This window comes from Callorhinus ursinus, unplaced genomic scaffold, assembly GCF_003265705.2.
Source record: "Callorhinus ursinus isolate GAN/ISIS: 27379988/994484 unplaced genomic scaffold, GSC_fseal_2.0 scaffold4, whole genome shotgun sequence".
NCBI classification, from domain to species: Eukaryota; Metazoa; Chordata; class Mammalia; order Carnivora; family Otariidae; genus Callorhinus; species Callorhinus ursinus.
The window spans coordinates 26357757-26501935 of NW_027397066.1; the positions used below are offsets into that span (position 1 = coordinate 26357757).

Sequence of the window (144179 nt, forward strand, 5' to 3'; positions counted from 1 at the left end):
ATCCCTTTTATGAGCCAGAATCTGGGCTAAAAACTGGATATTTTTTAAAAGTTTTCATTTGAAATCCAGTTAGTTAACATTCACTGTTATATTAGTTTCATGTGTACAATATAGTGATTCAACACTTCCATAAAACACCCAGTGCTCATCGTGACAAGTGCCCTCCTTAATCCCCATTGTCTATTTAATCCATCACTCCTCTCAACTCCCCTCTAGTAACCATCAGTCTGTTCTCCATAATGAAATGTCTGTTTCTTGCTTTGTCCCTCTTTCTCTGTCTTATATTTTCCCCTTTGCTTGTTTGTTTCGCTTCTTATATTCCACACATGAGTGAAGTCATATGGTATTTGTCTTTCTTTGACTGACTTATTTCACTTAGCATTATACTGTCTAGTTCCATCCATGTCATTGCAAATGGCAAGATTTCAGTCTTTTTTATGGCTAACATTCCATCATATATATATATATATATATATATATATATATATATATATATATACCACTTCTTTATTCATTCATCAATTGATGGACACATGGGCTGTTTCCATATCTGGGCTATTGTAAATAAGCTGTTATAAACATAAGGGTACAGGTATCCCTTTTAATTAGTGTTCTTATATTCGTTGGGTAAATACCCAGTAATGGGATTGCTGTGTCATAAGGTACTTCTATTTTTAACTATTTGTGGAAACTCCATACTGGTTGCCAGTGTGGCTGTATCAGTTTGCATTACCACCAACACTTCACAAGTGTTCGTTTTTCTCCACAACCTCTCCAACACCTGTTGTTTCTTGTATTGTTGATTTTAGCCATTCTGACAGGTGTGAGGTGATATCTCATTGTAGTTTTGCTTTGCAATTCCCTGATGATAAGTGATGATGAGCATCTTTTCATGTGTCTGTTGGAATTCTGTATGTCTTCTTTGGAGAAATCTCTTTTCATGTCTTCTGCCCATGTTTTAATTGGATTATTTGTTTTTTGGGTGTTGAGTAAAAACTGGATATTAAGTAACAAACAAGACAGGTTTCCTTGAGTTTAAATATTATTTGCATGGGTATCATTAACAGGAAAAAATATGCATATGTGCACATACAAGTGTGTATATGTATACATCTACCTATCTATCATTTATCATCTATCTATGAATTGTGATAAGTCCTGTGGGGGAGAAAATGGTACATTCTGAAGAAATATGTTGCTGGATATATTGGGTAAGCAAATTTAATTGGGCTCAGATGCATTGGATATAAATGAATCACTCAGATGAATTATTTAAGATTATATAGAAGCAAATTAAGTTGCAACCTTTACATAATTGAAAATAATAGGTAGTTAAAGGAATTTTGGTGGTTGTTGCTTCAGTGTCTTATTCTTTTTTTTTTTTTTTTTTTAAAGATTTTATTTATTTATTTGACAGAGAGAGACACAGTGAGAGAGGGAACACAAGCAGGGGAGTGGGAGAGGGAGAAGCAGGCTTCCCGTGGAGGAGGGAGCCTGATGTGGGGCTCGATCCCAGGACCCTGGGATCATGACCCGAGCCGAAGGCAGACGCTTAACGACTGAGCCACCCAGGTGCCCCCTTCAGTGTCTTATTCTGTTTATATATGCTATGGTGTGAATGTTTGTGTCTCCCCAAATCCATATTATGAAATCTAACTCTGGAAGTGATGGTATTAAAGCATAAGGGTCTTTGGGAGGTGATGAGGTCATGAGTGGGATTAGAGTCCTTTTAAGAGACCCTAGAGAATTCTTTCTTCTTTCCCCATATGAGTTACAGTGAAGAGACAGCCATCTATGAGGAAGTGGGCTCTCACTGGATCTGCCCATCCCTTGATCTTGGACTTCTCAGCTCCAGAACTGTGAGCAATAAATTTCTGTTTTTTACAAACCACTCAGTCTATAGCATGTCTGTCATAGCACCTGCATGCAATAAGAAAGTATGATTGAAAATGAAAACAATAAGTTTTAAGTTTCGGTAAAGTCAGTTGGAACAATGTTTTTTCTTAGAGAGGACATGCTGCTTCATCTCTTAAACCTTGTTGTTTATATGTTTCTTGAATGGCCACATCTTACTCCTCCTATGTTTTCCACAAAGTCCAGGATGATGCCTTACATAGAGATGGTACTTTATAAATACTGTAGGAAATATATACTTCTCTCAAATCTTATTTTATCTAAAAATTACTTGGATCCACTTTGGGCCTTGTGTAGAATATTTGAAATATATTAAGAACAGAATGTTCTCTCTAAATAACATTTAGAATCATCATTGTCTATGACTCCTGACTCATTTGTTTATGAAGTGGGACTTACTGTGAGAACACTAAAGCTAGTAATATAAATTTTGAATTAATCACCAAACTAATTTATTATAACTTATGAAAAAATAATTTCTTACGTTGGTTTAATGCTGCTCTTAGGTTATGGCCATGACATTTTCATTAAATAAAACAAAGTAGAAAATAAAACTCTTGTGAAATGTCAAACTTTTCTTCCTTATTTTGTTTTGGTCTTCCTCTACCATGCTGGCAAAGCTGTATTTTATAGGTAAATACAATTTCCTAGTTTCTAGGCTTGTAACTTTTGCTAAAATATTCAAAAATATAAGAAGCTGAATAGTGGCTGGCTGTTTACTAAACTCCCAATCTACACATATAAAGATAAAATAATGACTGTGACCTTTGTATTTCTAAAATTGTATTCTGTTTTGCCATATTATGTTTGTAATGTAATTAGTAAAGATTCTGCATATATTAACACCCAACCACTTCTACCTCATCTGTATGTCCATCACAGACCCTGTATGATTTCTATTCGTTGCTATATTGTGACCAAAAAATTGCCTGATATAGTCCTATATTTATTCAGGTAGATGCTTAAACTACAGTTGTCTTGTTTATTTGCTTGCTCATGATCAGTATGTCTGAAAGATGGTAACTATCGCATCAGATATGACTATTAAAAAATATTATTAGTGCCTGATACACTGTGATGAAATAGCTAAGTCAATTCATAATTGTTAATTAAATTAGAAAAGAAGAAATTCCTTTGGATTTGTCCTTTATTAGTTTTTAAAAAATAATTCCTTGGGATTGTTTTTGTGTAATATCTATCACATTCCTCAACTTTTAAATTTGGATGTAGAAAAGAATTATCAGAATGGGGTTAGAAAAAATTGTTACAAAATGTTTTTAGTCCTGTTATATTATGTTAACTTGAGAAATATGGGTTATTTTTATTAGCATTTCCCACTTTCTACATGCCTTACTGATATCATGTTTTTCCCACTCTTTTTATAGTGGTTGTTATATCCTTCATGATCAATAATAATCAATGACATTCATAACATTAATTTTCTTTGGGAAAACAATATTTTAGAAAGAATCCATGATCAAAAATTTTAGCCATTGTTCATCAGTAGGTGAGAATATCAATGTTCCTGAAATTTCAAGAAATAGAGTTTATTAATTGTGTTGGATAATGTTGATTGTCTCTGAACTTAGAGGTGTATATTTCAATTTAAAATGTATTTTGAATTGAAAACAAGATTTTACTGAAGTCATCATCCCACTTTATATTAGGCCTCCAGTGCATTCTAATTTATTTATAGAAAATATCATAAACTTGAATGTCACTTTTCCTACTGCATTTATACTGAAACCTCAACTACTCAAAGGTGTCAGATCTGAAAAGCACTACCATTCTATAATTTCTGTTTCCTAGAAGGAATGGATATACCATTTTAGCATAATTATCCAACAGTATTAAAAACCATTGTGAATTTTAAAACACAGTTATTACACCCTAAAAATCAAGTATTAAAATGTACAACAACAAAATCTCTGTCAAGTTGTAAATGAAATGCACCCACATAGAAAGGTTTTAAAACTTTCTAAGTTGGGCGCTTATGTGGCTCAGTTGGTTAGGCGACTGCCTGCGGCTCAGGTCATGATACTGGAGTCCCGGGATCGAGTCCCGCATCAGGCTCCCTGCTCAGGGGGGAGTCTCCTTCTCCCTCTGACCCTCTTCCCTCTCATGCTCTCTACCTCTCATTCTCTCTCTCAAATAAATAAATAAAATTAAAAAAAAAACTTTCTAACTTAGGGAATTTCATAGCACAGCCTCAGGGTAGTAGATTCAGCGCCTACAATATACTTCGCGGGAGACCGTAAGGTGGGCTCTGTGTCATTTTTGCCGAGGGCTGACCTAATATTGCTTCCAGCATTGTTTGTTTGTTTTTGAAAATACTTCACTGGGCCTTATTCGGAAAGTGCAGTTTGTAAATCTATATAAATTAAGAATGATCTTTTTCTATGTTTATCTTTTACTACATCAAATTAACATAGTTGGACAGAGTTTCACTGAATTAAGCATTGTTAGGAAACATGTAAATTAGTGCTACTCAAAGTAGTTGCTCTTTGAACTATGTGTATCGGTCCAGGATTAGATAAGGAGCTTGAAAGAAAACTTCTTTGAGAGAGTCTTGGCAATTTTTTTTTTTTTTTTTTGGATAGCTGAAATAAACAACGTGTTTAGTCACAAAGTGATTTGCCTTTTTGCACAAACTCCCTATCTTTTTGTGAATTATAACAAATATTTCATGAACCTTCATTGATCTTCACCTTCTGTTACACTGCTATAAAGTACATTCAGAGTTGCCAGTTAAAAGTGCTACAGTAAAGATGAAATGTCATGTATTTACTTTGCAACCAGTTAGAATGAACATAGTAATTTCTTAAGACACAATGAAGAAAAAAATTTTTGACAATGAGTCCCAGTTTTTAAAAATCACATGCCATTCAATCCAAATTGTAGACTTTGATCAGTGACTGAACACTTCTTACGTGGATAACTTGATGTAATGCACCCAGGGTAATTTTTTCTTATCAATGCTTGATTATTCTGCCTAGCAATGCAGAGAAAGCTAACTAATTTAAAATAAACTCATGTTAATTTTGGTTGTTACAAACTTAAAATTGATTAATTTCCATAGTTATATACATATATTTATATTTTGACTGTTTAAAATGTTCACAATTTACATTAAATATATTTACATTAAATATATATTCTGTTATACCTTGGAAAATTATACTGAAAATTAAAATGAAAATGACATTGTATATATCTGTTGGAAGCAGCCTGTCCCATTTCCCCTTACTATACAAGCTGTGTCAAGTAATTTATAAAGTCCCTACTGCATAATAAATCTATTCTTTGTTGGAATAGGTAGTAATGTTCTTATTTCTAAATAAGGGCTGGTCTATGAGTGCACTTGCAGCTATATTTTTTCTAAGTGGCTTCATCGCCTTGAACTGAAGAAGCTCAGAACATTACACATCAAAATAATATATTTTGACATAATTAGCCATCAGGGAAATGCAATTAAAACTACAATGAGATATCACTACACACTTATCAGAATGGCTAAAATAAAATATAATGACAAGACCAAAATATTGTGAGGATAGAGAAAAAAATATTCTGTTTGATGATACACTATAGCAAGTTGTACCATAACTTAACCAAAGGGTATTTGCAAACCCATCTCAGATGGGTGCAGCATCAAATTTGTTTTTCTAAGCAACGTTTTGGGTCACTTAACCACTTTTCAAGGATATAAAGTGCTATCATCTTACTTAAAACTGTGAAATTTGGTCAGATTTAAATTTCAATTTGTGTTAAAACACATTCTGCAAACTGTTAAACTTTGACATTTGTTCCTTCTGTTCAGTGAATAAAACTATATTTTATTCTGAAAAATACAATTATTTTCATTCTGAAAAAATATCCCTTTTTCCTTTTGTGATAGTTATTAATGTGAACTAATAGTAGAATTTGATATGGTTTCACATGGCCATACTTTACTGTATATAATCAAATTAAATAATAAATATAATGTATTTCTTTGTACAACTTTTAAAGACCTGTCTATTCTTTAAAAAAAAAAACAGAGATACACTGCTTTTGTATATTGTGTATAACCTCAGACAAATTTTGACAAATCATAATTTATTAAAATTACGTCTACTTAAAAATCACATTTTTGATGTAAAACCATCAAAAATAAAAATTAACACAAACACACATACACACACAAAACCCATGTGTTGACAAATTACAATGGCTATAACAATAGGTTAGGCATTCCACAGTTAAGTGCTATCAAAATTTCCATTAGTGACAAAAACATTAACATCAAAATGGCCTGATATTCCAGAATCCAAGAAAAAGCCACTTAGGATTTATTTAAAGATAAAGATTTCAACAAATACTCCTTAAATTTAGGAAATTCAGAACATAAGGATTAAGGAAATATTTGCAGTGCTTATTATATTCAATCCTTCCTCCAAAATATGCCTTTGAAGATTCTGTTTTCTCTATTTAAATTGAGTTGTTCTCCAAAAAAGTTTTCTTAAATGTGTTGCTCTGTGTGATAAATGTCCCAAGATCTAACATGCTTCATTGGATTTTTATTGTGCTCTCAAATTTAATCAATAGTTTGGCTTGATGTATAATATCTAGTTTCAAATATCTTTTCCATCTATACATAAAAAAGCACACACACACACTGCTGTCTTTTTTATATGCTCTTACTTTTGAGAATTCTGCTGTCAGTATTGTTCTTGTACACTTTAGGTGATCTGTTCTTTCTCCGGGGCATCATTTATACTCTTCTCTGTCTTTGATATTCTTAAAATTCACCATAATATATACGAGTGTTTTTTTTCTGATCTCTCATGTTTGACTTTCTTTCAGTCTGTTATCTTTCATCTTTCTTTAATTCTCCAAAATTTATCTCGGGACTTATTTAGATATTTTCTTCTTTATTTTGTTTTTCCTCATGTGCTGCCTTTTGGCAGAGGTCATTTATCTATTTGTTTGTTTGTTTGTTTTTCAACTCATTTATTCATTTTACAGCTATATTCATCTTACTCTCCTTTTATTGCATTCTTTATTTCAATAATTTTCACCTAATTTATATTCACAGTATAGTATCTTTCTTTTCTCCATGTATGTATAGCCTTGTTTTATCATATTACTTATAAGCTATTTTTCTGTCTGTTCCAGCAACACTTCAATTGGCATATAGAGTCTGCCATATCATCTTTTTTAGGTAAGTGATTGTACTTTTCATGTGCATAGTTATTTTGGCCCATGAGTTCAGCTTCTCTTAGAATCATCAAGCCTCTGTAAAGTCAGAGTATGCTAGGATTTTCTAAGCAACAACAAAAAGCAATGAAACCTGGTAGCTTAATTATGTTTTCTTTCTCATTCACTCAAAATATTACATACTGAACAGCTTCCTTCTATCTTGTAGCTATAGTGTTTGGACAAATTTGACTTCTGATATCACTGTGATATGGTGAATTAGTTAGGGTTTTTCAGAGAATCAGGAAGAGAAAAAATGGAAGATATTCTCCAGGGCCAACTCTGGAAGTGGCTATTAAAACATCTGTCCAAATCCCATTGAACAAAACTCAACAATGTACCCCCAATGAAATACAAAGAAGACTGTGTATATTTCCAGGCACGCACATCTCACTTGATTTAATGATGTGCACCAATGAAAGACTGAAGGCCAATCACCACTCTATGGAAGAACTGGAGAATTTAACAATAAATTTACTAATGAAACCAAGAATTCAGAATCATAAATACTTTGGAACTAATAATGACCACCTTTAATTGATGCTACTTTATAAGGCAATTCCTATGATTAGGTTTCAATTTTAAATTCTTTCCATTTTAAATCCTTAAATCCTTATGAAGAAGCACCATTTGGAGGAAGCAGTTTTCATAATTTATCACCCATCAGCCCTAAGTGTTTAGAGGAAAAAGTATGGAGGAATAATGCCTTAGGAAGCTAGTCTCTCTGAAGAATTTTCAAGTCTTTACCCCTTCAAGGCTTTTGCACAGTTTTGATAGCCTCTTAACATTCCAGCTGATTTCTGCAGTGAAGGGTCTGTTAAAAACTGTCCCAAAACCAGGAAGAGAACTTGAAACATATCAGTCAAGAACAACTTTGTGTCTTTTCAGGAATTTATCATGATTTCTTTGTTTTTTGTTATATCTGAAGTAGTTCTATGTTGCACTTGCATGGTTTCTCCAGAACTGACTTTGGAGGACATATCCAGTTCCAGCTAATTCCATATTTTGGCGAGAACTATAATTCCAAAAAACACTTATTGTTATACCAGTTATCCATGTCTATTAACTGACATATCACAATACAAATAATACAAACAATTGCTCTTTATTAATACCTTTATTAATACAAAAAGATATGTCATATTTTCTCTTATTTTTTCCAAAAATGTTATATTATATGAATGGGTCAGATATGTATGAAATTGCATTTAAAGTTTTTAAAATATCAGCAAATACTTTCATTTAAATGCAATTTTGAAAGAAATCTACTTTTCCAAACACCACTTTTTATCCTTTTTTTTTTAATTTTTAGCTAGATTATAAATGTTAGATCAAAAAATGATTAATAGATGTAGGTTCAAATTATTATGTTCCATTAAAAATGATTCAGTCTTTGATGAACATCTGTTTGGTAACATGTTGTATCCAGATATAGTAAATTAATGACATATATAAAATTATAGGGAAATGACACCTTCCGTTCCATTATGAGTAGAGCTTTTAAAATATTATTTGTCACAACCTGTCATCTTGTCATTATGTAGTATTATGTAGCATTTAAAAATGTACACCTTTCACTTTGAAGTCCTTTAGAAGTCTAAAATATGACTTTCTATGGTTTGTGGTTCCATATTCCTTTATTGCAAATATGAACAACTCCATATGCTTTGATTCAAAGGTAATAAATTTCTCTTATTTGGAAAAATGATGTTTATTTTTATTCTCTCACCCTTAGCAGGTGGTTTCATTTTAGTACACTTCAGAGTTATAATTTCATGCTTATTAAAAACATTATGATCTACATGGATGAATGAAACTTTTATTAAATTATTTACCAAAAAAATCTGTTATTTTTAAAAATGTGTTTCCTTTGAGACGTTATTTTAGAGTGTTCAGAGAATATCTAGGAGTGTGGTATTATGCAGTTTTTAAATAGGTACGAATTGGTTACTTACATGATTGTTACTTTAAGCCTCATATATATTGTCCATTATATGCTATAAAATATTTTGAAAGTAAATTTAAGGTATGTTTTACATAGTTTATTTTTTGAAGAAATTTTTTTGTCAAAATGATTTATGAAATTCAGTATTCTTTCAACACTAATTTATTCCAAAGTTTACCAAATGTCTATTAAACCTATTATATGGCAGATATTACTTTAGGCTACACTGGTAAATGAAACGCTTAGCTTTGTAGAACTTTTATTTTAATGGGGGAGACAAACAAAAGCCACAAACCTTAATAAAAAAATTGCATACTGTATTCAAAATGGGGAAAAAGAAAAATTAGATCAGGGTGAGAAAAATCAAAATTGCGAGGCAGGGATGGGGAGTTAAAATTTTTAATAGGAATATCAGGGTAGTTACAATGAAGATGACAATTGAACAAAGGTATGAAAAGGTGACAGATTTGCCCAGAACTATCAGCAATAAGGTCACTTCAGACAAAGGGATTGGCTATCTTAAAGGCCATAAGGTTAGATCATGCTTGGTATATCTGAGACATAGCAAGGAGACCACTGTGAGTGACTGAAGAGTAGCAGGGAAAGAGGTCACGGAGGTTAAATGAGTGGCTAGATTATGTAAAAGCTTAGATGTCATTGTAAAACTCTGGCTTTTATATTTGAAAACTTACTGTGTGATAGAATTTCTGCTAATAACTAAGAGTTCAAATGTCCATAAAACTTCAAGGATACTTATTCCAGTAAGATAGAATAAGAAAGAGTTCATATTTCCACATGGTGTAACAAATGCTAGGAGATCCAAGTGTAGGAAGTTCTGGGAGCACAAAAGAAGGCAGCAAAATCAGACTAATATATTTGGTGGCTCTCTGTCACTGTACATCAGTTTGTATTTTCTAGATTTTTATAGTAATGGAATCACACAGTATATACTATTTATTGCCCAGCTTTTCTTTTCTCAGCATAAGTACTTTGAGAATCTCCAAATTGTAAATATCAATAGTTCATTTTTATGCTGAGTAGTATTCTCTTGTATGGATATATCATAATTTGTCTTTGCTCTGTTGATGGACATTTGCATTGTTTCCAATTCTTAACAATAAAGCTGCTATGAAATTCATATACAAGTTCTTCTATGAACATAGGGTTTGTTTCTCTTGGGTAAATGCCTAGGAGTAAAATGGCTATTCATGTAACTGCAAAATGCTTTACATTTTAAAAGGTTTCAAACTATTTTCCAAAGTGGTTCTATCATGATATATGCCATCAACAGTTTAGATTTCCCGTTGCTTCACAACCTAGCTCAGACAAGGTATAATTAGCTTTTATAATATCAGCTATTGTAATAGATATGTAAGCATATCTCATTATGATTTTAATTTGTATTTCTTTAATGTATAAATGTTAAGCAACTTTTCATGTGCTTATAAGCCATCCATATACCTTTAGTGAGATGTCCAATTATTTTCTTCACATAAAAAATTGGGTACTCTGTTTAGTTATTAGTAAGTTTTTTTATTTTTATTTATTTTTCAATAATCTGAGTAGATGTCCATTATCAGATATATGATTTGCAAATCCCTTCTCCAACCTTACAGCTTCTTGATGGAGCTTCAGTAGCTGTGTCTTTCAAGAAATATGTTACTTCTCTCAATCCTGATACAGGGAGGTATGACTAGAATATTATCAATATTGACCTTCTCAAAGAAAGTCATGGATTAATATATTTGTAGTCTGTGGTTATTGGGAGTGTTCTATAATATCAATCATTTCTAGTTAGTTGATAATTTTGTTCAAGTCTTATATATTTTACTAATTTGATGACCATTTGTCTATATAATATTAAAATAAATGTGTTGAAATTTTTTGACATAATTGGCATTTTTCTCCACCTCTCTTCTAAGGTATGTTTTTTTTTTTTCCATGTATCCCCAAATCTGTTATTAGGTATATAAAAGTCAAGAATTATTATATTCTCCTGATGAATTGACTCTTTTGCTCTTTTGTAATTTTGAATTGATCTTTTTTATGTCTGATAATGAAATTTGCTCTAAAATCCACTTTTCATTATCTTGATATAACCACCAAAGTTTTAGTGTGATTGGTGTTAATGTAGCATATATTTTTCTTTTACTTTATAAAGCACTCCCATATTTAATCCTGACAAATAAAGGAAGCAGCTTTTTGACTCTAGAAGCATCTTTCTAGATTATCTTTTTTTTTTTTTAATGAAGGAGCAGCAATTTTTAATGAGGGACCTAAACTGAATATAGGTTTAGAACGTAATTTAAAAAAATAAATAACCCCTCTCTCTTTCTTCTTCTTCTGGGATCCTGATTATTCTAATATTGTTTTGTCTAAGGTATCACTTATCTCTTGAATTCTGCCCTCGTGATCCAGTAGTTGTTTATCTCTCTTTTTCTCAGCTTCTTTATTTTCCATCATTTGGTCTTTTATATCACTAATTCTCTCTTCTGTCTCATTTATCCTAGGAGTTAGAGGCTCCATTTTTGATTGCACCTCATTAATAGCCTTTTTGATTTTGACTTGGTTAGAATATTATGCAGCCATCAAAAGGAATGAAATCTTGCCATTTGCAACGACGTGGATGGAACTAGAGGGTATTATGCTAAGCAAAATAAGTCAATCAGAGAAAGACATGTATCATATGATCTCACTGATATGAGGAATTCTTAATCTCAGGAAACAAACTGAGGGTTGCTGGAGTGGGGGTGGGGTGGGAAGGATGGGTGGCTGGGTGATAGACATTGGGGAGGGTATGTGCTATGGTGAGCGCTGTGAATTGTGTAAGACTGAGGAATCACAGACTTGTACCTCTGAAACAAATAATACATTATATGTTAAAAAAAAGAAGAAAATAGTAGGAAGGGAAAAATGAAGAGGGAAATCGGAGGGGGAGATGAACCATGGGAAAATATGGACTCTGAGAAACAAACTGAGGGTTCTGGGGGGGGAGGGTTAGCCTGGTGATGGGTATTAAAGAGGGCACGTATTGAATGGAACACTGGGTGTAACATGCAAACAATGAATCATGGAACACTACGTTAAAAACTAATGATGTAATGTATGGTGATTAACATAACATAATAAAATTAAAAATAAATAAATAGCAAAAGTAGCAAAAAATACGGCCTTTTTAAAAAGATTTTCTTTTTTTCAGGCTCATAAACAACAGAAATTTATTTCTCACACAGTTTGGAGACTGAAGTATGAGATCAGGGTGACAGAATGGTAGGGTTCTTGTTAGAGGCCTCTTCCAGGTGGCAGACTGCTGACTTACTGCATCCTCGCATGGTGGGAGGAGATGGGGGGTTCTGTGGGATCTTTTTTTTTAATTTTAATTTATTATGTTATGTTAATCACATATAGCAACTGATGCCTCCAAGCCACCAGGAGCATCTTACCCATTGGTTAAATCTCTGGTAAGGACCCCTTTAAAAAGATACATAAATATATACTCAGATTTATACACTTTGTGTTTTCTTCATAGCTATGTACAAAGCTCCCAGTATGGGACTTTGCTTTCCCATCATCTGGTACCTGGTATTTTGCCAGCAAAGCAAATTAGTATCAGAATTAATAAGCCCCTGGCACCATCTATCTGGAGCAGAGGTTGCCCTCAGCGGAGGTCCGGAGCTCTTGACCTCCCCTCCCTATGGTTGTAGCCCTGAGGATGAGGCCCTGCCACCAGAACTCAGGCTTATGGATTCACGAAGCAGACAAAACCAACACAGGAAAGCTCGGTCAGCTCTCGGTGGCGTACCTGCTCATGTCCCAGTCCCCAGCCCTCCAGGCAGTGCCAAGGGGCAGGGAGGGGTCTTGGTCCAACATGTGGGAAGGGACAAAGTGGCCATGAGCAAAGTCCCTGCCTCTCTGCTCCTCTCTCTCACAAGCAGGTTGTGAGGAGGAGGAAGAGGAAGAGAGGTGAACTCTGAGAGGTGAAGGCCTCAGGTAGGCAGCTGGCTCCTGCCATCAGGAAAGGGGCAAAGTGGAAGGCAGTGAATCCCACAGGGAGGGCTGGGGGGAGAGGGATACAGTTGATTACGGAGACTGGGCAGGGGGAACAGGCGTGCTAGTCGTTTGAGTCTGCCATTGGCAAGCTGGGCTGGGTGTCAGGGCAGACAGGGCTCTCCAGTAATGGCTCATGAGAGAAGACAGAATTCTCCCCTGAGGAGCAGGTAGAGATTTAGGTGTTGGGAAAGCTCAGAGAGTATTAGTCCAGGGACACGGACAGGTCCAGGTACTTCTGGTTGGAGGTCAAGGTTACAATAGGGTCCAGGTCTTCCACCATCAACTCAGAAGTCTCTGAGAGGATACCACATGCCAGCAATCCTGCATCATCATGTATAGCTCTTTGGTGCCATTACTGAGCTTGTCCATCCTATGACCTTCCTTCAGCAGCTTGAAGAGGTCCTCCATAGGCATGCCAGGATATGGGGAGCCTCCCAGAGTGAAGATTTCCCATAGGAGACCCCAAAAGACCAGACATCACTCTGACAGGTTTAGATCCAGTTAAACAAGACCTCAAGGGCCATCCACTTCACAGGCAGCCAGCTGTTGGTTGTCTTTTTATAGTAGTCGATGTGGTGAATGTCCTGTGCAAGGCCTAAGTCTGAGAGCTTCATCACATTGTCCTCCATCACCAGCATGTTCCCGACGGCCAGGTCTTTGTGTATGCGCTTCTTGGAGGCAAATACTCCATGCCTCGGGCCAACTGAGAGGCACAGGATACCAGGTCCTTGGAGGAGAGCTGCTCCTCTGTGTTGTGTCTGAGGTTTTAACAGTACTCCAGCCCAGGAGGCCTCTGGGCCTGCAGGTACTCCTTTGGAGGCATATACACAATGACGTACAAACTGCCATCCTGTATGCAGGCCCCCAGTAGGTTGATGATATTCTTGTGCTTCCTGATCATCTTCATCATCTCCATTTCTGAGATCAGGTCTGACAGGTCTTTCTCTGTTGTAACCGACTTCAACATTTTCACAGCCACTTTGGTCACACAGTTGGGTTTGTCTTTGTCCAGCCCAATGGCCTCTGCCAACACCACCTTCGCAAAGCAGCCCTCTCTTAGGGGTTTGCCTAAAACCAACCTGTCTCGAGGCAGGTCCCAGCCCTAGATTATCCTTGGAAACATTAAACCACAAGATAAAAATTCTCTTCACTAGGTCTCTGTCACAGGTGTAATTTTCTTAACTTTATTTTTTATCATTTATCTTTTTCTTAATTCTTACTTTCAGTATAATCTATTTTGCTTCCAGGACTCTCCCCTGTTTTCTGTATGCTCTGTTTCATAGGAAAGAATTATCCTGTCAGATAATTATTTCTTGAAAATTCATTACATCTCTTTGCCTTAGTTAAAGCTGGTTCTTCTATGATGTTGATTCATCTGAGTCTTCTCAAAGTGGGGAAGAATCTTCCAAATGCTGTTGTCCTCAAGGTCAAGAGTATGTCTTAGCTTCATCTTCACTCTTTTTGAAATTCACTTTTCAAATTCTTGCCCTTCTTTTTATTTTTTTAATTAAAATGTTTTATTTATTTATTTATTTTTTGAATATAGTTGACACTCAGTGTTACATTAGTTTCAGGGTTTCAATATCTCCATACATTATTCTATGGTCACCACAAGTGTAGCCACCATCTGTCACCATACAACACTATTATAATATCATTGACTATCTTTTCTATGCTGCCCTGCATCACTTTTTAAAATCTCTGCTTTTTTATGTTTTCTGTTATTCCAATTTTCTACCATCATTGTACTTGGTTACTTTAATAAAATATGTCTGATTGCACACTTTTCACTGAAAACCATAACACTGGATTTATAGTAGTCTTCTTTACCCCTATCAGAACCCCAGGAGGCTTCATTCATTTATTTACCTACATAAACAGAAGATCAAACACAATGCTCTTTGTTGAAATCAATTTCAAATGTATTATAATCTCTTACCTCTTAAGCACTATGCTTACTGTTCCCTTTCACTGTCTGACTAAATCCTAATCATCACTATGCTATTTAATCAGAAAGAACATCTCAACCCAGAGTTCTCTCTATATCAGGAAATGAAGACTCCACCCTTCTGTTTGTGCAGGTAAAATAAATGTGAATACTGTCTGTCCTGCACGTACCCCATCCCATTCATCAGAATATTCACCATCAAAATATATACAAAACAAAAACCATAGCTCACCACTTCCATTACCAACCAGCTTGGTAAAAACACCATCATATGTTCTGGGATTATTGACCTGATTTTTGACTACCCCACTTCCACACTTGCTCCTCTCCTCCCTCCCCCCAGATCTATTTTGGTACAGCAACTTAACCTAAAAATCAAGTCAGATGATTTTATTCTGTTGTTGAAAATGTTTTGGTATCTTTCCCTTTCATACTAAATAAAAACTGGAAGCATTTCAATGTACTAGAAGGTCATACATCAATACTTTCTTCTCTCCACCACTATGAACTCTTCACTGGCCTCCTTGCTTTCCCTCAAATATAACAGAAAAGGCTGCTCACATTAGGTCAATGTACTTATTTGCTCTGCATAGAGCATCCTTTTTCTTTACATTTGCATAATACGCCCCCTTCACTTACTGCGGTTTTTGTGCAAATAACATCTCATAAATGAGATATAACCACCCAATATAAAATAAAATTAACCACCATCCCAGCATTCCCCAATGGATTTTACCTCTCTTGTATTTCTTTGTGACACATATCACCATCAACCATATATTCATTATTCTATTACCTCTTTTTTAGAGATTTTATTTATTTGAGAGAGAGAAAGAGAATGAATGGGGGGAGGGGCAGAGGGAGAAGAAGACTCCCCACTGAATATAGAGACCCTGATGGGGGGGCTAGATCCAAGGACCCTGAGGTCATGACCCCAGCCAAAGGCAGCCACTCAATGGACTGAGCCACCCAAGTGCCCCTCTATTATTGGTTTATTTCGCTATTATATTTCAAAAGAATCTAAGTTCTTTGTGGTCAGATATTTTATATGTTTTATTAATTGTAGCATTCTCAGAAAGGTAGCTGGCAGATTGTAAGGGCTCACTAAATCTTTTTAAACTTTATTTTGTTGTTATTATTGGGCTCCTTTATGGGCTTTACATCTTACCCTAGAAGTCTACCCTTCAGATGTAAGCAATAGGAATACAGTCCTGCTGTCTGTTCAAATGAGTAAAAAGCCTCTATTAAGTGGATATTTTAAAAGTTAAATGAATGGCCTAATACTTGTACATAGGGGGAAAGAGAGCATATTTTCTACAGTTTGGAAGTGGAGTTCTTTTATAGAGTTTTTTTACAAGCCTACACTATTGTACTATAACGGGCAGTTGTACATTACAATTATACAAACACTTTGGTGATTTATATCGTTTTTTGTGATTCATGACTGGATCATTTCATTCCTTAGGAGCATTGTAGTATTTCAAATTTTCATGTTCAATAAGCCTTTTGGAGTTGCTACTCTTTTTATTCAAATGGAGAAATAGTCGTGATTTCATCTAAAAGTGGTGGTGGTGGTGGTGGTGGTGTTTTCTAGGAATAAGTTACATTTTGCTAGTTTCAAAGTTTTGTTAAATTTCCAAGTCTGCCACTGATAAGAGCCTTTTTATAAAGTAGTAATTTTATACAAAGCAAAAAAGTTATGTAACACTCAATTGCTATACTATCTATGTTTCCATCTTGCACTGTGATAACACCCATCTTAACTCTATTTAAGACAAATCATTGCCAAATGACTTCTTAGCACTGATTGTATGATATGAAATCTAGCATAACTAAAAGTTTTTGATTTTACTAGTGTATAAATCGATTTAGAAACATATATATATGAATAAAAGATAATGCTTTAATTTATTTGGCAATTGTAAACTGTATGGGTTTTTTTTGGTAAATTTATATATTCTAAAATTTCATTGAGCCTTTTTACAATAAGAAACAAGTTACAAAAAATTAAGATTTATATACCCCAAATCAAAATTATTACAGGTTAAGAAGACAATCATAGAGGTTGAAGTATTTAAAATATTGAACCCAAAATATTTTATTAGGTAAAATCATGAATGCTGAGCATTCACTGTTGAAATAATACTAATATTATTGATAGATTGGTATAAACCTAAAATTAAATATTTATATGCACTTTTCATTGCAGGTATCTGACTGATAGATTACATATACCAAGATTTTGAATGATGAGCCCCATCTGGCCATATTTGATCTTTACACCACTTTCTGCTTAAAATTCTTGAGTAAAAATATTTTCCTTCATATGTTAAAGCTTCCTTGGAGATTCTGCCTAGTAATAAGGACACAACACTAATTGCTGTCAATACTATTCTAAAATACTCTTTTAAAAGTTTCTATTTACATATGAATCTCATGATTGGCTATTGTAGTTTTTATTCAGAACCGAAAATGTCTCATAGACTCCTTGTTTTTCCCAATCTTTTTTCTTCTCTTTTTTCTTTCTAAACATTCCATTCTCAATTGTCTGTACTAGATCTCCCCTCCACTCCTCTAGAGATTTTAGGTTTTGAATCAAGGACATAAAGAGATTCGCCGTTTATTTTTCTGCTTAAACATTGCCTTCTTTGTCTTAACCCATTCCTTAGGCAGTGAAGCCTGAGGCTAAAGCGTGTGTGCTAATATTTTATTGAGATGCATAATCCTTGGAAAGTAAAAAATGAGCAAAGTGAGGTTTGAGTCAGGGAAAGAGAGGAGCAAATATGTGAGATCAGACCTTTCTTTATTTTATTTATTTATTTATTTATTTTTTTTTTTAAAGATTTTTATTCATTTATTCATGAGAGAGACAGAGGGAGAGAGAAGCAGAGGGAGAAGCAGGCTCCCAAGGAGCAGGGAGCCCGATGCGGGACTCGATCCCAGGACCCTGGGATCATGACCTGAGCCGAAGGCAGACGCTTAACCATCTGAGCCACCCAGGCGCCCAGACCTTTCTTTATTTTAAAGAACTTTTTTATTTTTAAAAAATTTTAAAAAGATTTTATTTATTTATTTGAGAGAGAGTGAGAGAGAGCACACACAGGGTGAAGGGCAGAGGGAGAAGTAGACTCCCAGTTGAGCAGGGAAACCAATGTAGGGCTCAATCCCAGGACTCTGGGATCATGACCTGAATTGAAGGCAGATGCTTAACTGACTGAGCCACCCAGGCACCCAGTGAACTTTATTTTTTAGAGCAGTTTTAAGCTAATAGCAAATCAAGAGGGAGATTTCCCATATACCACTTGCCCACACACATGCATTGCCTCCCTGATCATGAACATCCCCCATTACAGTGAGCATTTATTACAATTGATGAACCTACATTGATACATCATAAATACTAAATGATCATAGTTTATATTATGGTTCATTCTAGGTGTTATATATTCTATTGGTTTGAACAAATGTATAATGACATGTATCCACCACTAGAGTATCATACAAAGTGGCTTCACTGCCTTAAAAATCTGTGCTCTTCCTATCCATCCCTCCCCTCTCACCCCCATCCACTTGGGGTCTTTTTCTGTCTTCACAGTTTTACCTTTTCCAGAATGTCATATAGATGGAATCACACAGTATGTAGACTCTTCAGATTGAATTCTTTCACTTAGTACTTTGCAATTCAAGCTCTTCCATATCTTTTCATGGCTTGGTAATTCATTTCTTTAGCACTAAATAATATTCCATTGTTTGTATGGGCTACATTTTATTTGACCTTTCACCTATTGAAGGATATCTTGGTTGTTTCCAAGTTTTTGTCATTTATGAATAAAACTGCTGAAGACATTTGTATAGACATAACTTTTCATCTTCTTTGGATAAATACCAAGAAGTGCAACTGCTGGATCATCTGGTAAGAATTTGTTTAGTTTTGAAAGAAACTGCCAAATTGTTTTCCATTTTGTATTCTCAACAGAAATGAAAGAACATACCTGTTACTCCCCATCCGCACCAGCATTTAGTGTTCTGTTGTCAGTGTTTTGGATGTTGAGTATGTACTGGTGTCTCTTTTTTGTTTTAATTTGCATTTTCCTGATGACATATGATGTGAAGCATCTTTTCATATGCTTATTTGATCTGCATATTTTCTTTAATGTGGTATCTGCTAAGGTCTTTGGCCCATTTTTAATTAGGTTTATTCCCATTGTTGGGTTTTAAGGGGTCTTGTGTATTTTTGATAATAATCCTTTGTTAGATGTGTCTTTTGCAAATATTGTCTCATAGTCTGTGGTTTATCTTTTCATTCTCTTGGCACTGTGTTTCACAGAGTAGACATTTTTAAATTCAATGAAATCTCACTTAACAATTTTTTCTTTCATGGATAGTGCCTGTGCTATTGTACCTAAAGATTTATTGCCAAACCCAAGGCCATCTAAGTTTTCTTCTATATTATCTTGTACATGTTTTATGTTTAGGTTTATAATCCAATTTGAGCTAATTTTTGTGAAGAGCATATGATATCTGCCTGGATTCATTTTATTTTATTTTATTTTTACATAAAGCTTTCCCATTACTCCAGAGCCATTTGTTGAAAAGATCATAATTGCTCATGTATTGCCTTTGCCACTTTATCAAAGATCTTTGAAATATATATGTGTGTGTACACACACACACACACACACACACACAAATACATATATCTTCACTATGTTCATCAGTTAAAGGGAAAATGCCCTATAATACTGAATTCAGACTACTTCATATTCATTGATTAATCAGTAACAAAGTACTGGAAACAAGCCAAAAATGTCTTCAATGAATTAAAGAAATAAGTTGATCCAATATACTTAATGTTTCTTAAAGGAATTGCAACATTTTTATAATAGATATCAGTTTAAATATTCATTATATAAGCATATTCTAAAAATAGACCTTAAAAAAGTACTTGACATATATGATGACAAAAACAAGTTTGACAAAAGTGAGTTTTGGTAAAATTTACAATAGTTACCACTTAAACTCTTGTTCTGCAATTCAGTCATTTTAATTTACAGAAGTACAAAAATAAGAGGATGAGCAAGATGGTAGAGGAATAGGAGATGTAAATTTCATCTGGTCCCAGGAATTAAACTAGATAGGTATCAAACCATTCTGAACACATACAAACTCAATAGAATAGATTGAAGAAAAGAATAGCAGCAACTCTATGAACAGAAAAGCAACCACTTTCTAGAAGGTAGGGTGTGCGGAGAAGTGAGTCCCAGGCAATGTTTGGGAAGATGGACCGCGGGAGGAGGGAGCCTCCCTCAGCCGGGTACCAGCAAGAGATAGAGCAGCAGAGCACAAAATTGAAATTTAGATGTCACTCCAGTGGCTAAGTGGGGGGTAAAACCCTCGCTGGGACTGTGTGGTCTCAGGACCCTTGGGGTCACAGAAAGACTGGGGTTGTCTAAGTGTGGCAGAGCTCCCAGGTATTGGAGCAGGGAAGCGGGTGCAAAGACAGAGACAGGAAGGGGGCTCTCAGCTTGGGGTTGCCATAAACTGTGATCTGCAGCATAATTGCTGCAGTACTCTTATAGCAGGGACCCAACAAGGGGTAGATCCAGAAATACTGCCCTGCCTCCCCTGGGAAGAGTGACATGGGAGTGCACCACAGGAATCTGCTGGGTTTGGAGACTCCAAACGGAGTCATGTGTCAGAGATAGAAATGTTCAGTCATAGGCAGGTGAGCATGGAATGCAGCTGGAGACCAGGGAGGCAGGAGTAATTGACTGCTTTTCTCTGTAAGCTCACTGAGGATGGGGGCCCCTAGTTCTCTGCTCCTCCGGGGCAGAGATTGGGAGGCCACCATTTTCACTCCTGTCCTCTAAAGCTGTATGGAAATCTTTCAGGGAACAAAAGCTAACAAGAGCAAACCCAAGCAGATTACATAGCCTGGTCCCTGACAAGGGCCGTGCAATTCTGCCTCGGGCAAAGATACTTGAAAATCACTACAACAGGCCCCTCCCCCGGAAGATCAGCAAGAACATCCAGCCAAGACCAAGTTTACCAATCAATGAAAGCTACAGAACCCAGTGCTAGGGGAATACAGCACATAGATCTCATGGCTTTGTTTCCCATGATTCTTTAGTCTTTCAAAGTTAATTTTTAAAAATTTTCTTTTACTTTTTTCTTTTTTGATTTTTTTCTTTTTCCCTTTTTCAACCCATATCTTATCAATTCCTTTTTTTTAAACTTTTTTTTAATTTTCATTTTTAGAGTCATATTCTATCCCTTCATTGTAGGAACCTTATTTTTCGTATATATATAAGTTTTTCTCTCTTTAAAATTTTGGGATACAGTTTCTTCTAACAGACCAAGATATGCCCTAAATCTCTAGTATATGGCTTTGTTCTAGTCTCCTCCCTGATCACATTCTCTTCCTTTTTCTTGTTGTTTTTTTTATTTTTCTTTTTTCTTTTTTCAACGAACTTATCGATTCCTTTTTTAAAATCTATTATAATTTTCATCTTTACAGTCATATTCCATCCTTTCATCATATTTATCCTTATTTTTGTACATATATAAGTTACTCTTTCTTTAAAATTTTAAGAGGCAGTTTCTTCTAACAGACAAAAATACACCCAAAATCTAGTGTGTGGCTCTGATCTATTCACCAGCCCGATCATATTCTTTTTTTTTTTTAATTTCCCTTTCTTTCCCCCCTCATTTTTAGTCTCTTCTGATTTGTTTAGTGTATATTTTTCTGGGGTCGTTGTTACCCTTTTAGTATTTTGTTCTCTCATTCATCTATTCTTCTCTGGACAAAATGACAAAATGGAAAAATTTAACTCAAAAAAAAAAAAAAAAAGAACAAGAGGCTATACAGACTGCCAAGGACCTAATCAATACAGACATTAGTAAGAGTTCAGAATGATGATTATAAAAATACTAGCTGGTATTGAAAAAAGCATGGAAGATACTAGAAAATCCTTTCCTGAAGAAATAAAAGAACTATAATCTAACCAAGTTGAAATCAAAAGAGTAAGTAATGAGGTACAGTAAAAAAATGGAGGCTCTAACTGCTAGGATAAATGAAGCAGAAGAGAGAATTAGTGATATAGAAGACCATTTGGTCTTCTATAAAAAGAGAGATAAACAACCACTGCATCACGAGGGCAGAATTTGAGAGATAAGTGATATCATAAGATGAAACAATACTAGAAAAATTGGGATCCCAGAAGAAGAAGAAAGAGAGAGAGGGGCAGAAAGTATACTGGAGCAAATTATAGTGGAGAACTTCCCTAATTTGGGGAAAGAAACAGGCAACAAAATCCAGGAGGCTCAGAGAACCCCCCTCAAAATCAATAAAAATAGGTCAACACTGTGACATCTAGCAGTAAAACTTACAAATCTCAGAGACAAAGAGGAAATCCTGAAAGCAGCTCAGGACAAGAGGTCTGTAAACTACAATGGTAGAAACATTAGATTGGCAGCAGACCTATCCACAGAGACCTGGCAGGCCAGAAAGGACTGCATGATATATTCAGAGCACTAAATGAGAAAAATATGCAGCCAAGAATACTATATCCGTGTAGGCTGTCATTGAAAATAGAAGGAGATATAAAAAGCTTCCAGGACAAACACAAACTAAGAGAGTTTGCAAACAAACCAGTCCTACAAGAAATATTGAAAATGGTCCTCTACCGCGCTTGGGTGTCTCAGATGGTTAAGCATCTGCCTTCGGCTCAGGTCACGATCCAGGGGTCCTGGGATAGAGTCCCACATCGGACTCCCTGCTCTTTGGGAGCCTGCTTCTCCCTCTGCTTCTCTCTCTCTCTCTCTCTCTCATGAATAAATAAATAAAATATTTTTAAAAATATTAAAAAAGAAAGAAAACGGTCCTCTAAGCAAAGAGAGAGCCTAAAAGTAACATAGGAAAGGAACAGAGACAATACAGAGTAACAGTCTTTACAGGCAATACAATGGCACAAAATTCATATCTTTCAATAGTTACCCTGAATGTAAAGGGGCTAAATGCCTGAATCAAAAAACACAGGGTAACAGATTAGATTAAAAAAAACAAGACCCATCGATATGCTGCCTGCAAAAGACTCATTTTAGCCAAAGAAACCTCCAGATTTAAAGTGAGGGGGTGGAAAACCATTTACTATGCTAATGGACATCTAAAAGAAAGCTGGGTTTGCAATCCTTATATCAGACAAATTAGACTTTAAACCAAAAACTATAATAAGAGATGAGGAAGGACAATATGTCCTACTTAAAGGGACTATCCAACAAGAAGATCTAACAATTTTAAATATCTATGCCCCTAACATGGGAGCATCCAATTGCATAAGGCAATTAATAACAAAATCAAAGAAACACATCAACAAAATACTATAATAGTAGGGGACTTTAACACCCCCCTCACTGAAATGGACAGATCATATAAGCAAAACATTAACAAGGAATTAAAGGCTTTAAATGACACACTGGACCAAATGGACTTCACAGATATATTCAGAATATTCCATCCCAAAGCAACAGAACACATATTCTTCTCTAGTGCCCATGGAACATTCTCCAGTATAGATCACATCCTAGGTCACAAATCAGGTCTCAACTGGTACCAAAAGATTGGGGTCATTCCCTGCATGATGCTTTGAAACTAGAACTCAATCACAAGAGGAAAGTTGGAAAGAACTCAAATACATGGAGGCTAAAGAGCATCCTACTAAAGAATGAATGTGTCAACCAGGAAATTAAAGAAGAATTTAAAAAAATCATGGAAACAAGTGAAAATGAAAACATAACTGTTCAAAATTTTGGGATGCAGCAAAGGCCATCCTAACTAGAAAGTATATAGCAATACAAGCCTTTCTCAAGAAACAAGAAAGTTCTCAAATACACAACCTAATGCTTCACCTAAGGGGCTGGAAAAAGAACAGCAAATAAAGCCTAAACCCAGCCGGAGATGAGAAATAATAAAGATCAGAGCAGAAATCAATGAAATAGAAACCAAAAGAACAGTAGAACAGATCAACAAAACTAGGAGCTGGTTCTTTGAAAGAATAATAAGATTGATAAACCCCTGGCCATTTTTATCAAAAAAAAAAAAAAAAGAGAGAGAGAGATAGAGAGATAGAGAGAGAAACAACCCAAATAAATAAAATTATGAATGAAAGAGGTGAGATCACAAACAACAGCAAAGAAATATAATCCGGTATAACAACATATTATGAGCAATTATATGCCAGCAAATTAGATAATCTGGAAGAAATGGATGCATTCCTAGAGATGAATAAACTACCAAAACTGAACCAGGAAGAAATAGAAAACCTGAACAGACCCATAACCAGTACAGAAATTGAAGCAATAATCAAAAATCTCCCAACAAACAAGAGCCCATGGCTAGATGGCTTCCCAGGGGAATCCTATCAAACATTTAAAGAAGAATTAATATCCCTATTCTTCTGAAACTGTTCCAAAAAAAATAGAAATGGAAGGAAAACTTCCAAACCCATTTTATGAGGCCAAAATTACCTTGATCCCAAAACCAGACAAAGACCGCATCAAAAAGGAAAATTACAGACCGATATGCCTGATGAACATGGCTGCAAAAATTCTCAGCAAAATACTAGCCAATAGGATCCAACATTACATTAAAGGGATTATTCACCACAACCAAGTGGTATTTATTCCTGGGCTGCAAGGTTGGTTCAACATCAACAAATCAATCATTGTGATACAATACATTAATAAAAGAAAGAACAGGAACCATATGATACTCTCAATAGATACAGAAAAAGCATTTGACAAAGTACAGCATCCTTTCTTGATGAGACTCTTCACAGTGTAAGGATAGAGGGTACCCACCTCAATATCATAAAAGCCATCTATGAAAAACCCACAGTGAATATCATTTTCAATGGGGAAACACTGAGAGCTTTCCCCCTAAGGTCAGGGACATGCAGGAATATCCACTATCACCACTGCTGTTTAACATAGTACTAGAGGTCCTAGCCACAGCAATCAGACAACAAAAAGAAATAAAAAGCATCCAAATATGCAAAGAAGAAGTGAAACTCTCACTATTTTTGTAGATGATATGATACTTTATGTGGAAAATCCAAAAGATTCCACCCCAAAACTGTTAGAACTCATACAGTAATTCAGTAAAGTGGCAGGATATAAAAATCAATCCACAAAAATAAGTGGCATTTCTATACACCAACAACAAGACAGAAGAAAGAGAAATTAAGGAGTGGATCCCATTTACAATTGCACCCAAAACCATAAGATACCTAGGAATAAATCTAACCTAAGAGGCAAAGAATCTGTACTCAGAAAGCTATAGAATATTCATGAAAGAAATTGAGGAAGTCACAAAGAAATGGAAAAATATTCCATGCTCATGGATTGGAAGAACAAATACGAAAATGTCTATGCTATCTAGAGCAATCTACACATTTAAGGCAATCCTTATCAAAATACCATCCACTTTTTTCAAAGAAATGGAACAAATAATCCTAAAATTTGTATGGAACCACAAAAGACACCGAATAGCCAGAGGAATGTTGAAAGAGAAAAGCAAAGCTGGTGGCATTACAATTCCGGACTTCAAGCTCTATGACAAATCTGTAATCATCAAGACAGTATGGTAGTGGCACAAAAACAGACACATAGATCAATAGAACAGAATAGAGAGCCCAGAAATGGACCCTTAACTCTGTGGTCAACTCAAAATGGATGAAAGACCTAAAAGTGAGACAGGAATCCATCAAAATGCTTGAGGAGAATACGAGCAACAACCTCTCCGACCTTAGCCATAGCAACTTCTTCCTAGACACATCACTAAAGGCAAGGGAAGCAAAGGGATAAATGAACTATTGGGACTTTATCAAGATAAAAAGCTTTTGAACAGCAAAAGAAACAGTCAACAAAACCAAAAGACAACTGACAGAATGGGAGAAGATATTTGCAAATGACATTTCAGATAAAGGGCAAGTATCCAAAATCTAAAAAGAACTTATCAAACTCAACATCCAAGGAGCAAATAATCCAATCAAGAAATGGGCAGAAGACACAAACAGACATTTCTGCAGAGAAGACATCCAAATGGCCAACAGACATGAAAAAGTGCTCAACACCACTCGGCATCAGGGAAATCCAAATCAAACCTCAATGAGATACCACTTCACACCAGTCAGAATGGCTAAAATTAACAAGTCAGGAAACAGCATATTTTGGCAGGGATGCGGAGAAAGGGGACCCCTCTTACACTGTTGGTGGGAATGCAAGCTGATGCAGCCACTCTGGAAAATAGTAAGGAAGTTCCTCAGAAAGTTGAAAATAGAACTACCCTATGACCTAGCAATTGCACTACTGGGTATTTACCCCAAAAGATACAAATGTAGGGATCTGAAGGGGTACATACATCCCAATGTTTATAGCAGCAATGTCCACAATAGCCAAACTATGGAAAGAGCCAAGATGTCCATCAACAGATGAATGGATAAAGAAGTGGTATATATATATATATATATATACAATATATATATATGTATATATATATATATATATACAATGGATGTTATGCAGCCATCAAAAGGAATGAAATCTTGCCATTTGAAACAATGTGGATGGAACTGGAGGGTGTTATGCTGAGCGAAATAAGTCAATGAGAGAAAGACATGTATCCTAAGACCTCACTGATATGAGGAATTTGAGAAACAAGACAGAGGATCATTGAGGAGGGGAGGGAAAAATGAAACAAGACGAAACCAGAGAGGGAGACAAACCATGAGAGTCTCTTAATCTCAGGAAACAAACTGAGGGTTGCTGGAGTGGTGGGGGGTGGGAGGGATGGGGTGGCTGGGTGTTGGACATTTGTAGTGTATGTGCTATGGTGAGTGCTGTGAATTGCGTAAAACTGATGAATCACAGACCTGTACCTCTGAAACAAATAATTCATTATATGTTTAAAAAAAAATAAAGTAGGAAGCAAAAAACAAAGGGGGGAAATTGGAGGGGGAGACAAACCATGAGAGACTATGGACTCTGAGAAACAAACTGAGGGTTTTAGAGGGCAGGGGGTGGGGGGATGGGTTAGCTCGGTAGTGGGTATTAAGGAGAATACGTATTGCATGGAACACTGGGTGTTATATGCAAACAATGAATCATGGAACATTACATCAAAAACTAATGATGCAATCTATGGTGACTAACATAACATAATAAAATAAAAGTAAAAAATAAAAAAATAATATATAAGAATACACAAAGTATAGCACTATACTTGGTCAGTATTTTAGTAAATAAATGTTTTGGTCAGATATAAATATGTTGTAATACAAAACATTTTTCTTCTTTCTTTTAGTCCTTTTAATTTGTAAAACTAGCCACAAACACCACCACCACCCCCCAAAAAGAAGATGATTTGCAATCCAAATTTATGTCTAAATGAATTTGTTGCACAGGACAAAAAAAAAAAAGAAAAAAGAAAAAAATACATACACACACACACACACACACACATTTGCAATAGTCATGTTCAAAATAGCAACAAAACAGCAGGGTCCTAAATGTAAGCAGTATAATTTTTTTTCTATCAAAAAAGCAAGGTTATGTGAAATATTGGAATTTTATTTCCAGGTCTAGTGTTTCAAGATAGTTAACTACACTTACAGTGTCAACTGCCCCTTGTTGGCAGTATGATTTTATTGGCTCTGTGGAATAACAGCAAGAATTTACTATTGCTTCTTTCTTTTATGACACACACAGAAAAAAAAATTGACACATTTACTCAAGACCAACCAGAATCATTTTAACCTATCAAAATTGATGGGAGGCCTTCACTGCCAAAGTCACTGCTGGGTTTTCACAATTCATTGCAGACAATCTGCTACTCCCATTATGATAAAGCAGAGATGATTCTTAATCAGGGAAGAAAGCTAGATTAATACTTGTAATTATCATTGAATTATTTAGCCTGCTATAGGATTATTATTATTAGTGTCATTTGACAATTTTCGCTCATTTTATTAAACACAACTGTGAGTAATTATCCTACCTAATATCTCTCTGTACTGGCTGACTAGCTAGCAAACATTCATGAAACTATCCATTAGCCACACATATAAAATGTTGTATTATGGTGCTGTTGATTCAGTACATGCCACTACCTGATCCTTTAGCTCTTTGAGGATTTGCAAATCAATTAATTATATGTTTTTTGGATTCTCTCCATACAGTTTGAAAATTTATTATAGAGTCCATGAGCATTATTAATTTTACCATATTAAACCGGCAATCACACTTTGATTTTCATAACAAAAGAAATATAAACACATTAATTCAGATCATTTTTCTGTGAGTCTGTCCAACCTCTAAAATACTATTCCTTAGGATAATATACACCAAAATTGGATTAAACAAGAAATTAGATGGCACCTAAAAACTTGGTTTAATATTCTCATAAGTACTATACAACTCATTTCTTAAATTGTGACATTGTCTTACACAGGTCCACACTTTTATAATCTTAACATTTTAAGATAATCAATAAATTAAATTAATCATGATTAAAAATCAAACATAAAAATTTCTACTTTTTGCTTTTGCCCCCTCCATTTGGAGCTTATTCATAGCCTTCTGATAATTAAAAGGTCCCTTTGTTTGCGAAAATCTGGACAGAAATAGCTCTAAGAGCCCATTCAGAGCTTGATATTAATCTACATCTTTTGACTCCATTTCTCCTGACAATAAAGAGTCGGACAAGGATTTGAGTGGGGTTAGTTTATTTGGGAGATTATCCAAGGTATAAAAAGTGGAAGAGGGGCGCCTGGGTGGCTCAGTCATTAAGCATCTGTCTTCCGCTCAGGTCATGATCCCGGGGTCCTGGGATCGAGCCCCGCATCGGGCTCCCCCACTCCCCCTGCTTGTGTTCCCTCTCTCACTGTGTGTCTCTCTCTCTAATAAATAAATAAAATCTTTAAAAAAAAAGTGGGAGAATGGGAGAGTGAGATGGAGAAGAAGCAAATTTGTCATAAATGTACATTGTTGACATAATTGCTGTGGCTAGACAGTGAAGGCTTGCTTTTATTGGAAGCTCCTGAGAAACTTCTCAAAGTAGTCCTCATGAAGACCTGAAAACTGGCAATTTTATCTATGGTTCCTATTTCCCTTTCACTGAGGGCCATCCTCAGAGGACATTAACTCTCCTACACTTTTGGGCATTGCTTAGGTTCAACCTGAGGAAACTTTTGTGGGTTGTGTTGGAGAAATTGTAAGATGAGAGATAGAACACAAGATGCTATCAGTGTTAAGTGAGTGTAATTTCCCATGCAACTATCCACCACAGGTGTGGCTAAAGTCAGGAGTTTGGGCTTGATATCAGAGGTATTTTAGGCAGTATCATTTTAGGTTAATCACTGTATCTGAAATTTCCAAAAACTTCAACAGATGAAATTTTGATTATAAATCTATAAATATAATAATAAATCTACTGTATTCAAATATTTTTATAGAAATGTACAAAGCATCAATTGATTTAATATTTAAATGTTAGAAAATGTTGAACTGAAAGAATTTGGTCATTTAACAAAGTATAAGAAGCAGAACTTAGGTTTAGGTAGGAACAGAGTAGAACTCAAGGTGCATTTAAGACTCAGTTAAGAAATTGAATATATGCTTAAATATCTTACAGGTTTGCTAAAGAATCAGTGACTCTGTGTTCACTTGTGGTTATGCAGGAATTTTAAACTTTCTGTAAGAAGCTATTAGATCTGATTATATAATGGCAGTAAAGGAAACAAAGTACAAACCCATAAAGACAAAGACATGGAATATGAGAGAAAAGAATAATAGATAAGAGGATCCAATGCATTTGAGGAAAATGGGAATTGAACTACACAATGATTGTTGATTTTTTAGATAGAGAAAAAAACAAAACTTTAGCTTGCAAGAAGGAAACAAACAGAAGACAAATCGTGATATGATACAGAATCCTGGAAAAGGCAGTAACTTGGAATGGAGGAGGAGGAATTGTGTTAGGTAATTTGGAAAGGAAGGAGTCAGGAGATGATTGCTTGATAAATTTTATATGGTGCACTTAAATGCACAGATTTCTCTTCTTTAGCTTATATGGAGAATAGAGTGTCCTTTCTCTTCCCTTTCAAAGGACCAGAGGTATACTCTTTCAGACTGAAAACCTGAAAAGCTCAGAACTCAGTTGCTCAAGCACAGTTGAGAGGACATATTTCAATTAAGATTTACATTTTGCTGCATGTGGTAGGCTACCCACAGTGGTCTAATTGTATTTTTTCACTTAACAAGAAGACTACAGAAAGTGTTTTCCGGCATTGTTTCAGAGTCTTAAGAAAGTCAAGTAAAATGTCTTAGAGGTTTTCATGGCCTTTTATTCATGGTTGCAAAAATGGCTGCTGGAGTTCTCACTATTAAGCCCACATTTCTGGCAGAAAAACAGAGCTAAAAGAGAATGATATCTTTTATGAATGATACTTTGTCGTATGGCTACAACATAACCAGAAAAGAGAAAGGAAAATATTTGATGTTTTAAGTTTGCCTGTTGCCAATCCCCCAATGCATTCTGATATTAAAGAAAAAAGGAGATGGATATCTCAATAAATGATTATACCACCATTTTAAACCATAAGAGACTTTTAACAATAGGAAACAAACTGAGGGTTGCTAGAGGGGAAGTGGGGGGAGGGATGGGGTAATTGGGTGATGGGCATTAAGGAGGGCACGTGATGTACTGAGCACTGTGTGTTATATGCAACAGATGAATAACGGAAATCTACATCTAAAACTAATGATACACTTTATGTTAACTAATTGAATTAAAAGAAAAGTTAATACCAAATACCACCATTTTATAAAACAATATTCCCAGCAGGCTCTGTTGCTTTAAAATATTCACTTTATAACAAGAGTTGTTACTTTCGCCTAGCCAATACTTAACATCAATGTTCATCCCTTTCCTGCTTTATCCCTTCCTGTTATCAGTAAAGGTTCATCTGGGTTCCCTAGAAGCCATCCAAATAAGCTTGCAATAAATCTGGTTGGTTTTCACCACCCTGAGCACAGGGAATTCCATTGAAATAAGCTTTATCTCCATAAATTGCAAATACATGGATGATTTTGAATGACCTTTCTTGAGGTCTTGTTTCATGATAATAAATTTAGGGTGACTTATTGGAATGAATGTTATTATCATATTTTCATAGTTCCAAGTACATGGAATTGTAAAATAGATTACTGGATGTGGCATTACTGACAACTGTTCTCATTTTGGCATTAAATTACAGTGTACTGAGCTGAGGAGATTATGAGAGAAATAATTTAAAAAGTCTTAGGGGTATGATCAGACTGTTGGGCAATTCTGGGCCTAAGAAAGGAAAATGTCAACTGATTGAGATTCCTGGTACCCTGATTTCAGAGAGAAGTTAAGATAAATAAGTAACATGAGGAGACGTAGAAAGCCAAAGATAAGTGATAATTTTGAGTGCCAGAGGGTATATGCATCTCAGTTTATCTTCTTGCTTTACCACTAAGGTTGCTCCTGGTCCCATAGGAGGGGAAAATGAGGAAACAATTATGAAAGCCCTAGAGGAAAGTTTAGGTATGTGTTGGACCTAATCTCTGTGGGTGACATAAGAACCCACATCTTACAACTCTCCCTGAAACACTCCTTACAATTTCAGTGTAATTTGGTGTATGCATCTTTAGAATGACAAAACACTTTGCAAGGTCATCTACTTTATTTTCTTATTTCTACAAGTTCCCAGCACAAGTGAGTCAACTGTCTCCACATTTTAACACGGTGACAGTTGCAGAGGAATGGAGGCGTACGAGTAGAGTCATCAACATGTGTGATGTTAAGAAGTATGACAGGGTAGCAGCTATTTCCAGGAACTGAAATATGGGTCAGGCAGCTGTGCAGGAAAAGTGATGGAATAAACGACTCATCCCAGAGGAGTTCTATAACATATAGTTCTATAATGTATCTGTAGCACCCAATGCCCACTTGATCCAAAGATAAGGATTTACAGTTAAGACCCCATTTATGATTTGACTGGTAGAGTCTGAATCATATATTTACTATTGTTTTGACTATTATTCGAAGCCTATATTTGTACTTGGGATATGAGTACTCTGTGAACATGTGCTATTTTTAGATTATATATTTCCCCTTTCTAATCCTTGTTTGTTTGTTTGCTTTTATTTGTTAGTGATTTCAGTAAATGGATATATCTGAAAAACTAAGTCATTATTATAAGTCATTATTGTACCGTATTGTAAAATAGATTACTGAATGTGGCATTACTGACAACTGTCCTCATTTTGGAATAAGTCATCATTATTATATATAGCATTAAAATAAGTCATTATTATGTATAGCATGTCCTTGTGCATTCCTCCTTTGAATCCAGCTTAGTTTCACCATGTCCTTATCAATTTGGGAAAAATATGCTATTATTTCTCTTTATAAAATTTCTCCTGTTAGTCTGTGATGGTTGTCATCAGCAGTAATTCCTCTGAAGGCTTTGTCAAAACAGTTGAAAAATTGGAAAGGTGTGAATGAAACTGTTTGCTGAATATAAAGAAAAGAGCATTGAAGTACAATTCACACTCTTACTTCCACTTCTAAGCCTTTAGATGTTTGACCTTTGAAAATTTTGCTTCTAGCAGAGATGCCCTATATAACTCTTACTTTAAGGAACAAGTTGCTTTAATTTTTTTTTTATTACTTTGCCATTCAGGTATTTCCATTTAAATTAAATTTGGTATCATTTAAAAAAATAATCAAAAGTGCAGCCCATGTTCAATTCCTGAGCAACAATAATTTTAGAAAGTTTTGTATTATTGAACCAAAGGGTTTTTCTGTAGTTTTAACTCTTTGTTTCTATGATTTTTCTCATTAGTCACATGAGTGACTGTGATATAACAGGCATTGAGGATAAAGAAGGACTGAAAAGAAACAATCCTTGTCCTCGTGAAGTTGAGAATCTAGCAAGGGAGTCAAACAATTCAATCATTTGGAGACAATTTATTGAGCGCCTGGTCTAAGGTGAGCACAAACAAAAGCCCAGCCCAGAGAAATCATTTTAATGGGAGAGATAGATAATAAGGAAGCCAACTTAAAAAAAAAAAGTACTGATTTTTCTTTAATAGTAATGCATATTTGCTATAAATAAGGCACATTTTAAAAAAGAGCAGGGATCGAAAAGAGGTTTTTTAACTGAGTGGTCCAAAAAAGGCTGCTCTGAGAAAGTCTGTTTTGAACAGATTTCTGAATAATATCAGCTATGAAGCTGCATAAAGATCTCAGGAATGGGTGATTATTCTGGTCAAAAAATTGTAAAGGCTCTAAAGTCACAATACAAGCTGTAAGTTTCTATAATAAGGTAAGTTGTAACAAAAAATTAGAAGAAATAACTAACCCAGGTCTGAAAGAAAAGGGACCTATGGGATTAATATTAATTTAAGCTCTAAAAGATAAGTAGGACTTAGTTACCGTCCCCAAATTCAAGAAACTCACATTCCACAATACAAACACATAAACAAACACATATGCCAAAAACATTAATAAAAATACAATAGAACGAAATTGTGATGATGCTGATATGTATGGGGAATGAAAGATCATAAACAAAGTGCAGGTAACTGAGAGTGTGTGGGAATTTTGGTAAGAATAGTGGGGAAGAGGAATCCCTGAACATGTCCTAAATGAAGCAATTCTCGTGTTGTGTTTTAAAGGGTAAATAAGAGTTTGCCTAACTAATTAAAGACGGATGCCTCAGCTTTAGGAGGTACAAAGCCATAGAGGTGTGAAAAACTACTGCAAATATTTTCATGTTTGTTGCTGCTTCCAGTAATGGTGATCTAAAAACTCCTACTAAGGACAACTAAAAATCCAGACAAAATATCTTTTAATGTTAAAAATATCACAATGTTTATAGAACTAAGTGAGGAATTACTGGGCCAAGATATAGAATATAATGAGAACCTAGAGATATATGCCTTGAAGCCATTTTTGCTATGAGAGCCTTTGAAACTGCTAAAACACACTGAGTTGTGCTTTTAATAGATTGTTGATACTAAAGAGGCAAAATTCAAAACCCAGCAGCAATCAAATTTGAGGACTTTGGCACAACCCAAAATTAAGTTGAGATCCCCAAAGCACAAGGAGGAGCAGAAATAAAAGAGTATAGTCTACCTTGCTTTCTGTGTAAACTGAGAAAGTCAAACACTGAATTTGGAGTATGATCGCCTTGTAGAGCCTCAGGCGCAAGAGAAAATCCTGTCAAGGAGGACAATACCATTATTATAGCTCATAATTATGCCCACCCAGAAAGAGTTTCGAATATAATGTCTTGGACACAGCAAAATGTAACAAAGCACACAAACAAAGAACCATTAGCAAGATCTGATAGACACAAGGAATTAAGATATTAAAATGATCAATAAAGATTGTAAAATAAGCTTGCTTACTCTGCTCAAAGAAATGAGAAGTGCAGTAAATTGAACAAAAAAAAAAACTGAAACTAAAAATGATGATGAGAAAAATTTTATAAATAAACCAAATGGATACTCTAGAATTTTAAAGATATGGCAGCTAATTTAAGACACAACAGGGTTGCCTGTGTGGCTTGCTTGGTTAAGCCTCTGCTTCTTCATTTTGGCTCAAGTTATGATCTCAGGGTTGTGAAATGGAGCCCCACTTTGGGCTCTGTGCGGAACCTAGAGCCTGCTTAAAATTCTCTTTGCCCCCTCTCTCTACCCCTCCCCACTCTCCCTCTCAAATAAATAAATAAATAAATAAGACAAAACAAAAGCAAACTATGAAAATGAATATAAACATTTTGAAATGAAAACAAATTTGAAAATAAAACAGAGACCTACAAAGCTAAAAGTTCATTCAGAAAATAGAAGGATCTACTACAGTTAAAAAAAATGCATATGACACAATGTTAAGATATCAAAAGATTTGAGCATGTACTTTACAGAAAGGATAACCCAAATAGCCCCTCATATGTAAAAATTGTTCATCTTTATTATGACTCTGGAATACAAACTAAAACCTAGGATGACAGGGCGCCTGGGTGGCTCAGTAGGTTAAGCAACTGCCTTCAGCTCAGGTCATGATCCTGGAGTCCTGGGATCGAGTCCCGCATCGGGCTCCCTGCTCAGCAGAGAGTCTGCTTCTCCCTCTGACCCTCTTCCCTCTTGTGCTCTCTGTCTCTCATTCTCTCTCTCTCTCTCAAATAAATAAATAAAATCTTTAAAAAAAAATAAAAAAAATAAAACCTAGGATGAAATACTGTTACACATTCACCATATTGGGCAACAGTAAAAATGTCTTGCAAGAATGTGAAATAATGACAGTATCCATATTTTGCTGGTAGAGTATATATAATAAAAACATTTTAGGTAAGTTGGACAATACTTAGAGAACTTAAAGATAAATAAATCTTTGGTCCATTCCTAGAAATATAGCGTGAAATATATTAAATCAATTTTTGCACCAGGATATGCATACAAATGATCTAGTCATTTCGTTCATAACAGCAAATAAATAGTGGCATATTTGTACAATAGTATATTAAATAGCAGAGAATATTAACAAACTGGGAGGAGGGGGTAGGTTGTTAACAAAAAGAGGTCTTCTATGGTTCTGGCTATGTTCTATTTCTCAAAATGTTCCAGTTAAATGAGTTTTCCACTGGAACATTTTGAGAAATAGAACATATATATATATATATATGTGTGTGTGTGTTCTAGAATATAATAGATCTATCTATCTATCTATCTATATCTATCTATCTATCTATCTATCTATCTATCTATCTATCTACACAGCCCAGAAGCTGTAAAGCTAGGCTAAGGAGACTTTATAGGGCTTTCTGTAGTCTGCCATCCATTATATCATACCTCAGTGTTCAAATCTCCATTTGTTTCCTCAGTTCCCTAATATTTATACTAAGGTGACCTGACCTAGACTTTTGGTTACCCTTGTCTAAATATTTCTATTTTAACAAAGTCCTTTTAACACTCAGAGCCTAAAACTTAGAAAAATACTCTGTCATATCACTAGAGTGGAAAATATATAGTTACCCATTAACTAATGCTATCCATGTCTACATTAGATGCATGACATTTTTAATTCTTGGGAGCTTTTGCTTAAATGAATTTTCTAAGCTTCCTTTAAATGAAGCTTTAAGCCATCACCACATGAGTAAAATTAAAGAACTAAATGAAAACAAGCCAAGTATTTACAGAGTAATAGTATGTGCAGTGGAAAGAGTACAATCCTGAAATCATAAAGCCTAAATTAGTGTGATGCATCTTTACTAGCCATGTAATCATAAACCAGTTATCTAAATGTGTTAGCCTCAGTTTTTTCACCCATGAAATGGTGATGATAATACTTATTATGCAGAGTTGTTGTGTGGATTTAATGAGGCATGGAGCATGAGTTTCATATTCCATGCTAAAATGATAGCTATTTTTTTTACTTAAAATAATTCTAATAGTAGTAATTAAATTGTTCAAAATGATGATATTCATTTATATTATGAGGCACTGTCTTGACTATTCATAGACACATTTACCAAAATATATTTCATTTTACTTTACCCCCTCTAAGAATGTACATTCCATAATTCAATATGAATCTCATTATGAATAATAATTACTATAATAAATACACTGATTTTTCTTCTATTTATTTTTAGGGAAGTATCCTTTACTGTTGAACATAGAGAAACTTAAACAAGTCTGTCTTGTTCCAAATTTGTATGGTGCTTTCTTATAAATTAGATGATAGAGTTGTATGAAATAAATTCATGCAGTTAAGACATTTATCTTTGAAAAACTGGATGGTCAATTTAGTATTTCAAAAGATTTTAAATTTAAATCTTAAAACTGAGTTCTTTCAGCCTTATTTATAGCCCATCCTCCATGCTTCCTAAGTATTGCTTCATTATAAACTAAGTAAAAGTTTTGGTCACAGTGTATATAACTAAAATGGATTTTATATTCTGTTATTTCAGAGTTAGTTGCAGTTTCTACTTCCTTATTTCCTTTTTTGAAAAATAGATTAATTCTATAAAAAGTTCCAGCTTTATTGAGAAATAATTGACATATTATAATTTTTTTAAAGATTTTATTTATTTATTTGAGAGAGAGAGAATGAGAGATAGAGAGCACAAGAGGGAAGAGGGTCAGAGGGAGAAGCAGACTCCCTGCTGAGCAGGGAGCCCGATGTGGGACTCGATCCCGGGACTCCACATCATGACCTGAGCTGAAGGTAGTCGCCCAACCAACTGAGCCAACCAGGCACCTGACATATTATAACTTGTAAATTTAAGAAATAATTTCCTATAACATTGTAAATGTTTTAACATTGTGTAAATTTTGTACAATATGATAAATTGCTATACATCTGTATTGCAAAATAGCTAACATAAGAATGTTAATACATCTACCATCTCATATAGTTGCCATTATTATTTGTACATGTGTGGTAAGGAATTTTAAGACCCACTTTCTTAGCAATTTTCTTATATATAGTACCATAGAGGTAAACTTCAGAGATATTGTGGGTTTGGTTCCAGACCACCTCAATAAAGTGATTATCTCAATAAACTAAGTCAAATTATTTTTTTTTGGTTTTCCAGTGCATATAAAAATTATGTTTATACTAGAGTGTTCAAAAGCATTACATCTTAAAAAATGTACATACCTTCACTAAAAAAGTACTTTATTATTAAAAAATGATAACCATTATCTGAGTTTTCAGTAAGTCATAATTACTGATTACAGATCACCATAACAAATACAATAATAATGAAAAAAGTTTGAAATTTTGCAAGAATTACTAACATGTGACACAGAGACAGAAAATGAGCAAATGCTGTTAGAAAAATTGTGGCAGCAGACCTATTTGATGCAAGATTGCCACAAACGTTCAATTTGTAAAAATGTGATATGTGCAAAGTGCAATAAAGTGAAGCACAATAAAATGAGGTATGCATGTATTATTAACTGTGATCATCATGCTGTACATCAGATATCTAGAATTTATTCATATTAGTTGCAAGTTTGTACCCTTTGACCATCTTACTCCACCTATCCTCACACCCTGTCAATCATTAATCTACTCTCAGTTTCTATTAGTTTGTCTTTTTTCAGCTTCCATATATAAGTGAAATCATTTAATAATATATCTTTCTTTGTATGATTTATTTCACTTAGCATAATGCCCTCAAGGTCCATACATGTTGTTGCAACTGGCAGGATTTTTTAATTTTTCATGGTTGAGTAGTATTCTATATTATATATATACCATACTTATTTTATTCATTCATCCATTGATGGACTCTGAAGTTATTTCCATGTCTTGGCTAGAGTTACTAATTTTATAATGAACATAGGAGTGCAGATATGTCTTCGAGATAGTGACTTCATTTTCTCCAGGTATATACCTAGAAGTAGGATTACTGAATCGTATGATAATTTTACTTTTAATAATTTGAATAGTCTCCATACTGTTTTCCATACAAATTTATATTCCTACCACAGTGCATGAGTTCCCCATTTCCCCAATATTTACCAAAATTTGTTATTTTCAATTTTTTTGATAGTACCTAACAGGCAGTGAGTAATATCTTGCTGTTTTTTTTTAAAGGTAAAAAAAAAAAAAATTACCTTGACCTGATTGTTTATGTTGAGCACCTTTTCCTGTACCTGTTGGTCATTTATATATTTCTTTGGGAAAAAAAATGTCTATTCAGGTCCTTGTGCTTTTTTTAAAATTAGATATTTTGTGTGTGTGACTGAATTGTAAGAGTTCTTTATATATGTTGGTTAACCTCTTTTCAGATGTAAGATTTGTAAATATTTTCTCCCATTCTGTGGATTGTGTTTTCATTATCTTCTTTTTTTTTTTTTTTGCTATGCAGAAACTTTAGTTTGATGTAATCCCATTTATTTATTTTTGTGGTTTTTTTTTGTGTTTTTTTTTTTTTTTTTGCTTTTGCTTTTGGTCTTATATCCACAAAATTATTGGCAAGACCAATGTCAAGGAGATTTTTCCCTACGTTTTCTTTTAGGAATTTTAAAGTTTCATGTGTTACATTTAAGTCTTTAATCTATTTCAAGTTAAGTTTTATGGCGGATGTAATATAGAGGTTCAGTTTCATACTGTCATATGTGACTATTCAGGTTTTATTTTTAATGATTTTATTTATTAAAGAGAGAGAGAGAGACAGCAAGAGAGGGAACACAAGCAGGGGGAGTGGGAGAGGGAGAAGCAGGCTTCCTGCAGGGCAGGGAAGGCAATGCAGGGCTTGATCCCAGGACCCTGGGATTGTGACCTGAGCCAAAGACAGATGCTTATGACTGAGCCACCCAGGTGCACCTGTGACTAGTTTTAAAAATCATTTATTGAACAGATTATCTTTTCCCCATAACATATGCTGGCAAATAATTAGGTCAAATATTAGGTGACTGTATGAAAGGATTTAATTCTGGGCTATCAATTCTGTTCCACTTGTTTATTGGTCTGTTTTGATGCCAGTACTTTATTGTTTTGAGTATGAGGACTTTGTAGTATAGTTTCAAAACAGGAAGTGTAATGCCTCTACTTCATTCTTTCTCAAAACTGCTTTGTTTATTTAGGGTCTTTTATGGCACCATATGAATTTTAGGATTTTTTGTTTATCTCTGTAAAAAATAGCATAGGAAATTTTATAGGGTTTGAATTTACAGATGGCATTGTGTAGTAGGGACATTTTAACAATGTTAATTTTTACCACTCATAAATATGGAGTATCTTTCATTTGTGTCTCCTTCAATTTCTTTATCAATGTCATAGTTTATAGTGTACAAATCTTTCATCTCCTTAGTTAAATTTATTCCTAAGTATTTTATGATTTTTGATGCTATTGTGAATTAGATTGTTTTCTTTTTCAGATAGTTCATTGTTAGAGTGTTAAAATACTCATGTCTTGTGCTTACTTGGGCAGCACATATACTAAAATTGGAATGATATAGAGAAGATTAGAATGGTCACTGCACAAGGATGACATGCAAAATTGTGAAGCATTCCATATAGGAAAAAGCTCATGTCTTTTGTATATTGATTTTGTATTTTGCAACTTTACTAAATTTGCTTATTCTAAATTTTTTTTTGAAGAGTCTTTAGGATTTTTTACATGTAAAATCATGTCATCTATAAACAGGAAATTTTACTCCTTTTTTTATTTGGAAGACTTTTATTTCTTTTGCTTGCCTGGTTTCTCTGGGTAGGAGATCCAGTACTATGCCAAATGAGAGTGGTAAAAGTCGACACACTTGTCTTGTTTCTGATCTTTGAGGGGAAACCTTTCAAACTTTTTCCATTGAGTATGTTGTTAACTATGAGCTTGCAATATATGGGTTTTATTATGTTGACGTGCATTCCTTCTGTACACAGTTTGTTGAGTGTTTTTATCATGAAGATGTTGAATTTTGTCAAATGCCTTTTCTGCATATATTGAGATGATCATATGATTTTTATCAGTCATTTTATTAATATGATGTATCACATTTACTGATTAACATATTTTCAACCAACTTTAAATCCTAGGAATGAATCCCACTTGATCATTGTTTATGATATTTTAATGTGCTGATGAATTCAGCTTTGCAGTATTTTGTTGAGAATTTTTGCATTTTTATATATTAGGGATATTATCCAATACTTCTTTTTATTGCTGTTTTGTTTTTTCTTGTAGTGCCCTTTTCTGGTTTTGGTATCAAGATATTGCTGGCCTTGTAAAATGAGCTTGGGAGTATTCCATCCTCTTCAACTTTTTGGGAAGAGTTTAAAAAGGATTGGTATTATTTCTTCTTTAAATGTTTGGTAGAATTCACTGTAGAAACCATCTGATTCTGGACTTTTATTTGTTGGAAGGTTTTTATTACTGATTTAATCTCCTTACTCATTATGGGTCTTTTTTTAATATTTCATATTTTATATATAAAGATTTCATATTTCTTTATAATTCAGTCTTGATAGGTTGTATATACCTAGGGATTTGTCCATTTCCTCTAGGCTTTTTGATTTTTGGCATATATCTGCTAATAAAAGTCTCTTCTGATCCTTTGTATTTCTGTGGTTTCTGTTATAATGTCTCCTCTTTCATTTCTGATTTTGAGTCCTCTCTCTTTTTCTGAGTTAGTCTAGCTAAAGTCTTGCCAATTTTATTTACCATTTAAAAAAACAACTGCTAGGATTTTTTTTAATTCTGTATTTCATTTATTCCTGCTCTAATTTTTATTTTTTCTTTCCTTTTGCTAATTTTGGGTTTACTTTGTTCTTTTTCTAGTTTTTTTGAGGTGTAATATTAGGTTGTTTATTTGAAATCTTTCTTTTTGATATATACATTTATGGGTATAAACTTTCCTTTTATAACTGCTTTGCTGTTTCCCATAAGATTTGGTATAATTTTTTATTTTTATTTGTCTCAAGATATATTTTTTCCCCATTTTGTCTTTTTTTTCTTTGTTGTTTAAAAATGTGTATGTCTGTGTTTTTGTGAATTTTCCAGATTTCCTTCTGTTATTGATTTCTAGTTTATTATAATTTTGCCTGGAAAAGATACTTGATATACTTTCTATATTCTTGATTTTTTTGAGACTCTTGTTTTGTGGTCTAAAATGTGATCTATCCTAAAAAATGTTCCATGTGTGCTTGAGAAGAATATTTATTGTGATCCTGTTGAATGGAATGTCCTGTATATATCTGTTAGGTTCATTTGACATAGTGGTTTTTTTTTTTTTTTTTTTTTTTTAAGATTTACTTATGAGAGACAGCATGAGAGAGTGGGAAGAGCAGGGACAGAGGGACAATCAGAGTCCTTGCTGAGCAGGGAGCCCTGTGTGGGCCTCGATCCCAGGACCCTGCAATCAAGACCTGAACTGAAGGCAGAGGATTAATTGACTGAGCCACCCAGGCACCTGGTATAGTGTTTATTTATTTTTTTTTAATTTTTTAAATTATTTTTAAATATTTTAATAATTTATTTGAGAGAGAAAGAGATAGTGAGAGAGAGCACACGAGCAGGAAGGAGGGGGAGAAGCAGATTCCCCCCTGAGCAGGGAGTCCTACACGGGGCTCAATCCCAGGACCCTGGGATTATGACCTGAGCCAAAGGCAGGTGCTTAACCGACTGAGACACCCAGGTGTCCCTGGCTTGGTGTTTAAATTCACTATTTCCTTATTGATTTTCTGTCTGGGTGATCGATCCATATATAAGAGTGGGGTATTACTGTTACTGTATTGTTGTTTATTTTTCCTTTTTGTTTTGTTAGTATTTGTTTTATATTTACATGCTTCAATGTTAAGTACATAAATATAATTATTATACTGATGAATTGGTGACACTTTTCTTTTTATATAATGACCTTCTTTGTCTCGTGATGATTTTTAGCTAAAAAACCTATTTTGTCTGATATAGTTATTGCTACCCTTGTTTTCTTTTGTTATCATTAGCTTGGAATATCTTTTCCCATCACTTTACTCTCTGTCATGTGTGTTCTCAAAGCTAAAGTGATTCTTTTGTATGTAACATATTGTTGGATCTTGTTTTTCTTTTTGTTTCTTTTTGTTTGTTTTTTAATTTGTTCTAGCCTTTCTATGTCCTGCAACTGGGTGATTCCATTCATTTACATTTAAAGGAATTATTGATAGGTAAGGACTTAACTATTGCCTTTCATTCTTTTTTATATTTCAAGATTTTATTTAAATTTTAGTTAGTGTAGTATAATATTAGTGTCAGGAGTAGAGTTTAGTAATTCATCACTTACATATAACATCCAGTGCTAATCACAGTGCCCTCCTAATACCCATCACGCATTTAGCCCACCCCCCTGCCCACCTCCCCTCCAGCAACACTCAGTTTGTTACCTGTAGTTAAGAGTCTTTTATGATTTGCCTCCCTCTTTTTTTTTCTTTCCCCCATTTTATCTGTTTTGATTCTCTATTAAATGTTTTCTGTTTTGTAGATACTTTGTTCCTTATTTCCTGTCTTGTTCTCTTCATTTGTAATTTGATGACTTTTTGTGGCAGTATACTTTAACTCCTTTATCAAAATCTTTTGTGTATCTACTACATATTTTTCTTTTGCATTTACCATGAAGCTTACATAAAATATGTTAGTTATAACATTCTATTTTAAATTGATAACAACTTAAGATCGATAATGTATGGAAAATTTATACTTCTAGTAAAATAGGTTATTGATTTTTTTTTACATTTTAGATCTTTTTGATATGGCACATTCAATAATAATTATTGTAGTTATTTTTAGTAGGCTTGTTTTTTAACTTTTAAACTAGAGTTGTAAATGATTTATGTACCTCCATTACACTATTAGAGAATCTGGTTTTGACTATGCATTTACCTTTAACAATCAAAAAGGAACCATCCATTTTGCCATCTTGATGACATCACTGCCCCAAATATTTATTAAATTTTATTTTAGTTAATATATGACTATATTTTATTTCTAATAATAAACATGTCAATTTTACTGTTTTTAATATTATGATTTTCTCTTTAGCATCATTATCATTTATTTCCTTTTCAATTTTGTAAATGTTTACATTTCTGGTGTTAAGTACAAATATGAATTTTAAACTCTAGATCATATGCTCCATGGTGGCAGAAATTTGTCTTATTCATCACACACACACACACACACACACACACACACACACACACACACACAAAACTGGTACTAAGTGGATCTTTGTTGATTGGTGTTCTGACACTAGCAGAGCTGATGGAAGCAGAGTTAAAGCAGAAAACATAATGACTATCAAAAGGGTGAACCTGAACATAAAAAGATACTTTTAGCTTAGGTACTTTGATATACATTCTGGATAGAATTCCAATTTTCATGGATTTTTGGAAAGCAAACAGCTCCCCTCCTAAATAATAAATTTATTAATTGCATTCCTTATGAGTCCTGACAGCAGTCAGCTTTGTGTGTTTCTGATTCCATTCCAAGTGGTTGAATGTCTGTGTGATTTATGTAATAGGCAGGAATGTCATGAAGAAACACTTGTAGGATAAAATTTCTTTTTTTTTAAAGATTTTATTTATTTATTTGAGAGAGAGAATGAGAAAGAGAGAGCACGAGAGGGAAGAGGGTCAGAGAGAGAGGCAGACTCCCTGCTGAGCAGGGAGCCCGATGTGGGACTCGATTCCGGGACTCCAGGATCATGACCTGAGCCGAAGGCAGTCGCTTAACCAACTGAGCCACCCAGGCGCCCTATAGGATAAAATTTCTTAAAGACGGGAACACAGATGGCTGCCTATGGACTGTGTGGTGGGTGTTAATGAAAATGCATTGAGCATTGAGGGAAGGGAAGCAAACAACCATAGGAAAGGTGCTCTGAGTTTTTTTGTTTTTGTTTTTGTTTTTGTCTTGTGTTAAAGATAGATAACATTTCTGCCCCATGGAAATTTTCAAATTTATTTTGCTCTAACAACCACAAATACTTAGGACATTATGAACACAATATGGGCATTAAAGGATAAAAACAAACAAAAAGTTGAGTAAATGCTAAGTGTTCATCATTATTTCAGCCATGTTTTTCTATGCTTAACTCTCATAAAAATTACACAGGCAGTTTCTGAATATTATACCAGACTGTTAAACCAATGCAAAGGGTTTTATGCAATTTTCCATAATACCATCTAGATTTTCTACATTGGCTGTCACTCCTGAAAATTCTCAGTTTATAAATATTCATGCACTGAAACACCATATATTTAATATAATAATATTCATTGGATATTTACTTAGTTTACTACTCTATTTTGACCCTATCTGTTCAATTTCTTCTGTTTTTCCCCCTCATTTTCTACAAATGTCAATTCATCACATGTTGGGTAAAGTGAAACAAAGAGGAAGCTGTTAGTAGAAAGTATTAATAGGTGATTTGATGTTACTTTGTGAGATATTATTAAGTAATAGGCAAGATATTTCCATATCATCATTCTAACACCTTTAAGTAATACAGCATAGTTGTTAAGCTTTAATTAAACCTTCATAAAGTCTTTATATGTATTTTTTTCTAATTCACAAGTCATCCCTTCATGTCCCATTCAAAGCCCACTCACTTTATATAATAATTATTTTATCTGTCCAGTACAATCTTCGTTTAACTTATTGCTCTGAGAATACAAAAAGATAGGAAAAGAATATTTTATAATATGATATTTTGTCCTTTATACTCTACAGAATCTGTGTAGGCATTCTTTGATCAGAGATCTATGCAGGAGGTCCAAATTGAAGAAAACAAACAAAAAAATATTTATCAGCCCTTTCTTGTAGTTTCATTTGGAGGAACCACAAAAGCAAAGCCATTAAAATGCTTTTTTTTTAATTTTTAAAATTAATTTTAATTTTTTTATTGGATTATACTCCCTTAAACTCATCTGGCACCATGAATAGAAAACCAAAGCAATCTATATGACAGTAATTCAAGATGTTGCCTTTTAAAAACTTCACTGGAAGTAGTCTCATCTATAGAGTAGATGAGACTTGGACTCAAAAGTGTCATCATAGACTTTGCTGTCAAGGGAATCATCTCAAATAGATCTATTTCTATGTGGTATGTGGCTTGTCAGGTCCATCCAGCTCATGCAACTGGTTTTCTGTGTCCATAGCTTATATTCCATAAGGTCTGTAGTATAGGCATCCAGCTAATCTGCCTCTGGGCAGATTTTTAACTACCTATGTAGCCCCAAAAATCTTAGGGTCTAGAAATACAGCAATTCCCACAGCTCCTGCTGCCATATTATAATACATCTATTTCTTTGTTCATATCTAATAACCATGTGGCTATTGCTGATGAGTCAGTGCATTCTTTTTCAGACAATTCATGTGGCAGATCCTTAGCCACAGCAGCCAGTGAGCTGTTTTACCATTGATAAGATGTTATGCAACAGCTTTCCAAAATTATTGTTTTCAGCTACTTTAGCACTTTTATCTATTAATCACAGTCTCTTCTTCTTTTATCTACCTTATGCTGTGTTGATTACACCAGTTTCGTTATGTGAGGGGCAAAGTGTCAGAAGAAGATAGGAATGACTCTCAGAACCTATAACCACCTATTCAAGTATTTTGTGGATGTTTCCTTTTTTATTGCATTTAGTATGCTTCTAGGTATGCAACCTCCACTTGATCAGAGTTTCCTTGGCAAATTCTATAGTTAAAACTGTATTATCAAACTTTTTTTTAAAGCAAAGAAAAAAAAAGATGGAAGTGTTTTATATGCAGTGTAATTCAAAACACTAGGGTTTACTACTCTACTGTGCAGTGAATTTTGATCAAGAAAACAATGATTTGGTAGTTAGAACCAATTAATATCTCTAAATACTGGATGTGGTCTCTTCAATATTCAAAAAAGGTGACCAAATATTGAGGTTTTTACTCATTTTCTGGTGAGCCCAAGGCAAGTAATACATTATTCACTGGAAGAAATGATTTCATGGTGGTTGCAAGCCAGGAAATAGCCTGAATTCACTTTTGGCATTGCACCTTGCACTTTGAAACAACTATATTCTCTTTTATATTAAATGTTATAAATAGTTTTATACTGTTTTTATAGAAAGGAAACCAGTTAATTTCCATATCAATCCCAATACACTAGTTTTTTGCAACAAACTACCTTTCTCTAATGGGTTGAACTGTAGTGGCATTGCAAAACCAATAGATAGAATCATTATTTTCAAATCTTAATAAGTTTCTGCCACTCTAAATGAGCCATCTGCTTTATGAACCTGCCAAATGAGGACCTTTTAGAAAAAAAATTAGTTAATTATTAATTCAATTTTCTCTTTTCTAAAACCACTTCTGGTGTTCACCAAAATAGCCTGTTTTGCCTTCAGATGTACTTTATACTGATGGATCCTTAAGTGGTTGATCCTAGCTCTGTCATCATCTAGAATTCTAGAAAATAAAATTATTTTATAATATAATTACCATATAATAGTATTACATTTTCCATTTTCTTAATCATCTTATGCTCATTCATTAAAAAATGTGTTTCAAGAGTGAATTTTGTATACATATATACGTTATAATTCTGCAAACAGGTTAAAGTTTCTTTTGATAATTTAAGAAAGCAATTGAGATACACATTGGAATGTTGAAGTAGATACAGTTTCTAAGAACCAGGCTAGGAATCAATATCATACAATTTGTCCTGAATATCATAAAGTCTAATAAAATTGATAAATTCAGTTCATGGAGATAACTCACTTTAAAAAAAAATAGGCCATTTAAACTTTTCATAATTTAAATTACAATTGGGGGTGAAATAATATCTATAACTACTTCAATTAACAAAAAGATGTGAATTCAGGGCTAATCAAGTCACCACAGCTTTATCTTTAAAATTTTCATAATTTAGTGAGGTAATTTTAGTAGTGTGCCAATTTTACAGATAAGGAGCTGAAGCTCAAAGATTGTTTTTCTAATATTTGCAAATACTTTATTATCTATAGCACTTTATTTTCCAAATTATGTGGTAAAACTTTCAAATATGTAATCACATTTTATAGAACCACTTTTACCTGGATTCCTAGAGTAGGATAATGAAAGAATTCAAAAACAAGATTTTTTCTCACACTCAAGGACACAGGCAGTGGGAGCTACTCAAAAGACTCCACAAGAGCAAGACAGCAAGGACCAGAGGTTTTACTATGCACTGAATCACCATGTGACTTGAGCCTACTAATAATGAGTTATTATTAATGTGATTAAATTGTGGAGCACCTGGGTGGCTCAGTTGGTTAAGCATCTGACTCTTGATTTCAGCTCAGGTCATGGACTCAGGTCATGCTCTTAGGTCATGCTTTCTCAGGGTCATGAGATCAAGCTTGTGTTAGGCTCTGCACCCAATGGGGAGTCTCTTTGAGATTCTTTCCCTCCCCATCTCCCTCTGCCTATCCGCCTGCTTGCACACACACACACTCGCTCCATCTTTTTAAAAAATGTGATTGAACTGTGAGCAGAGTCTCACCCATCTGTTGTCCTCTTAATACCTGCAGATTTGTGTAGTATTTTCATAAACACTAGAATCAAAATATTATGGAAAGAGAAATTTAGTAAAAAGAGTTCTCTTTATCCCCCAGATTTTAAGCAAAAGCTGACATGTGGATTATTTCAACATGTAAGTTACATTGAGGTCAACAATTTCCATATTCTTTGTTCACTACTGTACCCTCAGTATTAGGCTTTTAACAGGAAGTTATAAAACACTTGTTAGTTGAACAAGTAATTTTACACTTAATCAAAATATTATGTTTTTTTTTAATTCCTACTTACATGGCCAACACCACCAGATACTCTGTGAAGTTAGCATAAAGCATAATATTTAGACCTCAACATCATAGAAATTAAGTTTTCAGGATCATTTTGGAAAAATAATTCTAAAAAGAAAAGTGGAAGAATGTTTATAACCTATGTGATACTTACTGACAATGCTGTGGAAATTCAATAATCAGACTGATTGTTTTAAAGGCAAGTGAAATCATGCTGCTCTGCAAAACCTTGGTATCTCTGTTTCATTCAGTATAAGAACCAAAGTCCTTTAGTGATATCAAGTGCCTATAGGATTTGAATTCCTTATTAAATTTTCAATCTCATCCACTCTCTCCCCCACTCCCCAAACTCCCATTCAAACTAACTGGCCTATTTTCTATTCCTTGAATGTGAGAGATGTTTTTGAGTCTCAGAGCCTTTGCATCCACCCCTCTCCCTTTCTAGAACACTGTTCTAGATATCCACATGGCTAACTGCTTCACTTCATCCAAACATTTGCCCAAATATTGAGTTCTCAATGAGACATATCCCAATTACTCAGTATTAAATTTCTTATCACTCTCCCGTAGACCAACTCTCACATGGTCATGTTCTTTCTTTTTCTGGTTTCTTTCTCTGTTCTTCTAATAATAAAATAACCATTTTCAAAAGTACTAAGAAATTTAATTACTAAGTAATTAAATTGCTTATTCTTTGTCTCTTCCACCAGAATGTAAGCTCCCCAAATTTAGGGATCTTTCTTTTATTCATGTTCTAAGTATTCTAGTATCTAGTATCTAAGTATTCTAAGTATCTAAAACAGAGTCTGACTTTAGATAGTACTTAAAAATATAAAATATTATATAAAATAAAAAATATAAAATTATTTTTAATTTGGTTATTATTTGGCAAAAAATTATGGCAAATGACAACAAATATTTGAAAGTACACTGCTTCTGAAGTTTGAAAATGTATGTTAAATACTCAAAATATTCAGAATATGTAATTCAGCTATAAGTACTTGCTTATTAGTGACCTTATATTTCTTTGGGAATATTTTACTATGTACATTACTAGCTGCCCAATAACTACTCACAAAATACATGTCAGATTCACTGAATAAATATGAGTGTTATGTTTCTAACAACTCCAGTAAAACAAGCATATTCTAAAATGTCTAATCAGATTGAACCAGTCTTTCCTCATACTCCCATCAAGTATACTGATAGTGCATCAAAGCACTGGGTAATAGATGGTTTAAGTTTCTTAGATCTTAGCAGTATTGCTAATTATGCTTACTCAAATCTTCGCACATTTTCAAATAATATTACAACTCAGTGATCTTGACCTAAGGCATCAGAACCAACTCACAAAATTCTAGTTGGAATTTTATTGTTTATGAGAGTTTTTCTGGGGACATCCTACTTTAAAAACATATTTGCTTATCATAAACCACAGAGGGTGAGAAAAGAATCTTCAATGACAGAGATAGCTGTGGGGTTTCCTGGTTCATCTTGATAGAGGGATAGTCTTTGACTTCTGAATACTGTGACTGAAGAAATCCTCAAAAAGGCACACACAATCGTGGTGCCTGGGTGGCTCAGTCAGTTAAGCGATGCACTCTTAGTTTCGTCTCAGGTCATGATCTCAGGTTCATAAGATCAAGCCCTATGTCTGGTTTCACGCTCGGTGGGGAATCTTCTTGTAGATTCTCCCTTCCTCTTCCTTTGCCCCTCCCCCCACTCATGCTTGCTCTCTCTCTCAAATCAATCTTTAAAAAAAAAAAGGCACACACATTAACAGTGGACACATAGACTATGAATTTAGACTTAGGGTTTATATGAGGTCAAAAGTAGTATGAAAACTGAACAAGTAAATAAAATTAAGAGCACCATTCATATTAAGCAAGTAATTATAGACTTATATGCATTATTTACCAGGTACTATTCTCAGTAGCGGGCATACAGCAGTAACAAAATAGACAAAATCCCTGATCTAATGGGATATTTGTTCTAAGAATTTTCTATTCCTAAAAATTTTGACTTATACTTAATAATGAGTCCTTGAAAGTAGGAAACTAAAGGAATTCTAGGTGCAAATGTTATGGCCAAAGGCAGCATGATATGGGAATTTCAAATCTTCAGTTGTAGCAACCAATCTACACAGGAAAAGACAGAATGTTTGTTCTGTGTTTTTGTAATCTATACCATGAAGGATAATTTCCCCACCTGCTGCAATTACATATAAAATTGTTATAAACACAAATACATTCATATTATGATATATTATATTTACATATATTTTCAAACTGGTGCCACACACACCATAGGCAATTTTATTTAAATAGAATGAACTTTCGTTTCTGTCAATTTTATTTATATGAAGATTAAAAAACTTGATTTTTCTATTTGGACAAAATAATAGACATTTGTCTTCTTTTTTTTTTTTTTAAAGATTTTATTTATTTATTTGAGAGAAAGAATGAGAGAGAGAGAGAGCACATGGGAGAGGGGAGGGTCAGAGGGAGAAGCAGACTCCCTGCCGAGCAGGGAGCCCGATGCGGGACTCAATCCGGGGACTCCAGGATCATGACCTGAGCCGAAGGCAGTCGCTCAACCGACTGAGCCACCCAGGCGCCCTAGACATTTGTCTTCTTAAAAGATTACTTAGAAAGCACAAAGACTTTTTAATTTTTTTATTTAAAAAAGACATTTTTTGAAGTAAAATTTCCAGTAGTTGAATACTATCTTTATCAGAAATAATCATTATCATCACCAACATTAGATCACATTAGGCATTTACTATTCCTTCACTCCTCCTCCTGCTGCTACTAATGATGTGTCAGGTGACAATAATTAACAAGGATGAAGCACTAACTGTGCTGAGAACTCAGAATATCCCAGTTAATGAGCACCAGTCACATAAATCAGTGTGATCACAGAATAGATCAGAATTTTAAAAATTCCAATTGCGTAGAGGTGGAAACTGAGTGCTAGAGGGATTAGGCTAGCTGTAGTCACTAAGTAAGTAGTCAGGTATGTAACGTGGACTTGTACCCTATCTTTCTGATTCCAGAACCCATGATTTTCAGTGGTCCACTAGACTGCTACACTTTGTGCCTCACACCATGCTAAGCCTTTATAAAATGCTATTTATTAAAAACCTCGCAACAACCCTATCAGGGAGTAAGTACAATTTTCCTTTTCAAATAGGGAAATTAAGATGAACTGAGGTTAAATATATTCTTTGAGGACCACGGCATTTGGTCTGGCTCCAAAGTCTATGCTATGAGCCATCAAACTACAGCTTTTCTCATAGAATAATGTTAGTTGTCCAAATCTCTTACATTTTTTTTTGTAGTTCAAAGATGATGGTGGAATGGAAAAATCATTTTCTGAAAAGTAACTTTTTTCACTAGCCAACAGCCAAAAAAATATAAATCTTAAGACTAAAAAATATATTTATTTTGTTTTTCTAGATAGAGAAAAACTGACATACATGTTTGAGTATTATGTTTATTATACAATATTTTCCTTTTTATTTCAGAGAGTTGTTGCATAACTAGTAAAATTGATCATGCTAATAGATTTCTATAAAACTATCAAGATTTTATACTGCTTGTTATATGTAGTTTATCTCCTAGAAAGAAAGCTTAACTTTTTTCCTTCGTCCCTTCCAAATGATAACTAAATCTGGTCTTGGAAACAAAAGAATCATATATTACAGGCTTGTTACAAATTACTGCACCAAATCCAAAGACACCTATTAATAAAAAATTTAAACATTTTTCAGTGTTTTTATACATTTGAACAAATAGTACAATATATTTAAGTGGAGACTATCCTAGAAATATTATCACATTATTTTTCCTTAAAAAGATATTTCTTGGGTGCCTGGGTGGCTCAGATGGTTAAGCGTCTGCCTTCGGCTCAGGTCATGATCCCAGAGTCCTGGGATCAAGTCCCACATCGGGCTCCCTGCTCCTTGGGAGCCTGCTTCTCCCTCTACCTCTCTCTCTCTCTCTCTCTCTCTCTGTCTCTAATGAATAAATAAATAAAATCTTTAAAAAAAAAAAAAAACTAATCCTCAAAAAAAAAAGATATTTCTTTTGGTAAATTGCTTCTTATTTTACCACATTCCATTTTTTTTTAAATTTAATTGATGAAGATCTTTCCTGGGGTGCCCATGTGGCTCAGTTAGGTGTCTTCCTTCGACTCAGGTCATGATCCCAGAGTGCTGGGATCGAGCCCTGCATCAGTCTCCCTGCTCGGCAAGGATTTTGCTTCTCTGTCTCCCTCTACTGTTCCCTCTGCTTGTGCTTTCTTGCTCTCTCTGTCAAATAAATAAATAACATCTTTAAAATGTTATACGCAAACAATGAATCATGGAACACTACATCAAAAACTAATGATGTAATGTATGGTGATTAACATAATATAATAAAATTTAAAAAATTAAAAAAAAACATTTGCCAACAAAACAAAACAAAACAAAACAAAACAAAAAATCTTTCCTGTGGTAAGACAGTAAAGAAAGGAGTGTGGCTACTTTGATCAGATCACTGTCAAATCATGTATTAGAAATGGAACAAATATATGAATATTTTAAATTGTATGAGCCATTTAGTCTTCAAAAATTAAGGAAAAGTTTAGGAACAGAAAATTGTCTCTAATTTTTTCCTTACCCCCTTTATACTTGTATGTATATTAAGTCTTCCAGGATTTAGGATATGAACATGATACAGTTCATATCAGATTCTTCTCAAATCTCATCTTATTCTTTTCTGAACATCATATGTAAAATAGAATTCTTCATTGTCGTCTTTCCTCCTTACCATGCAACATTCTTTTTCTTTTTTTAATTATTTATTTATTTATTTATTTATTTATTTTGTATTTATTTGACAGAGAGAGACAGCGAGAGAGGGAACACAAGCAGGGGCAATGGGAGAGGGAGAAGCAGGCTTCCCACCTAGCAGGGAGCCCGATGTGGGACTCCATCCCAGGATCCTGGGATCATGACCTGAGCCGAAGGCAGAAGCTTAATGACTGAGCCACCCAGGTGCCCAACATTCTTTTTCAAGGCACATATAACCACATGAAATATTGTTTTATCTATTTTTCAGTAATCTGTACTTTTCTCTCTCCCCACTCTGGCCCCATATATGTACCCCATGAGAATGGAAATTTTGTTTTGTTCAAGACTATATACTTGAGGGGCACCTGGATGGCTCAGTCAGTTAAGTGGCCGATTCTTGATTTCAGCTTTGGTCATGATCTCAGGCTTGTGAGATAGAGCCCTGAGTTGGGCTCTGCACTGTGTGTGGAGCCTGCTTAAGATTCTTTCTCTCCCTCTGACCCTCCTCTTGCTCAAGAACATTATCCCTCTCTAAAAAAAAAAAAAAAAAGGGTATATACTTGTCAAATAGAATTTTGTGAGACATGTAGAAGATAAATATCTGCTGAATAAAACAATTGTGTGAATAATTATACCAAATAATGTGGGATTAGTATTAACTAAATTATTAACTAAAATATTAACAAAATATTGCTCATTTTTCTACAAGAATCCTGAAGTATCTTTTTATAGTGATATTGTAATATAGTGAATGCACATTACAGGAAAAAATAGTAGTAGATATACCAGTATTGTTTAGAATTTTGTTGTAACAAATTTAAATAAATATTAAGTGAGAATGTATGCAAATATCTGATACTATATGAAAACTTTTTTTTTGCACTTGAGTCATGTATAAAATGCAGGTTTAAGAAATTTCATTAGAAAGAAATTGCTTTCATGAATGAAAAATTTATTTCAAATATATAGATGTTTTTATTTTATAATATGTATATATTATAAAGAGAATAATATTTTTCACAGCAATTTTCTACTGTACTGTAACAAATTTTAAGAGGTTGGAATTTCCTTCGTATACTGAACACTTATGTAAGCTTGCATCTGATCTCAGCCTATACTTTGAATTCTATATTGCACAGAAGTGTTCAAAAGTATTGGTTGAATAGTCAAACTTGAATTGAGTCCTTGCTTTGACATATGTTAGTTGGTCAGTTTGGGTAAATTATTTAAACTACCTAAATCATGGGCTCTCAATTTATAAGATTAAGCTGGTCTTTATTTATGGGATTGGAATATTATGTTTGCACGTACACATAAAAGTATGTGTGTGTATGTGCATGTGTGTATGTGAAATCATGACCTAATTAATGCATGCTTTATCTGTGTGTTATTATTTTCCTTAAATTTATTACATGGACATGGCCATTACATTTCTTAGTTTTTTGTTTTGTTTTGTTTTGCTTTTTTTGTCTCAAAGAAGTTAAGAACAGTTTGTATTCTTGACAAAAGATTCTTATTTTTCTACTTTTACTACAATACAGCTTAACCTGTTTCCAGCTCTTCATTCAAATAAGGAATCTTTTCTTCTATTTCAAAGACATTTGGGATAGATGTGTTAGTTGTGCATGATTCATGTTGGATCAAGGCAGAGTCTTAATCTACATAGTTTATTTTATTCTTTGTTGGACAATGATAACCATTTCCTGTTGGTAAAAGCACAACATTTTGCTTTTCTTCCTTAATGCAATTATCTTACATTCATTGGAGACAAGAAGCATAACTATTTGAAAGCTCCACTATTTTCTCTTGCTTTGTGCCTAAAGCACATAATGTAGTGCATACAATGAAAAGGAATTTCAGCAGTGACTATTACATATACTTAACTGCAGATCAGAGAATGAGTAAAAATGAGGAGAAATTACGTATCCATATAAACAATAAAAACATTAAATGACTAAATTCCTAAAAACAACTGATTAAACATCAAAAATTAAAATGACTATTACCATACCATGAACTGCTATTTAGATTGTGCACACCAAATTATGCAGTTATTATTGTGATGATTGGATACATATAAAATAGATATGATTAGCAGCCCTGTCACTCTTAAGTCATTATCCAAATATGCCTTGATTGTACTTTTTAAGAACCTTGAAAAAAAGGGGTTTTTACATCTGCTAAAAAATACGGTATTTTGTAACAACATCTATGCTGTATTGTTTTTGATTTAATTAGTGAAAAAAATATAAGCTAAAGAAAGAACTTAAGTATTTTCTTTTTATACAGCAATTGGATTTATTCTGTAGTGGTACTGGGTTTCATGATTGCTTTTAATTATGATATTTAATACTAGAAAGAAAGATGAGTCATGTAAATGCTAAATTATAATAAATATGTTTTATTTATGATCCAGATGGTATGAGAAATTATGACTTGTGCATCTATCACCTCTGTTGTACCCCTATGACAAAACTTTAGCAATGATAGACAAAATAACTCTTTAAAGTTAGTATTAAAACATTGTCCCACACAAAACCATTTCCTAGAACAAACTATACATAGCAGTAAGTGGTGTTGAGGGTATGGTTTTTGATAAAATTAGATATGACCTAAAGATCCACTACACCTGGACAACGAGACTAAACATGTCCTAAGTTAATTAAAACAATGAAGCCTGAATCACCACACAATAAAAGACATGTGGAATGGAGTTGGAGGACCCACTGCCTATAAAAGACTTTATACATACCCACACATTTATAAAATATTATATGTATCCAAAATATATATTTGTGTTTATAAATATAAGGTCCCTGTACTATATATAATATGGACACTATTATATATACATATTGCCGAGGCCTTAGGATATGGTTTAAATAGATCCGCATATGCTTCACAATCAGATCTTGTACTAGGCCTTTGGACTTCTTAGTGATTATGTTTGCCATATCCCAAACGTTTCTGAAGGACATTTTTCATGGCACATAGAAGCAAACATTCCTCAAATCTTCCATAAAGAATGATTGAAAATTTGTATGTGTGAGTGTGTGTCATACTGCTAAATACCTCCCACCAAGAACCTTCAAATTAAGTTACAAAACACATATACTAATTAGTTATCTTTTCTGCAATACAAAACTTTTGAAGTTTACATGGGATTATTCTGGTAGTCCTTACAATTTCAGCCATTGAAAAGTGGGAGGAAAATAAAACATGGTGGAACGGATATAGAAAGTTTTTATGGAAATAGTGTCAATTACTTCCACTCATAATCCATTGCCTCTATAGAATTTAGCAAAAATGGCATAAAGACAGAGAAAGGTGATCTATCTGCATAAAGAAAAGAATGTAAGAAAAAAAACAAAGAAAGAATGTAGACTTCAGAGAGTCTCTGTAGAAGTCTCTGCAATAACTAGCTAAAAAGTTAACATTAATAAAAGCTGCCTAGAAAATCAGTTATCAACACATTCATTGAATTCAGATGAAATGAAAATGATAGAGTGTCCTGAAAAATGACCCTAAAATGACAGGCATCTCAAATCCTATCTGGAAAATCAGATGTTCTGCACAAAAATATGCACATGAAAGGATTTTTAATCTTAAATGAGAAAAAAATGTAATACATTATATGTTAACCTAAACACCTAACCAATTTTCTAAAACTTGACTGGAACACAGTAAAATACTTTATGTAAATAATGAACTATAATGATAGGAAGTTATCTTTAAATTGTTGTTCTTGACTACCAGATAATGAATAGAATTGTACTTTGCACACTTCTCAAAATATCTATCCAATATTATGTTATTTGAGCAGTTGTTATTTAAATGGTAACTTGATACTGTTTTTGTACAGTGGTTTGATAAAATTGTCTACATAATGAGTGTTATTACTATTTCTTATGACATAAATTATCTTCTATGTAAAACTGATTATTAAGGTATTAAAGAAAAAATATTAGGTCTTTAAATTTAAAGATAAATAATCCTAGAATCACAGATTAGAATATTATGCTTTAACTATAGAATGTGACTAGTTAATATTAAAATTTGTTTCAAATGTATATGTTCCAATTGCACATATTACACCTAAAGTCTTAATCTTTCACCTGAGAAATGCCCCTAAAAAACAACAAAATGAGGATTATTGAATTGCAGTCATATTTAAAAAGGATGGGGGAAAAAGCCAAATAAATACTTTATAAAAGACTCACAATGAAGATTTGCATTATTTTTCACAAGGATGCTTTAGACCTAAAAATACTTAAAAAGGATAAGAGAAGTTTACAGTTCAGGAATATCATCTTTTAAAAGTAACTAAATCTTTGATATCAGTACAAGAAACAGCTTTCAAAACTCATCAAAGAGCTTTGAACCACAAGGTAACAAAATTGCAGGGTACCATAAAATATTTAAAATTCATTTCATTTGTCAGTTTTTTTTGTTGTTGTTGTTAATAATTAATCAGAGATTCACCCTTTAGGTTTTGTGGGATCTGCACAATAAAGACAAATCCATAAAGTACTTTAAATCTCTGTAATCTTCCCAGAAATGCACTTTAGATTTCAGAGGGGTTTTTTTTAATTTATTTTTATTTTTTACTACAATTTTTAAAATAGGATAAAGTTAGGTACCAAAAATACATGTGCAATCAAATACTAAAATTTTAATATGTTGCTATTCTGCCTTAATTTTCAAAAAGAAATTAAAGATAAGACTTTCATCCTCATTATATCCCTACCAGATTCCATTACCTAATTGCTCTACTTCCATCACTATAAGTTAGCAGTTATTTTTGCTTCCCAGGGTTTTAGAGAGTTATTATAGTTCCATATCTATAAATAATTTTTGTTTTCATTTTTTAATTTAAATGAATGTGTTATTATCCCTGTATCATTTATCTCCCTTTTTTATACAATATTGTATCTTAAGGTAATTTTGTGTAAATACACATAGGTGTGTTTAGTTTATTTTAATGCATCCTGTATAGGATCCTAATATTCTAGTACTCTAAATTTATATATCCATGTCTCTCTGCCTAGGTACTAAGTTTTTGCTACTTTTATACTCTTAATAAATCATTTTACAATGTATAACCTAATGTTTTAATACCCAAAACCTACCTTGGTGTGCACCTTAAAATTTACTAAAGTCTTTCTGATTTCTCTCTAAAAATTTTCCCTATATCACATACCACCATTATTATAGAAGCTTTCTTGCTGTGGGTACTTTGTTTTAGAACTTTAGGTTTTTGCCAATATGATGACTGATAAATCATATGTTTTTAAAAAGTTGTTATTTTTGACTACCTCAAAAAAATTTTTTTCCCATATATATATATATATATATATATATATATATATATACATATATGCTTGTTATTCAACTCTATGCCCTTCTACATACAGCTTTTCTGGCTATTTTTACATAGGGTTGATTTTGGCCATCAATGTCTTGAGTATTGTTTCCTGGGCTGTCTTAACTTTTTACCTTATTGATGTTTTATTTATTACACAAGTTATTTTTAATATATTTTATTTTTTTAAAGATTTTATTTATTTATTTGAGAGAGAGTATGAGAGAGCAAGAGCTCTAACAGGGGTAGGGGGAGGATGCAGAGAGAGAAGCAGACTCCCTGCTGAGCAGGGAGCCCAATGTGGGACTCAATCTCAGGACCCTGGGATCATGACCTGAGCCGAAGAGAGATGCTTAGCTGCCTGAGCCACCCAGGAATTCTATACAGGTTATTTTTATCAAGTCAAATTAATAGGGGTACCTGGGTGACTCAGTTGGTTAAGCCTCCAACTCTTAATTTCAGCTCAGGTCATGATCTAAGGGTCATTGGATTAAGCCCCACATCAGGTCCTGCGCTCAGCCCAGAGTCTGCTTTTCCTCCCCCCACCACTTCTCTCTCTCCTACTCTCTCCCTCTCTGAAATAAATAAATAAATAAAATCTTAGAAAAAATAAGTCAATTTAATAAAAAAATACTTCCATTAATGGTTTTTATGTGGTTAGCTCTAATTTTAATACATAATTAGGTTGAACTATTTCAGTTTAATTCCAATTTTTGAATGAGGTTTTTATTTATTTTTATTTGGTTTTAATATGTAGAATTTTAAAATTGGCAAAATTTTCATTTTAATTAATTTAAAAATTGAATCTCGGGCGCCTGGGTGGCTCAGTTGGTTAAGCGACTGCCTTTGGCTCAGGTCATGATGCTGGAGTCCTGGGATCGAGTCCCGCATCAGGCTCCCCACTCTGACCCTCCCCTTTCTCATGTGCTCTCTCTCTCTCTCATTCTCGCTCTCTCAAATAAATAACAAAAATCTTAAAAAAAATAAAAAAATAAAAATTGAATCTCTGTGTAGCAAATTTTACAATCCTCTTATTATGAACACGATTGAATACTTTTTATCTGATGTCTATCTTTTTAATAAACTATGTAGTTTCATGCCATTTTTTGTTTGATGGTTTATTTTGAATCTTTCTTTTTTCTTTTAATTTGAAAAGTTCTTCATATTTTAAGATTAGTGTTATTTCTTTGATATACATTAAAACTACTAATCTCAGTATCTAAATTTATTTTCTATTTTTTCAATGAAGATTTTATGATAAATTTTTTTTATTTTTAAAATTTTATTCTTGTCATGTGATAGGATGATTTATTAGAGCAAATTCCATGACAACTCACATAAATTGACCATTTTCTGAAAGACATCCATAAGATCACCTCTATTTCTTTAAATGTAGTTGAAATTATCAATTTTTTATTTCCTTTCCATAGTGAGTTATACTTCTATTTTTTTCAGGTATTTTTGTTGTTATTTGTTTTTTTTTTCAAGTTTTTATTTTATTGTCTATTTCTTTCCTATGTGTTGATTTTTTTCCTTCTTTCATCATTAATGGCTCACCCTTCATCTTTACATTTCTGTTTAAATTTCACTTCCTGAGAATGACATATTTACTGCCTTATCTAAAGTAGCTACCGACAAAACTGCAAATCAGTATTCTCTCTCAAAAAACTCATTATTCTTTAATATTTTTTCACATTCTATATTTTAAACATGTTTGTTGCTCCCCCTTTTTATTTGAAAAAAATGTAAGCTCCAGTAAGTGTTCTGTATCCATCTTTATTTCATTTGTACACTCAGAAACTGGAAAACCTGCTTTGGCAATGTGAGCACAGTGTATATTTGTTAAATAAATAAATAGATAAGTAGATCGATATTGCACAGTGTGTGCATGTGAGCATATCAAGTTATAGACATGAAATTGGCTCAATATGGACCTTTATCATTGGTTTTGTTATGATTTTTGTTTTGTTTTGTTATGATTAAACATAATTGAAAAGAAAATGTTGAGGCATAGGACATCTCTGAATGTGTTAACTAACTAGATTATGTTACTGGTTCTGCCACTGACTGAACAATCAATATTGTATAAGTTAGCATCCTTGGAACTATGAAACACTGATTTCAAATGTAGCTGATGCTTGAACAACACAGAAGTTGGGGGCACCAACCACTTGAACAATCAAAAATCCATGTATAACTTTTGACTCCCCATTTTGATTCCCTCTACTAATAGCTTACTGCTGACTGGAAACCTTACAGATAACATAAGTCAAATAACAACAATTTTGTATATATATTATATACTGTATTCTTAGCATAAATTAACCTAGTGAAAAGAAAATGTGATTAAGAAAATCATAAGGAAGATAAATAACATTTACAGTACTGTATTGTATTTATCAAAAATTTTTGCATATAAGTGAACTCACACAGTTTATTTTATTTTTTTTAAAGATTTTATTTATTTATTTGAGAGAGAGAATGAGAGATAGAGAGCATGAGAGGGAAAAGGCTCAGAGGGAGAAGCAGACTCCCTGCTGAGCAGGGAGCCCCACATGGGACTCGATCCCAGGACTCCAGGATCATGACCCGAGCCGAAGGCAGTGGCTTAACCAACTGAGCCACCCAGTCACCCGAACTCACACAGTTTAAACACATGTTATTCAAGGGTCAACTGTATATATATAACATGTATGTGTATAAATACAGAATAGAATCTATATAAATATGTCATAGAATACCTAGAGAAATTATTTATATAAATTCTTTCAGGATGTATGGACAAGCCATTTCTTTCTCAGCTTGGGAAAAGAAAGGAGAAGAACATGGAATTATAACAAAAGGGGGTAGAGTCAGTAAGTCAATCTGTCAACAAATTCTGAATGTGTTCTGTATTATAGGCATTGCAGTAAGAATGGGATATAATAATCAAAGTAGAAAAGTCCTCTTGGTGATTGCATAAACTGAAAACATCAAAAGCAGTATATAACTTGCAAGTAAAACTATGAGGTTTTTATAAGATATCATTAAAATAGAACTCCTCACCATCAGGATGTGAGAGAAAGAGATAATATTTTCTCAATACAGGATTTGCACTAGCAGATAAAGAGGACAAGGTGCTCAAGAGGTTTTAAGTTCTTTATTGGAATTCATAGTGCATCTCTAGATGGAAATTAAAATTTACCATGTTATATAGATTATAGAATAAACAGGTCGATGTCTGTGTACTAATCTGTACACTCAGCACTTCACTACAAATTTTTTTATGAAAACAAATTCAATTTATCAACGTATCAATGCATAGTTGTATGCAATCATGATTATATTTCTTCTGCCCCAAAGTTCAGGGTAAGAAAGGATGAATAAATTTATACTTACAAATTATTTCATATATACAATTATAATAATGATTAATATCAATAAAGGACTTAGAAGACTGGATTTCAATGAAAGATATTAACAGAATTGATCTATAATTTAGCCTAATTTAACAGCATATATCTGCAATCAGATTACTTACCTACTTTAGGACAGAATTTCCTCATCTACAAAATGGTAAATACTTCATGATTTTGTTGTGAAGTTTAAATAGATAATGTTAGTGATAAAAACATTGTCATAGTGCCTACTATATAAAAAAATCTCTAACATTTCCTTGGTATTAGATTTTGTGCTTATGTTAGTATAGTTTTTGAAATTTAAAGCATGATAGAATCACAGAAGAGGAGCATACAATTTGTAAAACACATTAACAAATATATTCATAGAATTCTAGAAATAATAGAGACAAACCATGAGACTGCACACTGATGTCAGTGATCTGAAAAATCCAAAGTTTGATTGAAGCTAAATCTGGCTGGTGCAATGATTCAAGTCAAAACAACTTCCAGAAAAGTTGTTTTAAGTTGTCCATTTTATGAATAGTTCAGGTTGTTGTCGATTAATCTGATTAAAGATGCCATGAAAACACTTACAAAAAGGTCCCTTATTGATTTATGCAAAGGGGAGAAAAAAGACTCACCAGGAATTATTCTTCCCTCAAGTAGACATAAGAGCACAGACTCAAAAGAAATAAAAAGTTAACTGGTCACATATTCAAGCTAAGAGCATACTAGTGTTGAAGCATTTAGCACAATTTTATTCTGGCTTTGAATATACTAAACTGGACATGTTTTCAAATATTTATAATCTCTTATTTTTGACTAAATATCCTTAAGGTTTAATGTTCAGATCATTGAATCAAAGTAATCGGTTAGAGGATCTTAATTTACTTTGTAGAGAACTTTTTTTGCCTCTTTGCTTTATCTTTATGACTATAAAGAATAAAAAAGCAAAGACAACCCAAAATTTGAAATTGAAAGGATTGGCAGTGAGCATCTGGGATAAAATGGAAGGAAGAGTTCTCTTCTCTCTTGAAGACCAGTAGCAATTCTCCATTTCAATGTTTGAGTAATTCATTCTTTGAAACTTGTGTCCTTTTTGAATAAAGGATGCACTAACCTTTAAAATCTCCAACTTGTCACTTATGATACGTGGTCTGGTTTTGTTTACTTATCATACACAAACTCAGTTTTTTATTTAAAAGGGTTTAGATTCTAAATTCATTTTCCAAATCCAAAACTGTGTGATTATAAATCATTGACATTAAAAAATACTGTATATTTGCAACCAATGTGTTATATACAGAATCCCCCCTCCCTCCTTCTCTCTCTCTTGCTCTCTCTGACACACACACACACACTGCCCTACTTTAGAAATTTGTCCATGTTAGGAAAAGCAAATAATTTAGGCTATGTGATTGTTTTTAAAATTAGTAACATAATTCTCTTCTTCATTTAGAAAGGAAAATTGTTCCCACTTTTGGACAATCCCCCTATTTTGTAGAGTAGATACATTTGAAGAGTACCCATTTCACTTTAAGTTGTTCCATAGAAAATATGATTTCCAAACTAAAAACAAAAGACCATTTATCAATGAATTTTACCCTATTATTTCATGTTTTGTAAGAAAAAAATGAAGTAGGATATTGCCAGAAGTAGAAAAATGATTTATTCTCCTGAATAAAAATACCTCTGTGGAAGCTGAACATGCATTTTATAGTCATATCCTTGAAACTAAAGAGTTTTAAAATTTATGAACTACTGAAATCAATTCATTAAATGCAATTATTCACTGCCTTCCTCTGTTTTATCTCTAATATTGATCAATTAAACATTAGCACTATTATCATATTTTATAATAAAAAGACATTATTGTCTAACTTCATGTCAGCTTACTACAGAACAGCGATATGGGAATGCATTCATCAACAATGAACTGAATTTTGTTTGATTGAATAGATGTATAAATTATGTCACTAAAAGGAATTTTAAAGGACATTTGGTATAGTCATCTATTTTATATTTTAATATCATGAAAAATAATATATTAAAAACTCTCTTAAGCAATCATCAATTACATAAATAGTAAACAAATCTCAACTATTTTCTTAGGAAAATATTCTGAAAAAGACTGTGGCTTGCTGAATACTTAGAGGTAGTACTGGTTAATCTTCCATTTACTTAAGAAATGTCTGCTATCAACAGTTGTAAACTCACCAATATTTATCAGTATTTATCCCAAGAATATTTATAACAGTTGTAGCTCTTACTCTGTTATCACTTTTATTTATCATCATCTAAATTGTTAAATGCTAATGTAAAATGGATGAGTTGACTATGGAAACTAAGTTGAATATTTGCAAAGAGCAATTAAAGATAAATTATTTACAATATTCTCTTAAATTACTTAGAGCAGAAATGTAACTATTGGGGAAAACTTTAAAAACTAGAAGTATTTTGTGTCAGATTGCTTTGCAAATGTATTTCAAACAAAAGGAAACAAACTGAAATCCATGTACATATTATGGGTGTGGTTTTGCAAGAAAGATGAGTTAGAACTCAATCAGGTGACAGAAAGAAAGGAAAGAATCATATATACGATTATATTATTGTGATATATATTCATTGTAATCATATTATATTTTATTCATTATGTATTGTTATTATTTAATAAAATTATATTTTAAATATATTAAATATACATTAATATATAATATAAATAATATTATATAATATATTTTATATGTATTCAAATTATCTACATGTACTAGTGCATCACTCTATTGTGTGTATCAAAGTACATACACAAAAATAGAAGCTAAACGTGAATAAAATAAAAAAAATTCAAAATAGAAGTTGTAATGTTTCTTTCCTGGTTTCCCAATTAATCATCATAAGCTTATTCAACTCATGACTGCTATTAGAGTGCACTTTCAGTGAGATGCTCACACTCAACTCCAGCACTTCCGTCTTTGGCTTTAGGATAAACCACAGTATATCTTCTAGTTACCTGGCACTCATTTAAACTCAGGCATAGGGTTTACAGTTCCTCTCTATGTTGAAGGAATTCACCTTATGAAATGTCCTCTTGAATTTCATTCTTCCATTTCTTATTTTGAGATTCATCCACGTCTTTCCTTTACATAGTTGCATAGCATTTCATTGTATGGGTATACCATCAATTGTTAATCTATTTACCCATTGGTGAATATTTGAGATTTTATTATTTTATTGCTCCCTGCCAGGCTTAGGTTGCAAGCTTAATTTCTCCCCTATCCTTTTGTGATCAAATGCCAGCACAATTTATCCATAACTCAGCTTTCAAATCTATGAATGAGATCATGACAGTGACAGGCAACTCTTCCAACTTAATCGAAGCAAAGCCAGTACTTCAAAACAATCACCTTTCATTGTATTTGCGGTCCCTGTGACAGTCAGGAACTCAAAAAGAACAGAGCAGAATGGTTTGTCTCTGTTCTCCAATATCTTGTGTTTCAGCTGCAAAGACTTGAATGGCTGCTGGTTGCTCAAATCGCTGGTGCTGGGATCATCCGGAGGCTCCTTTGCTTATATCATGCCAGGGATGGGAGGGTTTGGAGACTTAGCTCAGCTGAGACTGTGGATCTTTCTGTAGGCACTCCATGTTCCTTGGACATTTCACAGAATGGCAACTGGCTTCTGAATGTGAACACCTCAAGAACAATCATTTATTCCAAGAGAACCAGGTAGAAGCTGCATGGCTTTTTATGACCCATTTTGGAAGCCACAAAAAGTTACTTGTGCTGTACTCTTGGTTGAAATAGTCATAAATGTGTTTAGAGCCAAGAGAAAAGGATATAGACAACTCCTCTTGAAGGATGAAATGCCATACAAATTGTGATTTTTTTAAAAAAACTGCTACACCAACTACAGGACATACAATGTATGGTTTGTTTTAACTTTTAAGACTTTTTGTAGTATAATTAAGGTATAATAAACTGCATGTTTTCAACATATACTATTTGATAAGTTTTAACTAATATACATACCCATGAAACCAACAAAACACTCAAAATAATGAATACATCTAACACAATCAATAGTTTCTCTAAGGCACTTCTTGCTTGTCAATCACATCTACTTTCATTAAAAATTATATTGCATTTTCTAAAACTTAATAGTTTTGGGAAACCTGAGTGGCTCAGTCAGTTAAGCGGCTGCCTTCGGCCTGGGTCATGATCCCAGGGTCCTGGGATCGAGTCCCACATTAGGCTCCTTGCTCAGCAGGGAGCCTGCTTCTCTCTCTCTCTTACTCTGCTTGTGCTCTCTCTGTCAAATAAATAAAATCTTAAAAAAAATAAATAAAATAAAATTTAATAGTTTTTTGACTTTTTCATTCAGTATAATTATTTTGAGATTCATTCATGCCTTTCCTTTTCAGAGTTGAGTAGCATTCCATTGTGTGGCTGTACCATCATTAATTAATCTATTCACCAGTTGATGAATATTTGAATTTTTATCATTTGAGATATAACAAATAAAACTTTCATATACAAATTTTACTATGTCATATGCATTATTCTCTCCATTAAATCTAAGAAACATTGGCTGAGTCTTATAGTAGGTGTATGTTTAACCCTTTAAGAAATGGCCAAATTGCTTTCTAAAGTGGTTGTACCATTCTGAAATTTTACCAACAGCATTTATTTTTTTACTTTGTTTTTTTAAAGATTGTATTTGTTTATTTATTTGAGAGAGACAGAGTGAGAGAGATTATGACCAGGGGGAACGGTAGAGGGAGAAGCAAACTCCCTGCTGAGCAGGAAACCTGATATGTGACTCAATCCAGGACTCTGGGATCATGACCTGAGCTGCATTTAAGTGTCCAAGTTCCTCAATGGGTTCTCCATAACTCATTAAGTCATTTTAATATTAGTCCTTCTCAATTTGCATTTCTCTGATGACTTACAATGTTGAACATCTCTTCATGTGTTTTTTTTTTACCATCTCTATATCTTTTTTGGTAAAGTATTAAAAACTTTTGCCTTTTTTACTTGGAATTTTTGTTTTGTTTTCTTATTAGATTGTGATATTTTATATATTCTAGATACACATTCCTTATGAGATGTATGGTTTGCAAAGATTTTCTCCCAGTCTGTGTGTTATCTTCCTATTTTCTAAACAGTCACTATTCAGAGCACAGGAATTTTGTTTTGCTTTCAATTTTCATGAACTCTATAATTTTTTTTTAGAAACAGATCATGGCTTTGAGACTATATCAACAAAATGTTTGCTTATTTGAAGATCACAATGTTTTTTTCTTCAGTAGGTTTTTCCTAGGTTCCTATTAGCAGATTGAAGAAGTTTTCTTTGTATCCTACTTTGCTGAGAGTTTTTATAAAGAAAGGACAATGAATTGTGTTAAAAGCATTTTTGAGTATATTAAAATGAATATATCAGGGTTTTTTGTTTGTTTTTTTGTTAATATTGTGAATTAAATTGATTTGTTTTCAAATATAAACCCCAATTTGCATTTCTGGATTAAAGCCTGCCTGCCCTTCATGTGTCATCCTTTTCATACATTGTTGGATTCAATTTCTTTTGTTGTAATGTCATTATTTGGTTTTGGTATCAGGGTAATGCTGACTACATTAATAGGGAAGTAGTAATTCCTTTTCTATTCACTAGAAGAGTTCATGTTGAATTGATATTATAACATCCTTAAACATTTTATAGCTTTCACAATTTTAGTCATCTGGGTCTAGAGTTTTCTTTGTGAGATTTCTAAGTACAATTTTTATTTTTATAATAGATGAGGATTATTGGATTTATTCTTGGGTGACTTTTGGTAATTTATGGCTTTTAGATAATTTATTCATTTTATCTGAGTTGTTAAATTTATTGGCCTAAAATTGTCCATAATATCCCGCTATTATCCCTTTTATGTATTGTAATTTTTAGTGATATAACTCTTCTCATTCCTAATTGATAGTTTGTGCCTCCACATTTTTTCCCTGATTTATCTGGTTAGAGGTTAATCAATTTTATATATCCTCTCAAATTACCATGTTTTGTTTTCATTGATTTTCTCTAATATTTTTTAAATTTGATTGATTTTTTCCCCTGGCCTTTATTATTTTTACTAGCCTACTTTGTTTTTTTATTTTCTCCTCTTTTTCTAGTTTTTTAAGGTGGAAATTAAGAAAATTGATTTGTAAACTTTCCTCTTTTATAACATGTGCTTAATATAAGTGCCCAAAATTTCCATCTAAATATTGCATTAGCTGCATTTCACAAATTTTGAAACACTGGGTTTTCATTTTCATTCACATCAAAATACTTACTTCCCAGATTTTCTTTTGAACTGTGCTGTCATCTATGTGTAATTTAGAAGTTTGTTACTTGGCTTTCAAATATTTGGGGATTTTCAAACTACATATCACATATTGATTTTAAATTTACTTCCACTTTGTTCAGAGAAAATAGATTGCTTGGTTTAAATAATTTTGAAATGATTTGTAATTATTATATTGGACAGAGTACTCTATTAATATCAATTAGATATATCTGCCTGATAGTATTGTTCAAAGCATCTATATTCTTACTAATTTTCTTTCTATTTGTTCTATCAATTATTGAGAGGTTAGTTTTGAAATCTCAGACTGTTAGTTTGGATTTATCTATTTCCCACTTAATTTCTGTTGGGTTTTGCTTCACATATTTAAAGTGTTGGGATATAAAGACATAAATATTGTGTATTTGTATCATCTTCATCAATTTAAATTTTCATCAATATAAATGACTTTTTCTCTAGTAATATTATTTGTTCTCAAATCTTCTTTGACATTAATACAGCTCCTTTAGTTTTCTTTGATTAGTTTTACCATAACACATATTTATTCACCTATGTACTATAATCTATATGTTTATTTATGTTAAAACGAGTTTCCCATAGGCAATATATAGTTATATCTTGATTTTCTTGTCAAATGTTACAACTCTTAATTATGATGTTTAGACAACTTATATTAACATGATATTTATGTGGTTAGTTTTAAGTTTACCATCTTATTGCTTGTTTTCTATTTTGCACTTTGTTCTTTTTCCCTTCATTTTTGTTGACTTTTGGTTGAGTATTTTTTAGGACTTAATTTTACCTCCTTTGTTGGCTTATTATGTATAACTTTTTAAAAAGTACTTGCTTCATTTTAGAGCTTTAACTAATCACAATTTACCTTTAAATAACAATATATTGCGTTGTGTAAACTACAATCACTTTACAAAACAATTCCATTTGGCCCCCTGTCCTTTGTATTAATGTCTTATATGCCACCTCTAATATGTTAAAACCACACAATACATCGTTTTGTTTCTTCTTTTTACCTCAATAAACCATCTTTTTTCAAAAATTGAAGTGTTATATTAGTTTCAGGCATACAATACAATGATTCAATGATACTATACATTACTCAGTGCTCATCAAGATAAATATACATTTGATCCCCTTTATACATTTCCCCATCCCCCACCTACCACCCCTCTGGCAACCACCAGTTTGTTCTCTGTATTTAAGAATCTGGGTTTGTCTTTTTGTTTTGTATGTGTGTGGGTTTTTTTTTTTTGTCTCTGTCTTTTGTTACTGTTTGTTCATTTGTTTTATTTCTTAAATATCACATATAAGAGAAATCATCTGGTATTTGTCTTTCTCTGATTGACTTATTTCACTTAGCATTATAACCTCTAATCCAACCATGTTATTGCAAATGGCAAAATCTCATCCTTTTTATGGCTGAGTAATATTCCATAATATACATATATTATGTATTACATAAATATATATGCATGTACAAATATTACATATTACATATTATACATGTAATTACATATTACATATATATTGGACATATTACATAGATATGTAATTTATTTATATTTTGTATGTATATTGTTATATATATATATGTATATTACATCTTCTTTATCCATTCATTTATGGGTGGACACTTGGGTTGCTTCCCAATCTTGGCTATTGTAAAGAATGCTGCAGTTAAACATGTAAGTCCATATATCTTTTTGAATTAGTGTTTTCATTTTCTTTGGGTAAATACCCAGTAGTGGAATTAATGCATCATATGGTAATTTTATTTTTAATTTTTTGAGAAACCTCCATACTGTTTTCCATAGTGGCTGCACCAATTTGCATTCCTACCAACCATGTCCTCCCAAACACTCACTGTTCTCTATGTTTTTTATTTTAGCCATTCTGACAGATATAGTAAAATGATATCTCATTGTGGTTTTGATTTGCATTTCCCTGATGATTAGTGATGTTGATCTTTTCTTATGTCTGTTGCCCTCTGTATGTCTTCTTTGAAAAGCTTCTTTCAGGGGTGCCTGGGTGGCTCAGTTGGTTAAGCATCTGCCTTTGGCTCAGGTCATGATCCTGGGGTGCTGGGTTGGAGCCCTGCAGCAGGGCTCCCTGCTCAGAGTGGAGTCAACATCTTCTGCTCCCTCTGTTCCTCCCCACCTCACTCACGCTCTCTCTCTCAAATAAATAAATCTTAAAAAAATCTTTTTTAAAAATCTGTATTCAAGTACTCTGCCCATTTTTCAATCTAATTTTTGGGTTTTTTGGTGTTAAGTTGTAATAAACTACCTTTTTAAAAAAGTTTTTTGTATTTACCTAGTTTAATGCTTTTCATTTTCTGTAGGTCCAGATTTTTATCTGATATCATTTTTCCATTCCCCAAAACACTTATTTTAATATCTCTGTATTACATGGTTTATCAGTGATGATTCTTTTTATCTCTTTATGTTTGAAAAAGTTTACTTCACCATAATTTTTTCCATGGGTATAGAATTCTAGGTTAACAGTTTTGGTTTCTTTTTGTTGTTGTTTTCAATTTTCCTTGAAAACTGTGCCTCTCCATTTTCTACCTCACACTGTTTCCAATGAGAAATTTGATACCAATCTTATCTTTTTTCCTGTTTGTAATATATCATTTTTTGAAGAATTTTAAAACTTCTCTTTATCCCTTATTTTAAGAAATATCATTTTGATATGACTGCTGCACTTTTCTTCAGTTTATTATGTTTGGATCTTGAGCTTTTTGAAGTTCTGGGTTTATACCTTTTATTTGGACAAATGTTAGCCATTATTTCTTCCAATATGTTTTTATTCTTCCCTCTCTTCTCCTTCAGCTACTCCAATTATACAAATATTAAGTTTCCTAAAATTGTCCTACATCTCATTGCTGCTATGTTCATTTTTTATCAGTCTCTTTCTCTTTTCACTTTGAATAATTTTTATTGCTATGTGTTAGGTTCACTAAACTTTTTGTCTACAGATCTAATCTGTTTTTGATTCTATTCTGTGCATTTTCATTTCTTTCACTATAGTTTCTATTTGTAGAAGTTTAATGGGGGTCTTCTTTGTATCTTCTATGTGTATACTTGCCAAGCTGTCCTTCCTCTTTCCTTTTGGATTTAATATGGCTATAATAACATTTTGATGCTCCTGTCTTCTGATTTTATCATCTGTGTAATTTCCATGTCCATTTCTGTTGATTTTTTTTCCTTTTATTATGTGTCATATTTTCCTGCTCCTTTGCATGCTTGCAATTGTTTACTGGATCCCAGACATTGTAGATCATCCCTAGTTAGCAGCTGGATGTTTTGTATTTTTTTAAAAATACACTTGACTTTCTAATTTACTTGGGAATAGTTTGACCCCTCAAAACTAACTTTTCAGTTTTATTAGGCAAGAACAGAACAGCCTTTAATTTAATATTTTACCACTAAAAAGATACACATCTGATTTTCTAACTCAGCATACTTCAAGTTATGGGAATTTGTTTTCCACTGTTGATCAGCTGTCCTAATTTTCCTGGAATGGATGGTTTTCCATGGAGATTTCACTTCAGAAACCAAGACAATCCCAGGCAAAGTAATACTATTGGTCATATCATGGGGAACACAGATTATTGTTGTCCTGTAAAAACGCAGATAATTATTTCCTGTAATCTGTTTTGTTTTTTTTTTCCCCCTCTGCTCTCAGGTAGTTTCCTCTTACTAATGTGCCAAACAGTGCTGAACTAAAGACTCTAGGGGAACCTCCTGAAGATCTCTGAGCTCTGTATGTGCAGTTCTCCTTCTCTAGTAGTCTTCTTTCCAATCTCTAGCCTCTTTGGTCTTGTCAGATTCCCATACCATCTCTTCAACTTAGGCAGATTGGCAAGGTCTCTATAAGCTCCCCTCTTGCCATTCAGCCTGTAAATTGGGGCAATCTTAGGGTTCACCTTATTGGATTCCCCTGCCTTATGTTTTCTGATATCCAGTGACTGAATGACATTGTTTAATATATTTTACTCAGATTTTTAAAAGTTTCACAGAGTAGGGTAATTCTGGTCCCTGTTACTCCATCTTGCTTGCAATCAGAAGTCTTCAAGTGTTCTATACAACTGTCTAAATATTTGTGGTGTATTTATTGAGGGTCAGCTAATAAATAATATCATTTGAGTACATGTAAAATTATTTTTTTAAGTAGAAAATAAAACTGACTTATTTAAATAGCTAAGTACCTTATTTTAAAGAAGAAGTAAATATAAAATAACAAATTTAAAAGAAGATTATAAAATAAGTAACATAGGCTCATAAAAAGAAAATTCAATCATAAAGTTGTATATATATTTTTTAAAAAAATGAGATATGTGGATGATATAGAAATCAACAAATATAAATTGGTGTGAATATTACAAAATAAAATCTCTTTATTTGATACCTACTGATGTAACAATATGTGTAATGATGTGGTGTCTTAGATTTTTATTAAAATATTTCAGAAAATAAAAACACAAAAAACAAACCAAAAACCCACAGCCAGAAAATGAGTCACATATATGAAATAAGTAGACAAAATGTTACTTATTGAAGACTGTTGATGGACATAGAGTAACATATTCTACTATTCTGTTTTTATGTATTTTCTAATACTCATTTATAATTGATTTTTTAAAAACTGAAATAGGAAGTAAGAATTAAATCTATGAATTGAAATGGAGGATGATCAGGATATTGAATCTGACTGCCATTGTGTTAGAGATTAGGAGTAACTTTGTGGCAACATTTGATCAGAAAAATAATCTTGTCAAATATAACTGTTAATTTCATCTTAGTACCCAAGAGATTCATGGTGAAATGAAAACTAATGATACAAACACAGGAAGATAAGTGGAGGTTAAGATAAAAACCCCATAAGATAGTATACAAGAGACATTTAAAAGCCTTCAACTAGAAAATGAGAAGGAGAAGTACAATGAGATTACCAAGGTCTTAAATTCTCAGATAGGGAATAGGAGAAGAGGTTCAGCAATTGAACAACATAAATAATGCTTGTGGTATAAAAGATGTTTTATGATTGGGTAATAAAATATATTGAATTATTTCAAAACTACAGTCAATACCTGAGTTGAGGGAGAATTTTAAAGACTGAATCATACACTGGAAATTTGATTGGTGTGAAAAAAAAATTAGGGAAATCCCATGAAACAGAAGCCAAATATGGAAGTGAATGGGAGAGAAATATAAACCAAATGAAGTACAATTAATATGCATAATAAACACTTAGATGATGCCAGTGAACTTAGAAATTAAAAGATGATTCCTTGCTGTAAACATTTAATTTTATTGGTTTTCAAACCATCACATAGAGGGATTAAAAGGGAATAATTGTGGGGAAATGGGAATAGCATTTGTAATTTATTATTTTGAGACATTTAACTATGACAAGAAGGAATAAACATGATGGTTTAAAGAAGGATAAAATTTGATTGATTTCTGCCCCCTCTCCACTTGACAAAGGGATTCTGCAACAGATTTGAAAAAAAAAAATTGAAACGTTTAATGAAATAGTTGCTGAGATTCTTGAAAAAAGAACAATGTGATATAATTAATGATGAAACATAAACACAGTTTAATATGGAAGATGAATAAATAGGAGAGGAAAAAAAAAAGGAAGGTTCCATTAGAAAAATTCTTAAGCCTATATAGTTCAGAGGTTTCACATAAGATACATTTTCTATAAGTAAATATGTTAAAATTCAGCAATAAGAAGTGAAAGTGTTATATTTAGTTTTAATGTTGAAGGTACTGGATTTGCATTAAGATAGAAAGTGAACATATTAGGGGGAGCCTAAAAGATGAAGATGATAGATAGATAGATAGACGGATAGACAGCAGAGGGATCTTCTGAGACTTGTCACGTAGAGCTGCCTGAAAGAATTGTATCTGGTGTGGAGATAGGGGACTATTTCTTTCTTTTTTTTTTTTTTAAAGATTTTATTTATTTGACAGAGAGGCACAGCGAGAGAGGGAACACAAGCAGGGGGAGCGGGAGAGAGAGAAGCAGATTTCCTTCTGAGCAAGGAGCCCAACACGGGACTCCATCCCGAGACTCCAGGATCATGACCTGAGCCGAAGGCAGTCGCTTAACCAACTGAGCCACCCAGGCGCCCAATAGGGGATTATTTCTATTGGTTAGTGTATTTAATTTGTAGAGAATATTGTTGCCCACACAATTTGTCATTTTTATTTAACACATATGTGAGCATATTATCAAATTGATGGCTTATTCAAACTGATAGAAGAGTGCAAACAATTTAATAATTTGATGTAGTACAGTTACATGTCACATAATAATAGCCTTTACAAAGATCCATGTTTTCAAAATATCCCTGGAGGTCTTAATGGAATTTAAATTACTGACTAAATATTGTGAGCCAGAAGATATAAACTGCAGTTTGATAGCAAGACTCAGTGGCACTGGGAGGCCTAAAGGAGAAGAATTGGAGTTTAAGTTTAGTACATGCCCACGAGTGCTACTATTGATTTTATGATATGAGTTTTGTAACTAAGATAAAAGCAATGGTAAAGTCTTTAGGTTTCTCATTTTTCCCCCTCATTACATAAAACAAGAAAGTAAGCCATTTAAAAATATATATATTTTTTAAATAATATATTTATATTTAATAATAATCAAGTAATTTGCTAATGGTGGAGTTGGTAGTTGGCTTTATAATTGGCTTTGAACAAATATACAAAAAGAAGCATCCAGATTATCACTTTTCAGAAAGTCGGAAATAAGAAAGAGTACATGTATAATGTCATACTTAATAACACTGAATAAGTATTTACATGTCTAGGGTAGCTATATGATCATATGTTATACTTTAGATTTTTAAAATTATATATGTAATAAGTATCATATATTATATATATGTTATATATAGCTCCTTTTTCTACATTAGAATAACGCTAAATTTTATTTTTATTTTATTTATTTTATTTACTTTTGTTTGTTTATTAGAGAGAGAGAGAACATGAGCAGGGGGAGCAGCAGGCAGAGGGAGAGGGAGAAGCAGGCTCCCTGCTGAGCAAGGAGCCCAAAGCAGGGCTGGATCCCAGGACCCCAGGATCATGACCTGATCTAAAGTCAGCTGCTTAACCAACTGAGCCACCCAGGCACCCCAAATAATGCTAAATTTTCATTGTTGATTGAAATCAATTAGTTAAATGCAATTCATTAAATGAAGGTGCTAAGCTAGTACACAACCTGAACTATCTTGAAAAACCTTCCTCAAATTTTTTGAAACTGCGTTCCAAAATACTTTGTAAAATCTAGTTTAAACTGCTATTTTAAAACTAGTTTGAAACCCAACCACCTTGATTGAGCAATTACAAAAAGAAACAAACAAAACAACACTTAGTTTTTCCTTAAGAGAGCAAGAATAGTTATGTATAATCAATAATTTACAACAACAGAGAAACGTTCAGGAAATCTTGCAGGAAAGAAAAATCCTGTAATTCAGTTTTTTGGTGTTTTCTTTGTGTGTGTGCAAAATGGTGGTTTATTAAAGCACGGGGATAGGACCCATGGGCAGAAAGAGCTGCTGCCCTGGGGTTGTGAAGGGGGTGCTTATTATATACTGTGGGGGTGGGGGTGGGGGAGATAATGAAAAAGGGAGGTTTCAAAAGAACTTTCAGATGCTAAGGAGGACTACAAGATACCAGAGGCCTTGCCATTGTCAAGTTAATGTTGGTTTTCCCCTCTAGCAAGATATTAACATTAAGAGAGTTGGAAAATTCCTGGAAGAATGTCACACTTGTCTCACCCAGGAGTGGGGATGGGGGGAGGTTGCAGAGTGTCAGCTTACGCTTTGTCTTCAGCCAGAATTCTGCTCCCTCATCATTTCCCCCTGAACAATTTTGACCCTTAAATCTTTAAGGTTGTTGAAGGTGGAAGGTCTCATCTTCTGTAATGTCTTCCTGCTGAACAGGGGCATAGAGATGTCCCTACCTATAGGTCAATATTGGTCAGTTGGGGCTTATATAGGTACAGTTACAAAAGGCAGAGGCCACTGAATCCAAGGAAGGCTGCATGTGTAGATCTTCCCAAGTGGAAAGGATCATCTGTTGGCTTGAAGTCATGGCAATGAAGGTGTTGACACCAGGTGGAGACATGGGAGAAAACAGCAAATCATGATTAGTGTAAGGAAATCATTAGAGGAAATGATTTAATCAATCATTAAAGAAAAGAGAGGGATTGTTTAAAGTGCCAATTTGAGGGGCGCCTGGGTGGCTCAGTCGGTTAAGCAGCTGCCTTTGGCTCAGGTCATGATCCTGGAGTCCTGGGATGGAGCCCCACATCTGGCTCCCTGCTTGGCGGAGAGCCTGCTTCTCCCTCTCCCTCTGCGTGCCACTCTGCCTACTTGTGCTCTCTATCTCTCTGTCAAATAAAAAATAAAATCTTTAAAAAAATAAAATAAAAAATAAAGTGTTAATTTGTGTATTTGTCGCATACCCAGAAATATTTTGTGGTCATCTGGAACATATGCATAGCATTTTGTTGTTATGACAGCACACATTCCACCTTGTGCAGCAGTTAAATGATCTAATGCCGTTCTATTTTGTAAAACTTCTTTAAGTATTTGTGTTACTTCAGTATTTAGTAGAGAAATGCTATTTGGAGTATGACTTAGGGCCTTGATTGTGTGCTTATTAAGAGCTTCCATGTGCCAAACAACACCCTCTAGTTCCAAAGAGGGAACAAAAAGGGATGTTAGTTGGTCATACGAATGAGACACAGAACATGTTCACCATTGTTTTAAATTTGGAAGGTTGGCTGGGTTGGTAATGATTTTAACAATGTGTCCATGCATCCAGGCAAAACCCAGAATACAGTGGCCTATCTAACCCGGGGGGAAGCCATGAACACAAGTTAGAGCCGTATAGCCATTGGGTCCTGTTAGGAGACAGTCATCTAATTCTGGGCCTCCTTTAACTGCAGCAAGATATCAAAGGCTATTCAGTTTTGGAGGGCCATCTTTTGAATGTGTAATAAAAGACAGTCTTTTGTTACTTTGTAGGGACCAAGGGAATCTAAATCTAAGGATAATTTTTCTTAGCAAAGTTTTTGTCGCCTCCATGGCCTTTTTACCCAAATCAGTAGCCTGGTGTAAACTCTGTATTACCTTCATTGGTTCCTAAGGTCGTATCATTTGATGTCCTTTGAGGTGAATTACAGCTATCTCCTTCAGTAGGTGTACAGCCTGAAGAAGAGTAATAATTTCAGGCCCCTATTTGATTGTGGAGTTATGGCTTGATAATAATCCCCTTTTCTTCCAAATTGCTCCATGGACATGTAGGACTAGGAAAGCATATTTGGAGTCAGTATAAATATTAATTTTTAAGGCTTTGGCAATTGCAAAGCATAAGTGAGCACTATAGCATATCCAGGTTTCTTATAACTTTTTCCATGAAACTACTGTCATCAGTAAATCAACTGTCATCTGTATTTTCAATAGGAGAATCTTTTAAATCTGGTCGACTAGAGTACACAAGGTCAATAATCTCTGAGCAGTAAGTCATGTTCTAATTTGGAAGTACGATGGTCAGGCCCAGGCATAAGGGTAGCCGGGTTTAAAGTTTGACAAGTTTTTAGTATTATTTCAGGAATATCTATAAGTGTAGCCTGGTATTTAATAAGTCAGCCTCCATCATCCACTGGTGGCCTTTGGTTTCTAAGACCAAAGTGATTTCATCATCCCAGCCACACAGAGTGGGTCAAGGTGCTAGTTGAATTATATACTTGTGGGGGAATCAATCCCATTTTCCAGTTGTTTAAATAATCATGTGCCCATGGGGTCCTGTTATTATCCCCAAAGAATAATGAGTAAGAAGATTGTCTATATGTGCTATTGTGCAATTTCCCTGAAGTTTACCTCAAGTTGTCTAGCTTAGGTAAACAACAAACATTTAAAGACAATCAGATCTAGAATTTAACCTCCACAAAGATGTATTATTGAAACATAACTTTTCTCTCTAAAATAACCCTCATTTTTAATCAGAAGTAACCAAATCAAGACTAATTTGTTCAAAAAACAAGTCCGGTTTTAACAAACTTGACCTAATTATTTACATAAGCTCAGCAAGAATAGTGAGTGATCACATAGATCTTTTAGAATTTGCTTTGCTGGAACTTTTATAAGGAATCTCTAGGTTGAGCTTTTAGTAGCCTCTCCAGGCCAGAAGCCAAGCCAATTACTTGCCATCAGACATGCCTGCAATACCTGTAGATATGGGCAGAATTCCTCTTCCCGAGATCCCTAATATATCTTGAGGTTCCTGCACCTGCCAGAAGTGACATTCTTTACTCACCTGATGAAGCTACTGGGAACTTGGTAAGCAAGGTATCAGGCCAACATTTCCTAGGGGCTTTATGGCTCCAGGTTTCATAAAGTCAACCTTAGTTCCTTAAAGCTGTTTGGTCATATCTGAGTCTATGCCTGTCTTTCTCAACCATGACATTCCAGTCAAAGCCTTGGTAAAATAACCCATGTTTCTAATGATGTCCTTTTACAAGGAGAACACATTTTTATTGAACTTATGCAAATGACTATGATTGCCATGGAAGAAAGAATAATTACTGAGACCTTTTGAATTTTGGAGGGTTCAGGTAGACAGAAAAGTTAAATGCTTTGTTTACAAATAAATACTTTATGTTTCTGGAAGTCCTAGATATCTTAAGAGAAGGTTTCCTTAATCTAGAAGAGTAAACATTAGAGAACCAGCAGTGTTTCAACCAAGAGTTACAAAACTTTGTCTTTTTAGTTCATTTAGTCCCATGTTACTATTTCTTATTTAGTTTGAGTGGAGCTTTAGTTAGTTCTAGAAATTCTTACTCACTTCATTTTTTATCTTAAAGATATTGAATACCTGTTTTTGTCCTAAAAGTCCTTTATATGAACCTCCTTGAAGATGAAACTCATTTTGCAAGACAATAAGAATAATTACAAATGACAAATACTCAGAAATGGACGTTGAGAGTTCATTATAATACAACTGACAAGGAAACTCAGTTATTCTATGACACATTAACACTTCAATAGCCAGAATATTGAGTGATGATGAACTTGTATGAGAATGTAACATACCAAACAAGCCTAATTAGTCAAGGAGACTTTGTTCATGATTTAAATCTTGAGGAACTTTGTTAAAACTTTGTTTTAAAGCACATAGAAATAAGATTAGGGATATTGATGACCTGGTAAAGGCAAAACATAGAAACTGGTTTTTCTGGGCAGGCAAAGAGAAAACAACTGTTTACCTTATCAAGAGCAGACCAACAATTCAAGAAAACTTGTCTTTTTGAACAGAGAGAAAGCAAACTTTCAATTTTATACCCATGTACTTTAAAATCCATTTATTTCAATCTTAGTCTTCCTGACCACACCTAAAATTCCATTTTCCCTTCATAAACCTTCTACAACTTTCCTTTGCATTCAGATTTGCCCCAAGCCATTTCTTTCCAAACAACCAGTCTCATATGGGACAAAATTACCTTCTTTCACCTTCAACAGCAATTCATTTCCATTCCTTATATCTTTCTTACATATCTCCTACTTCTCCACATACACATTTGTTTCCCTTATTTCCATCAGTCTTAATTACATTTAGCAGAATTTTGCACTCTTAGAAACCATAGTCTCCAGTGAAGACTAAGTAGTAACCAATTGTGAACTATTTCACCAGAAATCTTTAGATGGAAAGTTTATGAATTAATTAAGCACAAGTCATGTTTACCGACAGATTCAAATACCCTTCGTTTCTTTGCAGTAAGAAGTCAAAAGCACAAACCTATGTCCAGTTATCAATGACTTAGCACTTTATACTATTTGGAAAAGACCTAGATGTCCAATGAATTTCATTCCATTTATCATCCAAGCAAAACTTCAAAGTTTCAGGTTACCAAAGACTTTGAAAACTCTTTTAGCAATTACCCATGAAACTTTGATGAGAGACAATTAACCATCATTTCAGTCATCTTTTTGCTAACAAATTTCAACAGAGATAACATGAGCTTATTTGACCTTTAATAAGCCTAGATAGAAGTTTCATGTTTACTGCTAATAACTTAAAGACAAGTCTATCTTAATTAAATCAACAAACTTAACTTAGTTCAAATACTGAATTATGTTTCACCTGGATCCTCCCCATTGTCAGTTTTTACCTGAGACACTGGTGTCTCATCTGGAGTGGGTAGTGGTAAGTCCAGAGGGTGATCTTCTTGCTCCTTGACAGTGAAGGGAGAAGAAGTCATGGTGTCTGAGGCATTAAGGATGGTCTAGAAGCCAGTTATGTGGGCTGCACCAAAGGTGGTTCGGAAACAGGAGAAGGGCGAGGGGGAGACAAAAGAGGCAAAATGCTGCCAGAAGGCAGAGAAAGGGTTTCCAGTTTTAGAGTTCATCAGCTTCAACAGAGGATAAGACACCATGTTTTCCCGCCAACAAGGGGAACTAGACAGTCCATGTCAGGCCAGAGAAGGCAGGGAACTTCCCTGAAACAAAGGGAGTTTCAGCAGCTGCTTGGGAATATTCCTTAAAGTCCCTGTCCTGAGGTAGACTAACCACAGTTGGCTCCAGCTATAGCCATTAACCTGGGAAATGAGTGACCCCACATCTGTTAGGAGAAACAGAGAGAAAGAGGGTGAGGGTCCCCTTTGCTAAGGAGGGCCTGTGTTTCCTCCAGCAACCTGGGTTTACTGAGAGGAAGCCTATTCAGATAACTATCATCCAATATTTCATGAGGGGGTTTACTAGTGGCCACATTTGGGCAAACACATTCTGCTCTGTTTCCTACAGAAGAGACCCAATGGACAGATCCTACTGAGACTGTGTAGTGTTACAGGAGCTCAGTCCTTTCCTAAATTTTGCAATCTGATTTGTTTCCAGTGGGTTAAAAGGCAACCCAAGGGAAAGTCTTTGGGAACCAAAGGAGAAGCCTACTGAAGCCATGCTTCCAGAGAAGTAAAGAATGTCCATTACCCCATTCCCCCTGACTCCCGGGTGGCATCCCACACAGGATATGTCAGAGGTTCCTGTGTGTCAAAAGTGACTGGAGGCGTCCCTCAAGCAAGACATCACTATTGATCACAATCCTGCCTTCCTATGAAGGCATTCCTGCTGTAACAGGCCTGTAGGAGGGATGCCGACAACCCTCCCCTACCTCATTGCATCCTAGGCTGCCCATGGGTGTCTGGTGAATGGACCAAAACACCCGTGCTGTGCCATCATATGCCCTGAAGGTTGCATACTACCCTGCCATTTTAACCCATGGAAAATACAAGAAAAGTTTTACAAGGGGAAAAAACTAAATTTTGTAGCTTTAATAGTTAGTAGACGACATTGATAGAAAACAGTAAAGATGGAAATCTGTCATGATTCTAAGTGACATTCCAACACATGTGGTCTTCACAGCCAACTTCCCCAGGAAATGGTCCCAGGTTGGGTTTTAATTCAATCAGGTACTGTGTTCAGCCAGCTCTGAGTAGAGTTCCTGTAGCCAGAAGTGGCTGGCTAGACCAGGGATGTGGAGGGGATCACATTAGGTCAACTAGGAGGAAACCTCACACAGGAGTCAAGATTGGCAGCTGTCCTGGTGACTTAGGTGGCTGTCCCATGCCCAGGACAGACAACTTTGTATAAGGACAGGAGTAAAGAGAGGGCATCAAGGTTCTGGGTTTTATTACAATTCTGACCAAGGTACTAACTTCCAGCCAAAAGGCTGACTTTCTCCTCCCCATAGAGTAGGCACAGGCTAGAGGATTGCAGCCTGAGCAATTGGCATGAAAGAGATCCAATAAGACCATACTCCTTGAAGAGCCCCTGAAATAAGAGTAAAGGAAGAGGAGAGAAAGTACTTACCAATTTTGCACTGAAGCTCAGAGTCCAGATGTAAAGACTCAAATCCCCACATTCGGATGCCATATGATGGGGTTTTGGAATATAGGTTAGTTTCAGTGGCATGGAGTCTGGAGCCGATGGCCAGTAAAGAATTCTTGAGATGTCTTTGGTGCAAAATGGTGGCTTATTAAAGCACAACGACAGGACCCGTAGGCAGAAAGAGCTGCTGCCTGTAATTCAGTTTTATAATACTCCTCCACTGTGACTTTATTTTAAAATGAAGTTCATAATCTGATGGTCATTTAGAAATCTATATCAATCCTTCCTGCATTATTTGACACTACTGTGTCTCTTCTGGTCTCCTATGTTTTTTTGACTATTTTCCTTTGGGCTTTACAAATTCCTTTTCTACTTTCTGGGCTCTATCTCTCAGATTGTGTAAGTCTCTGTATTTTGCTCAATTTTTTCTCCTTCACCTATTCTTTCTCCCAAAAAAGCATCTACTTCCATGGCTTTAATTATAAACTGGACATAAATAACTCCTAAGTTTTTGTGTCTCTCTTACTTTCCTGTTTTCTCCTTTTTTGTGGCTCTCCATTGCCACTTAGGATAACATCCCAATGTTAACAAAGTCCTACAAAATCTAGCCTTTAGACACAATTTACACTAGGCAGATGCTACTTCCTCTCCTGAAACTTCTTCTCCTGGTCTTTTGTTAAGCTAAATTCTATTGATCTTTTCAAATTTTAACATAGTATCCTTACCTGGAGAGGCCTTCTCTGAAATCCACAGTATGAATTAACCCCCCCTCCCTTCCATTTCATAATATTCTGTTTTTTGTCCTCAGGGACTATCTCGGACTTTGCAGTTGTATATTTATTTATATGATTATGTGTAAGATATTTGTCATTGATCCTATGCTGTACCCATTTAGAGGACAGGGACCATATCAAATAAACTCATCCTTCTATATTGAGAAATACAGAATCAACAAAGATGTTAAGTGGATAGACCAATCAAATGCTTTGTTACTTATGAACTAAGTTATATTTCCATTTTTATATTTTTTGGTGGGGGGACATTGATTTAGATAAATTTCACCTCCCAAAATTCATCATGTTAAAAACTGTATTCATCTTTCCCTGAACAAGGCACCTCATCAACTCTACATTTTATAAAGTTTGCATCATGCTTAATTTTATTTTATTTGTTCTTCCCCATTATTTTATTTGTGAAATAATTCTACTCTTCATTCATAATTTCTCTTGGATTCTCATTTTTTTTCTCCTGCCTACAACCACAAAATTCATTTCCATACTAACGTCTAACAAAAAATACAACTTTAATTTACATGCTTATTTTCTTCTCAGTTGCAGGATGTTTAGATTTAGATTTAGAATCTATTCTTGGAAATACAATTACACATGTTTCTTTGTGACAAACACATGGTAATCCTTCAAGTCTCCACTTAAGTGTTGTGATTTCACAGGAAATACCTTGTTGACCACTGCCACAAGTTGTTTCTTGGAAGATTCAGACATTGAGATGGAGTTTATTGGCCTGAATATTATTTAAGGGATTAGTTGGAATCAATACTTTAGAAGAAGGGAAGGAAGCATGATGGGGCCAAGGAAAACGATGATCTACAATGCTGGCTTGATGACTGCCTCAGCTGCAAGGCAGGAAACTCTGGAGCTAAAATGGTCCATCAGAGTTGTATTGTGTTGGTTCAAAATGTTTCAGCCTTATAAGTCCACTTCCATCAGTCACTGGATATGAGCCACCCTAAGAGGAGACTGACTCTTGATAAAATCTGTCCAAAGGTAAGGCAATCCCTGAAGCAAGTGACAATGGTAGGCAATCACATTGGCAACTGATATCCTTACCTGTAGAGCTAGATGACCCTTCGTGGTTTTCACCGTAGCCATTAAAGCAGAATTAGTGGAAGTGTTTTGTATAAGCCTATCTAATTCAAAGGGGACTTTTGGTTTTTCCACACATTTTAATTTATTTTATAAAAAAGAAAATGTCTAAAGAAATTTGAAAAAAATATTATATAAATCTAGGATTTTTTAATTAGGATTCTGGATAATGTTTGTTATTCAGTGTATTCTTTCTGTACTTTAAAATATTTTTAACAAAAAACAAACACAATATATTTGTTGCTTTTTTTAATTAGTTGCTTTTTTATGCCTCCAATATCATGCTATGTTTATCCAGATCATGGTATTTGCCAACCTTATTGTAATTTTCTATTTAGTTATGTATTAGTCATTATTCTCCAAATTTCCATAAGGATAAGTTCTCCCTCAATTAAATCTTTGGACTTAGCAAAATGCCAGGAACATAGCACCAAATCCAAATCTGCTTTTGAATGAATGAAAATTGCTGTATGTCAGGCTCCAAACAAGTAATGGAAACTTGCCACTTGAGGCCTCCACATGCTTTGCCTATAAATCATGAGCCTTACACATTTAGGAGGTACAAGATTGCTCATGAATGGACCTGATGCACAAAAATCTATTAGAATTATCAAACTGTACTCTTGTTTCCAAGGAGAATCACTTTCATCTGAGTTTCTCTCTCTCTCTTCAACACTTCTTTTTGATCCTATAATTAACTTGGTATTTGCATATTGATATATTTAACTTCTGAATTTATAAGTCTCTCTTCAAGAATTTTTACTAACTTTAAAACTGGGCTATCTCAGGGCACATATTCCATGCAAACCAGTCTGTGGGAACCTACTCCAACAGCTAGACTACTCCACCCACACGCCATCCTAATGTCAGAGTTTAATTATTACAAAATCACTGATGAGCAAGGACCAAGAGTGACCTGAGGAAGAGGGGAATGTGTTGACATCTGATAGTGGGTACTGAAGAGATTCACTTCACACTCTGACTTAGATCTTGTTTTGAAAGAATTTAGGATTAATTTAATGGAACCAACCTATTTTTTTCCTGGAGTTCTATGGTTCCATATTTGGGTAAGCATGTCATTAAATGTTCAAAGAAAAACTTCTGCACTCTAATAGCTAAGTCTTAAAGCTGTATTTGTGAACTCAAGTATTTTTATGTTCCATATTCACATACAACTGTTCCAATTATCATTTAATATTTTATATAAGTTAATTCACTTTGTAACCTATTAACTCTCATTCTCACCAGTAAAAATCGGCCAATACTTTATTATTATTATATATTAAAAGAGATTTCATGAAAAATTGCTTTATGTATTATCAACAGGATGTGCTCTATATATTGGAAAGTACTCTTCTAAAGATTAGTTTAGTTATTCTTCTTTCCTTGGCCATTTACATCGTGAATAGCTTAAAACTAGGGATTTTCAAACACAATTTGAAAAGCATAGCCCTAAAATTCTCACATTTTGTGAATTCATGAAGTTGTTGAACCTTAAATATAAGAACTACAGAATAATAATAATAATATTTGATTATTATCTTACATAACTTTAATGAGCAAAATTTCTATTTCCTGCTGAGAATCATTAGTGAAAATATTAAAGTGTTGGGACTTAAAGTTAACCATGAGAATCTTTTATCATCCTGGATAACATTCAAATCTGTCAGTTTGGTTTGAATAAGATTTATAGTGGGGAAGCTGGAAAGCTGAAAACCCTTATTTTCTCATGAAATCATAGGGTTAGCAGAAACTGAGAGGTCATATAACCCTATCATCTAACTTTAAAGTTGGATTCATTCAAACTATCCCAAACAGATGACATTCTGTTCTATTTTAAGACACCCTTATCAAAGGAAATTTTAGCACTATTTTCATAGATATGTTTTCAGTACTAATAACTTTAACACAGTTGGAAATCTGAGCATTTAAGGCAGTGCTATAGCTGAGGGTAACTCAAAATGTGTTGAGTGACAATGTTTTATTCAATCTGATATGGAGAAAGAAACAAATTGTAAAACATCTTACAAAGGTAATGCTTAAATCATCTTTACCTTCTATTTTTCTAAACTAAAAATCTCAAGTAACTCAACAAATTCTGAAAATTTGTAAAGACTTTATAGTCTTTAACAGGTGAAATTTTGAAAGAGAAATAATTTTCACATATTGAAATAATTTGCAATTAGGGCAGGAAGCTCTCAAGTATCCAATTTTTTACACTCTAATTCTCATTCTATTATTTTCATTTGTACTACTCCATTTCATGAGCTATCATAAGAAAAGAAATGGCCATGATGTATTCCTTAAGTTTATGGCTTTGCATTATTTATCAGGTATCCTAAGTATAAATATTCCCATTCAGAGTAGAAATGTATAGTTTTTTGTTAGTATTTCCTTTTGTCTTTTTACTATGCCACTTTTGTTGACCTTTTGAATACATTGCATTAGCAAATAAAAAGGTTTATGGCGAAAATGGTTAATGGCAGTATGGTATTAAGACAATCTGAAATATTTTGACATGAAATATTGGTAATAGTTAAAGAGCCTCACAAACCAGTTTTTCAAATCAGTTTTTTATTTACTTCATTTTACAGTAATGGATATTTCCAATATCTGCATTGTTCATGCAGTTAATTTTTTTTTTTAAGGGGTAAAATCAGTGTAGAGACTAAAGCTTTTCAATCAGTGAAAGTATGTGGAATGGCCAATTTCTAAATGCCCTTAACAATTTCCTTTCTCTTGGTATCAGTTTCAGCCCCCTTTCAAACTGAATCAGAATCATTTTTGTATCAAATAGGATCCTGTAGAAATGATGGACTGTTCCTTCCAAGGCTAGATGGCAAAAGACATCGTTTCCACCTTGCTCTCTCTTGGTTCACTAGCTCTGGGGGAAACAAAACGTCATGCGATAAGCACACTCTAGCACCCTATGGAAAAGGTCACATGTCAAAGAACTATTGGCCTCCTGCCAAACAACCAGCACTAACTTGCCAAGTGTTTGAGTGAACATCTTTGGAAGCAGATTCTAGCCCTAGGTAAGCCTTAAGAAGATAGCAGTTCTGGTCCACATATTAACTGTAATCTCAGGAACTGTGAGCCAAAGACACTAAGATCCACAGGAATTGTGTGAGATAATAAATGCATTGTTTTAGGATACTAGGTTCCTAGGGAATCTGTTAAGCAGCAATAGATAACTAATACATTTTCCTAACCACTCTTAAGGAATAAGAGGAATGGATTGCTTCATCTTCTTTTCTGATCACAAAAGGAAATCATCATTACCTTGTTCTTTTTTCCTATTGTTCTCAAATGTCAGTTTATGATTGGAACATTACAAATCAGATAATATATGAAATAAAAAAATGAAATTGAAAAACTCAGCTAGGCATGGAAGATGCCTTTGGTATAAACCACTATCTATAATTTTCTAGGGACATGAACACACGTAGATAGGGTTACTTAACATATATAGATAGGAATTTGGAAAGATGAAGAAGATTAAACAAAAACCCCAAATCTGTGATTTGTAGAAGACTCCGATTTGGAGAGTTGTTTGGTAAACTTTGCACAGATTCATAGACACAAGATAGGTACCTATACAGACTCACATAACATTTTTTTTTCCTATAAGATGTAAGTTTTGGTATGCAAGTAATGTGGGGAGAATAATTAACATAATCACTCAGCAGACATCATAGATTTCCTGGAACTCACATGAATGAATCTAAGAGCTAAAATGTAGTCTATTTACTAATGTGCACTCACTTCAACTCCATATAACTTGTAAGGTTATATGCTATACTTTGAAGCTACCAGAGTAAGGATTTTTAAATTAACCTGATATGACTTTATCTAATCAATGTATGGTTGTATTATTATTAGTTTTTCTTATTTTTGCGTCTTTCAGATCATAGACTTTACTTGAATATTTCTTGCTGGTACTTTTCTTGGCTTGAGGTTCCTTCCTTTTTTTAAGTTCCTACTCCATTTTCCAAGATGGGGTGAACATGGAGAATTTGCTCCAACAAATGTTCTCAGTACTTTTATGATTTTACTTAACAAAAATAAATCTTTACTCTGTAAACTAATTGGTATTTACTTTACCGTAATTTATACAGTAGGCAAAGGCACCTTGGACATTGCATACCCAGTGGAAAAACTGTTCACATAGGTAATAATGGAATGGTAACTCTGGAGGTACACAGCAAGTAATTGGTGCAAGTTTATACATGGCAGCCCTTGTGAAACTCTTTTTCTTAAAATACAGTTAGTCACTTATAACAAACCAATGTCTTGAACATAACATTCCTTCCCATGGAGATAAAATGACACTTTAAAATTTTTTACTTCTATAGTCCTGTGTCTAGATTTTCTTCTCAGTACATTGATTTGTCTATTTTTGTAATTTCTGTGTTCAAAGGTTTTTAACTTGGAATTCCCTTATTGTCTATCCTTCTGATGACTTTTTGGAGAATTTTATTAAGTACAAGAGAAATCATGGGGTTTCTATTAGACTTGAATAAAATATATGTATTTTGGTGAGGAAAGGAAACCATATAACAATATTGAGTTTATCACATATAGAAAAGAAAGTTTTTGTACTTCACTTTCAATAACCTACTGGTTTTCTTCAAGCAGGTCACACTTTTCTTGTTGTTACTTTTTATAACTGTTTTTGTAGTTTAATGAATAGCCTCCCATGTTTCTGTATGTGCGTGCTCATGTGCACACACTTTTTGGCAATTTACTGGTTGAGTTAATTTTCCTAGATTCTGATTTTGAATTCTAGTTTTATTTAGAAAACTTATTCTCTACATGTGAAACAGTTAACATATCATAGGGCCTTACTTGAAAGAGATTCAATCACAAGCAACATTGGAGATTTTTGGGAGCTCAACAAAATGCAAACTCGCAGACCCCACCCAAGCTATATTCATTTAGCAACTACATTTTGCAAGATGACCAGGGAAATATGGACATACATTAAAGTCTAAGAAACAGGATCATAGAAGGTATTGCTTATCTAAAAATGAATCATCAGTAAAGTATTTAGGGGAAGCTTTTCTTTGACAATTTGTATTTTATCTATTATTATTAGTTTATTCATATTTTATTTTTCCTGCCTCCATCTTTGATAGTATGTAATATTGTTGTAATGTTACACAAATATACACACACACAAAAACATCCACACATACTTTTGACAACATATTTTAAGGAATTTTCATATATATGTGATTCATGTTAAAAAAGCAATTTCAGGGGTGCCTAGGTGGCTCAGTTGGTTAAGCGACTGCCTTCGGCCCAGGTCATGATCCCAGGATCCTGGGATCGAGCCCCACATCAGGCTCCCTGCTCCGCGGGAAGCCTGCTTCTCCCTCTCCCACTTCCCCTACTTGTGTTTCCTCTCTTGGTGTGTCTCTCTCTCTGTCATTTAAATAAATAAATAAAATCTTTCAAAAAAATCAATTTCATATATATTTATTGATTATTATTTTCATATATATGAATTTCCCTTCTTTAATACTTACTAGGCATGACAGATATTTATTAATTTTAATCTTATCACTAAAATTCTGCTCTATTTTATTTTTCCATGTTTAAGGAATAATTTAGATATCACAAAATGAGTTTTATTTAGATACACGATTTGATGAATTATTGCAGACACATATAGTCCATAACTATCACACAATCAAGATATAGAAGATTTCCATCACTATAAAAAGTTATGAAGTGTGTCTTTATAGTCAGTCTCCTTTGTAGTCAATCTATCTCACTCCCACCTGAATCATCTGGCAACCACTGATATGTTTTCTGCCCAATTGTCTTGCTTTTTAAGAATATTGCATAAATAAGATAATATAGGGAGTATAACAACCCACAAGCTTTGGATCAACACAGTTTAATAGCAATTTTAGCTCTAGAGCGCCCCATGGGTTGGACCAAAGGAACATTGAAACTCAGTTTCTCTTCTCTGGCCAATCTTGTTTCCTTCTCCTGCCTTCCAGAAGTTTTGTTTCCCTAATAAACATCCTTTCCACCAAACCATCTTTCTCTCCCTCCACAAGGTAGAGACCTAAAACAGTAATCAATAGAAGTTTTCCTTCTGGAGATGATACCTAAGTAAAACCTTGAAGGATGACTATGTTCCGAAAAAGAGAAGCCTCTGTGATAATGTTTCTAGAATGGTAAAAGTCCTTGTAAATAACCTGCATCAAATAATAGAATGGAAATTTAAGCTAAATTCATATTTTAGATAAATTCTTCCATGAGAATGTATATTTTGTTTGTAGAGAGGAAATAAAAAATGAGAATATGGAAAAAATTACAGATAAAAATACAATTATTTTTGCTTAAATGTAATCTTGATGGGAAAAGTGTGAAATAAAATTAAATGGAATCTAAATTCATTCCATTGAGAGTTGAAGTTATTATAAGATAATAAGAGGTATAATGTTGTTTAGGTAGGGTGGGCAAGGTTATTTCTTTAGTGTCTCCCTATTTGGGGAGGAAAGAATTCAGTCTTTCACTACTAAGTAAGATGTTGGTTGTAGGTTATTTGATGAATTTTTTTTGGTTTAATGAGAGATTTTATTTAATTTGATGTTGAATTCTGTTAAACTCTTTTATGTAACTAATGAAATGATATAGTATTCTTCTTTAGTCTCTTAATATGGCCAATCAATGCTTGGTTTTTGAATGCTGAACCAACCTTGTAATCCTAGGATAAACCTGTCTGGTCATGATGTATTGACAGATAGGCTTAAAAAACGTGGGAAAAAAATATAACACACTAACCCGAATCAAGAGAAAGTGAAATTAACTATATAAACAAACCTTAGGAAAAACAGACTTCAGAAAAAGGAATATTACTAAAGATATGGAATGTTATTACATATTAATAAATAAAGCAAAAAAAAAAAGTAAAGCATTCACAAGGGAGCATAAAAATCTAAATTAATACAGAGCCCCAGAACACAAGTATAAGAACAGGAAATAACTGAAAGGAAATGTAGACAAATCTATAATCATGGTAGATAATTCACTAGACCTCTCATTATTTGTAGGGAAAAGAAAAGTAGGCAGAGAATTAGTAAGAACACTGAAGCATTGAACAACACTAACAACTAACAAGCTAAATGACATTGATAGACTACACTGACTTAAACAACAGAAAATGTATTCTTTCAAGTTCACATGGAACATCACTAAAATATATCCTGTACTGTGATGCAAATGGTGTTAGTTTCAACCAATATTGAAGAATTACAATCTTATGAAGTGTTTCCCATATCACAATAGAGTTCAGTTAAACATCAATAACAGAAAGAGGTCTAGAACATCTTATCCTATCTCAAAATAATTGGACACTACATACTATACTTCTAAATATCAAATGGGCAAAAGAAGAAGTGACAATAGATATTAGAAAAAAATAAAAATAAATGACAAACAAAACATATCCAGGTTTGTGGGATGCACCTAAATAAATATTTAGAAGGAAATTTAGAGCATTAAATACTTAGTGAATCTGTGATTTTGCCTAAAGTATATGTAAGATTTTCAGGTTCAAGAAATAAATATATATTAATATTTTTATTAATGAAGGTATTATACATAATATGTAACAAATCATATATTAATTATATATAATTTTATTTTATAATAAATACAATATCAATTGATAAATTATATATACACAACTTAATTAAGTTATAAAATTAATGTCATTGGTGTAGACAGATTACTGTTGTGGTTTATGTCACTAATATTTTAAAATGTGGCTAATGTTCCCTAAAAATATACCAAAATTAAACAAAGACAGAGCTTATGCCATTAATAAATTGTGCAATGTCTTTTTTCCTCCCCCTTCCATTTACACATCCTGATCAAGGGCTCCTCTGCTTTTCATTATTATGAGACCTTTGTGTGCAATTTCAATAAATTGGCAAGGTATGATTTTTGTCCATCATCTCCCTGGACCTGAATTTTCTTCTTCCACTGGCAGACTCTTCTCTATTTCAGAAATCAATGTCCCACACAAAAGTGTAAAAAACTCCCCAGAATTGAAGTACTTAATAAATAATGTACAACTATTCATATGAGTTACTTCCCCATGAATATGTGCTTTTAAAACATGGCACCTTAACTGTTTATTGGAAAGCAAGTGATACAATCCCTTAATGTAAAAATTAAGTAATCTTGGCCAAAATTTAAGAAATATGCCAAGAAAACTGGATTTTTTCCCCATGGGTAGCTTATCTTTTAAATGTAAGGTCAGACAAAACCTTTTCTCTGCCTTCTTTCAGAAAAAGTCCATGTTCTAATGTTTCAACTAGACATCCTTTCTGTATAACTGAGAGGACTATGACCTCTTGAGAATGACACATGATATGATGCCATTTGAGTTATTTTATTTCTGCTGTCATTGATCCAGTAGCCCCTCTTCCTACCCTCAGAATATTTATTTTCAGAAACTAGAGTTTTTATAAAGTATATCGATAATGCCATAAATTATAGTACTTTTGTCATTGATACGTAACATTGTTTTCTCAAGGTTTTTGGTTCTAGAATTTCAGTTTTCCAAATTAATTGCAGTATGGTAATGTTATTGCATATTTCATCACACACCTTAGAAAGTATGAGTCATTTTATCAATTATAAAGTCATGCATTTTATGTACACAACACTAAGGATAAAAAAAGCACTGCTGAAAAAAGCATAAAATATGATAAGTTTCTATTGTTCTATTTCTTATCATCAGTCCCCAGTGTAAAGACTAGTAAAACATTGCAAACTTAGTCCCTGTTCATTGACATTTTTAATCTAAGATAAGGGAATAATAACAGTAGTACACACATAAACAAGGTATCTCTAAAATGTTGACTTAGTATCAATAGCTTAGCAAAGATCACAGGGGAAAAAAGGTGAAGGTAATCAGAGTACAAAAAAACTAGGAAACTTATAAATTGTGTATTAATTATGTTCCTTGAACTTAGAATATTTAAGAAATATTCAAAGACTTAGAATATTCAAGAAATATTTAAATGAATAATTGAATGGCATGATTGAGCAATCTTTAAAGGTAAAACATGGGGATAATATTTGTGCATTGTATTAGCAAGGCAAACAACCTTTCTTGATTCATAAAAACTGTCTTTGGTAACAGATGTTCTCTAATTAATATGTATGTATATAAACATATGACAATGTTTAGTAAATTATTTCTTACCTTCCTATATTATTTCAAAAGTTGCTGACTACTTAAAATAGATATCCTTTTCTAGATTATATGCCATTTTGAGAAGACTTAATTTTTTTTTTATTTTGATGATAATTGTTAGTAAATCTAGATTTTAGGACTTACTTCCTATAGTTCAATCTAACCCCTGGATGGTGGACAAATTAAGCAAAGAATTCAGAATATGATTTAAAATATCTTTATTCCAATAAAAAGGCTGTTTCAAGGTTGTATCTTCAGGTGACTCCAATATTTGTTCATTTTGTGAAGACATTTAAAAATTTTTAAAACTGTAGGTGTTGAGGAAGTATACTCTTCCGGCACACTTTTTGATTCATTTCATGCCCATTTTGTTCTTTCTTTTACTTCCCTATCTCACATAGAGAAAAGACATCTAGCCTTAAGAGAATTTAAGAAAACCAAGAGTAGTTTGATAAACTGTTAAATGGGAAATAGCTAACCTCATCAGTGGTTGTGCTAGATACTGCTACTTTATCTTATTTGCCTCAGGCTCTAGCCATTCTCTTTTCAATGTCAATTTACCTTGTCCTATGGTCAAATACAGATCAAGCTTGCTTTCTACTTTCTGAAAATAAATAGAATTAGTTAAACTAATCAGTTAATCAATGTAAGTTAACTCATTCAATAGTTAATGAAATATCAACCAAGAAAAAAAAACAAGCAAGCCCTACCACTATCAAGTTAAATACAGGTTTACTTAAGACATTGGTCTTTAAAAAGGTAGGCATACCCCTGGAGCTACACAAATTTTCCAAAGATAAGAGTGTACAAACCATCTTAAAGAAATCACTCCGGATAATCGACATCTGTATTGTATACTAGCACTCTTCTCCTCCTTCCACTTTTGCAAAATTTCTCTCGCTTTACAAAACAAAAACATTCTTCTCACCTGGCATCAATCTTATGGTGGCACATTACTCCATATATAAAAACTTCCAAGAAATCAAACAAAAGGGCAATAGGAAATATTATTTTCAAAGAAGACTCCTTTTATGGTTAATCAAGGCACAGTAAACCACTCTGAGGCTTTTCTATATAAGCATGGTTTTAGAAATGGAACTTCACTTTGTATACTGTTAAATTCAATCTGCTACAGAATATGGACAGTGGGAGATTTTACATCTTCCATTTCCTAAATATTGTCAAGGAATATATTGCCCTTATGGAAAAATTTAAGAGCAAAGCAAAGAAAGCACTGATTTTTTTAAAGTGTTATTTTTTCCATAAATTTAAACGTAAGAAATTCTCTCCTCAGCTGTAAGTGCAAAATAGAAAGTACCTTCAAAAAGCAAAAGAAATTCAAGTTTGTGACACTGACACAATTAAATGTAACTGAATGTTTTCAAAACTATCTTTTTTAGTTATATTGGATAGGAGTCAAAGATTTTATACATTTTCTTTCATATGTAATATGTTCAATATTTACAAATGTACTTACAATCTATTTACCCAAATCAAATTATGAAATATTTATTCCAATTACAATATAATCCCATTTTATTTCTAAATGTTTACTATATTCTAAGTTCTAATAACAAAACTATAAATCAAATGCTATTTGCTAAAGCTATTCATTTCAAATAGTATATAGGCCTTGGGGCTCCCAGGAGCTCAGTCCGTTAAGCATCCAACTCTTGATTTCAGCTCAGGGTCATGAGATCAAGCCCTGTGTCTGGCTACATGCTCAGAGTGGAGTCTGCTTGAGAGAGTCTCTCTCTCTTTCCCTGTCCTTCTTCTCCTCCCCTTGCTCATCTCTCTTTCTCTCTCTCTAAAATAAATATAAAAATAAAATAGTATTGACCATCTTTCTTTAATTAATATATAGAATTTGATCATGATTTTCATGAAATTAATGGAGTTCTAACTGAATTTTTATCACTGATCCTTAAACATTTTTAAAGCAGAATACCAGACATCAACACACTCATGTCTAAAGTAATTACTACTAAAGTAATAACATGCCTTATATCCTAATTATTATTTCATAGATACCTTATAAACTTAGATATATATTATAATTTTTTTGGAAATTTAGTATTAAGGAACAATACTTATGTTAATAAAACTTATTACTATGTTAGATTTGTTAATCATGATTTAATTCCTATCAGTAATATTTTCATTATTTTCAATGTATTTATGTTATTTCATGCTATAATATAAATAGCTTTATCTGCTTCATAAACGATGTTCTTTTTTGTTTGACAGGAAGTATATAAGATTTGGCTGATTTATACAAGATTGAGCATTGACAGGGAGAGGCAAGATGGTGGAGGGGTAGGGGACCCTATTTCAACTGGTCCCCTGAATTTAGTTGATATTTACAAAATCATTCTGAACACCCATGAAATCAGACTGAGATGTAAGAATATATATCTGTATCTCTACAAGCAGAAAATCTCTAATGGTCACGAGGTATGAAAGTTGGAGTCGTGATTTTGCAGGCAGATATCAGAAGATAAACAAGGGGGAGGGAGCCGCCATAAGCTGGTGCCGGGGAGGTGATATAACACCAGAGCAAAAAAATGTCCTGCGCTGGTAACCAGGCACAGACTTGCAGACTGGTAGTGGAAGGTAAAGGACTTAGTGCAGCCTCCAGACAAGATCCAGGAGCTACGGGTGCATGCACATGAACCTAGGGCGGCTCATGGTTTTAGAAGCACAAAGGGCAGAGACACGCCCCAGCCCTGGGATCAACTTCTGAGAGAGTTGCTATGGGGCGCACCACCATGGGAGGCTGCAATTTTTAGCAGTGCAGAAAGAAAAGGAGACCCTCTGTCCTGGAGAGCTCAGTGAAGAGCAGACTATGATTTCTTTGCTCTGAGGCAGAGGTCTGGGTGGGGTCATTTCTGATCTGACTCTCAGAAGAGACAGAAGAGATGCGGGAAGACAACAGAGAAAAAAAGCTCAAAAAACCAGTTTCTACTGAGCCCATCACATCCCCCCACAGAGGGCAGGGCAACTCTGCTGAAGCGGGGTTGCCTGAGTAACAGTGTGGCAGGCCCCTCCCCCAGAAGACAGGCTGGAAGAACAAGATGACAACATCCATAGGGTCCCTATAAAATGGGTGCTCTTGCTTGGATTGTGGTTAATACTTTGGACTCTGTACATTCCCCTAACCACCCCTCAAGAGAAGGACTAAGAGGAGGAACTCCTAACAAAGAACAGAATTGGAGACTATGGCCTCTGCCACAGACCTAATGGATATGGGTATAACAAGTCATCAGAGATGGACTTCCGAGTAGCAATTATGAAGTCAATATCTAGGCTTGAGAAAAATATTAGTGACAATATAGAATCTGTAAGGGCAGAAATGAGAGCTAATCAAGCCGAACTTAAAAATGCTATGAATGATAACATAATAAAATAAAATAAAATAAAAAAGTAAAAATGCTATGAATGAGATGCAGTCTAAACTGGATACCCTGACAGCCGGTGTAAATGAGGCAGAAGAAAGAATTAGTGAGCTAGAAGATAAGATGATGGAAAAGAAGGAAGCCACGGAGGCCTGGAATAAACACCTAAAAGTCCAAGAGACCAGACTGAGAGAGATTAATGACTCCATGAAAAATTCCAATGTCAGAATTACTGGGATCCCTGAGGGGGTGGGGAGAGAGAGAAGACTAGAAGATATATTTGAGCAAACTGTAGCTGAGAACATCCCTAATCTGGGAAAGGAAACAAGAATTGGTGTCCAAGAGGCAGAGAGGACCCCTCCCAAGAATGATGAGATCAATGCCCTAACATATAATAGTAAAACTCACAAATCTTAGAACCAAGGAAGCAATCCTGAAAGCAGCTAGGGGGGAGAGATTTCTTATGTAAAGAGAGAGGAACATCAGAATAACGTCAGACCTAACCACAGAGACCTGGCAAGCCAGAAAGGGCTGGCAAGAAATATTCAGGGTACTAAATGAGAAGACTATGCAACCAAGGATACTTTGCCCAGCAAGGCTGTCATTCAGAATGAATGGAGAGACAAGGAGCTTCCAGGACCAACAGAAACTGAAAGACTATGTGACCACCAAGGCGGCCCTGCAAGAAATATTAAAGGGGGTTCTATAAAAGAAGAAAGACCCCAAGAGTAATATAGACCAGAAATTTACAGAGACAACCTATAGAAACAGGGCTTCACAGGCAACATGGTGGCACTAAAATCTTATCTTTCAATAGTCACTCTCAACATGAACAACCTAAATTCTCCCATGAAATGGCACAGGGTTGCAGATTGGATAAAAAGATAAGACCCATCCATATACTGTCTACAAAAGACTCATTCTGAAGCTAAAGATACATCCAGACAGAAAGTGAGGGGATAGAGGACCATTTTTCATGCCAACAGACCTCAAAAGAGAGCTGGGGTAGCAATTCTCATATCAGACAAATTAGATTTTAAGCTAAAAACTGTATAGTATGAGATACAGAGGGGCACTATATCATTCTTAAAGGGTATATCCAAAAAGAAGATCTAACAGTTGTAAATATCTATGCCCCCAACATGGGAGCAGCCAACTACATAAACCAACTGTTAACCAAAATAAGGAGACATATTGATAATAATACACTAATTGTAGGAGACTTTAACACTCCACTCTCAGCAATAGACAGATCATCTAAACAGAAGACCAACAAAGAAACAAGGGCTTTGAAGGACACATTGGACCAGATGGACTTCACAGAACATTCCACCATAAAACAACAGAATACTCATTCTTCTCAAATGCACACGGAACTTTCTCCAGAATAGACCACATACTGGGTCACAAATCAGGTCTCAATTGGTGCCAAAAGACTGAGATTATTCCCTGCATATTTTCATTTTTTTTTTAAAGATTTTATTTATTTATTTGAGAGAGAGAGAGCACGAGAGGGAAGAGGGTCAGAGGGAGAAGCAGACTCCCGGCCGAGCAGGGAGCCCGATGTGGGACTCGATCCCGGGACTCCAGGATCATGACCTGAGCTGAAGGCAGTCGCTTAACCAACTGAGCCACCCAGGCGCCCAATCCCTGCATATTTTCAGACCACAGTGAAAAATTGTGGAAGGAATTGAAACACTTGGAAGCTAAAGACCATCCTGCTAAATAATGTTTGGGTCAACCAGAAATTAAAGAACTTACATGGAAACCAATGAGAACAGAAACACATTGGTCCAAAACATATGGGATATTGCAAAGGCGGTCCCAAGGGGGAAATACATAGCCATCCAAGCCTCACTCAAAAAAGTAGAAAAATCCTGAATGCACAAGCTAAGCTCACACCTAAAGGAACTGGAGAAAGAACAGCAAATAAAACCTAACCTAAGCAGGAGAAGAGAAATAATAAAGATTAGAGTGGAGATCAATGAAATAGAACCCAGAAAAACAGTAGAGCAGATCAATGAAACTAGAAGCTTGTTCTTTGAAAGAATTAATAAGATTGATAAGCCTGTGGCTAAACTTACCCAAAAGAAAAGAGAAAGGACCCAAATCAATAAAATTATGAATGAAAAGGAAGAGATCATGACTAACACCAAGAAAATAGAAACAGTTATTAGAAATTAATATCAGCGACTATATGCCAATAAATTAAACAACCTGAAAGAAATGGATGTCGTCCTGGGAACTTATAAACTACCAAGACTGAAACAGGAAGAAATTGACAATCTGAATAGACCAATAACCAGTAATGAAATTGAAGCAGTAATCAAAAACCTCCCAAAACACAAGAGTCCACGGCCAGATGGATTCCCAGGGGAATTCTACCAAACATTTAAAGAAGAAACAATACCTATTCTGAAGCTATTCAAAAAATAGAAATAGAAAGAAAACTTCCAAACTCATTCTATGAGGCCAGCATTACCTTGATCCCAAAACCAAGCAAAGACCCCATCAAAAAGAATTACAAAATATATCCCTGATGAATATGGATGCCAAAAACTCAACAAGATCCTAGCCAATAGGATCCAACGGTACATTAAAAGGATTACCTCAATGTGAGACAGGAATCCATCAAAATCCTAGAGGAGAACAGAGGCAGTAACCTCTTTGACCTAGGCCATAGCAACTTCTCTCATGACACATCTCCAAAGGCAAGGGAAACAAAAGCAAAAATGAACTTTTGGGACTTCATCAAGATAAAAAGCTTCTGTACAGCAAATGAAACCATCAACAAAACTAAGAGGCAACTGACAGAATGGAGAAGATACTTGCAAATGACAAAGCAGATAAAGGGCTGGTATCCAAAATCTATAAAGAACTTCTCAAACTCAACACCCAAAAAACAAACAATCAAGTCAAAAAATGGGCAGAAGATATGAAAAGACAGTTCTCTGAAGAAGACATACAAATGGCTAACAGACACATGAAAAATTGTTCATCATCATTAGCCATCAGGGAAATTCAAATCAAAACCACATTGAGATACCACCTTACATCAGTTAGAATGGCAAAAATTGATAAGGCAAGAAACAACAAATGTTGGAGAGGATGTGGAGAAAGGGGAACCCTCTTACACTGTTGGTGGGAATGCAAGTTGGTACAACAATGTTGGAAAACAGTATGGAGGTCCCTCAAGACATTAAAAATAGAGCTACCCTATGACCCAGCAATTGCACTACTGAGTATTTACCCCAAAGATACAGATGTAGTGAAAAGAAGGGGCACATGCACCCCAATGTTCATAGCAGCAATGTCCACAATAGACAAACTGTGGAAGGAGCCGAGATGCCCTTCAACAGCTGAATGGATAAAGAAGATGTGGTTCATATATACAATGGAATGTTACTCAGCCATCAGAAAGGATGAATACCCACCATTTGTTTGACATGGATGGAACTGGAGGGAATTATGCTAAGTGAAATAAGTTGAGCAGAGAAAGATAATTATCATTTGTTTTCACTCATATATGGAACATAAGGAATAGTACAGAGGACATTAGGGGAAGGAAGGGAAAACTGATAGGGAGGAAATCAGAGGGGGAGTCGAACCATGAGAGATTATGGACTCCAGGAAACAATCTGAGGGTTTCAGTGGGGAGGGGGGTGGGGGGATGGGGCAGCCTGGTGATGGGTGTTAAGGAGGGAATGTGTTGTAATAAACACTGGGTGTTATACGCAAGTAATGAATCATGGAACACTACGTCAAAAACTATTGATGTACTACTGTATGGTGACTAACAGCATAATTAAAAAAAAAGGTTGATCATTGACTTTTCTAATGTAATGTGGTAGGCATATTCTTTCTGTGCACTAGACAGATATATATACATACAATATTTTGATAAAAGTATGTAAAGTGCAAAGAGTATAAAAATAATTTGTCCAAAAATATATTGTTGATATAGTTATATTAACTTTTTAAAATTAATTTCTTTTTTTATTATGTTCAATCAGCCAACATAGTAATATTAACTTTAAAAAAAAATATATTGACAACTCCTTCTAATGAAATCAGGTAATGAAGTTGCCATGGACTGAAACACAAATTGCAGACATTTTTATTAGCCTTGCTAGAGCCTTTTATGACATGAAAATTACATGGTTTTACTGAATGGGTACAAATCCTTTATAGATATATTGATTTTAAATTTTTGTTTTTAACAAAAAATAAGGAAAAACTAAAAACTAAGAGATTTCAGTTTTTATATTAATGTGACATGCCATTATTTCAAGTCTGAATCATAATCTGGGAAAAGGTTCAAGAATTCAGGGGCTTTCCTTAACAATGCCCACCTCTTTATAAAAGTGAAAATAAGTAACAAAACTGATTACAAACTTTATCTCTGTTTTTAAAAATTCCAATTTAATTAATGTACAGTGTTATATTAGTTTCAGGTGTATAATAGAGTGATACCATAAGTCTATATATTACTCAGTGCTACTCATGATAAGTGTACTCAATCCCTTTTACCTATTTCCCCCATCCCCCACCAACCTCCCCTCTAGTAACCCTGATTTTGTTCTCTATACTTAAGAGTCTGTTTTTTTGTTTATCTCTTTTCTCCTTTGTTTTTGGGGGAGGGGTTTGTTGTTCATTTTATTTTTAATTTTTTTTTTAATTTTAATTCTAGTATTGTTAAAATATAGGACTGCATTAGTTCAGGTGTACAATATAGTGATTCAACAATTCTATACATTACTCTGGGCTCATCATGGTAAGCATACTCTTTAATTCCCACCACTTATTTCCCCCATCTTCACACCCACTTCACCTCTGGTAACTATTTGTCCTCTGTAGTTGAGTCTGTTTTTCAGGCTGTCTCTTTTTTTCTTTTCTTTGTTCATTTGTTTTGTTTCTCAGATTCAACATATGAGTGAAATCATAGGGCATTTATCTTTCTCTGACTAACTTATTTCACTTAACATTATACCCTGTAGATCCATCCATGTTGCTGCAAATGGCAGGATTTCATTCCTTTTTATGGCTGAGTAATATCCCATTATATATTTATTAGGTATATATACACATATGTATGTATGTATAACATACATATAATATATATACATATGTACATATGCCACATTTTCTTTTTCCATTCACTTATTGATGGACACTTGGTTTGCTTCTATAATTTGGCTATCATAAATAATGCTGCAATAAACATAAAGGTGCATATATCTTTTCAAATTAGTGCTTCCACATTCATTGAAGTCCTATCTTATTTTAATAACATATCATTAATCCATGAACTTTTAAATATTTTCTCACTGATCTCATTAAGAGATTAGGTTACAATAAATTGTACTTACTGTTTAATAATTATTAGTATTTATAGCATACTTTTCATTTCATTAAATTATTTATAATATTAATAATTCAATATAGTTGATTTTTTTTACTATGTATAACTTTAAACTCACAAGCTTGTTGAAAACACCAATATATTAATTTGCCTATTTTTGCTGTAAAACTATGGTTGCCATTAATTAGTCTTCTTACACTAAGATACATGAAACTAGGAAAAATTCTGTGGCATGAAAGAAATGGCAATATTATGTTCAAAAAGAATAATGTAAAATTGCCAACTGCTAAAGAATCTGTTTGCATATATTTTAAATGTTTAATGTTGTATGTCAAATCACTATGGTAAAAGAATGACTTAAGAGTTTATTACATCCTTTAAAACCCCTACACCAGGCACTAGACTGTGAAAAAGTCATAACAACACTCAAAACAAAATTCTTACTCTGAAAGCTTATGTTATATTCTAGTTGGAGGTAGGGTGAATATTTATAAGACTATGGATTAAGTATATTAATAAATTATATAAAGGTGCTTTGACAACCAAGAGGAGGGAAGAAATAATATTGCCATGAAGATTATAGCAATATTACTGCTATAGTGAACCAGTTAATGATATTCATACAAGGTATTTTATTTTTTACAGCATGTTATGTAATGATGAATATAGTGAGACAGTTTTGAACAACTTTGAGATTGACATGATATTTGCTAACTCGGTAACAAATACATTTCTTGAAGTCTGTTGATACTTTTATATATTATTCTAGGTGTTGTGGATAAATTTACTTAATTGATGCTTATCTAAGGAATATTATACAAACTATTTAATATAAGTGATAGAAATATATCAAAGTTGCAGGAAAATTATGTTCCATATATTTATATCATTTCATGTAGACTATTCCTCAGTGGTGTGAAATACTGTATCACCTTTTTCAAAGGAAGTTCCTTGCTTTCCATTCTCTCTCTTCCTCTTCCCTGGGGCTGCGAAGTGTACATGTAGGGGATTGAGACAGTTTTAATCATGTAAATGAAGAATATGCCCTACAGGATAACAAAGCAAGTTAGAAGTAATCTAGATGCAAAATTACATTATACAGTAGAACACACATACCCATCCTGGAATACTCAGGTATCCTACACTGTACACAGAAGAAAGAAATCTCTATATTGTTTGAACCACTGCATTTCTTCTTTACAACAACATACCCTATGACAGATTCTTTTCAATGTATTGATATAAGGAGACAAGTCTGTTGATGGGTGAAAGGTCATAAAAGTATTTCAATTTAGAATGAATGGGAAAAGTTCCGATTAATCCATGTGGGAGAATGTCATAATAAGAAAACCCCATTCATGTTTTATAGTAAAATTCAGCTTTCTGCCTCAAAAAAAATCACATATAGTTTCTATTTTTGAAAGTATATTATTAAGGCAGGGTAGGAAAGGTAGATGGCATATTTATAAACTTTCCAGGAATGAAGTTACAGAACATTTCTCCAGGAAAGATGACTTTTGTCATCACTATTTTACTGAGAAATTCTGCATCATCAATGCCCCATCGTTTTGTGATATATGATACTAATAAAGCATCATGATGACCATGATGATGTATGTGTGAGTCAAAATATATCATCACAATGGTATCTCTGAAATGATTTATCAGGATAGTATATCACTATGGTGGATGTTACATTGATGTTGAAGTACCAGCAAGAAAACACCCCTCAGACTTAAAATTCTTATTTTCATAATAAATGTTTTATTTTCATGAATCTTTTTTTATGAAAAATGAACTGCTACAGTATGTCAGGTTGGTGAAAATAAACACACAAGAAATTCAAAATATTAAATCTGTGTTTTTACTAGCATGGAAAAGATACTATTATATAAAGAAAGATTTAAGTACAGAAGTCACATGAACTGGTCAATTATTTCCGGAAATATTTTACTCCCATAATCCAATTAGATACAGTTAAAATTTGTTCCCAGACTTCCAATTCTTTTTTTTTCTTTTTGTTAACACATGTAGTAGATTACACTTATATTACTTCACAATGATATTGTAAACAGAAGCTTTATTTTCACATTTGTTCTTGATAACCATTAAAAGTTATATCTGAATATCAAAACACAGATGTCCTAATGAAATTATCAGCCCTAGGTGATAAGTGAATGTATGTGTTCTCCTGATTCTCTGAAAGCTTAAAAACAAATGAGCAAAACCAAACACAATACAGAAATTCATGTTTTTATTAATGTAGGGCAGAGCAATTACCTAGACTTAGACAATAGAATTTACATTTACCAAATTGCTGAAACAATACTGTTCTTACATCCACTTTTTTTCTTTATTTTGTACAGTTTATTTGTATACATCCTAGTGGCAGGTAAAATTTCACTGTCCCATGGAAGGCTGTAGGAGTGTGACTGCCAGGACTTTCATCTGTGGTGGACTGGGATGGAGAAGTGATAGTGCATGTAGGGCTTCTGGCTTTTGAGTTATACAGAAGAAATGGTAACTCCAAGTATTGTAGAATTAGATGGTAGTTGCTAAATGTCACCTATAGATCCATAAGGGAAAATGGCAGGCTCAATTTGTTAATCAGAAAGGTAAAGTATGGGAGAGTCTCCATGGTAGTACTTACAGAGATATTTTGATCTCTCGGACCCAGAGGACACACAGAGGTAAAGTTCAGGCACAAGATTCAGGTCTCATACAGCTATAACTGCCAATCTTGAGTCTGGGAATGTAAGATATATCAAGACATGCATTTGGTGACACCAGCAGCAATCCGTTACAAAATGGACATGGTACATATAAGATTGGGCTCAAGCAGCACAAATAATGAGACTGTCTTGACTCCCTTTCAGCTCACACCTATGGCCTTATAATCATTCCCTATGACTAGCTGACAGAGGTAGAAAAAGGCCAAGCTTGTCACATGTAACACTTGGACAAGTATGTGGGTGCAAGCTTAAAATTTACTGTTTGCTCTACAGCCCCACTCAAGGGTAAGCCTGAATGACAGTGGTGAGGGGAAATCTTCTAGTCGGACACAACTTCGAGTATAGCTCCTGATTATCCATTTGGTTTGGAAAGAGAAATCACTCAAGGTAGCAATAAAATTGATCTTATGGGCGGTGGTAAATGTCTTTGCTTAATATATAGGAGACTGAAAACAGCAAAATTAAGACATGGGAAAGAGGTATGTTAATGGACATACCAGATTAAGTACAAAGTGTGAAAATCTTTTTATTGCACAATAATATCCCCCAAGAGCAGTCACTAAACAGAAATATATATAGATATATATATAAAACATATTTCTAAAGATCTGTTGGATACTTCCAATTTGAAAACTTGCAGATATTTCAAGTTGTCCAAAAATGGGTACATCATGTTACTTCTTCAAACTTGCTTCTGTTCATTACTTTATTAATGTTAGTTAATTTGTAACACAGTGTTCTAGATTTTGGGAAGGTATATCAGGATAAAGGTCAATCTCCTTGTAAGGTTTCTGGAAATACTGGATCAAGTGTTCCAGTTGTATGTCAAGAGAGAGTTTTTATATAGGCTTCTTATTGAAATGAATAAGCCACAGGAAGAAAAGGTACAGTATAGAGAATATAGTCAATGATATTGTAATAGTGTTGCACGGTGACAGATGGTAGTTACACTTGTGGTGAGCATAGCATATTGTATAAAGTTATTGAGTCATTTTGCTGTATATGAAATTACATACCTGAAATTAATGTAACATTGTGTATCAACTACACTTAAATCTTAAAAAAGAGAGAGGTGGGGGGAGAATTTGAAGTAACTATGAATATATTCAAAATTAATTTTGGTATGCCTGTCCTCTATTAGGAAAATAAACTTTGTAGGGAACACATACAGATAGATAATTGGGAATGGGAAACTTTTCATGATAGCAAGAGTTGAAGTTACAAAATCAAAGAAAATATCTGGCTGAGAATTTTGTCTTCAAACTGGAAATCTATAAGAATCCTGGGATACTCTTGAACATTATATGGTTTCTCCTGTACTCAAATAAATATTTGAAAAGCTTGCTTTTAGTTAAGCAGTTTTAACTAAAGCAGCTAAAAGCAGAGGAATTGAAAAGGAACATGTCTAAAAAATACTGCTTTTGACGGGGTGCAACGTGTATCCAGGCAACCACTGGTCAATTAATGATCCCTCTTTTTTTTTTTTTTAAGATTTTATTTATTTATTTGTCAGAGAGAGAGACAGAGCACAAGCAGGAGAGTGGCAGGCAGAGGGAGAAGCAGGGTCCCCGTTGAGCAGGGAGCCCGATGTGGGACTCAATCCCAGGATACTGGCATCATGACCTGAGCTGAAGGCAGCCATTTAACTGACTGAGCTACCCAGGCATCCCTTAATGATCCCTCTTAATACCTACTAGTCAGAGCAGCCTGAGTATAAAAGGCAAAGAACCTCAGCTTAAATATATTTTGTATGAGCAGGTCATAGTAAATAGTTACTTAGTGTTCAGTCATTCACGAGTCAACCATTAAATATGTAAGTGTGACTAAGACTGGAATTTTGTCCTCAAGGAACTTTTAGACCACAATGTTATGTAAGCAAACAGATGTGAATGAAGAAGATAGATCAGGAAAGGAATTTATTGGGATTGTTCTTGTTGAACTAAGACTAATTTAAACAAATTGATAAATAAATATATATATATCATGTATATATATATGTACCAGTAAATTAAATAAATTGAAGTAAACAGAGAAAACGTGTGATCCCATTAGGAAATAAGATGAATTCATAATTGAACAATTTTTTGAGCTTTTTCCTAAAGCTAAAAAACATAAAAACTGATTTAGTTTATCTAAAAAAGCATAATTGACCATTTTTTTACATCACTGCATATTTTGTTTTGTTTTTTTTATTTTGGGAGATTGGCTATTTGGGGAAGAAAATACCACCAAAATCAATGATTAAGCACTTAGGTAAAGAGGCTTTTCAAATTTATCAAATTCCTATTTTTTCTTTTTAGAATGTGTTTTTTGAACATATTCATCCTCATATAAATTTCTTATCTTAGACTAATTTACAAACAATTGACACTTCATTGCTAGGAATTAACTAAGAAACATAACTCATTTAACATATTATTTTAATGGCTTACATTATTTCAGTGTTAACAATCTTGGAAGCATGTGATTTAATTTTTAAGAGACTAATTTTCTGATATTATTTTTATTAGGATATTTCAAAGACAGTATTATATTAGAAATGTACTCTGGATATGTTACAGAATTCATATAAAGAGAACAGATGAGAACCTCAAGGTCAAAAATCAGGTGTTAATAAGAACAGAGTTTTTCAAAGCTTTCCCAGCTCTTCAGTTGAATCCCCAGATGTTCCAAACTTGTAAAGGCAAGGAAAAGGGCAAAAAGAGGTTATTGCATTCAGGGTTTATATATATTGAGGATCATTTTATTGTTGATGCTATTTTTAGATATTTTATATGTCAAAGATAATGGATGATTTTTTAACCTTTATTTTCATATTTTATAAATATATATAACTATATAACATATTTGTAACTATATAAACATAGTTATATGCATATATGGTTATGCTTTTTGTGAGTAGAATTTTGAATTACATGAATTATTCATTTAAAACTAAATAATGGAGAATTAAATCTTATGTACAAGAATATGAAGTCACATCCAAAAATGGCTGTTGGGAAAATATAAAAATAGTATTTCAAGTTGAGCATAGCATCACATTTGAATATCAAACAAATAAATTGACATTGCTATACAAATTACAGTGAATCTAAATTGCTTTACCAAGTATAGATGACACTGTCACCTGGGTAACAAGCTTGTAAGTTATACATAAGGCATTTGCATTAGATTTTAGAATCCTTATTTCTCCATATTCCCAGCTGCACACACACAAAATAATAATCAGCTTTATTATTTATAAGAAACTATTGTGGCATGTTGTTTATATATGTGTCTGTGTGTCTCTGTGTCCAAGTATGGCAATTCCTGCATTTCTAAACCAAGAAAACAATTACAGCTATTTAAAAATTGTTTTAAAAAATTCTCAACCCCCATAAGTTACCTCCTTGGAAAAGACAATCAGTTATTATTTCTCTAGACACTAACTGAAACCTAGCAAACTGTGCTTTTGTGATTCAAGTTTTATATTCCTGTTTCCTTGTAGGAAGTAGAAAACATGCAAGGTGGGGTAATGTTTTAAACTTTTTGTTTCAGAAATACCTTTTTCTATTGTAGTTATTACTTCTGTTATAATAACAGATGTTATATTTTCACTGACAGAGACTATAATATCAAGAATTAAGTTCCTAATCCTATATAATTAAGGTTTTGAAGATTCAAAGTTGTCATTTTATTTTAAGAATCAAGAGCAGAGAAGGAATACTAATCTCCTGGTAACAAAATGCAGTTGAAAGAGAACGAAAGAATGGAAGACACAGAAGGAGGGAGAGAATTAAAAACTAAAATGAAATTAGGGTTGGGCGCCTGGGTGGCTCAGTTGGTTAAGCCACTGCCTTTGGCTCAGGTCATGATCCTGGAGTCCCGGGATCGAGTCCCACATCGGGCTCCCTGCTCAGCAGGGAGTCTGCTTCTCCCTCTGACCCTCTTCCCTCTTTTGCTCTCTGTCTCTCATTCTCTCTTTCTCAAATAAATAAATACAATCTTTTAAAAAATAAATAAATAAATAAAATGAAATTAGGGTTAATGCAGTAGAAATGTACTATATTTGAAATAAATTTCTAATTATTCATTAAAGATTCTAGGTTTGTTTTGTACTGAGGTAAAAGAAATTTGATCAATATAATTTCTCTTATAGTTTTTAGAACACGGGAAAGTAATAATAAAAAAACCTACGTGGAATATAACATGGAAAACCAAAACCACTATTATTTGCATAGAATATTACATTAAGTGATAAACATTTATATTTTCCTTCATACTAAGATCAGTGATAATTTGGGTTCTTTGAATATTTAGATATTTATTATTAGCACTAGAACTATTTAATTTGAGTGAGTGTCCCCCATGGAGAAAAAGTGTGAGGTGTGCTCAGTATAAGATATTTTTTTTGTTTGTTTCTAAATTCAGATCCACTAACTCTCAAATGTCTTCTCCTAGGAAAAGTAATACTAAGAGTTTGGGGAATAATATTTTGGGAATTGTGAAAAGATTATTTTGGGGGGTTGCTTACATGTTAACAATGAAAATTATTCTGTAATTTTTATATAGTACAAGATAACAAATGTTAAAGTGATAAATGCCTGTAAGTCACAAAATGAGCATCCCGGTGCTGAATATAATAATGATGCTTCTTCAAGTTTTCCATTACACATTATGCAATAGCAAATATCCCATGCTTGTTATATTGGCAGAATCAAATATAAATAGAAAATTCTATTTAACCTTATTAATTTGCCACAAAATATACTTGTTTTAGAGGAATATTCTTTAAGAAAACATGCTAGTTTTGGAACTTAATTGCAAATAACGGTCATGTAGCCTAAAATTTCTTCCTAAAGTAACTCATTTTTAAGAGTTAGATGCTCCATTGTTGAAACATGTTTAAATCACAGTTTGATTTAAAATGAATTATAGTAACAGTTTTCAGAAAATATATGTTGCCACTTTTGGCACAGTGTTTCTGTTTTAATCCTTGGCCTTAATTTTTTTGTCCTTGATTTCTGTGTCACGAAGTTGAGAGGATGTAGACAGTGATTAATATAATCTGGAATCTAATTCCTCCTGGATAGTACTGCTTCTGCCTCATTGTATTAACTCTTCTCAGAAACATGCAGTTGATTATCTTCTTCTTCAAAAAAAAATGAAGTCAAGGTCAACGAAAGTCTGGTATATGTATAGATTTCATTTCTGAAATACTATGCACTTTCAGAGCATAAAACTTGTATTGCATATAGAATAAATATAATGCAACTTATCCACAGCTAGTCATGGAATTTCATATAAAGAATAAATAGCCATAGAGGAGACTTCCTAAATCTTTTTCTTTAGAAACATTTTATAGTAAATTATAGCATCAAGCAAAGACAATGACACCAGGTTTTTTGTTTTACCTTAAATGCTTATTCCCTGATATTACATTTCAGAAGAGTTATGAAGTAGAATATGTTATCTTTATGACACAAGTGGGCAGTAAGTATATCGATGGTAAAGATTGTTGTTTTTATAATGTAAGAGCTTAATTTAGCATGCATCTTTAAAATCATTATGCAAAATAATATAATATAGTTATATTTACAAAGTAAGTTTACTCTGAGCTATGTTAAAATCAAATTCAGGTTGCATATTAAAAGGCTCATTAAGAAAAAGACTTCATTTAAAAGTTGATTATTTCTCAATGCAAGGCCTATAATTAATGGAAAGTTATCAAACATAGTTCATAGAATCATGATTCCTTGTCACCAGAAATAATATGTAGCATGCATTAACTGTCAGGTACGGTTCTGAGTATTTTTTTAGATATATTAATTAAGTCTTCCAAACAACTCCTTAGGTAAGAACTTATTTTCCCCAATTTGTCTATGAGGAAGAAGAAAGATTGAGTAACTTGTTCAAGTTCACTACTGTGTGATAAAGCAGGCTTAAATATTGGAGTCCTTGTACTTGACCATCACTCTGTGTGGCCTATGCTAGAACGTTCCACTCTTTGTGCTAGTCTAATCAATTCTTGGCCAGCAGTGGCCACGCCATGTAAGTACTTAATGAATTTTATTCTCATACTTCAGCTTGAGACCTACTTAGCATAATCTCTCAATGTCCTCTATTTTCGTGGCAATAGAAGTGTTATTTGTATATGTCCAATGTTAGGTAGAGCTCATATTAGTCTGTACCCACTGGATAGCCCACAATGTTGCTTAGAGAGGTATTGCTGATTTTTCTAGTGTCCATAATTGACCAATATTTTGAATATTTTTCTTAGTGACTTCCATCAGATATAGAATCTCCTTCATCTTACTTTAGGAGTCAGAAAGTAAGAAAAATTATAAGAAAAATCTGCCTTCAAACGATAACCTAAAATTTGATTCAGTATATCCTTCTACACATCTGTTTTAAAGAAAAGCCTTATAATTTATGATTAGTCATTTGTTATTATGAATATGTCTGTTATGAATATCGATGATATGAAATATTTTTAATTGACGAGATACAAATATTTATTTATTAATATAATTAACTTACATAGCAATATGAACTACCAGTGTGTGTGCATAAATGTATATAAATGATTGCATAAAACCTGGCAATATAGCTAGACGTAAGTGACTTTTAGTCTTTGTTATTGTGACTGATTCAAATTTGGTATTTAAGGATTAGTATTAGTAATTAAAATAATAGTATATTTTAAATACTGGAAGATTTAGAGGATAATTCATTCATTTGATAGCACTTGGGGCAGACATGCCTTCTTTTTCTCAGCTGTTTGCCTTTTGCATTTCTGTCCTCTGTCCACAACTCAGGGCCTTGGTGAATTGTTTGAACCCCAGGGAAGGTTTACATCTGAAACATTTTTTTAAACTATTAGATTAATTTTTTCCTGAGAATTTAGAGAGATCTTTTGTTATAGTTTTATCTAAAATGAATAGACATTTAAACTGTTTGTTAGAACAAAATGTATTTATTTTTTGTTAAAATGATGTTGTGAGGGGCGCCTGGGTGGCTCAGTTGGTTAAGCGACTGCCTTTGGCTCAGGTCATGATCCTGGAGTCCCGGGAACGAGTCCCGCATCGGGCTCCCTGCTCAGCGGGGAGTCTGCTTCTCCCTCTGACCCTCTTCCCTCTCGTGCTCTCTATCTCTCATTCTCTCTCTCTCTCAAATAAATAAATAAAATCTTAAAAAAAAAATGATGTTGTGATAAAAGACATTTGAAACATCCCACAGCAAGAAATATAACTGGGACATGTTTGGAAACATATTTTTTTAAAATTGGAACTGTGTCAGAAAATTCAGGATATGTAGTCAACAAATTAAGGATGACAGAGACAGGAGAGTGAATCCAATATAGAGCAGAGATGCTCACGAACACACACACACGCACACACGCACACACACACAGATTACTATATTCTTTTGTCTCAGTGTTATATCTTTAAACATTTCTATTATGGTAATTTATTTCAAGAGTTGATTTTCTAATCAGTGTTAATTTTCTTTTTTTTTTTTTAAAGATTTTATTTATTTATTTGAGAGAGAGAGAATGAGAGAGAGTACGAGAGGGAAGAGGGTCAGAGGAAGAAGCAGACTCCCTGCCAAGCAGGGAGCCCGATGCGGGACTCGATCCCGGGACTCCAGGATCATGACCTGAGCCGAAGGCAGTCGCTCAACCAACTGAGCCACCCAGGCGCCCAAATCAGTGTTAATTTTCTGACTCAGGTGTTTATATATCCTCTCAAGTTTCAAACACCATGAGGAACACTTTTGTGACATAAATTTAGAGTATATGTTATTTGGCCACAATTTTATTCAATATTCATAAGTTTCCAATACCTCTTTTCTGCCTTCTTTTAAGTACAAATATTGACCTAAGATTCATCATGGTTAACAAATGTTAGAAGTAGCAATGTTGCTCAAGGTTCATGGGCACCTAGAAGTCCACAGAAGTTGTCCTGCAGCACAGGAATTTTTGAATAATTATTTTTAATTTCCTAAAATTTTAATCAAAAGCATATGTGCTTCTCACAGTTATCTATCATTTATCATCTCTATCTCTTTTTTAAGATTTTATTTATTTATTTGAGAGAGAAAGATTGTGTGCTCACGAGGGAGCATGACGTGCAGGAAGGGGCAGAGGGAGAGGGAGAAGCAGGCTTCCCGCTGAGGAGGTTGTCTGAGCAATGCGGACCTAGATCCCAGGACACTGGGATCATCAACTGAGCCAAAGGCAGATACTTAACTCACTGAGCCACCCAGTCGCCCTTATCATCTGTATCTTTGTTGAACATTTTCTTCCTTGTGAGTATGTTCTTTTTGTTTTTAATCACTAGCCAAGGAGTACCACTTAAATTATCAAGAAGTAACGTGGAAAAGTTATCAACTTTATACTGCACAGAGGAATTCCTGCTGGTGAAGGCTGAACATTATCTTGGCACTTTGGAAAAATTGAGTGTTTTTTTTTCATAGTATAAACAAAAAAAGATTGAGTAATAATTGGTCCAGCATCTTACACACAGAAATATAAGCATGACCAGGTTAAATGAACCTATGTCATAGAGGTCACTACCATATGTATATTTTTAGTAGTGTTCATTTCAGCACATCAATAAAATAGTTTATAAATTTGTTTTTTTTATAGTATTGCTCACTTTTATTTTGAGAACTACATTGATTTTGTTGTTCAGTAAATGGTATAAGCATTAAAAGTTTATTTCTACTTTTATGTGTATATATTTAAATAATAATACAATAAAGGGTTCCTACCTGAACGTCCAGGAAATACATTTTGCTTTAGAATTTAGTAAATAATAAACAAATATAGAAAAATATTTTACATATCAAAAAAGGGGGAAATATAGTATTTTAATGTAATATGAACTTTTGCTATGACATGTACTTATATTTTGAATGTTAGGTAATACATTAGGTTTACATAAACTATAGAAATTACTGTTTAAAATTTTATTGTAGGCTTAATTTTCTACCTATTAAAAGATAAACTATTTATTCTATAACTACCTTTCTTAAAAAAATTAATCACTTTGTTGTACTTGGCATTCCTCTAAAGTTATTGGCAAGTTTACAGAATATAACATGTAAAGGGTAAGGCTTAATATAAAAGAATGGAAATATTTTTAAAATAGTCACCTTTGATTTAACCCTATGTTAAACTTGCCAAATATGGTGTTAAAATTGAAGTCCTTATAAATCCCGAACAATAGTGTTCATCTTGGAGTTCACAGTTTCTTTATATATTACATTCAATTTCAGTAGCCTATTAAAAACTCAGAGGTAGAGAAGATGAAAAAGTATTGAGATTCAGCTAAAAATTTTCCTGACTTTAGGCAAGTAGAGTTAATTTTAATGAAATTAATTCAATGAAAATAGAGTAGATATTACTGTTTTCCAGGAAGAGCTACAGAATTAATATGGTTTCTTAAGCCTGATAAATGACTTATGGATGGAATAGGCCACTAAAAATCACACCACCACTCTATTCAACATTATTGGAAAGTTAAAAGTGAAAGGAAGCCACCTAGTTTAAATTAATGTATATATTCTTGTGCTTCTCTATATTCCAGAATGAATGCATTAATTAAACAATGGGAGAAGTAAGAGTGAAAAATAATTTAAAACAAATCTAAAGAATTATAGAAAGTAATAATGAGGGAGGTTGAAAAATATTTCCAATGTCAATAATTTCATTTATTTACTTATTTCCTTATATTTCAGATTTTTTTCTTGAAATTTATTTATCAGGAGTGACTGAAATAAAAAAATATAATTGTTTTCCATCATCATGGAAACGGCTTTAAGAGAAAACTGGTCAGATGAATATTACTGCTTCCCATTTTCAGCCAGTGAATAGTTGCCATTGATGAAAACAGCCAACAGTCTGTCAAGAATGCTCAAGTTATGTTACAAAATACAATGTGCCTGTTCACAGGGGGATAAATAACTAGGAAATAATTTATGTGAACTTCTTCATTTCATCATGCAAGACAAGCACAAAAGCACCACCCATGCCTCTGAGAACACTGAACCATGCACCTTGAAAAACTTTTGCTTCTTCATCACAAGCAGTCTTCCTTCAGCGGTCAAGCGTGTCTGTGTACATGATGTCAGTTCCTTTGCTGAAAGACTGCATCGTCATAGGGCAACAAACAGCGTCAAATGAATAGGAAGTCAACCCAGCAACCACTGTGATGGGTTGTGCAGTCATCCAGCTGATGAAGATGTGAGCATTCTTGGGATCTGAAAGCATTCTCTTTGTAGTGTCATAGATACCGAAGTGGGCAGCTCGGTAAATGATAGTACCCTGCACACATTAAAGCCTTGGTACAGGCCCCTTAATGCCATCAGGTTTGTAGATCTTAACCAGTCACCAGGGCCTCTGAATTCCCTTTCAGCTCCAGCTTTGTCCGTATCAGCTGCAAAATCAAGAGGATTCACAAAACAGAAGGATGTGGCTCCACAGGCACCACCTGATGTCAGATTCCCTGCAAAACCCAGTGCCAAAACTGGGTTCTCTTGTCCACACCTCCCAGGAAGATCTACTTGTATTTATCTTTTGAAGGCAAAGTTGTGAGCTTGGGTGGGGAAGGATCTGACGACATTGGCCACCTTGCCACCCCAGAAGGACTGGCCCCCTTGCCCCTTAGGTATACAAAACAGTCCATAATGCCCTTGTGATTTGCTTGATGGCATGCTGCACCTGCAGCAGCAGCAGCTTGACCCACTCTCTGGGCACTACTGCCACCACTCCACCCACCAGGAAGTCCTTGGTGAAGGACATAGCGGCCTCTGCCATGTTGAAAGGAAAGAGCAGGTGGGCAACTGAGGGACTGTGGTAGGAAACATTGGGCCTCTGGGCCTCTGAACTCCAATGTAAATAATTTTATTTAGTTAGTTAGTTTTATTTATTTATTTATTTTGAGAGAGAGAGCCAACCTGAGCAAGTGTGGGAGAGACAGAGGGAAAGGGAGAGGGAGAAGGAGCAAAGCTGACTTCTGTCCAGCGGGAGCCCCATGTGGAGCTGGATCTCACCACCCTGAGATCATGACCTGAACCAAATCAAAAGTGGGAGGCTTAACCGACTGAGCCACCCAGGCACTCCACAAATGTGAATAATTTTAAATGGTGTAAAGATATATTGGGATTTTTCCCCCAATATGTAAGAAAGAAAGAATAAATAAATCTTTCAATCCAAGAAAGAGCAAGGAATCTCACATTTATTTAATAACTGGTATGTACCAGGCATGGTCCATATATTAAAACATTCAAATAGAGCTCTTGATGGATAAAAAATCTAAAACACATAAAACCATGGAACACCTGTGCATAGCACCTGGTTTTCAGTAAGTTTTAGCCCCTTTTTCTTTCCTTTTTCTCCTTTTCCAGCCCAAGATTATTATGAAGATTTCAGATAAAAGATGTTTTCCCAATGCACATAGCAAATTATGTTATTTAGCATCATTATACACAAACAATACAGACACTTTATGCAAAGCTTTATTTTCCAAATGCATGGGTTCTGAAACTTATGAATATTGGATTACCTGAAAGCCTGTGCAAAAATATACGGCAAAATAGGGAAAAGAAAGTAGTATGCAGTGGTTTATCCTAAAAGAAAGAATGAGGTTATCATCATGAAGATAATTATGTGATCACATTTCTCTTGATGGTGTTTTTCAAAGAATTTGGAGTGGTTTATTAAAACTGAGAATTCCTGGGGCGCCAGGGTGGCTCAGTCCTAAGCATCTGGCTTGACCCTGGTCATGATCCCAGGGTCCTGGGATCGAGTCCTGCATCGGGCTCCCTGCTCGGCGGGAAGCTTGTTCTCCCTCTCCCACTCCCCCTGCTTGTGTTCCTGCTCTCGCTATCTCTTTCTCTGTCAAATAAATAAATAAAACCTTTAAAAACTAAATAAATTCAAATAAAATTGAGAATTCCTGCCAACATGCAAAATTATACAGATCTGATAGTACACTTGCAAATGGTGAAAAAACAGTAAAAATATTAATGATTTTGAAAAATATAGTGTTTTGACAAAAAGACATTGTAATATAGAAATAAGGTCATAAACATAATGTTAGTAAACTAGCAGACCCTGTGGGTATATGAAAGAAGTCCCTGATTATATGTCAGTACTTTGTAATGTAAGGTAAACCTAAAGATGTAAGTAATAGATATTATATAGAAGATTGTGTCTTGGTGATCTGATCTGGCTTCATTATACTTTCTGGCCTCCTTTCCTTTCTCCAAAAGCATTTTCTTTCCTCACCTATTTAACTGATAGACCACCTATTATTAAGTTTCAGATTTCATGGAAAATACAATATACTACAAAATAGGATATATTTTACAGAGTAAATACATAGTTAGAAGGAAATATGATATCTACATGTGAGAACAAAATGCCGTAAGCACCCAGGTGTTGCAGCTGGTTGATTTTGAAGAAAAAACATTATGAAAGGAGACAAAAAAGTGCCAAGAAAAGTTTAAAAAATGAAACATGAACAGATGGAGTAGTGGGGGCAAGATAGGGAATCACACTAAATTAGCACAAGAAGGTCAGAGCTACTTATAGGTAGGCAGTTGTTATCATATATATATTTAAAAAGGTGTTCTGCTTTTGTTAGATCTACTTTATGTTTAGCCCCAAGTCCTTTCTTTCACATGGAATATCTTAACTGTGTGTGTGTGTGTGTGTGTGTGTGTGTGTGTGTGTGTGTGTAAATACAGCATAGGACAGAGCACATGAATGTGCAAATGCATACACATGTTTGATAAAACATGGGCATGAGGCAGTTGTTTGTAATTTTTGGTCTGCCACAGGGTAAGTGTCCAATAATATGTGTTGCTTATATGAGCACTGTTAATAAAAAATGTGATTTGCCTTCACATATTCCAAATTAAATAATAAGGTAAAATTCCAAGTTGGAAATATTTCATCAGCCCAGCCATTCCTCCAATGCAATAACTTTAGAATGCTGTATATCCTTTGTTTTAAGTTGAAATTAGAAAGAAAGATGATGAGGTAGACATAAAAAGCAAAAGGTCACATAGCACCCTCTGAGATGTGTACAGGGCTTTCCTGAGCTAGGAGAAAAGCAGTCTCTAGTGATGCTACAAATGTCTTTTTAAAAGGTGGCTGACACTGTCAGGTGTAGTAGGTGAGAAATCTATGTAATCTCATTTGATGTCGAATCCAAGGACAAAGTACAGACTTCATTGCTCAGAGCAGGACTGTTATATGAATAGGACACTTCTATTTCTAGGTCTATCTCTCAGGAAATTTTTAAAAGAAGGCTGAAATATGAAAAAAAAACTACTTAAATTGTTTAAGATTTTTTTTGAGTGGTTCTTGATATGGGAAATTTAAATTAATTAGAAGAAAATACTTTGCATTATAATCTCTGTTAGCATTTAGAAAATTTAAAGAGTTGGGGAATGAAAAGTTATTGTAGAAGTCTAGTATGTAACTAAAAGCAAAATCTTAAGAGATTGACACACCAAGTCCTTATATATTTTATTGAAGCTTCTTAGGAAAATGAGTTGTAAGAATTTACCACTGATCGAGCAGAAAGATGATGTTGATCAAAATCTAATAGGCAAAACTAAATAAGTTTATGAGAAGAAATCACTGGTACTTTTAAGTATATGACTATATGGTTTCATGAAATACATTTTTATAAGATACAGAATTTGTAAAATGTGAAATAAATATATGGACTTTATCAAATTATGAGGGCACTTCCAGAGCTACAAAAAAAAATGCATATTTTTTCTACAATGCTTCTGGCTGCTACCACATAACTCAAATTGTTTTCTTTTTCTCATTCCTTAGTGTCTTGTTTATGGGAAGATATCAATGTCTAAAATATCTGCAAAATTTTTAGAAATGCAACAAATTGAGGGTATCATCTAACAGCAAAGGCAAATGGCCAATGTAGACAAACATGGAAAAGCAGCAAGGTTAAGGAAAGATTACTGTATATTTCACCGTGTCAAACAGTCAGTTCAATACATAATACAACAAATGTGAAATCTACAATGTCAACTAGAGATGGAGGCTGGGGATATTACAGACTGACATTCCTGTAATTAAGGAATGAAAAAAATAGCAACATTTCAGGACATAACAAAGTACACCATCTGGGCCTGCCAACTATAAATATTAAATATGGAAAAAGAAAGGACAAAGCTAATATAAGCATCAAGTCATTTTGCAAATTCATAAAGAATCAAAGAAAATCAAAGAATCATTATAGCCTCTAAATGCTTCTAAGGGTAATTTGTTGATAAAAGGAGTTGGCATCACTTCATAATTTACAAAGGAAGATAGAAGACAGATGTCAGAAGCAGATGTACACTTCCCAGAAAGGGGAAGAAGGAACGCTGAAGCAAATCAGGATCATTTGCAAAATAGAGATCAGATAAACTGGAAAAAAATAAGGACTGAAAAAGCACTACTTCTACAGAGTTGGCTTAGTCTTCCTATCAAACTGATGCAAATCTCTAGGTCATAACCTCTCAAATTTGGAAGCGCATTGGTTGAGTAGACAAGTTATTGCTTTTCCACTCAATACATAGCATTATGCCAGGACAGAAAGACATATTGAGATAAAGAGGACAACCAGCTGCAGAGACTTCAAAAGAGGACCATTTATAAAGTGTACAAGTGTTCACACAGGTCAAAGTGTGTTGATAAATTCTTCACAAGATGGTGGAACAAGAGTGATTCTTGTATCTATCAATCATCCATTAACTCAACTACTCATTCACCATCTATCCATCTGCAAGTAATGGAGAGCCTATTCTAATTATAGCCTCAGACACAATATATTGAGAGTATTTTAGAGGTCAAACAGATATAATAAAATGATAATTAATTTCAAATAAGATCTCTTTAACATATTTGAAACATTAGATCTCATTCTTTATTTAAATGCATAAATGCAAACTCTACTTGTCTAATTATCTTCTGAGTACTTCAAAGTGAGAGTAAAATGAGAGCAACTGTACTTTCTATTTCCTTAAATCAGCTGTTTTATGGATGTGTGCAGATATGTGTATATATAAATATGTGTATATATTAATATGGATATATATGAACCAAAATATGCTTCTGTATGTGTAATATATGTTGTATTGTGTGTGCATATGTATGAAATATAGGTGAAAAATATTTATTCTTAGATTCAGCAATAGAATTGGCCGTACACACATGCATATTTAGATGATTTTCAGCTGACAAAGTATTTGAGACTCGGCAGAACTGATCCTAACTTTAGCCTGTAAAGTAATATACATCTCTATACTCAGAATTTTTTTGCTTGTACACCTCTTATCTTCTATCACTTACTCAAAGAAGGTAAACAATATGACTAACAAAGATTTTAACAACTGGTACTATCGATCACACCTGCCCTCTTTTCTTCTTCTTAATGACCCTAATGATCTTCATCTTTTAGGACCAGCTGCTCAGGTCCAATCTATTCCACTTAGTCCTTCCTAGAAAGACAGGTTCAAACACATCCTCTCACCCCTTTGAACTCGTAAAATATTTAATGCCAATTTATCCCTTAGTAAACTAACATTATGAAAAAGCAAAGTGGCTTAAAAGAAAATATTGCATCAAAAAAAAAAAAAAAAACCCAAACCCACAGTTGATTCTATTTAGTAAATGTGTTTTTAGTTTACTGCCAGAGGTTTCACAGGCAGAGGTTTATTTGAAGCATATATCAAACCATACTTAATAAAAGCCCAAACAACCATGTAATATTCATCTACATAATCTATAGATATAAACACTTTCAAATCTCTGGCTTTATTGAACTATTACCATTTGATGTATATTGAATTAGGTAGTGTAACTGCCAAGTTTATAACACCATGAGCTCAGCTATGGCTAGTATGAGCTGTACTTTTGTGGGCTGTCAGTATAAACACTAAATGGGAACCTCAGTATGTACATATTCTTGATCTCAAAAGAGCCAACTGAAAATAGAAAGGCTTAGTACAAACCCACATTAATATGCACAATTTGTGATGTGTGTGTGTATGCACATGTATCATATTTTGACCGGGGACAACATTGGTTTACGCCTACTGTCTTGTATGATTATTAATAGTGCCTCCTTTCTTATACATATAGCTGCATATATATAAATATCTGTATGTAATATTGAAATGAACAAATGAAAGTTCACGTGTTATATCTCTTTCTTCTGAGACCACTTCTTTCAAGTGTATCAACATGTTTACTTACAAATATGTACATTCCCACTCATACAGGAACACACACAAGTGTATATTTACATAAATATATGTACTCTCACACACACTAATAGACAGTTCTTCACATCATAATAGATCATGGGTATAGTTTTTGGCACATAGATTTCTCCCTCTAATTCTATATGCAACATTAGCCACTATGTTAAGATAGTTTTTCTGTCTTGAACTGAAAATGCTGATTTAAAAAGGAAGATAGTGACATACATAGGATGGAGATGTCTAGAAGTGATAAATCTATTTTTGTTTGGTGAAGTCATGGAGCTGATTAATAATAAGAGCTATGAGTTGCAACCCTTCAATGAAAATACTTCTTAGGCTGCTAAATGAAGCTGGAAGTCCCATCTCCCTAAAGGAAGGAGAGGTAAGTTGTTTATAAATTTATTCCCCCCGTATACCTGACATAGAATTTAACTTAAGCAAGAGCCTTCAAGTGATCCATTAAACAAATGGTGTTGGAGAATCAACTATATCAGTTCTAAGACAAAATCATTTTTTTCAGACATTTAAATGTGTTAACTGTCACTGGATGCTCCATCAGTAAACTAGGAGAATAAAAGGCAATAACAATTTGTGAAACATCTTAGGGACCATTTCCTCCCCGTTTTGAATCAAAGGTGGTAACTGAACAACAAAAAAATGTAAAGAGCCAGGAAACTAACTATTGTGGATAGAATAGTAACAATAAGTTTCTTATAAGCTTTTACCGATCGTCCAAAAATATTTGGCCTGGATAAATAGCTCACATTTTTTTTCTTCTTCTACAACATTTAAAAGAAAAACACACACACACAAACAGCAAACAAACAAACAAACAAAAAAACCTACTTGTCTCCACTACCACACGTGAAGCAGTTCAAGGTTCCTATTGCTCCCATTTGCTGCTACCGGTCTTACCAGCATTCCTCCAGTACCCTCATCTGCAAGTCTACTACCAGTTTCCTCTCAAGAAAAAAAGTCTAGAAAACAGAAAGTTGCTACTCCCATTGCCTGACAGGCAAAGTTGTGAGATAAAGGGACAAATCACCCAATTCCTTACCCATAATATGATGTGAGGGAGTGGGGGAGAGTAATGGTGAAAAGGTTTGGGCATCAGATTCCAACAGGTATATGATGATTTAAAATGTGTTTGCTAGCAGGAACAGGTATCTGAACATCATAAAAAGTTGGCTTGGAGGAGGGCGCCTGGGTGGCTCAGTCATTAAGCGTCTGCCATCAGCTCAGGTCATGATCCCAGAGTCCTGGGATCGAGCCCCACATCGGGCTCCCTGCTCAACAGGAGCCTGCTTCTCCCTCTCCCACTTCCCCTGCTTGTGTTCCCTCTCTCACTGTGTCTGTCAAACAAATAATATCTTTAAAAAAAAATTTGTATTGGAGGGCTGTCAACTTAGGAAATTGCAAGGAGCACATCTCTCCAGAAAAGTAACAGTCGAGGGACAAGAATTGACAGCTAAGAGACTTCCTAAGGAGACAAAAGGATTCTGCATGTGTCTGTTTGTACACATACATTGTTTCTTTCTTTTTCTGAATGATATAATCAATTTGGAGAGCTCTCTACCACCCTTCCCTTACAACATGCTCTCTCTCTCTGGACCATGATGTGAAGAGTGCCCCAAGAGGTAAGCAGTACATATCCATATTTGAAATTGAAGATCTTGTATCTTGCTTAGCTCTGATCCTGTGGCAAGATATGTTCTAAAGCTATAACAATCTGCAGACAAGTTCTTAACTTGGCCTTTGCCTGAACTTCCAAACCTATTTACAGTTACTGCTTCAATAATGTAGTTCCAAAGCAACAACTTATGAATGATAAAACGACTGCTCAGATACATAATTATTTAATGTGATTTAGTTGACATAAACACAGTGTAACCACAGGAATGACAAAATAATTGACAAGTTATTTTCAAAATGAGAATTATTATGTTGAGTTGGATGTCCATTAAAAGTTGATTCTAAATTCAAACGCTTGGTATTGAAAATTACTTCAAGGATTTAAAAAGTCATTTCCTTTCTGCATGTATTTGCAAATATAAGTATTTTATATAACTTTGTATATTTTAATGGAAATTTGTGTATTTTGTATTTTCTAAATGATCAACAGATTTGTTGTTTGCTTCACTGGAAGATGAAAGAATTAAAGTTAACAGTAAATTCATAATTTGTTTTTATTTTAAAAAGCAAGTACCTGGCAAATAGTAAGCTCTCATAAATATTAGGTTAATGAAGGAATTAATTTTACATATCTAAACCTATTTTTTGTTCACTTCTTCATGCTACTTAATCATATCAAATTAATCAAAATATCAATAAAATATTTTGGTGATCTTAAAATAGTATGCATAACAATACAATGATTACAATCCCAGTTTATGCTCTGTTTCTTGCAAAAAATTAAAATTTCTTCCAACACCCCTCACCCCATTAAGAAAACCAGTGTTTTTCATTTTATCGAATACAAGTCAGAATACATTTTTTTATTCCTAAAAACCAAACATTTCAAAGGATATACTCAATATAACAGATATATCTATATATGTCAGTAGATATATGTCATATATATATATATATGTTCAGTCAAAAAGGTAGAAACCTGGAGGGTCTGGTTAACATATATATATATATATATATTTTAAAAGCCTCACCATCACCGCATATGATCAAGAGACTATGCCAGAGTTCTGAAGACAGTCTCAAGTGAGAGTTCCCAAGTGTCCTGAATATTGCATAATCAAAATTATCATTATCATTTCATCTTTGAAAGAGACTACATCACATATTTGGATGTGTGTGATTCACTCCCTGGGAGCTGAAGGAAGGGTTGGCCTAAACAAACGCTATTTGAGGGACTCATGGAGGTATCGAGTGCTGAAGAGTAGAGGTTCAGATTGAGAGCCTGACCAAGACTATGAGGCACACCAGTAACCAGGAACCTGAGCCAAGAAAATATCTGTACCAGAAAACTGAATTCTAAAAAAACTATGAAAAGGATTAGTAAACAAATCCTTAGAGAATAAGGCTGGTGACTTATTTTAGAATAATAAAACACAGAATTTGAAGAGAACTAGGGGTAGAATCATGGTTTAAACTGCTTAGGAATTAATACTCTTCAATTACTCATGTCTATAAATTGAACAGAAAACTCAGTAAGGCCTTTCTGTCTCCCTCTTGTAAATCACAACCACTGCTCTTCCAGTCCTATCCACTCATATTCTGTTTTCTCCTTTTCTGTTTAAATTTCTCTCTCCACAGGACTTATCAGCTTTTGTATATTCTATAATTTACATATTTATATTTTTAGGGAAGCATACTACAAGAAATGTTCAGTCAAAAATGTAGAAAACTGGAGGGTCTGGTTAACTTTGAAAAGTAGGTGTAAAGGAGCAGACTGTGCTGCATGATATAGAAAATAAGTTCAGAGATCCAGAATTATCTGCAAGGAGAAAAGGAAGAAGAGGGAAGAGAGAGGTTCTGTTGGAGTGGTGGAAGCTTCCATACTGCATTATATACTCCATGTAATCCCCCAAACAAGCTCCACAACAATAAAAACAACAAATTTCATAGAATTTAAGAAGTCCACTCATGGTTGGTATAGATGACTTTATTCTGTGACTCCTGAAGAGCTGATTTCACATTGTTGGACAGGGGTAACACTCAAGTACTGAAGGACACAAACATAGATAGAGCCTCAAGAATAGAAATCATGTAAAAATCCACACAGGTGTCTTCTGAAAGCTTTGGATAAGAAAGACACCTTCTCCTTAATATTTTCAGTGAAATAGCCAATATTTTAAGTTCTAATCCACAACACATGTTTTCTCTTACCTTATGAGCAGAGAATAGGCCTTTAATTCCTGATTTGGTAACATATTACTTCTTCTTCAAGATTTTTTAAAAAGGAAGAAAATATGCACTATTTAGGAATATAATGTTTTTGAAACCTTTAAATTGGCTTTCTCAAACATAATTACCAGTTGTTTACTCAAATGAAGTACTTGGGAGTGAATTTACTTGTTTTATTTATTTTTTATTTTAATTTTTTTTGTTTTATTAAATAAACTTACTGAAATTAAATGCTGTGGGTGAGCAACAGCAGTTGAACAAATACAATTTGGAATGAGGTATTATTTTGATAGTTTTAATCATTTTTTGTATTTTCCCTCATGTATAATCACTGTAATTACCTACGAAGGAGTAAAAACAATTAAAGATGACAACATCAAAATCTTTTTATTTTAAATTATGAAGTATTCCTAAAAGAGAGGAAAGTACAAAGTTTCAACCTTGAAATTTCAAACTGTTTTAAAATTTTTATTTACTGTACATATTCTATTTTTTACTCCTTTTCTTTCTTAATTTTATTGATCTACTCTGTTATCCACTTTTTGAAAGATGTATATTCCTATAATACTCATTTAGTGGCAACCTCTTAGTTTTTAACATGTGTACTTAATTTCACAAAGTCCTAATGTAATTAGTATCTCTTATCTCCCTGTGAAAAAATAAAGGAATTTTAAAATGATTCCACAATTTCCTCCCTTCTTGTTGCTATCTGGAATTTGAGGTCCATTTTGTTTTCAACTTTAAATACAGTCAGTCAATGATTAATTATATTCACCAAAAATTTACCTTTGTTTCCCCCTAAATTTGCTATGTGCATTTTAATATTTCCTACTGGATTTATATACGTTAGTAATTTACTTGGTGAGACCCATGAGTGATACTCAGTCTTTAGTTTAAAATATCTGTATAGCACCTTCATTTTGAAAGATAACTGATCTGGGTATAGAATTCTAGTTTAATGAATATTTTCTTCAATTTTTTGATGAAAATTCTTTTGTCAATCTAATTAGCATGTTTTGTACATAATCCATTTTATGATCTCTAGTCACTGATAATATTATCTCTTTGAGAATATGAATTTTATTTTTTAATATCTTACTTTAGACGCAGTATGCATTTCTGTATGAGGACTCATGTCTTTCTTCAAATCTAGAAAATTACAAAGCTTTATAACAACTTCCAGTAATGTCTTTTCTCTATGCTACCCTTCTGGCACTCAGTAAATGCATTCCTTTTAGGCTCTCAACTTTATGCAAGAAGTTCAGGGGGGACTCTGCTTTGATTATGTATATGGTAACTCCTTTTGTCCTTGGCACTACAAAATTTCAGCTCTCAATTCAGATATCAAAGCTCCAATATGCAGGTGTCATTTGAGATTTTTCTGATAGTGCTCTATTTTAAAAATTAAAAATATTTTGGTCTCCACAGGGCTTCTATGTATTTTTTTAGTGAGAATAAGACCAAATCCAGTCAAGTTCTTTTGCCATATATTTATTAATGTGCTTCTCTAACATATAAATATCCAAAATTTAGGAAATACTTAGATTTCTTTGAAATGAAAAAGACAGGGTGCCTGGGTGGTTCAATCAGTTTAGCGTACAACTCTTGGTTTTGGCTCAGCTCATGCTCTCAGGGTCCATGCTCAGTGGAGAGTCTGCTAGAGGAATCTCTTCCTCTCCCTCCGGCCCTCACCCTGCTCCCATACTCTCTCTATATAATAAATAAATAAATCTTAAAAAAAACAAACAAATGAATCAAACATAAAATCTGTGCATTTATTGCTTCTTGCCATACAGCTTCTCAGCTCAGTTAAGTTTAAAGGTTTGCTGGCTTTTTTCTTTTGTCTCGCCAGCAGGTTGACTGTGTCTTTCCTTTTCTTTCTTTCTTTTTTTTTTTTTAATACCCTTTAACCCAACTATTTAGGAAGGACAAGGCAACTTCTTAAAATTCTGCCTATGTTCTCAGGAAATGTCATTCATTTGGCAGAGCTCCCAATGTGTAGCACAGCTTGATTCTCCTTCATAGTCCCCAGAACAGCCAGGCCTGACACTAGGAAGCTCTTTCAATGACAGGCATTCATTTATCTGAACTTATTCTGAACTTAGAGAATACGGGGTGTGTGTGTGTATGTGTTTAATGTACTCTGAGAGGCACATTCAATGTCTTTGTGACCAGTCAGTGTTTCTTCTCTAAAAGTTGTTTTATGTAATAGAATAGTTTTAAGGGGATTCCTTTTCTTTATATTTTGGTGAAATCCCTGAAATGTCTGAATGAAAAAGGTTTTAAAAAACGTTTGGTAGCGTCCTTGTTTTAAGGTTGGTATTTGTCTTTGTTTAGCCAGAAGGTAGACGTTAAAGTTAACTCTTATTTTATTTCAATTTAGAAAAAAAGGACAAAAGTAAAAATGACGTGGTGTAAATTTTAATGATAGGATTTTACATAGAAACATTCTGAGACCTTTAAAATTTTTACATTAGGACTTTTTCAAATCAAACCAAAATTCCATAATTATAGATATTAAAAAGATGTGTTGCACTATGTTAATCAAAATATTATAAACTTTATTTTTTCATACACTTTTATTTATTACAAAATCTTACTTTGCATAGAAAAATATTATTTAAGAAGTTCTAGATCAAATCTTGGATCTACCATTTACTACTTGTGAAAATATGAACAAATTACTTAAGTTTTCTGGGCCTTTTTCTCCTCTATATTATAATAAGGATTAAGATCATACATAGCTCAGGGTAATTTTGAAGAATGACTTCATCAATCCATGTAGAATGCTTGCTATTGTGATTGGTGCTCTGGGAGGACTCACTAATTGTTAGCTCTTAGTTGGTACTAGTGTTTCTAGGTTACTTTGATCCACAAAGTCTATCAGTTGCAAAGAATGTTGCTTTCATGGGGCGCCTGGGTGGCTAAGTCCTTAAGCATCTGCCTTCAGCTCAGGTCATGATCCCATGATCCCTTCCTGCTCCGCGGGGAGTGTGCTTCTCTCTCTCTCATTCCCCCTGCTTCTGTTCCCTCTCTTGCTGTGTCTCTCTCCGTCAAAAAATTAATAAAATCTCAAAAAAAAAAAGAATGTTGCTTTCTTTAATTAATCCCTTTGTAAAGTCAAATTTCTGTTATGGAAAGGTTATTATATAGGAAGTTTCATATTTCTTTTTAATTTAAATTTTATTATTTATTATTTGTACTTTTTGAGTATCATTGACATATTTCTTGTATATAAAAAACTGAGAAGTCTTATTTAATGATTACAAAGGATGTTTTCTATTTTATAATTCTACAGTTCTATATAATCTGTATCATATCTGGGCTTAGTCATGTTACTGGGAAATTTTACTTCAATGAATAAGCTAAAAGTAATCCTTAGGCAAAGTCAACTCTGTGTCTCCCTTGCCCTTGTCGTAGTTAAAACAATGTTCATTTGACATATAATTTTCCATCACATAAATCTTTTCTTATTGCAAATATAATACCTTTTCAGTAAAATCTGAATTTCTATGTATATACTATCTAACTTCTAGGGTCATGATGTGGACAACCATTGCATTTGGCAATTTTACTGACTGGCTTAACTAAATCTCTTTGGTTACTGTTCAATTATCTTGTCATAAATTTTTTTATACAATGGTGAAAAATTAAATCTGTAAACTGATTGTAACATTATATTGAACGTAATCATCATCTGTATTCTTATAACAGAGAGCTAGTAACAAAATTGGTAGATTTCTAACTATATAAAACATACATACACATAAAATATATTTTTTAAGTATCCCATATTATTTTTTTGTTTTTTCAAAAAACACCATAATAGCAACACATCCCCAGATCATTAAATATTTTAATACCATTATTTGCAATGGATTCTTAGTATTCTATCTTATTTAAACATTTATAATTACCTAAATGAAAATTATCTCATACTGTTTTGAAATATTTACCTTATAAATAGTGGCCTATAAAAGAAAGTTAAGATTGTATGTAAATAAATCTTTATATACATGTCAGATTATTTTTCAGTCTTCTTCAGATTCTTGAGTAAAAACCTTAATGAATCTATTTTTTTTCTTGTTAAAGAATACAGGCATCTGATCCAATGAGCTTGCACCAAGTGATAGTTTCTGGCACAACTGGCAGATTTCTTTGTAATATCCCATATTCTACTATGTTTCCTTGATTAAAAGATTTCGGATTCATTGAGTAAAATTTAAAAAATACAGAAGTATAGGGACCACTGGGTAGCTCAGTCGGTTAAGTATCTGACTCTTAATTTCTGCTTAGGTCATTGGATCAAGCCCAACATTGGGCTTCTCACTCAGTGGGGAGCCTGTTAGAGATTCTCTCTCTCCCTCCTGCCCCTACGCCCCTACTTGTGTGTGCACTCACTCTCTCTCTCAAAGAAAAAATACAGAATTACAAATCAATTGCACACACTTTATATGCATTAAATTTATATATTTCTGTTGCTTTTTCAATACCTGGATGATATTTGATTTTATTTTCCGGATTCTTTAAGATTCTAGCTTTTTTTCTAATTTAAATATTTTTTCAATTTTAATTTTTTCCACACCAAGGAACAATTTTGTGTTTTTTTGTTTCTCTTCTTACAGTATGGAAGATATAAGTTCAGTTTAATTTTTACAATTTTGTGTTTTTTTGTTTCTCTTCTTACAGTATGGAAGATATAAGTTCAGTTTAATTTTTACTAATTGACATGTAGTTTGTTAATGTATTTTCTACCTTACAAAGTTTTATTTTTTTATTTATGTATTTTAATTTTCTATTTTTTATTTTATGAAAAGAAGGTAATAGTTTATTTGTTCTTTTTATAGAAAGTTACCAAGGAATGTCAAAAGGAAACAGTGATGTAACTGTTAGTTCTCTCTCATCTATCCTGACAACACTAGTCTCTCCATGATCATCCTCACATATTCTATATCCACTGAGTAAAACTTAATTCTGTAATACTGAATGCATTAAAATATTAAGACTTTTTTTTCAAGTTTTTATTAAATTCCAGGTATTTAACATAGTGTATTATTAGTTTCAGGTGTTAAATTCAATGATTCAACACTTCCATACATTACGTGGTGCTCCTCCCAGTGCCCTCCTTAATCCCCGTCACCTATTTCACCCATCCGCCACCCACCTTCCCTCTGGTAACCATCAGTTCTCTAATAGTTAAGTCTGTTTCTTGGTTTGCCTCTCTTTTTTTCTCCTGTGATCATTTGTTTTGTTTCTTGGAGCTAGAGTACTATGCTAAGCAAAATAAATCAGAGAAAGACAAATACCATATGATTTCACTCATATGTGGAAGTCATATATATTTATAATTATCTTTGCATGCATACATTTGTGTATATACATATATCTTTGTATTTGTGTGTATATATATCTTTGGATATATATGCATATCTTTGTAATCAGATTATACACACAAAAGAATTTGAATTTCATAGTAAATACAAATGATATACATGAATGTGGGTATTTAATATGTATTCATCTTTTTACATACTTTCCTATAGAAATCTTTCCTTATCTAAATTGTATGACCTTTACAGCTATTGGTGATTCCTGTTTTGTAATATTTTAAAAACAATGCACCGAATATTCTATTAGCTAAATCTGTGTTCATATCCTTTATAATCTCCTTAGAGTAAATTCTTAGATATGAAATTGCTTTGTAACACGTTTTTAAGACTTTGACTCTAATGACAAGATTCCCTTTGGAAACCTGCCAATTTATAAGCCTAATGTATGACTATGTGTATCTTAAAGATTTGAAATTTAATATTTAAATCTTTTTCAATTAATTGTCAATAAATACTAGCTAAATTTTCACTTGTATTTATTTGCATTTATTTGCCTATTAATGACATCAACAATTTTGCATAAGTTTTTAGTCATATTTTTTCTCTTCTGAGTTGCCTGTTTTATATTGTTTGTCCTATTTTATTTATTCTGCCACCCTTTTCACAGCTGTGAAATGCTGTTTCCAGGTTAATCACTTTATAAGTTTAAGTGATTTATATGATTCAAATATTTTCCATAGTATTTTTAATGGGATTTTAGTTTTTTAATATAAGTATCTTAATTTTATGTAGTAAAATCTATTCATATTTTATGAAATTTAACTTTAGATATACTTTTAAGTTAGAATTTACAGTATCAAATCTTTTACAGTGTATAGCATATATTCAGATGTATAAGATTTTAAGCTCTTTAATATTATGTATCTAGGGATTAATTTATTTAATTGTGTAAGATAGAATTATAATTTTACTTTCCCAAGAAAGAAATAAGCCATTTACTTGTCTAAATTTGAATGAAACTAAGGGAAGAAAAGGAAATGATTTTGAGTGAAATTGTATTAAACATATATAAATTTAAAAATAATTGACATATTACAATATTGATATGAATGCCTCAGGATATATTTTTAAATATTTCTGTTCCTTCATGTTATCTTTTTTCTTAGCAATTTTATAGTAAGGACTTACTACATGTAATTTTAAAATGATTGTTCCATGTATTTCATCACAAGTATTTGGAAATTTATGCTACTTTTAATATCTCTTCTTTTATAAGGAAGTAACATATACTATACAGTGATGGTATTGAGAATGAATCCAGGCTTTTCAACCCCCAAAGTCATGCATTTAAGCAGCATGCTACATTGTTGGTGTGTGAAGGAACTTTGTCTCGCTGGGTGAATGCTTTTGTGTGGGTGCCTTTTATGCTCCTGTGTATTTATTTTTTACCAAGCCTAATCACTGAGTTCTCTCATCAGATCTATAGATTTTTCTTAATTGATTCACTTTCATTTTATAGAAAATGTATTATTTGTAAATATTTCCTATATGAAATATCCCATATTTATTTATTTTTTGAAATATCCCATATTTAAATTCCTTTACTTCTCACTTTATTATCTCCTCTATATTTGTGTTTCTTTGGCTGTTCTTTTACAAATTTCTTAATTTGGATGTTAGGTAGATCATATGTACTTATTGCTTGCTTAAGTAATTATCTAAACAATGAATTTTACTCTAATTACTGAATAATCTTTACTCCACAAGGATTTGTACACTATTTTCCAGTATCTTTCAATGAGATTAAGTTTTCTTAGTAGGCAGAAAGGTTGGGGGTATATATAGATGTCCACTTTGGAAAGAGAACTGGGGCCTGAGGTTCAAATCTATGGATTCATAGGCCACAGATAACTAGTTGACTCTTAACTGGCACTCAGAAAGAACAACAATAAAACATCAGTGACAAAGGAAATACACATGGATGGCTCTCTTAGAAAGGGTCAGAGTGTGAAGGTATTTATATCTCTCACAAATTCCCACTAGAAAGTATCACTCTAATGGGGGATATAATAAACTGTTGGATACAATCCTTCAGATGTTAGGAGCTTTTCTCAGCCATCCTTTTTCTTGCTTAAAAGACTCATTTACAAAGTATTCATGGTGGCAGAGATGGGACTAAGCACGGATTCAAAAACATGGAATTTACCTCACCAAGGCTACTTTGGCTACTGTCACTACTGAGACTATATGCTGATGCCAAAGGCCAACCTTCAGCCGTAAAATGGCATAATACCCTGGGAGATGTGCAAGCAAGTAGCAGATTTATTAAAGTCTATACTTTTCATTATAGGCTGGGGGGCACAATTTCTCCCAGAAGAATAGGAACATATTCCAGGTATAGATTTGTTTTCCTTGCCCAGCACCATTGTGGAAGAACTTGTAGAATGTCCATTCTATGGCATCTTACACAATATCACTTCTGTACACAGTAGTAATTCACATTCTACACTATAAAATAAATCCCATGAAATCAGACAGTACCACTAGTTCTATCACCCAGAATTGGTTGGCTCCATAAAACTGTTGTATGAGTTACCAAAGAATAAATCATGGAAATATCATTTTGTGAGATAGGGGTGCATTTCTATAACAGGTGATATAAACCTGAAACCAGCAGCCAACATATGAGACTTTGTCCCCATAGCCAGTAATAAAAGGCTCAGGACCTACGCAAAGATGTGAAAAATACCTCTCATTATTGCATAAAATAAGCAGAGAAGAAATTGTCACTTCCTTTCCCATGATCCTGGGTTCAGTATGTGTGGAGATATACAGCCCGAGAGAGGAATGCTTCCACCAGGAAACACAGCCATAATTTCATAAATATGAAAACTGAAACTGTCCTTTGTCATTTTGGTCTCTTAATGGTACTAAAGAAATAAACAATGGAAGAAAGCACTAGACTAGCCAATGTGATATATTCTGCTTGTCAAGAGGATATTTGGTTATTGTTACTCAATGGGATCAAGCAGGTCTATGTGTAGATCCCAAGGAACTCACTAGGACATCTCTTAGTACTCCCGGCATAATCATCTTAAACAGTGGAAAGCTTTCTAAGGATTCAAATCTTGAAGGAAGAAAGTATTTGTACCTTACCAGGAAAACTATCTAGCTGAGGTTTTGGCTGAGAGTAAGGGAAATATGCAATGAGTAATATGTAGCCCAGGAATAAACCCCTGTATGTGTGGTCAATTAATTTATGACAAAGGAACCAAAGATATACAATAAAAAAATAAGATAGTCTAATAAAGAAATAGTGTTGGGTAAAATAGACAGCCACAGCCAAAAGCATGAAGCTGAACCACTATCTTACATTATATACAACAATGAACTCAAAATGGATTAAAGACTTGAATGTAAGACCTGAAACCATAAAATTCCCAGAAGAAAACATATCAGGTAAGCTCTCTGAAATAGGTCTTGGCAATTTTTTTGATTTGACACCAAACCTAAGGCAACAAAAGCAAGAATTAGTAAGTGGGACTACATTATACTATAAAGCCTCTGCATAGCAAAGGAAACCACCAACAAAATGAAAAGACAACTTACAGAATGGGAGAAAGTATTTGCAAACCATATATCTGACACAAATATTCAAAATATATAATGAACTCAAATGACTCAATAGCAAAAAACAAACAAAAACCAATTTGATTAAAAAATGTGCAAAGGAACTATTGAATAAACATTTTTCCAAAGAAGACATACAAATGGCCAGCAGTAACATGAAAAGTTGCTCAACATTACTCATCATCAAGGAGATGGAAATCACAACCACAATGATACATCGTCCTGCACATGTTAGAATGACTATTACCAAAAAGATAAGAAAAATTAAATGTTTGCAAGGATGTGGAGTCCTTGTGCACTGCTAAAGAGAATATAAAGTGGTTTGGCCTCTATAGAACACGGTATTGAGAGTCCTCAAAAAGTTTAAAAATGGAACTACTGTATGACCCAATAATCAATCTTCTTGGTATGTATCAAAAGGAAATAAAAACAAGACAATGAAGAGATTTGCAGTTCCACATTTATTGTAGCCTTTTGCACAACAGCCAAGATATGGAAACAAACTAAGTGAAATATGCTAGATAGGGAATGACAAATACTGCATGGTATCATTTATATGTCAATTGAATCTGAAAAATAAAGACACACTTGTAGATACAGAGTAGAAAAATAGTTGCCAGGGGCTGCAGGGTGGGGGAAACAGAGACAGGTTAGTCAAAGTATACAAATTTTCAGCTACAAGATAAATAAGTGAGGATCTTATCATAATGTTATACATTATGGTTTATGGTGACTACAGTTGATATACTATTGAAATTTGCTGAGAGTAGAACTTAAATATTGTCATATATATATATATATATATATGCCATATGAATATATGTGTGTGTATATATATATATATGAGACAAAGTCTTTCCCTGGTAAGTCTCATGGGAAAAGACTGCCCTCCCCAACCCAGATTTGGAACACAGCCAGGGCATTCCATTCTCTGAGGGAGCTGTAGTAAAGGACACCAACTGGCTGGTCACACTTTGCCAATATTTGCTCTCTCACTCCAGATACCTTCATTCTTAGTTTCCTTTATCTTAGGCCTTGGCCAGAGGTCTTTACAGGTGCCTCTGCTGAGACCTCTTTATGGGGAGAGAGAGAAAGAATAACATTAAAGACATTGTTTGCCATTTGATTCACTACCCAGTATTTTTCTACTCCTAGCCCTTCTCCCCTCTGTCTTCTCCAAACCCAAGGCCCATAAAACTGTCAGAAGCCTTTTCTCTTGGGCTCCCTCAATAGTGAGATGGCACTCACGTCTGTGCTGATCTACCTGACCCTCTACAGGTGTACTGTTCTTTGGAGGAAAAGAACAGGAGGGTTGCTGATTTTTTCCAGCTTTATCCTTACCATTGCAATAAGTGATTAAAGACAAAAGTTCTTACACATGTAAGACTGTTGAATCACAGATCTGTACTTCTGAAACAAATAACGCAACATATTTTAAGAAAAAAGAAAAAGAAGAAGATAGCAGGAGAGGAAGAATGAAGGGGAGTAAGTCAGAGGGGCAGACGAACCAGGAGAGATGATGGACTCTGAAAAACAAACTGAGGTTTCTGGAGGGGAGGAGGGTGGGGGGATGGGTTAGCCTGGTGATGGGTATTGAGGAGGGCACATTCTGCATGGAGCACTGGGTGTTATGAACAAACAATGAATCATGGAACACTACACCAAAACAAATTATGTAATATATGGTGATTAACATAACAATAAAAATATTAAAAAAGAAAAAAAAAGACAAAAGTTCTTCATTTTTGCCTTGTTGCATTAATCAACTACTCCAACACCTGGCAACTCAGCCCACACACATACTCTTCCTCAGCTCAACTCGGTCCTAAGATTATATCTTTCCTAATGTTGTCAGTAACTACTTAATTTCTCTTTGACAGATGTTATAGAATTGAGAGCACTGTTTTGCCAAAATTCAATGTTTCAACATGAGCAGAATATCAGAAAACTTATTTGGAATATGCTGATGTGAGAATAATATATAAGCCAATATATTGCCAGTCAAATAAAAAATGTGCCCTGGTTTATTTAAAAAGAGAAAAAAATTAAAAAAAAATAAATTGAATTCCTGTTATTTACTATTATGCTATATTTTGCCAGAACCTGGCAGTGTTTAAGCTCTTTAATTGAGAGTAAGAAATAAACCTATTTCCTTGCCACGATATTGAAAGTATTAAAAGATCTATAGGTGTGTACATTCTTATTTTTTTAACACAATGTTGCTAGAATAACCAGGTTGTTTTTCCCCCATTAGGGAGATCAATCAGATAATTTGAATTATAAGGATACCAATACTACAAGAATCAGTTTGTATTTTTTTAAAGATTTATTTATTCATTTGAGAGAGAGAGTGAGCATGAGTGGGGGGAGAGGCAGAGGAAGAGGGAGACAAGTAGACTCCCTACTGAGTAGGTAACCCCTCGCAAGGCTCGATTTCAGGGCTTGATCCCAGGACCCTGAGATCATGAACTGAACTGAAATCAAGAGTCGGATGCTCAACCGACTGAGCCACTCAGGCACCCCTCCTTTGTATAGTTAATACATTCTTATTCACCTTTCAATCATTACATAGAATTTTATAAACAGATACTAAGGGAAAATATGAGAACAATTCCTCTAATTAAGGATTTAATACTAAATTTTAAAGCTTTGTTGTTTTATTGTTACATCCGTTTCTCTGTGTGTGATCCACAGTCAGGTGGATTGCAAGGCCTCATCAAGTTTCTCATTGGCTGTAGCATATATGAAGGAAGAATACACAACAATTCTTCCTTTACAGATATCAGGTAGCAGCTATAATTCAGAATGCATCTCTTCAACTATTCTTTTATGATTAAATTTTTGAGTACTTCTGGAAAATCTTGAAATCTCTATAGCATAAAAAATATGATTATTACTGGAAATCCCTTTCTATGTTGCTATGGCCCTCTTGGTATTACAAGAACAATATAAAAATGAGGATATTTTAACTGTGCACAGCACCATTACTTGATACTTGGCATGGCTGAGAGAGCATATTGTATATGTAGAGTGTAAAATAATCTTTCAAAATGTCTTTCCCCCTCTTCCTTAGCTGTCTTAAGTACTTTCTCCAAACTCATATTCAAATTCATAACTATTAGAATTCATAATCTAAAGGGAAGTATCATAAGTTAAAAAGAAAATAAATATTTCTGACTAGTAGAATTCTAAGGTGTGTTGAAAAATTAGGTAATGGGGAAAGCAATTCTGCATCTCAGCTTGGAAAACAAATGGAAGCAGGCAATTACCACCTTTTTTTTTTTTTTTTAACAAAAACTGACTTCCTCTCAGCTCCAGCCTCCAGAGGTGGTCTTATCTCAAGTTGTCCCTGTCCTCACTTCCTAAATGCTCTAAAAGTGTCAGGTACCTGCCAGTTTACAAGCCCCTCCCCCTTGGCTAAGTGACTTGCAGGGGATTTGAAGATCTGGTACTGTTTTGTTTTGTTTTCCTACTTTCGTTTTTCTCCTTTTTTATCCCCCCCTTTCAGGAGCCAGACAATAAAGACTAGAACATTAAAAAGCAACTTCTCACAGAGGGAAAATTAGAAGGGAAGTGAGTACACATTCCAGGCACAGGCTCATGAAAGGCCTGAAAACAGCTTAGATTTATACCAAAGGCTGATCTTTGGCACAGAGACAGACTACAATAATAATAAAACAAACAAATGAGCAAAAACCAATCACAAAAACAAAACAAAACAAAACAAAACAAAAAAACAAACTTTGGGGAGGTGAAGGAATCTGATTCCTAGTTACCATATTATTTGATTCATATGTCCAGTTTTCAAGAAAAATAAAAGCCATAAAAAGAAATAGGAAGATATGATCAATTTCACCCATGTAGAGTGACATCAAAGGACACTTGAGAGTAACTCAAAGCTGTATGAAGAAATAAAGAAAAGATCTCAATTGGACAATCTTTAAAGCTTGTGTATTAGAGTTCTCCAAAGAAACAGAGCCAATAGGAGAGAAGGATCCAGATACATTGATACAGATAGATATTAGATATAGTTACATAAAGAGATATGTATTATAGGAATTGGTTTGCACTGTTATCGGAGGTCAAGAAGTTCCACAATCTATCATCTGCAAGCTGGAGAACCAGGAAAGCCAGTGGTATAATTCAGTCTGAGCCCTAAGACATGAGAGCCAGGGACCCTGGTATCAGTCTCAGAGTCCAAAGGCCTGAGAACTACAAATTCCAATGAAGGGCAGGAGAAGTTGGATGTACCAGCTCAAAAAGAGAGAAAGATTTCACCCTTCCTTCAACTTTTTATTTCATTAGGGCCCCCTACAGATCAGGTAATACTTACCATATTGGTAAGGGTAGATCTCTTTAGTCAATCTACTGAATCAAATGTTAATCTCGTTCCCAAACATCCTCACAGACTACTGGGCATCCATTAGGCCAGTTACTTTGACACATTAACAATCATGGCTTATATTATTATAACAATGGTTTTGTTTTCTACATGATTTAAGAGACTAAAACATTAAAAAATTATCGGTCTAAGAGCTAATATTATGTAACTTTGGTTTGTAACTCTACATTTCGTTTTCTACATAATTTAAGAGACTGATGCATTTAAAATGATTGTTTATGTTTTTGGGCACACAATGTATAAAGATGTAATTTCTTGACATCAACAACTAAAAGGGGTAGGGATAGAAATTTAAATTAGAGTATTATAACTTTATAATGTTAAATGTAATTCCCATGTTAATCACAAAGAAAATAGCTATGGAATAAACAGAAAGGGAAATGAGAAAGGAATTTAAACATTTTAGTTAAAAACATAACTACACATAAAGACCATAATGCAGAAAATGAGGGACAAAAAGGCTATAAGGCATGTGGAAAACAATGAGTAAAATGACAGAAATCCCTCCTTATCAGCAATTACCTTAAATGTAAATGGATTGGGTCGCCTGAGTGGCTCAGTCAGTTAAGCATCTGACTTTGGCTCAGGTCATGATCTCGGGGTCCTGGGATTTTGTCCCATGTTGTGCTTTGCCCTCAGCAGGGAGTCTGCTTGTCCCTTTCTCTCTCCCTCTGTCCCTCTCCCCACTCATGCTCTCTCTCCCTCTCATAAATAAATAAAATCTTTAAAAAAAAATAAATGGATTGAACTCTCTAATCAAAAAACAGATTGGCAGAGTGGATATAAAAATGATTCAACTATATGCTGCCTACAAGAGATTCACTTTAGATCCAGAGACACAAATAGATTGAAAATGAAAGGATGGACTGTTTTTTTCCATTGGATATTCTTTCTTGTTTTGTTGAAGATTAGTTGACAATATAGTTGTGTGTCCATTTCTGGGTTCTCTATTCTCTTCCATTGATCTCTGTGTCTGTTTTGTGCCAGTACCAGACTGTCTTGATGACTACAACTTTGTAATATAGTTTGAAGTCCAGAATCGTAATGCCTCCAGTTTTGTTTTTCTTTTTCAGAATTGCTTTAGCTATTCGGGGTCTTTTGTGATTTCATACAAATTTTAGGATTGTTTGCTTAGCTCTTTGAAAAATGCTGGTGGTATTTTGATGGGGATTGCATTAAATGTTGTAGATTTCTTTGGGTAGTACAGACATTTTAACAATGTTTGTTCTTCTAATCCACGAGTATGGAATGCTTTTCCAGTTCTTTGTGTACTCTTCAATTTCTTTCAAAAGTTGGGAAAAATGGACAGTGACATGCAAAAGAATGAAACTGGATCACTTTCTTACACCATACACAAAAATAAATTTAAAATGGATGAAAGACCTTAATGTAAGACAGGAAACCATAAAAATCCTGGAGGAGAACACAAGTAGAAACCTCTTTGACCTTGGCCATAGCAACTTCTTACTAAACAAGTCACCACAGGCAAGGAAAACAAAAACAAAATGAAACATTGGCACCTTCATCAAAATAAAAAAGCTTCTGCACAGTGAAGGAAACAATCAATAAAACTAAAAGGCAGCCTATGTAATGGGAGAAGATATTTGCAAATCACGTATCTAACAAAAGGTTAATACCCCAAATCTACAAATAACTCATCAAACTCAACACCAAAAAACAAATAACCCAGTTAAGAAATAGGCAGAAGACATGGATAGACGCTCTTCCAAAAAAGACATCCAGATGGTTAACAGACACATGAAAAGAAAGATACTCAATATCATTCATCATCAGGAAATACAAATCAAAACTACAATGAAATACCATCTCAGACCTGTCAGGATGGCTAAAATTAACAACATAAGAAGCAACAGGTGTTGGTGAGGATCGGGAGAAAGGGGAACCATCTTGTATTTTTTGTGGGAATGCAAACTAGTGCAGCTATTCTGGAGAACAGTATGGAGGTTCCTCAAAACAGAACTACCCTATGATCCAGAAATTGCAGTACTAGGTATTTACCCAAAGGATACAAAAATATAGACTCAAAGGAATACATGCATCCTGATGTTTATAGCAGCATTATCAATATTAGCCAAACTATGCAGAGAGACCAAAAGTCCATCAGCTGATGAATGGATAGAGAAGAGGTGATATATATATTATATATATATATATATAATATATATATATATAATATATATTTAATATATATATATTAAATATTATATATATATTAAATATTAACATATATGAAGCAAAAAACAGATAGAATTGAAGGAAGAAACGGACAATTCTGCAATAATAGTTGGAAATGTCAATACTCCATTCTTTACAGTAGGGATAGAACAACCAGACAGAAGACACATTAGGAAACAGGGGACTTAAAAAGACAAAAAACAGCTAGATCTGACAGATATATACAAAACACTATATAAAACTACAGCAGTATGCACATTCTTTTCAAGTGTGCATGAAACATTTTCCAGGACAGACAAAATATATTGAGCCACAAATTAAATACCAATAGATTATATATAATCTATCTGCCCAAAATAATCTACCCAAAATAATCTACAAATTCAATGCCATCACTACCAAATGTCAGTGACTTCTTTACAAAAATAGAAACCCTGAACTAAAAGGCATATGGAATTTCAGAGAAATCTGAATAAGCAAAATAATATTGATAAAGAAAAAAATCTAGAGGAGTCATACTTTCTGATTTCAAAACTTGGCACAAAAATTACAGTAATCAAAGCAGTGTAGTACTGGCATAAAGAGAGGCATTTAAGTCAATGGAATACAATAGAGAAGTCCAAAAAATAAACCCTCTCATACAACTTCAAATGATCTTTGGCAAGGATGCCAAGATCATTCAATAGATAAAGGATAGTATTTTCAACATATAGTGCTGGGGAAACTGAGTATCTACATGCAAAACAATGAATTTGGAACCTTACCTAACACTATATACAAAAATTAACTCAAAGTGGATCATAGACCTAAATGTAAGACTTACAACTATAAAACTCTTAGAAGAAAATATAGGAAAAAATCATTACAATACTGAATTTAGCATTGATTTCTGGATATGATACAAAGGTATAGGCAAGAAAAGAAAAATATAAATTGGATTTCATGAAAATTAAAAACAAATTTGTACATCAAAAAACAACATCAACAGAGTAAAATGGCAGCCCACAGAATGGGGGGAAATATTTGCAAACCATGTATCTGATAAAAGATTAATATCCAGAATACATAAGGAACTCCTGAAATTTAAAAACAAATAAAACAACAGTAACAATAAAAACCCTTAAACAACCTGATTCAAAATTGAGTGAAGGACTTGAGTAAACATTTCTCCAAAGAAAATATACACATGACCAATAAACACATAAAAGATGCTCAACATCACTAATCATTAGGGGAATGCAAACAAAACTGTAAATGGCATACCATCTCATACCCATTATAGTGGTTACTATCCAAAAAAGTATAAAATAACTAATATTGGCAAGGATGTAGAGAAATTGCAACCTTTGTACACTGGTGGTAGGATTATAAAATGGTACAGCCACTGTAAAAATCTGTATGACACTTCCTAAAAAATTTAGTAATAGAATTAGTATATAACCCGGCAATTCCACCTTTGAGCATATACCCAAAAGAACTGAAAGCAGAATCTCAAAGGGATATTTGTATAAATATGTTCATAGCAGCATTATTACAGTAACTAAAATGTAGAAGCAACTTAAGGGTCCGTTGATGGATGAACGAATAAGCAAAATCTGGTATATACATACAATGGAATATTATTTGGCTTAAAAAGGGAAAGAAAATTGTGACACACATGGATGAAACTTGAGAACATTATGCTATGTGAAATAAGGCAGTCATAAAAAGACATACCCTGTCTGACTCTACTTATATGAGGTACTTACAGTAGTCAAAATCAGAGACTGGGTGGCTCAGTCGTTAAGCATCTGCCTTCGGCTCAGGTCCTGATCCCAGGGTCTTGGGATGGAGTCCCATATCAGGCTCCCTGCTCAGCGGGAAGCCTGCTTCTCCTTCCCCCACTCCCCCTGCTTGGGTTCCCTCTTTTGCTGTCTCTCTCTCTGTCAAATAAATAGAATCTTAAAAAAAAAAAAAAAAAGAAAAGAAAATAGAATGGTGGTTGCCAGGAACTGATGAGAAGGGGGAATAAAGTGTTATTATTTAATGAACATATAGTTTCAGTTTTATATGATGAAAAGAATTATGGAGATGGGTGGTGGTAATGGATGCACAATGTTATGTATTATAACCACTAAAATGTACACTTAAAAATAGTTAAGATAACACATTTTAAATGTATTTTACCACAATAAAAAATTGAAAAAAAATTAATGGGGAGTGTAGTTAGAAAAAAAGTACTAATGGACAAATATTATTACATATTTCCAAACATGTCTTAGGCCTGTGCATATAACTATGGGCAAAAATAGCTGCAAAATAATATGGTCACTCTAACATTTCTACCTGCCATGAAGTAAGGTAGTTTACAAAAGTTATTGTTTAAAGATCAAAACATATGTCTGATTTATCACACTTGCACCATTAAATTCTGGATATAAGATTATGTAATAACCTGAATGCCTCCCATTCATATTATTCTTGTGGAAGAGAGAGAATTTGAATGCTGGATATGTAGCCTATAGCTTCTACCTAATGATACAACGTATAACTTCAAAATACCAATATAGCAGGGAGATAGAGACCAGTAATTTCTAGGAAAGCAGAAAGTATTCAGGCATATTTGAAGTCATTTTCTCAAATAAGGAAGTAAGTGCTTCCTTTTTTCCTCTACCCAGCCCTTTTCTGGTGGATGGAAAGATAACACCTTATTTTCATTTGTTCTCCCTTAAGTCCTAATAACTCCAGAAGTCTTCATCTTGGACCTAGACAATTCTTATGAAACCATGCAAATCCATTTTTATAAAGAAAAAAAGTATTCGCTCAATAAAATAATCATAAAAATGAAAAAAGTTTCATTAGATAATTTGAAGCAATTATAAGGCCTGTGTCTGCAAAGAGCACCCATAATCCACAATTTAAATTTTATATACTTAACATTTTGCTATGAACCTTTTTATGTAATAAAGTAGTTTTATGAAGGGATACCAAAAAAATTGAGAGCAATTGTCTTCACAGGAAGTGCAAAGCATGCCCAATATCATTCCAGTCAAGACAATGATTTAAAGCAAGGACTTTGGCAGCTAACTGGCTTCAAACTCAGCATTTACTTTCCTAGCTCTGGGACACCGATTACTTCACCTCAGTTTCCTCCTCTGCAAAATTTGGGTTATAAAAACAACCTATTTCATAGGCTGTTGAGAATATTTGATGGGTTAACACATGTGCAGTTCTTCTAATAGTGGGCACCATACAAACATAAATCTAGCTGCTCAATTCAATAACAAATTGGGAAGTTTTATTTATTATGTCATCTCGGTATTTAACTTGGTGAATTAATGCCAAACAGTAACCTGAGAGGCTCTTTCAGATTTTTGTTAGCTTCTTTTCATTCCTATACAGAAAATAGAGGGGTTCTTTTGTGTGTTTTGGGAAGTCCATAAATTCCCCCAAATTTCACCACATATTTTGTGTATAATGGCCAAATCCATATCCTAAACAATCCATAAGCAATGAACTGTTTTTTCATTTCATTTAACCATGCAGTTAGGTAACCTTAAGCAATCATGTTAGAAGTAGAATTGTATA

At 33.8% G+C, this 144179-nt stretch overlaps 1 non-coding gene and 2 pseudogenes across 1 annotated transcript; 1 reads left to right on the top strand and 2 right to left on the bottom strand.

The window, feature by feature from the left end:
* Nucleotides 1-13083: 13083 nt before the first annotated feature.
* Nucleotides 13084-80702, bottom strand: LOC112835463 (fibroblast growth factor receptor 1 pseudogene; annotated as a pseudogene).
* LOC112836201 (U6 spliceosomal RNA) lies at nt 40117-40223 on the top strand. The gene has a single exon (XR_003211427.1). It is a non-coding gene; the product is annotated as a U6 spliceosomal RNA (small nuclear RNA).
* A 34180-nt stretch (nt 80703-114882) lies between the features above and the next one.
* Nucleotides 114883-115722, bottom strand: LOC112835854 (ADP/ATP translocase 2 pseudogene; annotated as a pseudogene).
* Between the last annotated feature and the right edge of the window lie 28457 nt (nt 115723-144179).